Raw genomic sequence first — 138,995 nt, 5'->3', positions numbered from 1 at the left:
GTTAGGTTCCAAAATCCTCTCCATGACTATTTGAAAAGAGTTGGCGTTTCACTATGGTAGGTTAGTCTAATATGATGATCTTTGTCACAAGGTGTCTGTCTATCCATGTGACCAGTGTGAAAGCCCTCCCTATGCGTTAGGACAGGAGTGGCCTGGGCCTGTCTGTCTGCAGCTCATTCTCTAGGCCTGGACTATGTTCACCAAATGAGCTGCCTGCCACTGGCATCACCACCACTCTGATGGGTCTCTCATTACAGACGTCTAAGCACAACTGATGGACCAACATAGAAACACAGAGCCAGGAGACTGCTGTGTGTGTGTGTGTGCGTGTGTGCGTGCGTGCGTGCGTGCGTGTGCGTGTGTGCGTGCGTGCGTGCGTCAGTGAGTCTGTTCCAGTCCAGAATGATGTTGTGTAAGGGTATAACACTCAAATAGCACATTTAACAAAATATGTATATAATAATGTATACACACTTTCATACAAAGCAACTTACAGTCACGTATGGGTGGTCCCAGGAATTGAACCCACTATCCTTACGTTGCAAGCACCATCAATAACCAACAGAGCTAAGGAGTATTATTTATTTTTTCTTATTAGAATTTGGCTAGAACTATAAAACCTCTGTTCATGAGTCCACACTAAAACAGCCTTTATATACACTAATGATAGGTAGAGTCAAACAACTGAGTGCTATGTACTGTAGTAGCATATATTAGAGCTACATACAGTGCATTCGGACCCCTTGACTTTTTCCAAAAACATTTACATTACAGCCTTATTTTAAAATGGATTAAATCGTTTTTTACCCTCTCCAATATACACACAATACCCCATAATGGCAAAACAAAAACAGGTTTTTAGAAATGTTTGCAATTTTATAAAAATGTAAAACTGAAATATCACATTTACATAAGTATTCAGACTCTTTACTCCTTGTAATCGCACCTTTGGCAGCGATTACAGCTTTGAGTCTTCCTGGGTATGACGCTACAAGCGTGGCACACCTGTATTTGGGGACTTTCTCCCATTCTTCGCTGCAGATCCTCTCAAGCTCTGTCAGGTTGGATGGGGAGCGTCCCTGCACAGCTATTTTCAGGTCAGAGATGTTTGATCAGGTTCAAGTCCAGGAGTTTTGATACCCTTCCCCAGATCTGTGCCTCGAAACAATCCTGTCTCAGAGCTCTACAGACAATTCCTTCGACCTCATGGCTTGGTTTTTGCTCTGACATACACTGTCAATTGTGGGACCTTATATAGACAAAAATTCAAAATCATATCTAATACATTTAATTTCCCACAGGTGGACTCCAATGATAAAGGATGATCAATGGAAACAGGATGCACCTGAGCTCAATTTCGAGTCTCATAGCAAGGGGTCTATTTAAAAAAAACCTGTTCTTGCTTTGTCATTATGTAGTATTGTGTGTAGATTGATGAGGATTTTTTTGTATTTAATCCATTTTACAATAAGGCTGTAACGTAACAAAATGTGGAAAAATTCAATGGGTCTGAATACTTTCCGAATGGAACAAAATTCATGTTCTACATACAAACAGCCTGTGCCAAGAAATGCATATAAAACTGAAATAAATGGCTACAGATGCGTAAACTCGCCCTGATAGAAGTTTACTTATTCTGTGATCTCATTCTTAAATGAAACCAATTTGCCTAGAAACGTCTACATGAAGAGTTCTGTACATCAGCCCTGCCACACACACACACACACACACACACACACACACACACACACACACACACACACACACACACACACACACACACACACTTTCACAGTCACACTGCCTCCCACCCTTCCCTCGCTGCAAATCATGTTTGACTTTGAAGTGCTAATTTTGGAAGTTTAGCCAATTTTTATTTGCTGCTTTGAAATGTATCCTCTAAGCTGCTTCACCAGCAATGAAATATACAGACCTTTACAATGAGGGATAAGTGACCAAAATGAGAAGCGCCTGGTTTTCTCCTCCACATTATATAACTGTGAATAATCTGCACATTGCATTTGCTCCTATGGCATTACTGAATTACTGACTCAATTTATTTTCCCAAACATTATGCAGACACTCACTTATTCCTCATTTGATAAGCTACCTTCCTTCAGAGCTCACTGCAGGAACACTATGACTCTCATTACAAACAAACTTATTTATATGTAAGAAATGTAAAAATACTAAACCTAGGCTTACAGTACCAGTCAAACCTAGACTTACAGTACCAGTCAAAAGTTTGGACACACCTACTCATTCAAGGCTTTTCCTATATTTGTACTATTTTCTACATTGTAGAATAATAGTGAAGACATCAAAACTATGAAATAACACATATGGAATCATGTAGTATCCAAAAAAGTGTTAAATAAATCAAAATATATGTTATATTTGAGATTCTTCAAAGTAGTCACCCTTTGCCTTGATGACAGATATGTACACATTTAGTATTCTCTCAACCAGCTTCATGAGGTAGTCACCTGGAATGCATTTCAATTAACAGGTGTGCCTTGTTAAAAGTTAATTTGTGGGATTTCCTTTCCTTCTTAATGCGTTTGAGCCAATCAGTTGTGTTGTGACAAGGTAGGGGGGTATACAGAATATAGCCCTATTTGGTAAAAGATCAAGTCCATATTATGGCAAGAACAGCAAGAACAGTCCATCATTACTTTAAGACATGAAGGACAGTCAATACGGAACATTTCAAGAGCTTTGAAAGTTTCTTCAAGTGCAGTCGCAAAAACCAAACGCTATGATGAAACTGGCTCTCATGAGGACCGCCACAGGAAAGGAAGACCCAGAGTTACCTCTGCTTCAGAGGATATGTTTATTAGAGTTACCAGCCTCTGTTTCACAGAGTTCAAGTAACAGACACATTTCAACATCAACTGTTCAGACGAGACTGGAGGAATCAGGCCTTCATGGTTGAATTGCTGCAAAGAAACGACTACTAAAGGACACCAATAAGAAGAAGAGACTTGCTTGCACCAAGAATTACGAGCAATGGACATTAGACTGGTGGAAATCTGTACATTGGTCTGAGCAGTCCAAATTTTAGATTTTTAGTTCCAACCGCCGTGTCTGTGAGACGCAGAGTAGGTGAAAGGATGATCTCTGCATGTGTGGTTCCCACCATGAAGAATGGAGGAGGAGGTGTGATGTGTGGGTGGTGCTTTGCCGGTGACACTGTCTGTGATTTATTTAGAATTCAAGGCGATACGCCATCCCATCTGGTTTGCGCTTAGTGGGACTGTCATTTGTTTTTCAACAGGACAATGACCCAACACACCTCCAGGCTGTGTAAGGGTTATTTGACCAAGAAGAGGAGTGATGGAGTGCTGCATCAGATGACCTGGCCTCCACAATCACCCGACCTCAACCCAATTGAGATGGTTTGGGATGAGTTGGACCACAGAGTGAAGAAAAATCTGCCAACAAGTGCTCAGCATATGTGGGAACTCCTTCAAGACTGTTGGAAAATAATTCCAGGTGATGCTGGTTGAGAGAATGCCAAGAGTGTGCAAAGCTGTCATCAAGTCAAAGGGTGGCTACTTTGAAGAATCTAAAATATACTTTGATTTGTTTAACACTTTTTTGGTTACTACATGATTCCATATGTGTTATTTCATAGTTTTGATGTCTTCACTATTATTCTGCAATGTAGAAAATACTAAAAATAAAGAAAAATCCTTGAATGAGTAGGTGTGTCCAAACTTTTGACTGGTACTGTATAATACATAAGATGAATTGCTCAATCACTAGAAAAACAAAGCAATATAAAATCATTGTTTTGCACTTTTTTGTGCAAATGAGCGTAGCAGAATAATACGATACAGCAGGAGACAATCTGTCTAAACCCTCAGGGGGAACCTTTGTGCTGCGAGGCCAAGGGACAGGTGAGTGTCATTCAGTGGTGGACACTAGGGTGCCTCTATTCCAATCGGGAACATCAGCACTATTGTGGTTGGGAAATGTCATTACCGTAATCAGCCTTAAGGTGCAGGCCTCTGTTGTGTGGAAAACAGATCCGCACAATGAAAATAGACCTTGGTAATGGAGGAGCCTTGAATTCCACTTAATTTACCCCACTAATGGATGTATTGATGACCTCAATCACAATCCTTTTTTAACCATTTTCTCTGGGAGACGGGGCATTATGTGGTAAAATAAGTTGATCAGATTGGCTCCTCACAAAACAGCCCAGCTAATCACATGGCAGGCAAAAAGCTGGAGGGAGAAGAGATTTGGAATGTGCCCCCCTTCCCAGCCCCCTTTTCTGCTTTGCCACGGCCCTGGACCTGGCAATAAATTGCTTCGGTAATCAGCTTTTTGAAAAGCTTATTTACTGCTTGTTCTCTGTTTATTGTGGTTCTCAGAATGAAATATAAAATTGGATTTCATTAGATGTGCAATTTTCTCTTCTCGTAAAGAAAGGGAGAGAGAGAGAGAGAGAGAGAGAGAGAGAGAGGGGGAGAGCGAGCACATCACCTTGTTGAGTATAGAGAATGGATCCAGACAGAGTGTATATTATTGTTGATTGAGTCACTCTCTGTTTTGATTCAGTCTCCTCCTGCTCTTACTGGGAACACAGTCCAGAGAGCCAGGAGAGGAAAGCCCAGGACTAAAAGGTAGGCAACAGTACTGTATGTATGGTTCTGGGGCAGTCTCCTGTGTGTGAAAGCCTCAGACAGACAGTCTGTGAGGGGTGTGAGTGTCTCTGTCTGGCTCTCAGCCTGTATTAATAAAGTGCACACACAGAATAATTGCGTGCTGATTGACTGAGCACAGCTCTGATGCAACGTTCATTTGACCACAACTGTACTTAACTAATGCACAAACGATGTACTTAATCATATTGGAGTCTTGTGAGTTACACAGCGTTAGTTAGGAGCACTTCTGCAGAGACTACTGTATGAGCCTCCATGGCTTATATTTTTCTGATGCTTTAGTCTGGTTCATTTCTGGTCCTATGAGGAGAAATAGCCATACATCTCAATGGTTCTAGGCCGCAGGAATGAATAGGAGAGGATGCAAACATTAAAAAAAGACTAGAAACCAAAATTGAGTGGTCAAAACAATTTGTGTGGATGACCAAAATATAATTTTCAGTGAAACATGTTTATTCTGAGTGATATTTCAAAGGTCTACAGTAACATCATACATCATCACAAAGCCGATGTCTATGGTCAATATCCTAAGATGTATTACTTTGTAGATGAGATGGATCATTAAGGAGTTATAGAATAGTATGACAATAATAATGGTTTCGTGCAGCCATACATTTTAAAACAGCACCATCTGCAGGCTAGAGGGAGGTAGCTTCACGGTCCTAATGAGGGAGAGACGGAGGACACTGAACAAGTGTCTAGCCCTGCGGATACACCATCCATGGACTACATGAACATGTCACATGCTTCTCAGGACCCTAAAATCAGTAACAGCCTCTTGTTCACCTCACATGACAAAGGAGATCATAGTGGACTACAGGAAAAGGAGGACCAAGCATGCACCCATTCTCATCGATGGGGCTGTAGTGGAGCAGGTTGAGAGCTTCAAGTTCCTTGGCGTCCACATCACAAACTAACACGGTCCAAGCACACCAAGACAGTCGTGAAGAGGGCACGATATAATCTATTCCCCCTCAGGAGACTGAAAAGTTTTGGCATGGGTCCTCAGATCCTCAAAAGGTTCTACAGCTGCACCATCGAGAGCATCCTGACGGGTTGCATCACTGCCTGGTATGGCAACTGCTCGGCCTCCGACCGCATGGCACTACAGAGGGTAGTGCGTAAGGCCCAGTACATCACTGAGGTCAAGCTTCCTGCCATCCAGGACCTCTATACCAGGCTGTGTCAGAGGAAGGCCCTAAAAATTGTCAAAGACTCCAGCCACCCTAGTCATAGACTGTTCTCTCTGCTACCGCACGGCAAGCGGTACTGGAGCGCCAAGTCTAGGTCCAAGAGGCTTCTAAGCAGCTTCTACCCCCAAGCCATAAGACTCCTGAACAGCTAATCAAATGGCTACCCAGACTATTTGCATTGCCCCCCCACTTTTACGCTGCTGCTACTCTCTGTTATTATCTATGCATATTCCCTTTAATAACTCTACCTACATGTACTGTACATATTACCTTAATTACCTCAACTAACCGGTGCCCCCGCACATTGACTCTGTAACGGTACCCCCTGTATATCGCCTCACTATTGTTATCTTACTGCTGCTCTTTAATTATTTGTTACTTTTATTTGTTACTTTTTTTTTTCTTAAAACGGCATTGTTTTTAAGGGCTTGTAAGTAAGCATTTCACTGTAAGGTCTACACCTGTTGTATTCAGCGCATGTAACAAATACATACTCTCTGCCCCAGGGCCCTACGGCCCCACACACACACAGCTGCAAGGTTTACCAACACACCTCCCTGCTCGGCCCCCCTGCCCACATTCATACCCACACCCCTTCTTTATAATCCTTTAAACATGCTTCATGATTATTATTATTTGACCATGCTGGTCATTTATGAACATTTTAACATCTTGACCATGTTCTGTTATAATATCCACCCGGCACAGCCAGAAGAGGACTGGCCACCCCTCATAGCCTGGTTCCTCTCTAGGTTTCTTTCTAGGTTCTGGCCTTTCTAGGGAGTTTTTCCTAGGGAGTTTTTCCTAGGGAGTTTTTCCTAGCCACCGTGCTTCTTTCACATGCATTGCTTGCTGTTTGGGGTTTTAGGCTGGGTTTCTGTACAGCACTTTGAGATTTCAGCTGATATACGAAGGGCTATATAAATACATTTGATTTGATTTTTGATTTGCTTCATGCAGCTTTCCTGGAAATGTAATTATGTTTACAAGGTGACAAGACTTTCCAAAGTTGTACGATTACCTGGGTTGCACATGCTGCCTACTCAGCCAAACTCACGCAACAGACCAAAGGCTAGGATTGCAACAGCGTCCTCTTTGGCTGAGAGAGTCTGATCTTTCTATCATGACTGCCACTTATCACCACCTTCACATCAAGGAAGATTGGGGGCAAAGAACACAGTCTTTAAAAGAGACTTTTCATTTCATGACTCAAACACAAAGCTGTTAATATTTGGGGGGAGTTGAAGGGGGGCAGCTGTTTACCCCCCACCTGCACAATGCATCTAACTCCCAAAGAGCACTTGAGGAAAACAGGTCAATACAAGCTCCAACACGCATTTTTAGAGAGAGTTGACATGGCTGTAGGTTTAATTTGCAAGGCTCGTCTCCCCTCAAAAGATCTTGGATGCTTACAAACCTCTCACAAACTCATGACGCCAAACTATGTTGACAGGCAGCTTTTCATTGATGTTTTTTGCCGTCAGTGAAACTTAAAAGCTAATTATAAAGTAATTTCACTTTGAAGCAGATGTGCCTTTCATTTCTACAAAGACCTGCACACAATATGCATATCTCACTGTTTATATACCCCCAGGTATACAACTAAGAGCCCTCTCATAACACCCCCAGGTATACAACTAAGAGCCCTCTCATAACACCCCCAGAATAGGCATCAGTTACATTGTTGAAAGAGTACAAAGACAGTGAGGAGCCTGTCATTTAGGCACAACCAGAATAAGTTAGGCCTAGCCAAACAACACCTACGCTTTACAGTTTAAAGTTTATAACACAGTATGTCCAGCAGCTCTCTACAGGCTCAACTTATTCATTTTCAGCTATTATTCTGGTGGCAGGTAGCTACAATGAAATCCAAATGAGATCTCGGTAGCACTGACATACTTTTAGCTAGCTGGTACAGGATGCCTCCTATATGATTAATTAATTGCGGCAGTCTGCCATCTGTGTTTTAACTGATTAAATAGCTCACAAAGTGGGATGCACCTTTTGATGTGAACCTTCGGGGAACAGGCTCACTCTTTGTATTTGTACCTTGATGAACCACAACACTCCGGCACTTCCCCCAGCCCTCAATTTCAAAGTCTCTTTAATTTGGGAGGAAAGGACACAATGGCATTTGGGGTGCTTTATAATCCTGCCCATCTCCAGCAGCAGTCTGGGGGCTCTCACTCTCTCTCCTCTTTTTTCATAAAGTGAATGTTTCACACGGAGCACAGCGCAGTGAGCAAGCATCCAGCCTTCGGATAAAAATTGATTCCAGTAAATTCTCACCTGAGATCCATCACGGAGAAAGGCTTTAAAAGGTCACACATGTAATAAGTTCCTATGGTCTCAGTCACTCCAATAATGGGCCTTTAGTCTGCCATGGAAGACTGGTATATAGAAATAATTGAGTAATCTGTGGACCATTCAATTCAATAGTGGGACTGGGTGACAGTGCAGGGGCTGGTGGGGTGCTGAGAGGTTGAACTGGGGAGTCTCTGTACCAAGAGGGAAACGGTTTGTCCCTGTAAGCCATGCACCTCTATTCCATCTCAGCACCGCCACTGTGGATCATTGACATTTAAAGGCTCTCTCAAAGGCCTTAAATGCACTGAATGGTGTTAGTATTTCAGATAACAAAGAATAAATATTACAACTATTCTCAATACCGTTTTAATTAGATATAGAAGTGATAGATTCAAATATTATATTTTTCATGTGAAAAATACAAATGTGATTAACATAAGGGATGGAGACATAAAACCTACATAAACAGATACAGCTACTGTAACTATACAGATATCAAATGTTTAGGGAGCTAACACAAGTTAATGCATATAAACTCCCAAGTGTAATTCAAAATGTAAAATAATAAACAGATGATAATAAAGCAATAACAGTCCCCAGTGAGTTCAGAATCATACAGAATGGCATTTGAATAATAATTTCATAATGCTGCGGCCCAATATGAGCCCATGTGCTCTTAAAGTAAGGCCCCTGCGTGAACCATATCACTCAGCACCCCATCTCTACAGCAATTTCTACAGATTACAGTCTTGAGATAGCTAACTGGCTGAGGACAAGCCACAGTCTCCCAGAATTATGGAATTTAATATAGTGTGTGGAAAACATTGGAAATGTATAATTTATGCTTGATGCATTCCACAGGCAGCAGCCTGTATCCTCTCTAGCTTCTATTATTACCATCCTCAGATGAGCCAGACACTCTGTGGCCTTCTGATTCTGGGAACGCGAGGGACAAGCCTGCTGCTTTTGCCAAGCCAATCCAAATGCTTATCATTCAAACAAGCTGGAGCATTCCAACGATTGTTACTGTTTCAAGTAGAGCTAAAAGTAGAAACCTCAGTATTGAATACAGCAATGCTGATTTGTCTGACTTTCCTTATCCTTTCATTTTCGTTTGTTCAAATGTTATTCAACATATTGTAAAAAAAAAAAAAGTTGCCATTTAAGTAGCCTCTGTCTAGTAGGTGAATACTAACACCACTCAGTTATATAGACAACTACAATCAGTCCACTGTTTGATGCCTTACTGCTTGTTCATTCCACTGCCATTAGCATTCCAATATAGAGCATGCTACAACATGATGCGACAGCTCACACCATCATTTTGTTTTCAGCCAAACTCTCTTCTACCCCATCAAAGAAGTTCCCTCCACACACAAGACATGATATACTTGGAAATATGACTTAAACCAGAACAGATGGCCTAAAAAGTACAACACAGTAACTCAATCTGGATAATGGAAGGCTAACCACAAACTGCTCCGTTCTCATTTCTCTGACTGAGAATCTCTCAGCTGAATTGTAATTTGGACTTTGATGGTCAACCCCTCCGTCATAGTGTGTTTCTATGTTCCTCATGCATATTATAAGATGTTTAAAAGGAAAATAGTGTATATTTACTAGACAGGCCTCATAACCTGCCCATAGAGGAGCCATTAGGGCCCAGACAAAAGAGGAAATGTATTGTAATTGATTGTTATCAAAGATTTCCCCTTCTCAAGAAAGCATCTAGCCATTTCAGAATCACACTTGATGGCTAAAAGCACTGTGCAAAATAAAGAAGCTCTTTCGGCATCACACATTCATGCTGACATGCAGCTTACAAAACAATTACTGCACTTTGTTGCTTTGTCTCAAAACCTGACTAGCCGAGTTCCTGCTTTGGATCTTTCTTCATAAGTGTGAGCACAATCGTTTCCCTGCCATGCAAGTCCTGTGGCAATTATATGGCTGAATCTATTGACGCTTCCTTCAAGGGATCTCCCATCAACAACAGATGCATTGCACGTTCCCTAAAGATATACGACAAACTGTCAAGACGAGAGCAGCTTGCTACATGAAAATTAAGCAATTAAAATGATTCTGCATTATGTTTCTGTCGAAGAGTGGTATCTGTTTGTATGAGATCAGATCTCACCATCATTCACTTAAAACAATGAGCCCAGAAATGATTGCGGTTGAAGTCGTTGTTTAATACAACATCATTTAGATGTGCTATATGTACCATGCAGTGACTATACAGAATGTGTTATGTGAGGCCATTGGAGACATGCCAAACAAGCAAATCACAGTAAGGTTTTGCAGGAAGCCAAGGAGGTTGAGTGAACCATATACATCTCGTAATGACAGAACATTGCAGGGCCTGTATTGGATTCTGTTTCTGTATGTTTATGAAAAGATATCCAGTAACAGCCAGACTATTCTCTTATGAGGTCTCCTTAATTGCCCACCGAATCGGAATATAGTATTCAACTCCATAAACAGAAAGAGTCCACAGTCAATAAAGAACCTCCAGCAGACTGAAATAGTTGAATTGAAGGGAAAGGCCTCTGTGTCCATTTAAGGATAGTGTGGCAGTGTGTCTAAACAGGCGAAACACAGAATCTTGAAAATCCCCAACTAGCAGAAAATTGGTTTCTCTGTGGCTGCAATATAGCTGAGGCATTACTATTCAGCCCTTTGGAGGAAATATATTAACCTGGTGGGCCACGTGCTGAAACTCTCTAACCTTTTTGTTGACAGGTTTTATGAACCTAATGCACTTTATGATGTATAGCATAATAACAGTTTATGACTGTAGGGCCTTGCTCTTAATATCGGCTGGCTGGTGTATCAGGCAAAATTATTGTAATGAGACCAAATTTCCATACAACAGCAAAATGAGTTCATTACTCTAAGTTATATTGGTGAAGTAACCAAAATAAATTGATGCTTTTATTTGGCCGGAATTGGATTTCAGACATAAATAAAATTAGGTAAACTTGCAGATAGCAAAATGTAAGCATTACATTCCAGTTATGGAAAAGGTTATCACAATGCCCCCCCCCCCCCCCACCACTCTTTAATCACTGCTTTCAAACAGAGGTGCACTTTATGCACTGGGATAATTCCAATTTCCTTGGCCTAAACATGCTGATTGAAATACAGTGGCATGTCCAAATTGACAGTTGGACATTACACTGTCTGAAAACACTACAGGATGCACTATTTCCAATCATGTTAAACTTGGCCGCTTTCTTACAGGCTTCCTTCTCAGTCAGATAGTCTTGCATATTTACGATTCAAAGACTGAGTTTGCACTGCACATTGACAAGTTCCCTCTCTAAAATGCCTCAGATTACTGCATGGCTGATGAGGAGTAAGTCCATTACCAGGAGACTAGTCTAGCATGGCTCTGAACTTGATGTTTGGGAATATTTCGGCTCCTGTCAAGGCTACAGCACAGATATGATGTACACTACAGCATGTTATCCCAAATACATATTCCTTATGCAATTTATTCATTGCTTGCTTCACTGGCAAGGTGGAGAGGCTTGTTCCAACAGTAAAACTGAGCTACAGTTAGATTGGCAGGCAGTCTCTTAGGGCCCAATAGTTCATGACTCCGTGCTTCAATACAGTGAGCAGTAAAGGTACAGGACAAGGATGTCCCAGCTACCATACATCAAAGTGTGTCTTTACACCATCACCACATTAATATCCCAATACAATGATCATATACTGTGGAATACATAGAATACCACTTTAAACTGCAGTACAGTATGTACAGAGAGTTGTTGGAACAATTCATGTGAATGTGCTTACTAATGCGATGATAGTCAATAATTATAGGCCTGTGTAGGTACTGTATTATATAACAAGGTGCAATGTAGTTACACTGTGCCTGCCTATATAGCCAAGTGATCATGTAATACAACAACAATTCAGAAACACTTAGCCTAAAGCTGAACTGAGAGCTGCATTCCCCTGTTAATCCTATAGATTTATCAAACCAATTATAAATTGCATTCAGTCCTTTCAAGGTTACCTTAACAACATCCTCATCTCTCACAGTAGCCTAGCTGCACTATTCAGTGGTCTGTCCATTCAGTGTGTATCCTCTTCATCAGCTGATTATACTATCTATCAGCCCCAGCTGTCACTGGCCATTTAAACCTTTGTCAAGTCCTCCATGTAATGCAACCACCTGGAACCCAGTTGATTGCTGTTTTGTAATCCAACACCTCCAACATGCCTCACCCTTTCTCAAAAAAAACCCACATCTTATAAAACCTGAAATCTAAAAATACATACTGTATAGGAACGCTTTAAAATGAAACATTTGGGTTCAGCTCTGTTGATGAAGGAGGGGGGAATACCATTTACAAACAAATTCCCATCGAAAAAAAACATTGTTTAGTTTTTCTGTTTACAAAGTTGAAATGAAAGGAGAAAAAAAACATGCCAAATGCTTTTCCTCGTTGCCAAGGCACGCACAGGATGCTGGCAGCTACAACGATTCAATTATACAAAGTGCAGAAAATAATTAGAAAAAATAATAGCACTTGAAAAAAATTGCCCCTCCAGAAATTGCGTAGAACAATAAATCTGTTAATTAGCTCATTAATATTCAATTGGGGTCAGTGGACTTAATGGAACCTTTTTCATGGGCCAAAGAAATGTTTAACACTCAGTTTTCCCTCTGCCGGTTCTTATTATCAACTATGCACAGCCAGGCCTTATCAGTCCTCCAGATGGCGAGGAACAATGCAGCGCCATTATCGTCTTACAGCAGCGTGTGTGCCTTGTAACGGGTGTGTGCCTGGGACAGTGAAGTATAGATACTGAGGCGTTTAGTGTAATTGATATGTGGTATATATCGTATTGTTTAGGCATGTTTGTTTGCTCTGCTGGTATTCAATGCGAAAGGAGAGGCGAAGATTGATTTTCACCGTAGTCGTTCCTGCTCTCTCCACAGGTCACAGATAAGTTGTCAACGAAGGGCTAGGTCCGGTGTAAAATGCATCAAGGCTAAACTCTCGGCCATTCCGGAAGAGAGCGGGTTTCATCTCGACAAACAGCAGCACAGTGTCTGCCATTTCCTTCTGCTATGAGACCAATGTGTTTTTATTCAACAAGTTCAGGGGGCAGAGAAGGGAGCTGTCCAGGCATAGAGAGCAGAACAGTCTTTAGCTTCTTGGCTTTATGTTCCTTTTCAAACCATTCACAGCCAAATGAACAGGACGCTTTTCAGCCTGTCACATTCCATTCCAATAGAAGGTTATGATTTTCTATGCTTTATGTTGGGATAAAACTTGAAATCAAATATTCAAACTGAGTCAAACCAGGCATAGGCTACAGCTGCATAGAACTCATAGATACAGTACACAAGCCAATTAAATTACATTTATAGACTCAGACTCAGTTTGGGCAGCAGTTCGTACACATACTGTACTGCGTTACACCTACTGTACAAAATACCCTTAATGATCTACCATTGTTTTTCTTGTGAAGTCAATAGGTATGCAATTGATGTCATTATCCAGGAAGTAACCTTGTAGTTTTGTAGGCTTTTTGAATGGTATTCAGCGCAAAAACGTAATAAAAGGCATCAGGCAGAAGTAAATTAATCCACAAACCAAAATGTAATTTTAAATATGTCTGTGTTTTCACTAATTTTATAATATAATCGCCAAGCCCATTCAAAATATTAGGGGACATGATACGGAAGTAAAGTGGAAGAGGGGGTTACTTTCACAGGGTATAACGTTCTGTAGCCTAACAAACACGTGCTTTACTACATTGGCTCTTTCCCAGGTATGGCATGTTCCTATATATATCCATACAGTGGCCTACTACACAGGATGGTTCTTATAAGCCAATTGATGAGTACATGAAAGCCAGCTCCCCCAAAAGTCCCTGCAGTAAAGCCTGTGTATATTTCATCAGTGTATCTTATATAACCATTTCTTTTTTGGTACTTGCATATTGAGTAAAAAGAGGAGAGATCCTCCATGCCGGAGCAAGAAAAAGTAATCTTTATGATCCTATCTGCAACTTCAAAAAAAGGGGCTCAATCATAGAATCTTCAGTCATGCCACCAAAAACTGGAGGCGGGTAACCAATCTTTGATTAAGCTTCTCTTAGTGTCACAGAGGTTCTGTGAACTTGCCGGGACCCTGGCTTTGCTCTCACTTATTAAGCTCCTCAAAGATTCAGATTACTTCAAGCCATTTTCACTGGCATACGGCTTCAGCCAGCGTCTCATCAGAGAGCAGATTGAGACCAAATCACTCATGCATACACACTTGGCTAGGAAATGGTAAGGTCAAAGACTATGGTAAAGCCAAGTATAATTAATGCAGACATATAGATTAAAAGCCAGGTTGTCACTGTGGGGACGTTATTAAAGTCATGATATATACAGTACATAGCTTTTGGTAGGATATCTCTCTCACAGAGAGGAAAACAGGCCACTGAGGATTTTCAGGATCTCAAATTTTTAGAGGAATAAAATCAGCTCAAGCAATCTTATTTTACTGACAGTCAAAGGGGAAATGGTGTTGCTTGCTCAGTATTTCTTTTTTATCAATATTTTCCACAACACTGTGGATTAACATAGCTTACTTCAAAATATGAACCATGACGGTGTCATTTTCCATTAGCTTATTCCATCTCCTGTATTCATCATTACGTCTACAACTGTTAAATGTCAACCTTTGAAAGTCATCCTCTCCAATCCCATGCAGGGTCTTGCCTCACTGAAAAATAAGGCGCAACATAAAAACGAATAGAATGTGTTTCTTTCTCTGGTTGAGGTAAAGACTTTATGGATTTTTGCTGAGATAAAAGCTGCCACGTTTGTTCTAAACATGTCTGTTTACTGACACCATTCTGAGAGCACAGGAAGATTATTTCAAATCGCATTATCTTTTTAGTTGGTGGTAAAAATGTTGCTTTAGGTTCATCAGGACATGAAAGATATCTGACTGTAGGGCTGGCCATGGGGGACTTAGAGGAGATTTCCCTTCACAGTCTTGCCCAGGCAATTTAAAACAGAATGATATGAACAGTACAAAAACAGCAACATTGGCGTGGGAGACCAATGATAGAGCCTCTCAACAAATATCTAACAGTGGAATACAAAGCAATTGCCTTTGAAGCTGTGGAAGTCAACAGACCACAGTACTGAATTTGCTGAATGTGCAACAGCAAGCCTATGGATCTCGACAACCAGAGGTTATCCCAGATCATGTGTTTAAAGGTTGAAAGCTTGAGAGCCTAGGTGTCATGGATAATACCCACTCAGATATCTTTAGGAGCCTCTTCTATCTCTCCCCTTCTCTCTGTCCTGGCTTAACTTCACCTCTGTCTGACAGTGGAGCTGCCATGCTATCGATCCTCCCACACCCCCACCTCAGGGCAGACGGCGGACACAAGGGCAGCCACTAAACCTGTGGGCAAAGAAAAAGAGGACCCCCCCCTACTGAATGCAATTGGGATTTCAGGAAGTTAAACACTTCTCAAGCACAAAATTCCAGCCTGGGCAGCAGAGAGGGGATTCTCTCTCCAGGCCCTGTGGATGCTCCTGATCAGGAGGTCAGTTCTATCATCACAGTCCCTCTCACCAGCCTCCCCTCCCCAGCATCCTCACCGCTGTGGAGGGGCTCAGCTCTCTCATTTACTTCAAACGCTCCTGTCAACACTTTTGCTGCTGCCCTTGACTCGAGAACGCCAGGTTGAGGTGGAGAAGAACGAAAGTGCAAAATGGAAGAAGGGGGATATTGGACAAGGTGTTGCAGAGAACACGCTATTGGCTGCACTAGAGGGGGAGGGAGCCTACCTTGAGATCTTGTATTATACCCTGCCTGTGGTGACCTCAATGAAACTGATAAATACAAAGTAGAAAACATTCCATTGATACCAATGACCATGAAACATTACCTTGACAGAACAAAGTTAGTCATGATAGTCATAGCTTCATCTCCTGGTCTTGTCCATCTGTACGTTACAGAATACATAGAAATTGAGCATACAGAGCTGAAAGCATGGCTTTTGAAAGCATAAATGGACCTCTGCTCTGTGAAAACCTATCAATACACATATTGAATATGGCGGTTAAAGGATGCTCTGTTGAAGGTCACCTGGAACTGAGTGTGAAAAGATAGGAAAGCTCTTTATTCATACGTTGACATGAATAGCTTAAACTGTCCATACTTTCACTGTCAGTCCCAGCCAAGGTTCTAAGGAGAAGGAGTGTGATGGAGAATGGTGAAAAGACCTGCATGAAATGACCGTCAAATGATAGTGGTTTCATGGATCATCTACTGCTAGCTGTTATGGTTGTCACTCCTGTACATCCTCCCCAGTGGACAGCGTATTGCCATCATCACTAGTAAACCTACCAAACATGATTATAACCAAATCCAAACAGTTAGGACAGCCTGTCAAACCCCTTTCACACCACACCCAACATACCATAGATGTCATATTCACTCTCCAGAAGAATGGAGTATGGATCCACAGACACAAGACCAGGAAGCTGAGTGAACTACACACAGGTCTCAGGGCTTAAAGGGGGACAAAACAAGCTAAATGCAACCATTATGTGGCCTGTCAGAAACATTACTTTACCTTCAGTTTAGCTTTTGCCTCACACCATATTCAGTGCTAAGATTAACTGCACTTACTCTGCACAGCCTAATATAAAGCTACACTACTGCGCCATCGACCTAACTACAACCCAGCACCTCCTCTGTTGTTCATGAGAGGTTAAGTGCTTTCCTTTCACATCATAGGTTCAATATATGTCCCAGTTTTAATCACAGATATGAATCAAATGCTGCCTTCTCATCTGCATACCTGACATTAGACTGGTCAAAGCCCTGCTCGGTGGATATATAACCTCTAAACGTCAGGACCATGTTTGTACAGAGAGAGGGCTGAACAACAGAGCAGAACAGAGGAGAGGCTTTGGACTGGGGGAGTGCATCAGACACAGGGCAAGCCCAGAGATAAAAGCCTGGAACATCCATTCAAATGTACTCTCACACAGAGTTCAGGTTGTTCAAGAGACAGGTCTTAGTGGTCATTTAGAAAAGCCTCCGTTCATGACGCAACAGGCATAGTGATGGGGCCAGGCAGTTCAACAGCGAGCCCCACAGATATTTACTAATGGAAGACAAGTGGTGTGTCGGGTACTACTACACGGCCATCAGCCAGCTGCTAAAGGGCTTCCATTGGACTGCTTTATTGAGTCATCTTGACAAGTATTACCGTTACTTTGAATGCCCTGTGAGAACTCCTGCATGGCCTTTATCTGTACAGACCTGTGAGTCTCATTAAACAAAAACCTGAAGCAGGGAAGGTGGATGTAGGCTGTACTACCACAACAAAAGAACCGTGTTTACAAGTCCAAGACAAGCACATTACATAGACACAATGCAGTGCTAGGCTCCAATCCTGCAGCGCTCTCCCCCTCAACACCCCACCCCCTGGGGGTGAGAAGACCTTCCTTCATGTTCAAAGATTATCAGTTAATCCAAAATGTGCAGGAGCATGAGACGACGGGAAAGGGACCAATATACGAGGGGGGATGGAGGGAGCTCCGGCTTTTTATTTGTTTGTTGGCTTTCATATTAATCCATTGGAACACCACACACTTTTTCCTCTTTTTTGGGCATGTGTAAATGATGTTTTAGAGCCATTAAATAGAAGATGAAATTTAGCATGCGAAAGTATTAATTGTAAAGGCCATTATTTGGTGTCCATGAGGCTGAATCAGCTTAGCCACTCCATTCCCCATTTGCATACAAAATGCTTTATTTTGGCAATCAATGAAAGTGTTCCACTGTATGTGTAGCTTATCACATGCTTGCAGGAAATGGATTCCTTAGCCATCTCGTTAAATTCTGTTGATGCAGAACAATTTGAAACATGGCACAGGCTGCAATGACATTTAAAGATGCCTCGGCTTAATTATATTTTGCAAACATTTGGGGTGTTTGTCCTCAGGGATAAAGTGCCTCCACTACAAAGTTAACTTGTTAATAATTCAAAAATAATCTCTCTTTTTCGCAGAGCACTAATCATTATCTCCTATTAGTAGTGGTTAAGGGCATTCAAGGTGCCATGAACACACAGGGGAGACATTCTGCTGTTTATCCGCCTAGCGACTACTTTAAATGGAGTGCTCAGATGGAGCAGAAGTGCGACGAACTGTTTCCTAATTTTCTGTGGTAAAATGCTTACCATGCAGACACTACAGACCTTGTAAACTTTGAACACCATGGTCAGGGAGAGAGAGAGAGTGGTTAAAAAATAGGAGCAACTGGAACACTCACCAAAATGCCAGCTTCCATTCTGCAGGTTCTTGTAGTGCATGGTATAAATGCTCTCTATTATGTCTCCATCCAGCACAGCCAGAAGAGGACTGGCCACCCCTCATAGCCTGGTTCCTCTCTAGGTTTCTTCCCAGGTTCTGGCCTTTCTAGGGAGTTTTTCCTAGCCACTGTGCTTCTACACCTGCATTGCTTGCTGTTTTGGGTTTTAGGCTGGGTTTCTTACAGCACTTTGTGACATCAGCTGATGTAAGAAGGGCTTTATAAATACATTTGATTGCTGTTATCTGATAAGAGATAAAAACATCTATTAGGAAACGACAAAACATGCTCTGTAATGTTTGGACCTGTTTGTCATATTTCAACAGTGGTATCTTATCTGAGACTCACACAACAAACACTCAAAGTGTTTGATTACACACACAATACTGTATATCAATGTACCCAACATACTATTCAGCCGATTTGCACTATTCCAATACTGATAAGACAAAACTAGCATATTGTTGACTGGAAATGAAACGTTATGAGTTCTTTAAGCTCCAACAGAAAGATGCTTTAGTTATCCCAATCATAAACATAGCTGAATATACAGTGAATCAGAATACATACAGTATGTGATTCATGTAATTACCAGAGAGAATGTATGTTGTCTCTTATTCTTTGTTTTAGTTTCTATGTTGATGCCAGACAGAAAGTATTTTAATGTAAATGGCATCAACAGAAAATGTATACAGTATATTACATGAGCCTACTGTATTACAGAAAGTCTAAGCTTTGAGATACTGTATTCCTTTGAGACAGCCTATTTCAGCTGGTTGAGATGCTTTAAGGCCACATATAGTATAACAGTATATAGATGATAAATGAGAACAGTCTGCGGTCATCCATAACAAAGACTCTCCTCTCCTCACTATGTCCAGCAGGCTCCTAGCCTAGCAGCTGCACAGCTTCAGCACTCACCATGTCACCACCATGGCAGAGGGAGTCCTGGAATCAGACAGACAGAGAGGATGAGTGAACATATAGACAAAGACTGTATATTACCTGTGCTGCACTAGCCCTCAGGCCCTCCAGTACTGATATGGTATCAGTACCAGTACTGGTACCTGCAGGCATGTTTCTCCAGCCAAAGGGTGGACACACTGAGTTGCAGCTTTACAACACTGCAGTTGTGGGCAAAACCCTGATGGAGCAGAACCAAGAGGGGTTCAATGATCTGTGTGTTTGTGTTTAGTGTGTTTGTGTTTAGTGTGTGTGTGTTTAGTGTGTGTGTGCACTTGCGAGAAAGGGCACACATCCAGCATAGCGCAAATAAACCTGCAATTTCACTGTGTACCTCACACAGCGCAATGCCACGGAGGTGCTGAGACACCTTAAATAAAATCCTCTCCACCCCTGCTGGTGAAGATCAAAGTTGTATCAGGTGAACTTCAGCGGCGGCTCCACCCTGGTGGCGCGCCCCTCTGGAGTCCAGCACAGGGCTAACACAATCAAAGGGGAAGACACAGATACAGTTCACAGCTGAGTAACTCTATATGTCAAACAAAGCTAATCAATTGTTCATTCCCTCTGTGAAAAGACGATCAGCCATGGCTTACCTTTAAAATGATAGGCCAAGCAGGTGTAATTATCCTCTCTCTCTCGCCCTCTCTGTGAAACAAACAGAACAGAATAAAACACAGCTTGTTTTAGTTCCCCAGAATTTCAGTCATGGAAATACAAAAAGACTAAATTACTATTTTTGTCACAGCAGATGTTACAATTGCAGAATCCAGATGTAGCCTAACAAAAATTGTTTTTAGAATGTGATATGTGGATTTGTTTTATGTTGCTGACCTGGTTTCTTTCCCAATAATGAACATTTATCTAAATGTGTTGATGAATAAGAAGCTAGCCTTCCCTTTGTCTTTGTCGTTAAAGTCTGGGTGGAGATGCTGTATAGTAGACTCTCATCCAGTGAGTTGGGTCTCACCACTTGTACAACTCTGCTGCAGGTCTGATTACGGTGTAAACAACTCTTGAAAGCTAACCAGCAGACGCATATGCAAGCTCTGAAACAGCACAATAGCTCTACTTCATCATCATCATCACCATCATCATTAGTGGCAATGCCCATCCATAGATAACAGAACAGTTGTTCTATCTCTATGTGTCCACCAATATTTGATGTGTATTGATGTGTATACAGGGCTCATCTGTGAAAGAGAACTTCCTGTTAAAATAAAGGTTAAATAAAATAAATTACTTCTCTATATGTTTTGGGTCAGGATAATCATAAAGGTAGCACACATTTAAATTTGATCCCATGGTCATTTGTTACCAGTGGATTATTCAAAGAGTTGTCGCAACTGTCCTTCTTGTGATGCTAATAAATAAAGTCTGACAACAGCAGCACTAGAGCCACTCAAGGACTGTCCTAGCTGTATAGCACAGCATCCTCCTTCGACTCCATTAATCCACCTCATTCACTTTTCACAACTGTCTTTGTTCTATGAATATAAAGGCCTGGGATTTGTAACAGTGTGTCCTTCATGACACTCAAAGCCAGGTTCATCCCCATCAATATCAAATAAAAAATTAAACCTTCTCCTTATATAGGAGTGCATTGATTTAATATTTTGCCACCACTGAAAAGCCCTTGCTCCTACACTCAACTTGCAATTTGGAAATAAATTGACTGATTTAGACAGAGGCAGAAAGAGGGGGAGGGAAAACAACTTGATGTAAACCTGGGCCCGCTATGCGCTACCACTGAGTAAGGTGACATTGCACACCAAATCACTTGCATGAATATAGAGAAAGAAAACAATTTCCATTTCTGAAAGCAATTTTGTTTGGTGAAGGTGTGTTGATTGCCATGTATGTGAATCTATTGCTCACAAGACGTAGAGGAGCATGAACATTTCATAAGAGTCGGTATTACATTTTGCTATTAATATAACAATAAGAGAACCCAGGACTTTCATCTAAGGAATAAGAAAAACTTGTTTTTCCAAGTACATATAGAAGGGCAAGCACGGTAGCCTCCCTCTGTTGTGCTTTGTACACTGCTGAGAGGGAGCAGAAATTGCCTGACTTTTGCTGCAGCGAGTCTATTGTATTTTAATTGAGCCTAATGAAGAATAATTAAGTAATTAAAGACTTGATAAGAGAGAGGCGCAGTAAACAGATAAAGGCAGAGTGCCTAGTATTACCAATGTGCCGCACTGCAGTGTGAATTGGTCATACTCTCACACATACCTCCTGCGTGGCATTGTCCAAACTAGAGGCAAATTACCAAAGGCACTGTCCAAAATGTACCCACGGACCTTAGTATTTCATTCCTCATAACGGCTTTTCCATGTGTCTGTGAGCATGCATGTGGCCGAATTCAAAATGTAATACTTCCCAGTTGGATTTTGGAAATGGGAGTACACTGTGATATTTTCACCACTCTGACATTAGCAGGTTTTATTTTTCGAGTAATTGCACAGCGTGATGTGTACTTATGGGTTTCCATGAGAACCATCAAAGTCTTATTTTAACAACACTGCAATTATGGGGAATATGGAAATACATTTTGAGCCAATTCACAGTTGAGTTGACTCGAATAATAGGAAAATAAAAGTGAAATGAGGGGGGGAGGGTGACAGTGGTAAAATTAAACTCTCTTTTCTTCAAAGTACCCACAATTTAAGGCCAAGAATCACAATGAACGAAATCCCTAATACCCAGATATTGTTAAATGCTATGGCACATCCACAGTACTTTGAAGTAAGTGTGTGGTGCCAAAAACTCTCAGCATATCGTTCGCTATCTGCCATATTAAACATCTGTAATCTCTGTTCAAATCATCTGCTGGTTGGCACAGATAATCTACACATAATCCATTCCTCCAAGAGAGGGTACACAAATGCATATTTGTTTCCCAGGATTAAAATATTATGGTGGGTGGATGGCAAATTATGTACACTTGTGGCAGTTTTCACTGAATTTCATTTCAACACAAATATTGGTAAGACCTACAAGATCTATAAAGGCTTGACTTTAACGCCACATTGTAAAATTATAATATCTTGAATAAAGGTAAGCAAAAGATGCTTGTGAGAGCTCCTGTACATTGATTCCATGCTGGCCATGCAGTTCACACTAACTGGGACTTGATCTGAGTGTTTTATGTTTATAATCTAAGCGTGAAGTTCAAGGATTACTTTGTGTTCCCAAACCACATTGGAGGAGGTATTTTGATGCGGCCTGCCTGAGATCAATGACAGACTGCTGTGAGAGACAGGGTGGCAACCTTCAGAGTGATATCACTGTAACAGCCACATTGTTTTCTTTCTTTGCATGCCTTCTCAAAATGTCACCTTTCAGGGAAAATGTAATTGCTTTAATAAATCTATGTTCAGACCTCATGTGGCTAAACTATACATTCACACTCATAAAACAAAGTGAGTGGGCCTTAACCAAGGTCTATTGGACACTAACTTTAGTGGACTAAACTCTGCTAGCTTCGCCTACGCAGGCTACAAAACTATCACATAAAATAAATCATCCTGGGCAATTATAATTGCACAATAAACACAATTACTGTAGGCCAACTTCGGTAATGAGATTAGACTAACATTGTCTCAGGGGGACCTTTGTCAATATTCCTGAAGGACTGATACTGTAGGCCTATGTGAAATATCAATCATATGGAACTATATCTGTAAAGTTTCGAGTAGGGTAAGTATTTTGTTCGGTGACTTGTCATAAATATTTACAATCTGGCGTACTGCTCTGAATTCGGAATATAATAGGCCGCTCAACCATCCTCCCTGTACCGCCTAGCCTATGCCATGGTAAATGGAATTTACAGAACTAACAGAAACCGCCATCTTTATACTCATGGTAACTGACCCCGCTCTTGATTACAATTGCCAATAGCTGAGACGGTCAGTGCTATCTGGGATCCGTGTGACGTCCCTACCCTAAACCCGGCAGGCCTGGGTAATTCCAGTCCTCTGGGGCCTGATAGGTGTCACACTCCCCCCCCATCCCTAGCAAACACACCTGATTTAAACTAATTGCATTTTTAACTGAAGATCATGATTAGTTGATTATTGGAGTCAGGTGTTAGCTGGGGCAAAAATGTGACATCAATCAGGCCCCGAGGACTGGAGTTGCCAAGGCCTGACCGGCCTAACCATTTAAAATGTAAACTTCAAAGGGGGTAGGGCCATCCCAAGGATTCTGGATAGCATGGACCCACCTGAGACAGGCAAGAGCTGCTTTCAAAACTGCAAAAGTTTCACCTACAGGTTGTTTTATCATACTGAAGCGATTCAAAAAGTATTACACTAAAGGACAAGGGAATAAAATTGCGTTGCCTGATTGAGTCTAAAAACAGCCATTATAATGAGCCTGCTCTCCTATAGCTCCTCCCACATTGATCAGCCTACATTATAATTAGATTTACAGACACGGAAAATAAATGATGTTTTTATACATTTCAAATGGCCTCCTGTGGGTTCATACACCAATCACGATGCGAATACAAATCAAAACATGGTGTGATTGGTAAATGAGTTGTAGAAATCTGACCAATTGTATTTGCTCCTCAATTCGTGACGCACCTTGGTTGGAGAGCGAGGTAGCGGCAGTGTTCCTTTCCAATAGCTAAAGCTGCACTGCCATCTGATGGATATCTTCAGAATTACACGGTAGGGCCTACTTTGTTGGACCGCGGATGACGCCTCTCATGGATGAGACTGCAAGCAGGCCTTGCTAGATATAATCCAGTATTTGTCAAATTAACGTCAAAAGTATATATTATTAACATTTTAGCTAACCCTTACCCTTTTCCTGATCTTAACCTAATTATCCTAACCTGCTACGAAAAGTAAAATGTGACGTTAATTTGATAAAAGCTTGGATGCCTTTCAGCCATGACTACTGCAAACCTCATGAAAATACACCAATCACAAAGCCAAAACAAACAGGTCACTTCCGTCGAGCTGTAAAATCAGGAAGGACGCTGGAGGTTTGGTTTTCCACTAGTTACCACAGCCACAGAGTCAAAATGGACTATATCGTAACAAATAGGTTTATGGGCAAAATTTAAGGTTAGGCAAGTTATCAGTGTGGTTAGGTTTAAAATCTGATTTTAAGAAGAACAATTGTAGAAATGGGCGGGGTGTAGCCATAATTGTGACTTTGTGGTTGTGGTAACTAGTGACGACCAGAGGCTTAAATGTACAGCCAAAGATACTCCTTTCTCTACCATCTCTGGTACAGTTTATCTGTGACAAAATGTTGATGACAACTATGCAGAAGGTTACTCTGATTTTCTGCTCTGTCCTCTGTTTCGTTTTTCCTTCCCTAAATAATTTTACCGAGAGGGAAGAAGGATGTAGGGCAGCCCGAGGGTAAGGCGGCTTATCACTGATCCGTTCTGTTGATGTGCAGCTCGGCTTTGATGCTTGGAAGATAATTCCATATTTTGCGTATCGTTCTAGCCATCTGCAAACCTGCCAGCAAAGCTAGATAATATATAATACGTACAGTAACTGCATGTAACTATTGAATAGAGCATTTCATATAAGTCTATGCATTTTGCCAGAAGCCTAAGTAAGTTATTATAGCCTACAATTTTGTCATCATCATCAGGTTGTATGCATCTATTTAATCTAGGAGGTTATCCTCTGTGCTGTGTTCTGCTCCTCATTGCCCTTGCCAGTTTTATGAACTCCCACACCACTCAAATAAAGTAATTGTAATTTGTCTTGTTTTTCCTGTTCTTCATTGTGACCATCTCGCTCCATAATATATACTGCTCAAAAAAATAAAGGGAACACTTAAACAACACATCCTAGATCTGAATGAAATAAATAATCTTATTAAATACTTTTTTCTTTACATAGTTGAATGTGCTGACAACAAAATCACACAAAAATAATCAATGGAAATCCAATTTATCAACCCATGGAGGTCTGGATTTGGAGTCACACTCAAAATTAAAGTGGAAAACCACACTACAGGCTGATCCTTAGTGTGATTGACTTGAAGTGTGATTGACTTGGAGTTACATTGTGTAATGTCCTTAAAACAAGTCAAAATGAGGCTCAGTAGTGTGTGTGGCCTCCACGTGCCTGTATGACCTCAATACAACGCCTGGGCATGCTCCTGATGAGGTGGCGGATGGTCTCCTGAGGGATCTCCTCCCAGACCTGGACTAAAGCATCCGCCAACTCCTGGACAGTCTGTGGCGCAACGTGGCGTTGGTGGATGGAGCAAGACATGATGTCCCAGATGTGCTCAATTGGATTCAGGTCTGGGGAACGGGCGGGCCAGTCCGTAGCATCAATGCCTTCCTCTTGCAGGAACTGCTGACACAATCCAGCCAAATGAGGTCTAGCATTGTCTTGCATTAGGAGGAACCCAGGGCCAACCGCACCAGCATATGGTCTCACAAGGGGTCTGAGGATCTCATCTCGGTACCTAATGGCAGTCAGGCTATCTCTGGCGAGCACATGGAGGGCTGTGCGGCCCCCCAAAGAAATGCCACCCCACACCATGACTGACCCACCGCCAAACCGGTCATGCTGGAGGATGTTGCAGGCAGCAGAACGTTCTCCACGGCGTCTCCAGACTCTGTCACGTGCTCAGTGTGAACCTGCTTTCATCTGTGAAGAGCACAGGGCGCCAGTGGCGAATTTGCCAATCTTGGTGTTCTCTGGCAAATGCCAAACGTCCTGCACGGTGTTGGGCTGTAAGCACAACCCCCACCTGTGGACGTCGGGCCCTCATACCACCCTCATGGAGTCTGTTTCTGACCGTTTGAGCAGACACATGCACATTTGTGGCCTGCTCGAGGTCATTTTGCAGGGCTCTGGCAGTGCTTCTCCTTCTCCTCCTTGCACAAAGGCGGAGGTAGCGGTCCTGCTGCTGGGTTGTTGCCCTCCTACGGCATCCTCCACGTCTCCTGATGTACTGGCCTGTGTCCTGGTAGCGCCTCCATGCTCTGGACACTACGCTGACAGACACAGCAAACCTTCTTGCCACAGCTCGCATTGATGTGCCATCCTAGATGAGCTGCACTACCTGAGCCACTTGTGTGGGTTGTAGACTCCGTCTCGTGCTACCACTACAGTGAAAGCACCACCAGCATTAAAAAGTGACCAAAACATCAGCCAGGAAGCATAGGAACTGAGAAGTTGGCTGTGGTCCCCACCTGCAGAACCACTCCTTTATTGGGGGTGTCTTGCTAATTGCCTATAATTTCCACCTGTTGTCTATTCCATTTGCACAACAGCATGTGAAATTTATTGTCAATCAGTGTTGCTTCCTAAGTGGACAGTTTGATTTCACAGAAGTGTGATTGACTTGGAGTTACATTGTGTTGTTTAAGTGTTCCCTTTATTTTTTTGAGCAGTGTATTATACTGTATCTTTCACCCGTTATATCTGACAGAGGTGTGCTGTGTTCAGTAAACTGTAAATTGATTAATCATTGAACGCTGCAGGCTTCTTCCTAGTGTGTTGATCAGTGCTCTCTGCACTCATCCTAGTTGGTCCTGGGTATTATCCTCCCATGATGCATCACCTACAGATGCCAGAGCAGGGCCTCGGACAGTGGATGGAGGGGACTCATGACTCTGGGCCCCACAGCCCTGAGGTCCTGGCTAAAGTCAAAGGCATGGGCACACTTCAGATCCGAGGAGCCACTAAATCCAATCTGATCAGCCAGGCCATTCCCATCTACAGATTTGGAATCCTACTGTACATCCTCTTCATCATATTTAAGGTAAGCTGCACAAAGTCCACCCTACACTAGCTCAGTCAAATGGATAGACAAACTATTTAGAGGCAGGAATGTAGAAGATGTAGTCTATTACAGTTTTTAACAGCATCCATGTAATACCTATACTGGCTAGGAGTCCAGTGCATCCAGTACATTACAAGGTGTGCATACCATAAATGCATTGTTGTATTCACAGATGACAACTAGGCCTAAAGGAAAAAGTACTAAACTGGTATGCCGATTTCCTACAATGTCATCTGAAGCTTGGCAGAAGAAGAGGAGTAAGTAGACAGCATCACATCATTAACAGCTAGGCCATTGTGAATGACACAATGATGTACCTTTTATCTCATAGCGCAGTTGATAAGAGTCCCACACACCTGACCTCCCTAACACACACACCATTTAGGTTCTACATTCCGTGATGATTCACCCTGATGAAAGACTAATGCAGGATATAGCACACCCTGTGAGGAGAAATGTCATCTGACAAATGAGCTCCTCTCTAACAGTCACCTCTTTCATGACTTTGAGGGCTTATTTTCAATCAACTTCCTCATTGTTTCATTGTTTTGATCGTTCCATTTGTCAGGGCCCCTGCAGAATGTATCAGTAGCTCCAATTTAAGCAACTCCATGATAAGGTAGATTAGGATCCTGTCCAATTCGCAGGGAGCTTTGTTCCCTGCCTTTGTTAGACCTGGATTAGCAATCAGAAGTAATGTTGTTTCAGCCCAGCAGTGTCTAATACCAATTACTGCATGTATTTTGGATCAGCACTAAGAGGTTTAGCTCCATTCATCAAATGAATGCCAAGGGGGTAGGGGTGGGGGACAATGTGACAGGGACAAGCATAGAAATCTATTCATGTCCTATCTATCAATGCCACTCTCACCTTCCGTAATTAAGAAACATTGAGTCACAATGGTTGATTCGTTTCCATTCCTGAGTATTGAACGTGTAGTTCTGAACATGCATAGTGAATGTTGAAGCTCAAGGCTTTCTGCAACATTGGAAAGCAACTCTAGGTATGGTGTGTGTGCGCGTCCATGCATGAGTTTGCTCTTTAAATCCCTGACTGCCATGTTTCCCTCCCAGCAGATGATGAGCTGCTGGAGACAGAGAGGGTGATGGAGAGGATCGTCTCCAGAAGGAGCAGCACTCCTGACAGGTAAACGGCCCATATTTCCATTTACACACCACTTCTCACAGCCCAGATCTAAGAAGAGCCAAAGAAATTACTCAATTTCAGGGATAAATCAGGGTGGACGCCACATAAAAATCTAAGGGCAAATTCTTTGATTAACTCTTCCATATTCAGGCATTCCTTTGCTCATGTGCCATTTGTTTTTTTGTCCGGATCCAACTGTTAAAATATGACATGACAATCTTTATAGGTTCGCACTCTTGCCCACCATGCAAGTGTATATTTTGTGCTTCATGAAGATTGTACTTCATTGTAGATTTGATGCAACTTGAAGGAAAGCATGTACATTTAAAAGCCTCCTGTTTTACACAGAGATTGGGGCCACCATCCATGGAAGGTGAATATTCGATCTCCAATAACAGATAACAATATTCACTCTGATCTTTCTTAATAAGGGGTATATTAGATCAATAACATGCAATTAGTGGCTCTCTTCATTTTTACCCCATACTGGAGTAGATTTCCAATCCTTTTCAGAGACAAATATCTCCTTTCAGGACAAATCTCAGCTATTAACTTCTCTCTGCATGCCATTTTTCAACTCTTCACAATAACTTCTTAATATTGCTCATCCTAGGAGGAAGTGTTTAGCCATTTCATTAAAATGTGTTTGACTTAACATTTGTAATCTGTGAAAGTGTTGCAGGAAGGCATAAAAGGTTATCATGAGCATGAATAATCTCCAGGCTATAGAAAAAGATTGATCAGAATGAAAGCACTGTGGTATGAATGGGAGAAAGACCGCATTGGTATTGAGGCCCACTTTTTCCCCCTCTCTGCTGCTCTCTGGTGGCATGCAGCAGGACTAGCAGCAAGGTTAGAAGAGCATCCAAGCAGGAGAAGTTACTGCGGAAACTGAGTAAGATCAGCTGGGTGATGCAGGAGGTACGACTGATGGAAGGGGCCACACCTGAGATGGAGGCTGAGATGGTGCCCTATGCTGCTGACTGGAAGGGTAGGTTAACACAACACAGCAGGCTACTCTGTCACTCACCACACATACAATAATATTCACATGAGGCTTTGAGTATTATTTACTGTACTTCTATAGAATTATGACAGAGGTTAAGTGGAAAAGGTAAGTTAGCAAAACGTTGGACTGTGAGACAGTTGATATTCTGATTACCAGAGGGGACAGAGTGTGTCCCTGTCATTCCATGTCTGTGTCTCTCTCTCCAGGCTACCCTGAGAAGACCTACCCCCAGTATGAGGAGCCCGGAGGCAGGCGCAGCGGCAGTTATGACCCCATCACCATCCTGGAGGAGCCTGCTGCTGACTCAGATACCCACTGCTGAGGCCCTGGCTGAGGAGGTGGTGGATGAGGAAGAGGTAGAAGAGGACGCAGAGGAGGAGGAAGAGCAGTAGCTCTGCCTGCCTCCACCTCCTGAAGGAGGAATGGAAGAAAAGGGTAGTAGTCCCAGCAGAGTAAAAAAGCAAATCAGATTCAGCGACCACAAAGATGTGTTTCACTACCCTAAGCAGGATACGGTCTATGAATATAGGTATGAAGAGGAAGAACAGGAGGAGGAAGAGGAGCAAGTGGATGAGACAGAGGAAGTAGTAGGTGATGAAGACCCACTGATGGAGGCCGAGGCTCTCAGTTTTAGTTGTGACATCTGTAGTAATCCAGAAGCAGAAGAAGAGTTGGAAGAAGAGTACATTCTACTGTCTCAGTCTGAAGAGACAGACAGCTTCACCCCACCAGTTATGTCTGGGGAGCTGGGGATTGGGAGTTTTCTCAGGATGAGAAACAGGAGAGAGACAGAGGGCAGAGTCAATGAGGAAACTAGCTCATCCTAAACTAGCCTCTCTAGCCCTTTGACCTTACTGAATGTTCTGAATATTCCCAAGAATGTACCTCTCCTTATGCAAATCCCCGTTTTCTATCCTGTCTCCTTGCGTCACAAGACAGAAGATGCTGCTCAGTGGGTGGATTTTGTGATCCTAACTAGACTACCTAATACCCTATTATTCATGCTGCTTTAAAGAAAACCATTTACCCACAATTCACCATGTCCTTTGATGGCAGACATCAAACTATCTGACTCTAACCTTATTCCAATATGGCAGTCAAGCATTGTAGAGACCCTGGTTTCCTCTGGGATAGATTGTAAACAGAGAGAGAGAGCGCAGGGACCCACATAAATTAGTCAACAGATGTAAATCGTTCAAGTCCAGCTTTTGTATCAGATCTATTAAAGTGGACACATTCTATTAAAAGGTAATATGAAAAATATGTTTTCAAACCAGCAACTATTAAGCCCAGAATGTATTTGTAATAAAAAATGAATTGTCCATGATTTGGATCTGAGTCTCCTGTTTTCCTGTTGAATACACTACTACCGTACCGCTGTCCTCGAGGACACTATCCACTGTCCTAGCTGCCTATTGTCCTTTACGACCATATCATCACTTCACACACATCTCAGGGGGTTCAGTCAGAGAGTATACATAGTGCTGTGGGTGCATGTGACTGGTGTTTGACTCATTGAAGTTTTATTTTTTTCATAATCAGAGAACTGTGTGTATACAAACACTGTATATTGAACAATGTACACATTTTACATTACAGTGAAACAGTACTAAACACACTCATAGAATGAAAGGGCCTTGTTTCTTGGACACAAAGAAACTTGATATGAAAAGCACAGTATTTTTTTCTGCAAGGATCTCAACAGTTTGCCTAAAAATTCAGAAGAGTTGGAACACATTACTAAGAAACAGGAATATCATGGTTGATTAAAGTAGACCCTTTTTCATAACTTACAATAGCAATGAGCTGCCTCATTAGAGATTGTTCTTTGCTGTTTGCCTTCATTTGGTCTTCATTTTCCACTTAATATCCATCAAATATAAAATAGTTTCATATATTTAGTGAAAGGTTTTTGCCTCTCAACAAGTGTGGATAGTGGCCAGGTGGTCTAGTGGTAATGTCGCAGCCTCCAGCACATTTCTACGTTATCAGCATAGGTTTGAATCCAGTCTACTTCCCTTTGACACAACCTCTCCATCTTTCCCCACTATCATCCTCTCTATCTGTTCAATAAAGTCAGAAAAATATATATATTTAAAAGGAGGGTAAATTGATTCACTAAAATATAGAGAATAAAAGCCTCTGGTATGCCAGATTCATAGAGAATGATGTCAATATAGGATAACATGAGATATTAGTATGTGTGTTAATACACGCAGGCCTGCTACTATCCTTGCCATATCTGAGTGGTTTGGTCTCTGATAACATGTGAAATGATTCACATTATCAGATGGATGTTATCAGTTCATCTGATAATGTCAGATGAAGATATGAGTGCATCTGCAAACCACAATGCCCATGGTCTTACGCCTGGTGCCAATAACCGATTATGTACGTTATATTACTGAATATAAATTTGTTAAGATTCCTGGGGACAAATTAGTAAATCATATTTTATTCAGGGAGTTGAGAATTTACAGTAGGGGCATATAAAAAACCTGACTTTAGTGACTTCATCATCTGAAAATAATATAATCAGATATAACCAAATAGAAAAGGGACCAAATCCCATCACCTCAAGAAGTGATTTTCTAGTAGAGGGTGGGAGAGGAAGCAGGCAGAAAAAGAATTCCAGGCTCAGACAGGTCAGGTGCATTACAAAGTCCCGTCTCAGAGAAAGAACATCTGATAAAGTTAAAGCATAAAATTGGATTTTGTCTCCAAAGGCACAATATGTACAGCTATTTCACATACACTGTAAACGTCATTAAAGTGCACCATCCTATACATTCTCATACTTGATAGTGTGATATGATGTTTTACAAGATGCACAGACTGTGTGTCATGCCCTTGACTTGATCTGGTCTGTTCATGTCCAATTGACTAACTATCTGTTTTTATCCTGTGTCGGTATGACAGATATTCCCTTCAATCATGTGTGCTTCAGGCTCAAAAACAAAGATTCAATGAGTGTAAACTAAGGATATGGACACACTTAAGAACAACATACAGGTAACTGCCAGAATAAAGAAAACACTTGAGTAAATTAGGGATACAAAGTATATTGAAAGCAGGTGCTTCCACACAGGTGTGGTTCCTCAGTTATTTAAGCAATTAACACCCCATCATCCTTAGGGTCATGTATAAAAATGCCCAGTTACCCATTATTTTGGCTAGAAGAAGAGATATCCGTTTATTTGAAAGAGGGGTCTCAAAGGAGCATAGGGGGTTTAAAGGGTGTGTGTCTCAGTCAACAGATCTCAACCCAATTGAACACTTATGGGAGATTCTGGAGCGGCGCCTGAGACAGCATTTTCCACCACCATCAACAAAACACCCAATGATGGAATTTCTTGTGGAAGAATGGTGTCGCATCCCTCCAATAGAGTTCCAGACACGTGTAGAATCTCTACCAAGGTGCATTGAAGCTGTTCTGGCTTGTGGTGACCCTACGCCCTATTAAGACACTTTATGTTGGTGTTTCCTTTATTTTGTCAGTTACCTGTGTCGTGGATATGTATAAATACATAAATAACAATATAAAAACGTACATGGATGTGAATGTTATGTGATGTTCAAATAAGTAATATTAGTGACAGTTATGAATATAAGTGTTATTTGTTAGGAGCTTTATCTTGAATTATGTTTTCAATCTTGAATGGGTCCTAATTTGTAACCTAATGGTTTCCAGTCCAATATTGAATAAGTTAAAGGTGGCATGTGGGGGTTAATTACTACGATGAAACTCCTTCAACCAATCAACATGAAGATGAACAGTTGTTAGTTTTTTTGTTGCTGCAATAAATGTTAAATTCATTGAAAAGTAATTAATGGTTAAAGAAATGTTAGAATTCCACAACGGATCCATAAAGTAACAGAATTAATTGTTACATATTTAAAATCAAGAGTGGATTAGTCTTTGTGCTTGTCCTGTTCACTGATTGACATATCCTTATCCAGAATAGAGACTGGAAGGGTTCCTAAGGAGCACCAGAACACATACACACACTCACAGACACACTTGCGGACAGTTTGTGTCTCCACACCATACTCGGCTTAAGCAAATTCCAGGGGGGATTCTCGGACAGTGTTGGGCCTCCATGGTGACCCGGGATTAACTGCAGCCCTTGGTGAGGGGACTGATGGACTAATGGAGGCCCATGAGTAGGCCTTCAGTTAGGGGCAGGTAGCCTCTCAGGAGGGAAAGGAGAGAGGATGGCTACTACTCACAGGCCAGCTTGCTGTCAAAGCTGGAGAGAGCAATGGCGAAGGCTTGGAGGGCACACATAGGGTAGTTATAGTCCATGGTGAATACATCCTCCGCAACCCGCCCAAACTGCATCACAATGTAGTCCGCTAAAGGGGTGAGGAAGAAACAGAAAACAAAGAAGTGATAACTTGATTAATGTAACTAAAACCCCACATTTAACAATATAAACTATCATTACTCAAATAAAAGTTTATTTGATTTATTTGACGTACACAGTGTAGCAGATTTAGACCTTAAAAACATCACTTTAAAAGAAGTGAGTGAAAAGATATTTCTTGAATAAGTAAAAATATGGAGAATAAAAACCCTACGGTATGCCAGATTCAGAGAATTACATAAATATAGGATAACATGAGAGATTAGTATGTGTGTTAATATAGACAGGCCTACTGTTATCCTTGCACTGTGCTGTGTACTTTGTCTGCATACCAAATGGCACCCTATTCCCTATATCAGGGATAGGCAACTTCGATGGGGGTGGGGGCTACAAAATAGATCATTTTTACATTTTATAGTTCATTTCATGCAATTCTACACGTTGTCATTGGCTGTACAGAAAGTGTTGCAGTTTTAAAGCAAGTTTGCTGCAATTCTACATATTTTTGCCATGGGGTGGAGAGGAAAATTATATTTTGTACAGCTAATTTCCTGCAATTCTACACTGTCTGCCATAGGGTGGAGAGAAATGTTTGCAGTTTTTAACATGATATCTGAGTGAGACTGACTAACCAAATCAATAGGGGCCCTCCAGCCGGTAGTTCAATAGCTGGCCGCAAAACTAATTTAGCAAATGTTGACATGGACTAATTGACTGACTATCAGTGACTGACATAAAAACTGCTGATGCACAACCACATTTCAAAATGACACCTTGTGTATTCTACTATTCTAACTTGCAACAGTAAGTTGAAACCCCGACTGATCAGAGGGCCTTTAAAAGGGGGGCCGTGCCGCCAGTTGCCCATCCCTGCCCTATATAGTGCACCAATTTTTCATCAGATTAGGGAATAGGATGCACAAAGTATTTGACATGCAGGCAGTAAGAATCTGGAGAGCTCACGGTCATTGTCGTGGATGATCTGGAAATTCTTGACTGAGGCCTGAGTGACTCTGCCGTGGAAGTTGAGAACGTAGGACTGTGTGTCGTCATTCCACACGGGGGTCTTGTTGTGAAGCTCGATCACGCTCTCTGTGCTCTTGTTCTGCCACCGCGCCAACAAAGACTCATGGTCCTGAGTGGCGAGGATAAGTCACAGACAGGTGAACCATTACTCAAGGCAACCAACTGAAACCACAGCACCAGTCCCTAACATACTCTTCCTACATTGAGGAATATTTTTGTTGACTTACATTCCGTGGGCAGATGGCGACTCTCTCATGGTCCATGTTCATTCCAGGAATGATGACACTCATTTTACGAGGTCCTTTGAACCCTAAAACATTGGTTTCCTGAAAAAGAAGTATAGTGGGGACTTATATTATGGTCCAGTCTATGTCAACCACAGTATGAGTCCTCGTTGATAATGTATCAGGTCAAAACCGTTGCCATTTAAATGTGAACACTAGGTGTCCCCATGTTCCAACACTAATGCTCTGTGGCTTTGACTACTAACCCCATAACATTGTATGGATTCATCCAGGTTTAGCCTCCTTTCTTTTATTTGCTATTATTTGTCTGACACACCAATGTCTCCCCAGATGAAGGCACTGTTATTAAGGGGCTACGGGGGCTGGTCCTAATGCCTGAGAGTAGTGCTCTTTGTGCGGTCTCTGGATTCAGTGTATGGATTTGACCTTGCTTGCCTCTCCTCCCTTATTTGTATCTGACACGTCCATGTCTCCCCCAGACTAAGGCAACGCTAATTAGCTATGGGCCTGAGAGTAGCTTCATGTTTGCCTGTTTGTATCTGGGTAATAGACAACAGGAGGACTCACATAGCAGACAGCTGCCAGCTCCTGCCGCAGGTTAGTAGCCTCTAGGCTGGAGGTTGTCTTCCCAGGGTTCTGTCCACTGTCATACACTGTAAACTTGGTTCCCATGAGGTTGGATCTGTAGAGAAGAGAAAACGCACTGAGGATACAGAGGGACTGGGAGAGTATGCCATGCCATACTAAAGGGACAAGGAGCCATTGAGACAGATGAAGGCAGTGGCCATTATCCCTAATCAGTCACCTCCTGGAGCCCATCCTTCAATCAGACTCAATGAGCAGGAAAAAGGCTCTGCTAATCAACCTTAAGAAAACAATACATTTGTATCCAGCCCATGATGCGCAATCAATGTAAATGGTTTACATCATCATCATCATCATCATCATTTTTGGTAAACGGTTGAGTCATTAGTCATTCAAAAGTCACCATCTCATTATTTAAAATTACAATTAGTGTTTATCATATCTTACAGTACATACAATTATGGTATTTATACTATTGCCATAGTAAATTTATTTCGTTATCAGCTGTCAAAATAAATAATTGTATGGCTATAAACAGTTGGAGAGGGTTAGATGAGACGTCTGCACAGCTAGGTTGAATAATGGCTCATATCTCTGCTAATCCCTTTACCTCAATCACAACTGGAGCCCCTAATGGCTGATTGGACGGCTCTTAAAGGTCAATTGAAAAGTCAGGAGCTCATTTATGCGGCCTGTCCATGACTCTCACAAGTGGCAGGTGAAAAGTCAGCTGCTCATCTCAATCCAGCTCTCCATCAGTCAAGTGTTACTGTGATGGTAGAGGCGTGAGGAGCGAGAGGGACGAGAGGCGCGGAGGGGAGCGTAGCCTATCGACCAGCAGAAGCAGCCAGTACACCAGATTAATGAAGAGCGTGGCCAGGCCATGTTTGATTAGACTACCTGGGGGGCTCTCTCTGTGGAGCCACTGTGCTGTGGCAGAGCTGATGCTATCTCTGAGGAGTGCTGATGTCACTGCCTGCCTGGAAATCAAAGCCTGGAGCTCCGGCACTATTCTATACTAACACAGACAGTGAGCAGGCCCAGACAATATGTGACTGGTTACAGGATCGGCAGCGTTTGAGGCTAGTTTCTACTTCACAGCAGGGCTGTTTTAATATATTTGTAGATTGTTTTGCACAAATGCCTTCTTGAACATGTGAACTTTCATGTGCCTTAATCACAAACTTGTACGGGATCCGTAAATATGAATAAAAATGTTTAATTATGAACCTAGTTTAGCCAAGGAGAAAGCCCTGAGCTATATAGGGAGAAAGACAGAATCCTTCCTTGCTAGCCACAATTGGTTGAGATAATGGAGGGTCGACCATGCTGATGGTTGCTGGCCATGCTTTTACATGTGAATTCTTAAAGAGATGGGTGGGGCTAAGGCTTAAGAGAGTGTGAACGGGCGTAAACAAAAAAGAGCTCATTAGAAGAAAGAAAATGGATAAGAGCGTCTGCTAAATGACTAAAATGTAAATGTAAAATCTGTTAAATCTGTCATAAACCCCCACAGCGAAATCTGGTCACAGAAAGTATTCAGAAAGTATTCATACCCCTTTACTTATTCCATATTTTGTTGTCGTTTTTTCTTTCTCACCCATCTATACAGAATACTCCCTAATGAAAAAGTAAAAAAGTTTAGATTTTTTTGAAAATGTTTTGAAAATGAAATACAGAAATCTCTCATTTACATAAGTATTCACACCCCTGAGTCAATACATGTTAGAATCACCTTTGGCAGTGATTACAGCTGTGAGTCTTTCTGGGTAAGTCTCGAAGAGCTTTGCACACCTGGATTGTATGATATTTGCACATGAAAAAATTCTTCAAGCTAAAGTTGGTTGTTGATCATTGCTAGACAGCCATTTTCAAGTCTTGCCATAGATTTTCAACCCGATTTAAGTCCAAACTGCAACTACGCCACTCATATACATTCAATGTTGTCTTGGTAAGCAACTCCAGTTTATATTTGGCCTTGTGTTTTAGGTTATTGTCCTGCTGAAAGGTGAATTTGTCTCCCAGTGTCTGTTGGAAAGCAGAGTGAAAGGATTTTGCCTGAGCTTAAGCTCTATTCCGCTTCTTTTTATCCCCAAAAACTCCCTAGTCCTTGACGATGACAAGCATACCCATAACATGACTCAGCCACCATGAAAATATGAAGAGTGATACTCAGTGATGTGCTGTGTTGGAATTGCCCCAAACATGTGTTAGTATTGTCGAGTAACTACAATGTTGTTGATCCATCTTCAGTTTTCGCCTATCGCAGCCACTACCTAGTTAAATAAAGGTTAAATAAAAATAAAATAAAAACATAATTCCACTGGGTATTGTGTGTATGTTATGGGTTATTGTGTGTAGGCCAGTGACAGAAAATCTAAATTGAATTCATTTTAACACAACAAAATATTGAAATACTTTATGTGAATACTTTCTGAAGGCACTGTATGTATGCGCGCACACACACACACACACACACACAGACACAGAGCTGATGAATCAAAACAATGTAGACATACTGTCGTCAGTGCAGATCCACCCACACATCCTTATAGGAAGCGTTTGCCAGGGTGTGTAGGCTGCAGCAGTGCCCCTCTCCCCTCTCCAGTGTTCCCACAGGGTCTCTCTGTCCTTGTTTTAATCAACCCTGGCCCCCTGGCTACCAACACGCAGGTGTTGCTTCCTCATCCCAACAATGAGCCCTCAAACGGAAGTAATGAATCCAATTACTTTGTCTTCTCCAAGAGAGCAGCCAGGTGTGGGCCTGCATAGCCCCCAATTCATTACAGCATATATCAAACAGCACATTCATTCAGCTACTCCAAAAAGGCAAACGTCCTTCTTGCATAACATATTTTTAAGGGTAGAGAATGCCATGGAGTTGACAAATAAGTATGAGCGTGCACTCAGTAGTTTGCTCTACTCTACATTGTTGTAATACCTCTGCCCATAGACCTACAGTCTGAAAGAGAAACAACCATCTTCCACAGCTTCTTGGAAGGTAACCTGGATTTCCCATAATGATGAGCTCATTATTGTGAAAATGGCAGCTGCAGCCCCGTGGTCAGAAGAAACAGCAGCAGACTCACTCACCTCAGCTTCCCGATGAAACTCTCCCCCCCTCGAGACAGATCAGTGGGATCGATGGAGATGAGGTAATTAGATGTTTTGCTCTTCTTTCTCTTCCTTCCAGCTAACAGGAACACCTATGGCAAGAACAAATCCAATTAGCAAAGCAACATCATCAGAAACAACACCATCATCAATAAGCCCTGGGAATTGAGGCTGCAACACCTAAATTAGCCTCATCTAACCAGCTCCACTAAACAATCAAAGCATGTACTCCTTTCACAGCCTGTCACGGTTGATTGGTCGTGCTAATTCACAGTGTCATGATGGTATTTGACACCAGTTTTTGTTCATAGGCAGAGGGCCAAGTGGTGTCAGGATTGATGGTGGCCCTAAAGCAGTGCTGTTCAATTCTGGTCCTGGAGGGCAGAAACACTTCCGATTTTTGTTTCAACCTGGTATATAATTGCACTCACCTGGTGTCCTAGGTCTATATCAGTACCTTATTAGAAGGAGAGGATGAAAAGCAGTAGTTTTTTGGCCATCCAGGACCGACATTGAACAACCCTGTCCTAAAGAGTCACACTTTGCGTTCTATCAGTGTGATAAGCATTTATTCTTCTGCTCCACACTCACCTTCTTCCCATCCTCCCTCTCCAGGTGGAGGTAGTAGGTAGGGTACATGCCTCGGTCCATGCCCTTCTTGTCTCTGGTGATCCTGCACTTCACTGTGATCCCCTGAGGGGCTGGTCTCAGGGTGAACTCCTCCAGGTCGTCCACGTCGATGGCCGGCTCACTGACGGGAGGGGTGGACGCCTTGGCTGCCTCCTGATGGACAGAAAGACATATCAGTCCATGCCACGTTCAAAACATCAGATTACCGGACCTTCAGCTGTTCTGCTTCCCTTCCATTATAAAATGGTAATGGTTATTATAAAACATCCATTGGGGACTGAAACTACATTAGCACATTGTGTTTAAAACCATGAGGCTGTGTAGACGCCATCTGGGTTTCAACAGGGGGTTAGATCCACATGGAAGAACCAGGCAGCGAGCAGACATGATTAACAACCAAACTTATAGTAACAGACAGACTGTCTCAGCAGCTTGGTGACATGGTCAGGTGCTCAGGGTAGCTTCTAATGTCACTCCTGATGTCCGGTGCCTCTCTAAAGCCCACAGTACACTAAGGAGTCACTTCCCCTCAACCTCCTCGAACCACAGGAGACTACACAGCCCACCGCCTCCTCTGACTAGCTCTACCTCTGAGTCAGACAGCAGGAGAGGAAAGAAACAGCAGAGAAAAATAGCCTGTTCTCACACCACATGCAGGTTTAAAATAGTCATACAAATAATAAATCAGCAGTTATTTCGGCATATGACAGAGGACAAGTCAGAAATACCAGAGCTAACCTAAGACTTAGTAGCCTGCCATTTTGTGGACTGTCATTTGTCTTTTCAGGGGGTATTATAAATAGCCTTTCAAAACTGCCAGGGGGCCAAAGGGCCAGGGTATGTCATATGCATGATAGAAAGCCATTCCAACAGGAATATTATATTCCGCTACCAAAGAGTTCAGCAAGGACATGATTTAGAGAGGCATTTTGATATACAAAAGTTTCCCTTTCCCCTCTCAGATGGATTCATGAGACTGCTTATGTTCTGAGATCAGGGGAAAAACTCCCATTTCCATTAGGTAAAACTATTCACATCAGAAGATGTCTGGGCTGCTTCCATGCATCAACAAACTACAGTTCAAATGACAATAATAAAGATACAAAAGAGGAATAGGTTGAGCATAATGTAGCCCAAAACACAAAACTGCTCTGTCGTCATTCCCCAAATTGACTAATGGCTGAGCCCCGCTGAGCAGAGGAACAAAGCAAATAGAGGGTGCATTAGTGCACACTGTGTGTAAAGTAAAAGCTCCATCCAAGAGTCAGGAATCAATAGATGACCACAGAGCATCAGATAGTGTACCTTGCAGGACTTCTTGCTGGTGGCAGAGCCTGGCCGTGTGTTACTATTGAGCTGAGAGGAACTGGAACTGACTTCATCCTCGTCATCCTCCTCTTCGTCAAAGTTCATACTACTAGAAATACCTTCAAACAGAAAATACATAATGTAATGGCATTGTTGTGCTCCTAATAATGCTGTTTGAATAATAACAGAACTGTAAATGCATGCTGCACCATACACAAAGCACTGTACACAAAGACACAACACACAGGAACATAGACACTTAAGCCTCTGTTCTGAAACATCAGTTCATGGAGAGGTTTGGATACACTACTGTCTAAAGGCAGGGTAGTGTTCTGGGTAGAGTCTGAACTGTATAAGGCTCTCTCTCCAACAGGGAAATAACCATGAAAAGCTTCCAATACACACCTGTAGCGTGCTCACTAAAAGCATCACAACATAAGCCTCAGGTCATAGTATACCTGCTGCTTCCTGAATTGGTTGGTTTCCCATGACGATTTTTAAGATAAATGTATCTGTCACTGTACAGTATGTTTTCAGCTATCAAAAGGTGGTGGAAACTGGAAACCTATTTACCAGGAGGGACAAAACAAGTGGAGTACTGTTGATGTTTTTAGTAAGGTGTTATTCATGATGTAATAAGCATGATGTTACTGTTTAGTTGGCTTAGATGTTATTGTTCAGTTGGCAAAGATCTCAGGGGAAAGGAGAACTGTATTTGACAGGTCTTAATGTATAATAAATCCAAGGTTCTCACAATCTCATAATCTCAGACCAATCACTGCATGATTGGAGAGGACAAGTGCCATTCACTCTCTGACCAGTGTTTCAGACCAATCAAAGCCACAGAGGGACTGTACACAGATCAGGCTGGAGGCCAGGGATAGGCCTATATGTATTGATACCTTTCTTAAGCATGGTGACCCTCAGGTCCTGCTTGCCCTGTGGCTGAGCACTGATCACAGCATCTCCCTCACTCCCCTCCTCCACGGCCCAGTGACCCACCGTCATGATCTGGATCTGGCCCTCTTCCTGGAAGGATGCCGGCCCATCGAGTCCTGCCACACCACCACACCCAACCAGCCCCATCAGGCTCAGACCTCCATAGTTGTACAGTAACAGTACTAACACACACATGCATTAGATCATGCACAAACATACTGTTATGTGTCAACACTCACACATAACATGCCTACATGCATGCAAACATGACATGGAGAATGAATGGAAATCTGTTGGAAAAAAACTCATACAGTATAAGTAAATGGAGTCTAGTAGATGACATTTGCCTGGGTAATAGGGGTCATGCAGTAAAATTCAGATTTGAAAGCCTTTGTGGGTTGATGTGGTATATTTTCGGCCTGACTCTTAAGACTTCCGCTGCTTCTTTGCCATTCAATTAGCCTGCGTAACAGGGCAGAACATGATGCCCCTGCTGCTACAGTCAGCTACTGACTCAGCCAATCAAGCACCAGATTACTAGTCCCTTTCACACGAATGGAGTGGTGGGGGCCTCATTTATAAACCGTGCGTATGTACAAAATATACCCCAAATCATGCCTGCGCCAGTTTTCATGCAAAAGTTAACTTGACATGAGAATGTGCTCACCTTCCAGCAAACTTTAGACCATGCGTACACATAAGTATTGTTATTGCAAGCAGGCAAGTGGCCTAGTATTTTGTGCAATTGTGGATTTTTGTATTTATTTTATTTTACCTTTATTTAACTAGGCAAGTCAGTTAAGAACAAATTCTTATTTTCAATGACGGCCTAGGAACAGTGGGTTAACTGCCTTGTTCAGGGGCAGAACGACAGATTTTGACCTTGTCAGCTCAGGAATTCGATCTTGCAACCTTCCGGTTACTAGTCCAAAGCTCTAACCACTAGGCTATCTGCCGCCCTAGATGGACGTTTGTCATATTTCTTCTATTCTTTTTAATGAGCACCTTATGAACTGCATATGCACCAAACTCCCTGTTGTTTTGACAAGTGGCAATTAATCATTCATATTGATTAGGGAGAAATCAGGTTTGTGTGCACTGTTGAAACTAACAACTCAAAAAGCACATGGAAACTGGAAATCATTTTTACATCACTCGTTAGAGGTCAACCTGCTGATGACAACCAGCTACATTTTGTAGTGATGCATTTTGCTTTGGGGGTGTGGCCAAAACAGAAAGAGAAACGCAACACTTATTTGTCAATCACTCATACTGATATCACGTTGAAATCAGTAGAATGAGAAGGGGGAGTCGGGTTACACGTCCTGTTCAAACTAACCTTACTAAAAAAACACACGGAATCTGGGAATAATATGTATATCACCGGTTAGAGGACAACTTGTGGAAGACAGCCAGCTACATTTAGGATTGTTGCAAGTGGGTCGCCAATGAGGAAAGAAACAACACTATTTTGTTAATCAGTCATATCGATATTAATTTGAAATCAATAGAGCAGGGGCAAACATTTGGAGTGTATGCCCTGTATGCCCTAAACTAACACTATTCAAAGGCCACACTGAATCTGAGAATCATTTGTATATCACTGGTTAGAAGAGAATTTGCTGTAGACAGTCATCTAAGTTTTAGAATGTCAGATGGAAGTTGTGAGGATGCCGAAACGGGGAAGGAAATAAATCAGTTGCTTTGTTATTTAACTTCAACAAATCACAACTCGCCATAGGATATCAACAGTGACAAGGGTTAGCTGTTATTTGAGTGATACATCTATGTATTGGTGTGAGGCCAGTGACTTTTATACAGAGAGCATCTCAAATTTTGCCTGCCATTTGAGTTTGAAAACGATAGTAGAATTCGAAGTCCCAAGACCCCCGGTCTAATCTGAGGTAAAAATAATGTGTAATTACCCTCAATTCAATGTAGTCGAAATGTGAGGTTGTGTAATGTAGTAACACATATGGTCTTAGTACAGGACATTAGCGCAAATAATGTAAAATCTAATATGGCACAGAAACCTGAACATTTATGTTAAACTGCAAGATTAAAGACAAGTAAACTGAGGAACATTTTCTCTCCCATGTCTCTCCGGAGCACAATGTCCCTCTCTTTGCCTACCCACACCAGTGATAATTCCCTGAGGTTCTCAACCTCTTAAACACACCACCACAATATGGGAGTGGTTCAATCCTATCACATTTTGGAACCATTCCTATTGGACTCCTAAGGGATTCTATCCTATAGGTTTTTATCTTATAGGATCCTACAGGATTCAAATTCAAGAATCTCCCCAATAAACGATCATATTTTAGAACCAGTCCTATCGGATAAAATCCTCTATGATAGGACCTACAGGATGAAATCCTAGGTTAGGTTCCAAAATGATTTTCTATTGGATTCTAATCGTTTTTTTATTGGATTTGGGGGATTTATAAATGAGGCTTCCTGCTTCATACTGTTTTTCCTCATCCTCTTCTGTCTCATCACCATAGCAGTGCAACAAGCGATTAAATGAGATGAGCCAGATGAAATCACGGCCGGTAAAATGCATATTCTGAAAGAGTGTTTTATTGCTCCCAACTGATTTAGTGACTGTCTTTTTAACACTGTGATTACACAAGAATTACTGCTGCTTTCAGAGCCCTTTGTTAGTGTGGCGTTAGCAAAGCAGCCAACCCTCTTTTCAGAGAGCAGCTGTGTGTGTGTGTGTGTGTCTATGTGTGTGTGTGTGTCTATGTGTGTGTGTGTGTGTGTGTGTGTGTGTGTGTGTGTGTGTGTGTGTGTGTGTGTGTGTGTGACGAGGTAAGCCATCATTCCGTAAGAAGAAAGGGGCCATATCGGTGTTGAACGACGTCGTGGCTCTGGTCTGATTAATCACTAGCCCTGAGTGAATCACATTGGAGGAAAAACAATAGCATTGAACAGATGAGTAAGGATTACAAAAGCATCCTGAGATGACAAACAGCCCTGTTACCTATATCATCTTTACAAGGTAGTGGGCTTCCCATAAACCAGCCTGGAGGGCTCACTCTGTATGCCAGGGATAGGTATCATGTGATCAGAGTGAAATAAAACATCACTGGAAATTAACACATTTCACTGCACCTATCTGGTGTATGTGACAAAAACATGTATTATTATTTATTATATAAATAATTTGACTTTACATTATTTCAGGAGTAGTTTCCTGCATTATTGTGCAGACAACAAAGATAGCGCCAACGGATAAGAGCAACATCTTACGAGTTCCAACCTGACTTTGCTATTAAGTTACTTTTTCGTATTTATCTTTACTTTGTTTCGTAGAGAAAGTTCATACTATTATCACATATGACCGCCATGCAATTCTGGACAGATCAACAGTTACGAATCTCGACTTTGACTTTCATATCCGACTTCAACTCCGACTCAGCTGTTCCCTTGTTCATACTGGACCCCATTCCTTTGCTGCATGGGCAACCAAAACACTGCAGGCGTAGACGTGGCAGACGAGCCGGCATCCTTGTGAGACTGAGACGAATAGAATATTGACCGTCACTCCCCTCCGTTCTATTGGCAAATGTCCAGTCACTCGAGAATAATATGGATGAGCTTCATTCGAGAGCCTTCTATCAGAGAGATTTGAAAAGCTGCAATATTATATGCCTTGCAGAGACGTGGCTAGATGACCATGTATGAGGAACTCAGTGGTTTCTCCAGGCAGCGGCGCGATCGGACGAATGTGGCCTCAGGCAAGTCCGGGGGGGAGGGTGGGTCTCTTCATAAACATCAACTGGTGTGCTGCTTCCAGTGAGAAGGAAATCTAAAGCTTTTGCTCACCAGATACAAAATACCTCATGGTGAGCTGCAGACCCTTTTATCTACCAAGATAATTCTCATCTGTAATTATCACAGTTGTTTACATCCCTCCACAAACCAACACCACTTTGGCACTCAACGAACTGTATGGGGCCATAAACAAACAAGAAACCGCTCACCCAGAGGCAGCGTTTCTGGTGGGCGGAGACTTTAACGCAGGAACAGATCTATGTAGGGTTGGAGGATTGCGGATTTCCTGCTTATTCCCTCCTGATTCAGGGAAACCTCCAACTGGGATTTTAAGAAAACCAGGGAATTTATTGAAAGTTCACGGAATTTTGCAACCCTAGTTCTACCTCACTTTTATCAACACGTCTTCTGCGACACTAGGCGTGCTAAAAAGCTAAACCACTTTTATTCTACTCACAGAAACGCATACAAGCCCCTCCCTTGTCCTCACTTCGGCAAATCTGACCACAACTCTATTCTCCTGCTTGCTTTTTACAAACAAAAGCTCAAACAGGAAGTACCAACGACATGCTCAATATGAAAGTGGTTTGATGAAGCAGACGCGAGGCTACAAGACTGTTTTGCTAGTACAGGCTGGAATATGTTCCGGGTTTCATCCGATAGCATTGAGAAGTTTACCACACCGGTCACAGGCTTCATCAATAAGTGCATAGATGACGTCGTCCCCACAGTGACTATACGAACATATCAAAACAAAAAACCATGGATTACAGACAATATCCACGCAGGGCTAAAGGTTAGAGCTACCGCTTACAAGGAACGGGACACATGGACGCATACAAGAAAGCCCGGTACGACCTCGGATGAGACATCAAAAATGCAAAAGGACAATATAGGAGAAAGGTGGAATCCTATTACACCGACTTCGACTCTTGTCATATCTGGCAGGGCTTACAGACGATAACGTATTACAAAGGAAACCCAGTGAGATGCCCAGTGATGCAGAACGCCCAAATGAGCTAAATGCCTTTTATGCACACTTCGAGGAATACAACACTAAGTCTTGCGTGAAAATCCCAGTACCGAGTCGATGTGCATCAGTACGGGGTAATTGAGGTAGATGTACATATAGGTAGGCAACAGGATGGATAATAAACAGTAGCAGCCGCATTGTGATGAGTCAAAAGAGAGTGCAAAAAGGGTTCCAAGCTCAATTTCACTTCACACTGCCCTCTCCTACCTGGACAAGAGGGAAAATAACTATGTGAGAATGCTGTTCATAGACTACAGCTCAGCGTTCAACATCACATTCCCCTCCAAGCTCATCACCAAGCTAGGTGTCCTGGGACTGAACACCTCCATCTGCAACTGGATGTTGGAATTCCTGACGGGCCGGCCCCAGGTGGTGTGGGTAGGCAACAACACTTCCGCCACGCTGACCCTCAACACGGGGGCCCTTAGGGGTGTGCGCTTAGTCCCCTCCTTTACTCCCTGTTCACCCTCGACTGCATGGCCACGCACGACTCCAACACCAACACCATCATCAATGACTCCTTGCTGTCCCCAGTCCACCTGGCCGTGCTGCTGCTCCAGTTTCAACTGTTCTGCCTGCGGCTATGGAACCCTGGCCTGTTCACCGGATGTGCTACCTGTCCTAGACCTGCTATTTTGAACTCTCTAGAGACAGCAGGAGCGGTAGAGATACTCTGAATGATCGGCTATGAAAAGCCACCTGACATTTACTCCTGAGGTGCTGACCTGTTGCACCATCGACAACCACTATGATTATTAATATTTGACCCTGCTGGTCATCTATGAACATTTGAACATCTTGGCCATGTTCTGTTATAATCTCCACCCGGCACAGCCAGAAGAGGACTGGCCACCCCTCATAGCCTGGTTCCTCTCTAGGTTTCTTCCTAGGTTCTGGCCTTTCTAGGGAGGTTTTCCTAGCCACTGTGCTTCTACACCTGCATTGCTTGTTGTTTGGGGTTTTAGGCTGGGTTTCTGTACAGCACTTTGTACAGCTGATGTAAGAAGGGCTTAAAAATAAATTTAATTGATCAAGTTCGTTGACGACACGACAATGGTAGACCTGATCAGCAACGACGATGAGACAGCCTACAGGGAGGTCAGACTTAGCAGTATGGTTCCAGGACAACAACCTCTCCTTCAACATCAGTAAGACCAAGGAGCTGATCGTAGACTACAGCAAAGAGGGGAAAGCACGCCCCCATCCACATCGACGAGGCTGTAATGTAGCAGGTTGAGAGCTTCATGTTCCTTGGCGTCCACATCACTAAGGACTTACCATGGTCCCACACACCCCACATTCATGGTGGTTAGAGCGTTGGACATGTAACCGAAAGGTTGCAAGATCGAATCCCCGAGCTGACAAGGTAAAAATCTGTCGTTCTGCCCCTGAACAAGGCAGTTAACCCACTGTTCCTAGGCCGTCATTGAAAATAAGAATTTGTTCTTAACTGACTTGCCTAGTTAAATAAAAGGTATATAAAATATATATTTTTATATATTTAAATTCTACAAAAGTTCTATAGCTGCACCATCGAGAGCAACTTGACTTACTGCTTGGTAAGGCAAATGCACTGCCCTCGACCACAAAGCGCTACAGAGGGTGGTGCGAACACCCCAGGACATCACTGGGGCTGAGCTCCCTGCCATCCAGGACCTCTATATCAGGCGGTGTCAAAGGAAAGCCCGAAAAATTCTCAAAGACTCCAGCCACCTTAGCCATAGACTGTTCACTCTACTACCATGTGGCAAACGGTATCGAAGCATCAGCTCTCAGACCAACAGGCTCCGAGACAACTTCTATCCCCAAGCCATACGATTGCTAAATAGCCACAAGACTGCTAAATAGTTTATTAAAATGGTTACCTGGAATATCTGCACTGACAAGTCTATGTACCGTATACACACTATATACACATACTACACTGACACACTCAAACAAAACCCACACAGACACATGCACACACTTTTACACTCATCATATGCTGTTGCTACTCTGTTCTCTTTACTCTTATTATTATCATCTATCCTGATGACAGTCACTTTACCCTGCCTTCATGTATATAATCTACCTCAAATGACTCGTACCTATCTGCACATTGATCTGGTACTGGTACTCCCTGTATATACAGTTGAAGTCGGAAGTTTACATACACCGTAGTCAAATACATTTAAACTCAGTTTTTCACAATTCCTGACATTTAATCCATGTAAAAATTCCCTGTCTTAGGTCAGTTAGGATCACCACTTATTTTAAGAATGTGAAATGTCAGAATAATAGTTGAGAGAATGATTTATTTCAGCTTTTATTTCTTTCATCACATTCCCAGAGGGTCAGACGTTTACATATACTGAATTAGTATTTGGTAGCATTGCCTTTAAATTCTTTAACTTGGGTCAAATGTTTTGGGTAGCCGCCTTCCACAAGATTCCCACAATAAGTTGGGTGAACTTTGGCCCATTCCTCTTGACGGAGCTGGTGTAACTGAGTCAGGTTTGTAGGCTTCCTTGCTCGCATAAGTTTTTTCAGTTCTGCCCACAAATGTTCTATAGGATTGAGGTCAGGGCTTTGTGATGGCCACTCCAATACCTTGACTTGGTTGTCCTTAAGCCATTTTGCCACAACTTTGGAAGTATGCTTGGGGTCATTGTTCATTTGGAAGACCCATTTGCGACCAAGCTTTAACTTCCTGACTGATGTCTTGAGATGTTGCTTCAATATATCAACATAATTTTCCTGCCTCATGATGCCATCTATTTTGTGAAGTGCACCAGTCCCTCCTGCAGAAAAGCCCCCCCACAACATGATGCTGCCACCCCTGTGCTTCACGGTTGGGATGGTGTTCTTCGGCTTGCAAGCCTCCCCCTTTTTCCTCCAAACATAATGATGGTCATTATGGCCAAACAGTTATATTTTTGTTTCATCAGACCAGAGGACATTTCTCCCAAAAGTATGATCTTTGTCCCCATGTGCAATTGCAAACCGTAGTCTGGCTTTTTTAATGGCGGTTTTGGAGCAGTTGCTTCTTCCTTGCCGAGCGGCCTTTCAGGTTATGTCGATATAGGACTCGTTTTACTGTGGATATAGATACTTTTGTACCTGTTTCCTCCATCATCTTCCCAAGGTCCTTTGCTGTTGTTCTGGGATTGATTTGCACATTTCGAACCAAATTACGTTCATCGCTAGGAGACAGAACGCGTCTCCTTCCTGAGCGGTATGACGGCTGCGTGGTCCCATGGTGTTTATACTTGCGTACTATTGTTTGTACAGATGAACGTGGTACCTTCAGGTGTTTGGAAATTGCTCCCAAGAATGAACCAGACCTGTAGAGGTCTACAATTCTTTTCGGAGGTCTTCGCTGATTTCTTTTGATTTTCCCATGATATCTAGCAGAGAGGCCTTGAATTTAAAGGTAGGCCTTGAAATACATCCACAGGTACCCCTCCAATTGACTCAAAATATGTCAATTAGTCTATCAGAAGCTTCTAAAGCCATGACATAATTTTCTGGAATTTTCCAAGCTGTTTAAAGGCAGTCAACTTAGTGTATGTAAACTTCTGACCCACTGGAATTGTGATACAGTGAATTTATAAGTGAAATAATCTGTCTGTAAACAATTGTTGGAAAACTTGTGTCATGCACAAAGTAGATGTCCTACCCGACTTGCCAAAACGATATTTTTTTAACAAGAAATTTGTGGAGTGGTTGAAAAACACGTTTTAATGACTCCAACCTGTCAGGTGCGTTGTAAAAGCTAGACCGAGGCACAGCGGGTATCATGCTCATCTTCTTTATTTATTATAAAGAGAACACTTATACAAAATATAAACTAACGCCAAACAACAGTTCCGTAAGGACACAAGCACTATACGAAAAACAACCACCCACAAAAACACAGGAAAAAACAGGCTGCCTAAGTATGGCCTCCAATCAGAGACAACAAAAGACACCTGCCTCTGATTGGAAGCCATACCTGGCCACACATAGAAAGAGAAACATAGAAATGGAAAACTAGAACCAAAATCCCCTAGAACCAAAAACCCCAAAACACACAAAACAAACACCCCCTGCCACGCCCTGACCAACTATAATGACAAATAACCCCTTTTACTGGTCAGGACGTGACACAACCTAAGTGTATGTAAACTTCCGACTTCAACTGTAGCTCCATTCTTGTGTATACTTATTCCTCGTGCTACTATTTTTTTATTATTATATATTTTTAAAATCTGCATCGTTGGGAAGGGCTCGTAAACAAGCATTTCAGACAGCCACTGGCAATTTATTTTATTTTAAATTATTTTTTAATTGAACCTTTATTTAATTAGGCAATTCAGTTAAGAACAAATTCTTATTTACAATGACGGCTTACATCGGTCAAACCCGGACAACGCTGGGCGCTGCCCTATGGGACTCTCAATCACGGCCGGTTCTGATACAGCCTGGAATCGAACCAGGGTGTCTATACTGACGCCACAAGCACTGAGAAGCAGTTCCTTAGACAGCTGCGCTGTTCGGGAGCCCAGAAATACATACAGTATACTATACAGTATACAGATTTGATTATTGAAACTCAGAAGTTGAGAGAGATATCAAAGTGAGAGAGGGAGCACAATTTCACACTTCCATTTCAATCCATGCTGCTTACGTATGAAGTCTGTATCAAGGCCAAGGAACGTTTCAGCAGCCACTAAGGTGTTTACTTGGCAGGCAGAGAGGACCGACTTCTCTAACATCATTACTCAGATTAGATTTTGGACAGACTTAGCACCTGAGTGCACGCTTCACTTCTCTGTAAGGGCAGCTTGATTAGCTTTAGAATGCCACTATGTGCCACCAGAGATGGAAACATGAACAGAACCGAGTCCAATCCAGCTTGAGGAGGTTTGAAAGGATGAGTGTGTGAATGAGAGAGACGCATACAGCCAGGTACCTGATGGAGCATGAGGAAGAGGCATCTTAACATTGACTTTTTAGAGCTCAATTCATTTAGACAATACAGCAATATAATACAGCTATCAAAGGAGATCAATTGGGAGACAAATATGTGGTCTGGTGGCCATGCAACTAATTTCACATGCAATCTGTTTTACTCTACATGATACCAAAGTGGTATCTCTTGCTCTGCACAACACTCTCACATGGTGCATTTCATTCTGGCACAAGAGATGAAACTTCCTCCTCATTGAAAACCTGAGGATTTCAATTGGATCGTTTCATTTCCATCACGGTAGGAGACAGAGCTGAGCCAGATGGAGACGTGCTGTACAGTTGGCCAACAGACAGAGAGAGAGGACCATGCATGCTGCTGTAGCCTGTCTGTCTCTCTGTCTGTCTCTCTGTCTGTCTGTCTGGAGGCAGCAACAGCAAGCCTGACCTTTGTGCTTTCCCTTCCTCTCCTTCTTGCCGCTGCCTGTCTGCGGGGTGGAGCTGGTCGATGCCTTGCCCTTTTTGGCTGAGCGAGGAGCCTGGTTGTCCGCTACCACCTCCACCTCCTCATGTTCAGCTTCTTGCACTACGCACAGCACGGCAGGAGCCAGCGGACAGAGGGAGTTAGCAGGCAGGTGGGGGGAAATGATGAAGATACAAATGAAGTAAGAGACTAAACAGAAGGGTACTGTCAGTTAAGGTTAGCCTATAGGGAAAGAGAAAGAACAGGTAAAGACAGAGTTAGCAGAGGGCACTTTGCAAGGTTATAGGAAGCAGACGCAGAGGCCTTTTTCTTGCCTGGGAGAGAACACTGTTTATCGCCTCATGTCAAACAGGTCATGAATGTGCTAGCTCTGTGGAAATTGCAAATGCACAGTGCACGCTCCTCCCAGCAACAACATGTTCCAGGATTAGATGATAACAAATGCATACTGTAGCTACAGTCCCTTGAAATTGGCACTTTGATTCTAACATGTTTATCTTAATCTTATCAACTGCTTGGTTGCCTTAGTATTTCCCTTACAGCCTCCTCTGAATATCCAGTGGTATGTGTCTATTCTCGTAAGAATTCGGAGCCCAGATCCATCACCGCGGAGACATTCACAGTCTCATTGTGGGAACCCATTTCTCTTCTAATTATTCCAAACAGCTTCAAGGGGAATAATAGAGCAAATGCTTCAAAAGCTCTGAGCAGAGAGGGATGGAGAGCTGTATTCATGACCTAAAGGTACTGTTAGCATATATGGAAACTAACAACTGGTAGGGCTACATACTCTGTTTCAGATAAGCATGAGCCTGAAGTCAGTTTCTGAACTAGTTCAATTAAATCGGTTTAGTCCACCTAAAATATTCTGTTAACAATGTCACTCAATATTTGGGGTGGTCAATAATATACAAATATTTTCCAGGTTTTTCTGCTTTATGATTTATCTACTGGATGCTAATCTTATTTATAGCAGAAGAAACATGCTATTTACAGTGGCAAGAAAAAGTATGTGAACCCTTTGGAATTACCTGGATTTCTGCATAAATTAGTCCTAAAATCTTATCTGATCTTCATCTAAGCCACAACAATAGACAAACACAGTCTGCTTAAACTAATAACACACAAACAATTATACGTTTTCATGTCTTTATTGAACACACCGTGTAAACATTCACAGCGCAGGGTGGGAAAAGTATGTGAACCTTTGGATTTAATAACTGGTTGACCCTCCTTTGGCTGCAATAACCTCAACCAAACATTTTCTGTAGTTGTGGATCAGACCTGCACAACGGTCAGGAGGAATTTTGGACCATTCCTCTTTACAAAACTGTTCCAGTTCAGTAATATTCTTGGGATGTCTGGTGTGAACCGCTCGAGGTCATGCCACAGCATCTCAAATTGGGTTTAGGTCAGGACTCTGACTGGGCCACTCCAGAAGGCGTATTTTCTTCTGTTGAAGCCATTCTGTTGTTGATTTACTTCTGTGCTTTTTGTCGTTGTCCTGTTGCATCATCCAACTTCTGTTGAGCTTCAATTGGCAGACAGATAGCCTTACATTCTCCTGCAAAAGGTCTTGAAAAACTGTTGATAAACTCATTTTTCCGTAAATGATAGCAAGCTGTCCAGGCCCTGACGCAGCAAAGCAGCCACAAACCATGATGCTCGCACCACCATACTTTACAGTGGGGATGAGGTTTTGAAGTTGGTGTGCTGTGCCTTTTTTTCTCCACACATAGTGTTGTGTGTCCTTCCAAACAACTCAACTATAGTTTCCTCTGTCCACAGAATATGTTGCCAGTAGCGCTGTGGAACATCCAGGTGCTCTTTTGCGAACCTCAGACGTGCAGTAATGTTTTTTTGGACAGCAGAGGCTTGTGGTGGTTCATTTCGTTACTATCAAATGAGGAGAGACAAACATCACACAAGTCAGAGTCATACTTAAACTAAATCTTTAAATCACTTATTAATAATGGAGCAGGTCAATACAACACAAACACATAAAGTGAATCGATTGAGTGCTCTACGATAATGATGGCTGGTCATGGCTGGTCGACGATTCACGATCAAATGACGAATTTGATCAACCTACATGACGAATAACAGATATATAGAACGAGTCACAACGTTAAGATTTGTATGAAAGATACCTATAATACATAGCAGACAGTATCTGCTGTGTCAACAGTTTTCAGCGTCTGTCCCTCCGACTCCTAACTGGAACCATCTCTCCCTGGTACGGTATAGAACAGAAACATTAACTCATGCTCTGGAATGGTCTTTAGATTTTATCACCCAAAAGACATTGTAAATCTCCTGTCAGTGTTATCTCTCAGAGGCCTCAGTAGAACACACACACAATAGTTAACAGAATACTCTATTCTGTTGCATAAAACAACCATTTGATGCAATAAAAGTATTTTAACATAGTCTTGCAATTTTTCCACCATAGGCTTCTTCCGTGGTGTCCTCCCATGAACACCATTCTTGTTTAGTGTTTTACGTATCGTAGATTCGTCAACAGAGATGTTAGCATGCTCCACTGGGATTCTCTGCCTCTAACCCTATTACAGGGGCTGAGTCACTGGCTTATTGGTGTTCTTCCATGCTGTCCCTAGGAGGGGTGCGTCACTTGAGTGGGTTGAGTCACTGACGTGGTCTTCCTGTCTGGGTTGGCGCCCCCCCTTGGGTTGTGCCGTGGCGGAGATCTTTGTGGGCTATACTCAGCCTTGTCTCAGGATGGTAAATTGGTGGTTGAAGATATCCCTTTAGCGGTTTGGGGGCTGTGCTTTGGCAAAGTGGGTGGGGTTATATCCTTCCTGTTTGGCCCTGTCCGGGGGTATCGTCGGATGGGGCCACAGTGTCTCCTGACCCCTCCCGTCTCAGCCTCCAGTATTTATGCTGCAGTAGTTTATGTGTCGGGGGGCTAGGGTCAGTCTGTTATATCTGGAGTATTTCCTGTCTTATCCGGTGTCCTGTGTGAATTTAAGTATGCTCTCTCTAATTCTCTCTTTCTCTCCTTCTCTCTCTCGGAGGACCTGAGCCCTAGGACCATGCCTCAGGACTACCTGACATGATGACTCCCAGTCCACCTGGCCATGCTGCTGCTCCAGTTTCAACTGTTCTGCCTGCGGCTATGGAACCCTGACCTGTTCACCGGATGTGCTACCTGTCCCAGACCTGCTGTTTTCAACTCTCTAGAGACAGCAGGAGCAGTAGAGGTACTCTCAATGATCGGCTATGAAAAGCCAACTGACATTTACTCTTGAGGTGCTGACTTGTTACACCCTCGACAACTGTGATTATTATTATTTGACCATGCTGGTGTAACAGTGTAGGTTCCGTCCCTCTCTTCACCCCAACCTGGGCTCGAACCAGGGACCCTTGCACACATCAACAACTGACACCCACGAAGCATCGTTACCCATCGCGCCACAAAAGCCGATTGAAACGCTATTAGCGCGCACCACCGCTAACTAACTAGCCATTTCACATCGGTTACACTGGTCATTTATGAACATTTGAACATCTTGGCCATGTTCTGTTATAATCTCCACCCGGCACAGCCAGAAGAGGACTGGCCACCCCTCATAGCCTGGTTCCTCTCTAGGTTTCTTCCTAGCTTTTGGCCTTTCTAGGGAGTTTTTCCTAGCCACCGTGCTTCTACACCTGCATTGGTTGCCGTTTGGGGTTTTAGGTTGGGTTTCTGTACAGCACTTTGAGATATCAGCTGATGTAAGAAGGGCTATATAAATACATTTGATTTGATTTGATTCCAGAGATTTTGGTAAGTCTTTAGCTGACACTCTAGGATTCTTCTTAACATCATTGATCATTCTGCGCTGTGCTCTTGCAGTCATCTTTGTAGGACGGCCACTCCTAGGGAGAGTAGCAGCAGTGCTGAACTTTCTCCAGTGGACTGATGAACATCTCAAAAGATACTTTTGTAACCATTTCCAGCTTTATATAAGTCAACAATTCTTAATCTTAGGTCTTCTGAGATCTCTTTTGTTCAAGGCATGGTTCACATCAGTTTCTTGTGAATAGCAAACTCAAATTTTGTGAGTGTTTTTTATAAGGAAAGGGCAGCTCTAACCAACATCTCCAATCTCGTCTCAGTGATTGGACTCCAGGTTAGCTGACTCCAATTAGCTTCTGGAGAAGTCATTAGCCTAGGGGTTCACATACTTTTTCCAACCTACACTGTGAATGTTTAAATGATGTATTCAATATAGACAAGAAAAATACAATAATTACAATACAATGTTATTAGTTTAGCACGCTGTGTTTGTCTATGGTTGTGACTTAGACGAAGATCAGATCAGATTATATGACCAATTTATGCAGAAATCCAGGTAATTCCAAAGGGTTCACATACTTTGTCTTGCCACTGTACATGGTATACTTTGAAATTACATACTACAGTACTTCTTAGAAAATTCCAGAAAGTACCACTTATACGATAAGTGCCATATGATTTTTCAATGAATCCAGATAGAGTACGTAAATAAAAGCTGTAATATGAAACAGCATTTCCACTTAATACTGAACTTAACCTTTCATGGATATTATCTGAAGGATATACTGTAGATGTGGAAATACCTACAGTTTAAGGTTAATCAGACGGAAATACGAAAGGTACAGAGAACACGTAATCCCTCTTAGTGAGTGCTGAATTGATTCTTAAAATAGAGCCAAGAAAATGTGAGTTCTAAAGAGAGAAAAACAGGGGTTAATCTAAAGATGGTGAAAAATAAGGACAGGAGAGAGAGGGATTCTATTTTTATCAAGACCAAACAGTGCGTATGCTTCCTTCACTAACAGTGTAAAGCCATCTGTGTGTTGATAAGCATAAGGTATGAATCAAGGGACTCTCTCCATATGTTTGCTGCCGTACTGAATGAGCTCAAAGGCATCTTTTTTGACATGTTTGGAAGGATGTGGCTGAGATTGCAGCGGGAAATATTCGGAGAAGTTCAAAGCTTCCGTGTCTTCTGTGTATAGCAGGGGCTGTTTGACTAGTGTCGGAGGGGAATATTTTCATCAGGATGTACACTCACTGAAGGAAGATGAAACATGTACTTTGTATTGACGTCACTCCACTCATATGCACCGAGCTGTTTCTGAAGCTTTCATACTCAGTCATCTCCAAAATGATTGGCACCCTTTATAAAGGTGATGAAAAAAGACTATAAAATAAATACAAATACTGAGCTTTAATAATAAATGATATTATTTTATAATAATACAATTGCTCAGAAAAAATATTTTGTTTAACAAGTGATTAAAAAAAATCTCAAAAAGATAGGTGTCGAAATCATTGGCACCACCTGTTTTCAATACTTTGCGAGGATAATGGCACTGAGCTTTCTTCTTTAATGTTTTATGAGATTGGAGAACACATTGGGAGGGATCTTAGACCATTCCTCCATACAGAATGTTTTCAGATCTTTGATATCCTTCGGTCTGTGCTTATGGACTGCCCTCTTCAATTCAAACCACAGGTTTTCAATGGGGTTCAAGTCACAGCCCCATAACATCAAAGATCCACTACCATATTTTACAATAAGTATGAGGTTATTTTCAGCATACCTCTAGTGTGTGTGGCCAAAGAGCTCCATCTTCGTCTCATCTGACCATAGCACCTGGTTCCAATCCAAGTGTCAATGCCTTTAGCAAACTCCAGGAATTTGCATTTGTTGGTTGCTCTCAATAAAGCAATTTTTATGGTAACCTTTCCATATGGCCTATTGGCATAGAGGTGGCATCTAATTGTAGATTTGGAGACCCCAATATGCGACCAAATCCTGTATTTGTCCAACTGTGACCCTTGGACTTTTCTGCCTCCTGAAACATCTTCCTCACTGTGCGTGGGGACAAGCTACAAATTTCTTCTACCAGGCAAGTTTACCATGGTTCCAATGGTTTTAAACGTCATTGTTGCCCTAATAGTGATTAGTGGTATATTTGCTTTTTCAGTATTTTTTCCCCCCCATTTCCTGATTTATGTTGCGTTGGGCATTGTGTTCCTCTCCAGCAGCCAGCCATCCAGGCTGTGCTGTGTGGATGCATGGTCTTGAGCCCAGACTCAGTCACTCTGAGCTGGGGATTAAGACTGCAGCTAAAGTCCCTCTGTGGAGATAAGTGGTCTAATCGCCACAGCACTAACACCATCTCTGCTCTATCTGGAAGGACTACTGCAGAGCTCTGACCACTAGAGTTTTATAGTTGAAAGGCATGTATTGGTAAATCCTGGAGTCTCTCTCACACAAAGACAAAGTTATTTAATGAATAAAGTATTACATGTTTCTTTTGCCAACCTTGACATGGTATTGATAGATATCTCAGTATTGTACCTATGCAGAGCAGAAAGTAACACTAAAAAAGTCACAACAGTAGAAAAGTTTTCCTTAGGCCCAGAAACTAAGAATCAATAGACAAACTTGATCAAACAGTGAGCGGCGCATCAGGACAAGAACATGGATACAGTATTTCAATCAGCCATCTTTCACAAGCACTCTATATGAGTAACCAGGATCAATACCACCCAGTCATGGCTGTGAATAGCCCTTGAAAGGGCCCCAACGCCGGAGCGTTACTGCACATCTCTGTAATTGCCCGGCACCACTGGAGCAGCTTCCTCAGAGATGAGGGAAAGCGGGTTCCTATGGTAAACAGCTGTTGATAGGGTCCTGGCCTGTTTCCAAAATGGCACCCTATTCCCTGTATAGTGCACTATTTTTTGGAAAAAGCATATATAGTAGTAGTAGTAGTAGTAGTAGTAGTAGTAGTATACAGAGCCTAGCCAAAAGTAGTGCACTATATATAGGGAATAGGGTGCCATTTGAGACACAGCCCTGGTAATAGGGTCCTGGTGGTGAAAGGATCCTGGCTGGCTCTCTTACCGTGGTAGATGGTGCTCCTGTTGCTGCTGAGGTAAGACTCTACCAGGGGAGCCTGCTCCTCACACTGCTTGGTCCTGCGGGCGCGAGACCGCCCGTCCACGTTGGACTGCACCATCAGAGGCTCCTGTCTCTTCTTCTTCTGCTTCTGCTCTAGGAGAGCTCGCTGACACACACACACACACACACACACACACACACACACACACACACACACACACACACACACACACACACACACTCTTCAATGGTGTTCAATTCTTCTGGTATTATTGACACATGCACACACACTCAAATATCTTCTAATATTGTATCATATATAATACATTAACATGGATAGATATTTTCTAACACTAATGGTTTACCTTCACACACACTTTTACAACTAACCTTGTGGGGACACAATTCTGTCCCATTCAAAATACATTTTTCCATTACCCCAACTCCAAAACCTAACCTTAACCCTAAACCTACTCCTAGCTCTTAACCCTAATTATAACCTTAACACTAAATCCCCTAGAAATTGAATTTGACCTTGTTGGGAATAACAAAAATGTCCCCAGATGGTGAAATTGTTGTTTGTTTACTATTCTTGTGGGGACTTCTGGTCCCTACAAGTATAGTTAAACTCATCCACACACACACACAAAGCTGTTTCACATGTACAGTGTATCCTCACTGTAACAAGACAAGACTGTGTCCTTGAGAGAACAAATGTGTCTGTGCGCTCTGGCCCTCCAATCACCTGAGCTACAGTAGATTAAAGATTGATTACTGGACAAACATGTGCACCTGCCCCAGCCTGCAATCATGCCACAGTCCAACATAAATGACATTTCTGCTTGTCTTCATACGATGAGCTACAGAACATCCTATCAAGGACAAGATTTTGAGTTTGACATGAGTTTGACCTCTGCCTGACTGTGTCTGCCTCAATTCGTTCACCTGTAGGTGGGTGATTGCTTTCATTTACATTTTTTTTTACCATTTCCTGAAGAGGAACCAGACTAGTTGACAGACGTGTCTTATAACAGTTCTATTTAAACGTTTACATGCTTTGCAAGAAGAAATGATTTCCCTAATAATCTTGTTTACCTGATGGGATTTTGATAAACACACAAAATCACCAATCAAAATAAACGTTCTACCACAGTGACCATGATATTTTTGGGAAGCCTATTTGATTCTGAGTTCAGACATATAAAGTTTGTATGTGAAAACTATAAGATGCATAATTTCCGAACTCATTATACTCTCACATTCTCATAGAGGGAAGCTTGCGCTGCTGGTGCTGAAACATGCGCAGATCCAATACACCACTGCAGTTGACGTAGCCTACGTCGGCTGACATAGCATCGCAAGCCAATCACAGAATGTGACAACAAAACTGAAGTAAATCGTACAATCTGGACAGGTGGATGTCAGTGGTGGAAAAAGTGGCCAATTGTCATACTTGAGTAAAAATAAAGATAACTTAACAGTAAAAGTAAAAGTCTAAATGTATTTGGTTTTAAATATACTTAAGTATCAAACATAAATGTAATTGCTAAAATACACTTAAGTACCAAAAGTAAAAGTATAAATCATTTAAAATTCCTTATATTAAGCAAACCAGATGGCATGATTTTCTTGTACTTCGAATTTACACCCCAATATTTACACTCCAAACCTCAGACATAACTTACAAACTAAGTATTTGTGTTTAGTGAGTCCGCCAGATCAGAGGCAATAGGGATGACCAGGGATGTTCTCTTGAAGTGCATGAGTGGGACCATTTTCCTGTTCTGCTAAGCATTCAAAATGTAACGAGTACTTTTGGGTGTCAGGGAAAATGTATGGAGTAAAAAGTACATTATTTTCTTTAGGAATGTAGTGGAGTAAAAGTTGTCAAAAATATAAACAGTAAAATACAAATACCTAAAAAAAAAAAACTTAAGTACTTTAAAGTATTTTTACTTAAGTACTTTACACCACTGGTGGATATCAAGATTCTAATTCGGTAAAATCGCACAGTGTGACATGTAATAATCATAAAATACTGACTCCTATGTCCAGTGTGGGAAGGCCTTTAAATCACACAACTGACCAAAGATAAGTCTGAACCTTCAGCTACAGAAGTGACCAGTATATGAACTCTCTAACATGATTCTCACACTGGCACAAATATTCATATAACACCTCTTCTTTTCTCACACAAATCCTTTATCCTTATCTGGTAGCTCAGTAGAATCTGTGTCATTGCACAGATTCATTATCCTACTTTCACACTAAATAATTACTTTCCTTTTCCACATGAGCCAATTTAATTTACGTCATAATCCTAGTTTTGAGCAGTCACAAACTTTTTAACATCCTGTAAAAGCCAGCTCTCCTGAGTTCACAGAGTGTTAGAGCTCCACACCCTCCGAGTTCAAAAACAGAGAAACCAAGAAGAGTTGCTTCAAACCTCCATCTCAGAAACACCTCCTCAGAGCCAGAAAAATAGAATGTCTTCTGCTTCTGTAATTAATGTTTCAGGACCACTGCCCCAATCCGTTTCTTCTCAGCTCTATCCCCCCTCTCTGGCAATGTGGAAATCTACATGAAGTATTACTACAGCTTGGGTATCCCTTCCATCCTGCTGCAGTCAGCAGTCATCTGAGATTATGCAAACTTACAAACAGAGGGAGATCCCAAGGCTGGAAGCTCATCAAATATTGAGAGAATCCCTGATGAAGCAGGAACACCACTAGACTGTACTCTGCTGTACTATTGTCTGCTGTACCAGTACACAGTGCCCTTAAACTAAACCCATGGCTGTGTCCCAGTTGTCCACCCCTTTCCCTAAGTGGGCACTTGCACACTTTCTGTAATGAATCGAAAAGTATTTGAGTGGTGTATCGTTGGCTAGAGGGAGTTTCCATGATAGGAAGTGTGCAAGTGCACACTTTGAAAAAAGGGTGGAAAATTGGGATTGTGTCATATAGCCCATCACTTCAGCCATGACCAGAACACAACGTCTCAGCACACTCTAGCAGTGAGTGTGGAGGAGGAGGAAGCCTGAACTAAGTTAACCAGGAGGAACCATGGAGGAGCTCTATGGCTGTCCAAAACACTACCAGTCACTGTACCGTAAAATAACCAACTAATAAGTTCTCCTCTTCCTACTCTGCCTCCTCTCTCTCCGCTAACAAGATGTTGTCCTTCTCTCATGCACAATGCCTGACAATGCGTGTACAGCCAAGAGGTTACCAAGAAATTCACAATTTGAAAAGCATGTGAGGTGAATAACCAACATCGCATGTGCCACCTTTTGGACCTAAAACAAAATCGTTACAGCATCAGGACTGGTTATGCAACTTGCTACAGTAACTCCTGACATTTCGATGAACAGACTTTACAGGATTGAAGCTGGATGTGGATTCTGCTTAAGGAATACTGTTGCTTGGGTAACTGTCTCAGTAATGCAGTATGAATATCCATACCCACTTTGATATTCAAACAATGGCTTGTTCAGCAGGGACACCACACTAGGTGAAGAAAAGGGTCAATCTTTCTTTTGCACAGAACATCTTGACAATTTCTTTTTTATGTTATTTTTCTTTTGTGGAAAAGCAGTACATTTAATATTATGTTCTTTAACAAACAATTCCTTTAAAACAGATCTACTCTGAGAATAAAATGCAAAAGTGTTATGGTTACAGACATTCTTTTACATTTTTTTGTCATTTAGCAGACGCTCTTATCCAGGCCTACCACTTACAGTAGATGGACGGTTGGTTTGAGCTTTCCTTCAGTCTTCAGTGTTTGCCAAATTGATGCAATCACAGGCTCCTTAAGTACTATAGCAAGAACACACGATGGAGGTCATACTGTACATGTCATGCTGAACAACCTTGCAATGTATTTCCACATAACTCATTGGGAGCGATGAAATAACAGAGCCCCATTCATTTTCAATGGAGGGAAGTGAACGAGGGGAACGTTGGGCAATACGAGCATGGGCGAGGAAGCATGAACAGGGCGGGACCAAAGTTGGGGCAAGCTGAACTTTATGATAATACTCGGCGATATCGCGACGCTATGGACCAATCAAAGCTCACTATAGCTTCCAGCCCCTACGGGATTGGCTGTTGATACCTAGCACTACCTAGCCTGCTTGCTAGCACCCACATGAGGGAGAAGCTACAGTGGATATACAAATTATTGTGTTAGGTGGAAATCCCCTCTTAGCCTCAGATCCTTCTGTCTTCATATGCAAAGCAGCTGAGCAATAATGGTAATTCTGTCCTCAGCTATTGAGTGACCAAGCCATGGGAGTTTCATGGATAATGGACTCACAGTAAAGACAACCACATAACCAAAACCTCAAATTCAAGGCTCAAAACAATGCAACCAAAATCTATTTGACCAGTATGTCCCATTACTGTAACATGACAAATGGTTTTGCACGAGGGACCTGGTCAATTCTGCAGAAAATCGACAGAGATACACAGACAAACAGAACAGTCTGCAGCACACCAGACCCCTGGTCCAGACTATAATACTGTCTCATCTCCTCTGTCACTAAAATCACACTGTGTGAACCCAACAGGAACTCCCTGAGCGAATACTAGCAGGCCACTGCAGCGCTACAGTGATCAGGATGGTTCTTACGAAGCTACAAATACCTGGCCGGTCTTCAGTCAGCTGTTCATTCCACCCCCAAAAATATGACACCTTTTTTTGGACGGTTTTAAAAGGTTATTTTATTTTCATGATGGTCTTCATCCATAACTGCACGGTTTTACATTAGTTATGTCAGCCCTAAGCACAATACAAATCAAATCAAACTTTGTCACATGCGCCGAATACAACAAGTGTAGACTTTACCGTGAAATGCTTACTTACAAGCCCTTAAATCAACAGTGCAATTCAAGAAGAGTTAAGAAAATATTTACCAAGTAGACTAAAATAAAAAGTAATAATAAAAAAGTAACACAATAAGAATAACGAGGCTATATACAGGGGGCACTGGTACCGAGTCAGTGCACAGGGGTACATGTTAGTTGAGGTAAGTTGTGCATGTAGGTGGGGGTGAAGTGACTATGCATAGATAATAAGCAGCGAGTAGCGTGAGGGGTCAATGTAAATTGTCCAGTGGCAATTTTACTAATTGTTCAGCAGTCTTATGGCTTGGGGGTAGAAGTTGTTGAGGAGCCTCTTGGTCCTAGACTTGGCGCCCTGTACCACTTGCCGTGCAGTAGCAAAGAAAACAGTCTATAACTTGGGTGACTGGAGTCTCTGACAATTTTATGGGCATTCCTCTGACACCGCCTATTATATAGGTCCTGGATGGCAGGAAGCTTGGCCCCAGTGATGTACTGGGCCGTTCACACTACCCTCTGGAGTGCCTTACGGTCAGATGCCGAGCAGTTGCCATACCAGGCGGTGATGCAACCGGTCAGGATGCTCTCAATGGTGCATGCCAAATCGTTTCAGTCTTCTGAGGGGGAAAAGGTTTTGTCTTTCCCTCTTCACGACTGTCTTGGTATGTTTGGACCATGATAGTTTGTTGGTGATGTGGACACGAAGGAACTTGAAACTCTCGACCCGCTCCACTACAGCCCCGTTGATGTTAATGGGGGCCTGTTCGGCCCGCTTTTTCCTGTAGTCCACGATCAGCTCCTTAGTCTTGCTCACATTGAGGGAGAGGTTGTTGTCCTGGCACCACACTGCCAGGTCTCTGACCTCCCTATATGCCGTCCTATAGGCCTACCACTGTTGTGTCATCAGCAAACTTAATGATTGTGTTGGAGTCGTGTTTGGCCATGCAGTCGTGGGTGAACAGGGAGTACAGGAGGGGATTAAGTACACACCCCTGAGGGGCCCCAGTGTTAAGGATCAGCGTGGCAGATGTGTTGTTGCCTACTCTTACCACCTGGGGGCGGCCCGTCAAGAAGTCCAGGATCCAGTTGCAGAAGGGAGGTGTTAAGTTTCAGGGTCCTTAGCTTATTGAAGAGCTTTGTGGGCACTATGGTGTTGAACTCTGAGCTGTAGTCAATGAACAGCATTCTCACATAGGTGTTCCTTTTGACCAGGTGAGAAAGGGCAGTGTGGAGTGCAATAGAGATTGCATCCTCTGTGGATCTGTTGGGGCGGTATGCAAATTGGAGTGGGTCTAGGGTGTCCGGGAGGATGCTGTTGATGTGAGCCATGATCAGCCTTTCAAAGCACTTCATGGCTACCGACGTGAGTGCCACGGGGCGGTAATCATTTAGGTAGGTTACCTTCGCTTCCTTGGGCACGTGGTCTGCTTGAAACATGTAGGTATTACAGACTTGGTCAGGGAGAGGTTGAAAATGTCAGCGAAGACACTTGCCAGTTGGTCCGCGCATACTTTGAAGACACATCCTGGTAATCCGTCTGGCCCAGCGGCTTTGAAAATGTTGACCTGTTTAAAGTTTTGTTCACATCGACTACCGATAGCGTTATCACACAGTCATCTAGAGCTGGTGCTCTCGTGCATGCTTCAGTGTTGCTTGCCTCGAAGCGAGCATAAAAAGGCATTTAGCTCATCTGGTAGGCTCACATCACTAGGCGGCTCGCGTCTGGGTTTCCCTTTGTAGTCCGTAATAGTTTTCAAGCCCTGCCACATCCGACGAGCGTCAGAGCCGGTGTAGTAGGATTCAATCTTAATCCTGTATTGACGCGTTTGCTTGATTGATTGTTCGTCTGAGGGAATAGCGGGATTTCTCATAAGCGTCCGGATTAGTCTCCCGCTCCTTGAATGTGGAAGCTCTAGCCTTTCGCTCGAAACGGATGTTGCCTGTAATCCATGGCTTCTGGTTGGGATATGTACGTACAGTCACTGTGGGTATGACATCGTCGATGCACTTATTGATGAAGCCGATGACTGAGGTGGTGTACTCCTCAATGCCATTGGATGAATCCCGGAACATATTCCAGTCTGTGCTAGCAAAACAGTCCTGTAGTGTAGCATCCGCGTAATCTGACCACTTCCGTATTGAGCGAGTCACTGGTTCTTCCTGCTTTAGTTTTAGCTTGTAAGCAGGAATCAGGAGGATAGAATTATGGTCAGATTTGCCAAATGGAGGGCGGGGGAGAGCTTTGTATGCATCCCTGTGTGTGGAGTAAAGGTGGTCTAGGATTTTTTTCTTCTCTGGTTGCACATGTGACATGCTGGTAAAAAATGGTGTAAAATTGATTTAAGTATGCGTGCATTAAAGTTGCCGGCCACTAAGAGCGCCGCTTCTGGGTGAGCATTTTCTTCTTTGCTTATGGCCTTATAGAGTTGGTTGAGAACGGTCTTAGTGCCAGCTTCGATCTGTGGTGGTTAATAGACAGCTAGGAATAATATAGATGAGAACTCTCTTGTTAGATAGTGTGGTCTACAGCTTATCATAAGGTAACCTACCTCAGGCGAGCAATACCTCGAGACTTTTTTAATATTAGACATTATGCACCAGCTGTTACTGACAAATAAACACACCCGGATGGCAGTGGGAGTTTACTCGCTCGCCTACGGATCTTCAAAAGGATGCCGATCTGCGGCCCCTTTTCCTGCATCTTTTCTTCACGCAAAAGGCGAGGATCTGGGCCTGTTCCAGTGAAAGCAGGATATCCTTCTCGTCGGACTCGTTAAAGGAAAACGTTTTTTCCAGTCCGCGGTGAGTAATCGCTGTTCTGATGTCCAGAAGTTATTTTCGGTCATAAGAGACGGTAGCAGCAACATTATGTACACAATAAGTTAAAAAAATAATTGACACAAAATGCAAAAAAACAAACAAAACAGCACAATTGGTTGGGAGAATGTAAAATGTCAGCCATGTTCTTTGACGCCATCTTCACTCTATACGGTATGAAAGTGATGCGTAGTTTCCAGGAAGTTGTTTTAACTTTTTGAATGGTGTTAAAATGGGTAAAAGTGTAGCACAATGGTCTTCAGCGCAAAAACGTCATAAAAGACATCTTGCATAAGTAAATTAATCCACAAACAGAAATATAATTTGATATACAGTGAGCTCCAAAAGTATTGGTACAGTGACAATTGTGTTGTTGTTCTGGCTCTGTACTCCAGCACAATGACTATGAGGTTAAAGTGCAGACTGTTAGCTTTAATTTGAGGGTATTTGCATCCATATCGGATGAACCGTTTAGAAATTACATAACTTTTTGTACATAGTCCCCCCATTTTAGGTGACCAAAAGTATTGAGACCTGAATGAATCGTGAATAATGATGAGTGAGAAAGTTAGACGCACAATTTGTGCATCTGTTTTTCATGATTCATTCAGGATTAGCCGCAATCATGGTAGCATCCACATTAATGTAGAGGTGTTTAGAAACATAGTCTATTCTTATTTACAATAAAAGTGACTCCAAAATGACACAATACATTATTTACCATTCATTTCTATTGGGCACAAAATAATCTGAAACAAAACCAAAACAAACAGCAAATGCATCCAAAAAATGTGTAGCATCACAATTTTGATGTAGTCATTGTAGGCTATGAAAATGGGACAAAATACTTAATGTTTTACTACTTTAATGCACATATGTGAATTTGTCCCAATAATGTACAAAATGTGCTGTAATTTCTAAACGGTTCACACGAGATGGATGAAAATACCCTCAAATTCATGCTGACCGTCTGCAGTTTAACCTCATAGTCATTGTATCATTTCAAATCCAAAGTGCTGGAGTACAAAGCAACAAAGAATGTGTCATTGTCACTCTATATCTGTGTAAGGCTTAAAGTGGTCCTATGGACAGATACTCCAATCTCCGCTGTGGAGCTTTGCAGCTCCTTCAGGGTTATTTTTGGTCTCTTTGTTTCCTCTATGATTAATGCCCTCCTTGCCTGGTCCGTGAGTTTTGGTGGGTGGTCCTCTCTTGGCAGGTTTGTTGTGGTGCCATATTCTTTCCATTTTTTAATAATGGATTTATTGGTGCTCCGTGGGATGTTCAAAGTTTCTGATATTTTTTTATAACCCAATCCTGATCTGTACTTCTCCACAACTTTGTCCCTGACCTGTTTGGAGAGCTCCTTGGTCTTCATGGTGCCGCTTGCTTGGCGGTGCCACTTGCTTAATGGTGTTACAGACTCTGGGGCCTTTCAGAACAGGTATATATATACACTGAGATCCTGTGACACTTAAATAAAGTCCACCTGTGTGCAATCTAACTAATTATGTGACTTCTGAAGGTAATTGGTTGCACTAGATCTTATTTAGGGGCTTCATAGCAAAGGGGGGGAATACATATGCACGCACCACTTTTCCGTTTTGTATTTTTTAGAATTCTTTGAAACAAATTACTTTTTTCATTTCACTTCACCAATTTGGACTATTTTGTGCATGTCCATTACATGAAATCCAAATAAAAAGGCACTGTAAATGCTTGAAGGTCTCTCTGTTGATTTGGTTTATGTTAAGGTAGTACCATAAACCATAATCCTCTGTCTATTCCTTTAATCCACTACGATTAGCCTCAAATCATAATTTGAACAATAATCTCCTGCAATTTGTTCCTACATTTCAGGAAATGCAATAAATGTAATGTGTAGGGAGAGGTTGCTGATGTAACCCAGGGAGAGATTGCTGATGTAACCCAGTATCTTGATGGAATTACACAAGGCCGATGAAAATATGCTAATTGATGAGTCTCTTGAGAGTGTCAGCCATTTTCTACGCTGGTCAGGTCTGAGACAACACTTTGCTAAACATCTTTATCATGTATCATGGACAGCACAGAAGTGGCAAAGGCTGATCGGCATGGTTACACTTCTGATAGCGCATTATTACACATTATAAACTGGGTGGTTTGAGCCCTGAATGCTAATTGGCTGATGGCCGTACTATACCACACCCTATACCACGGGTATGACAAAAAAATACTTTTTACTGTTCTAATTATGTTGGTAACCAGTTTTTTTAATTTTCAATTTTTATTTCACCTTTATTTAATCAGGTCAGCCAGTTAAGAACAAGTTCTCATTTACAACAGCGACCTGGCCAAGAAAAAGCAAAGCAGTGTGACAAAAACAACACACAGAGTTACACATGGGATAAACAAACATACAGTCAATAACACAAAAGAAAATCTGTATACAGTATGTGCAAATGAAGTAAGGAGGTAAGGCAATAAATAGGCCATAGTGGCGAAGTAAGTACAATTTAACAATTAACACTGGAGTGATAGATGTGCAGATGAGGATGTGCAAGTAGAAATACTGGTGTGCAAAAGAGCACAAAAACAAATATGGGGTGAGGTAAGTAGTTGGTTGGATGGGATATTTACAGATGGGCTGTGTACAGCTGCAGCGATTGGTAAGCTGCTCTGACAGCTGACGTTTAAAGTTAGTGAGGGAGAGAAGTCTCCAGCTTCAGTGATTTTTGCAATTCGTTCGATTCATTGGCAGCAGAGAAATGTAAGGAAAGGCAGCCAAAGGAAGTGTTGGCTTTGGGGATGACCAGTGAAATATACCTGCTGGAGTGCGTGCTACGGGTGGGTGTTGCTATGGTGACCAGTGCGCTGAGATAAGGCGGAGCTTTACCTAGCAAAGACTTATAGATGACCTGGAGCCAGTGGGTTTGACGACAAATATGTAGCGAGGACCAGCCAACGAGAGCATACAGGTCGCAGTGTTGGGTTGTAATGGGGCTTTGGTGACAAAACGGATGGCACTGCAATAGACTGCATCCAATTTGCTGAGTAGAGTGTTGGAGGCTATTTTGTAAATGACATCGCCGAAGTCAAGGATCGGTAGGATAGTCAGTTTTACGAGGGTATGTTTGGCAGCATGAGTGGAGGCTTTGTTGCAAAATAGGAAGCTGATTCTAGATTTCATTTTGGATTGGAGATGCTTAATATGAGTCTGGAAGGAGAGTTTACAGTCTAGCCAGACACCTAGGTATTTATAGTTGTCCACATATTCTAAGTCAGAACCGTCCAGAGTAATGACGCTAGTCAGGCGGGCGGGTGCAGGCAGCGATCGGTTGAAGAGCATGCATTTAGTTTTACTAGCATTTAAGAGCAGTTGGAGGCCACGAAAGGAGTGTTGTATGGCATTGAAGCTCGTTTGTAGGTTTGTTAACACAGTGTCCAAAGAAGGGCCAGATGTATACAGAAGGGTGTCGTCTGCGTAGAGGTGGATCAGAGAACCACCCGTAGCAAGAGCGCCATCATTGATATATACAGAAAAAAAGAGTCGGCCTGAGAATGTAACCCTGTGGCACCCCCATAGAGACTGCCAGAGGTCTGGACAACAGGCCCTCCGATTTGACACACTGAACTCTGAGAAGTAGTTAGTGAACCAGTCATTAGAGAAACCAAGGCTGTTGAGTCTGCCGATAAGAATACAGTGACTGACAGAGTCGAAAGCCTTGGCCAGGTCGATGAAGACGGCTGCACAGTACTGTCTTTTATCGATGGCGGTTATGATATCGTTTAGGACCTTGAGCGTGACTGATGTGCACCCGTGACCAACTCGGAAACCGGATTGCATAGCAGAGAAGGTACGGTGGGATTCGAAATGGTCGGTGATCTGTTTGTTAACTTGGCTTTCGAAGACTTTAGAAAGGCAGGGCAGGATGGATATAGGTCTGTAACAGTTTGGGTCTAGAGTGTCTCCCCCTTTGAAGAGGGGGATGACCGAGGCCGCTTTACAATCTTTAGAAATCTCAGACGATACGAAAGAGAGGTTGAAAAGATAAGTAATAGGGGTTGCAACAATGGCGGCAGATAATTTTAAGAAGAGAGGGTCCAGATTGTCTTGCCCAGCTGATTTGTAGGGATCCAGATTTTGCAGCTCTATCAGAACATCAAATCAAAGTTTGTCACGTGCGCCGAATACAATGCTGTATCGGGGGGAGGAGGGGGGGGGGGGGGGGGGGGGGGGGGGGGGGCTTGGGCCAGTTGCTGCGGGGGGGTGCAGAGCTGTTGACCGGGGTTGTGGTAGCCAGGTGGAAAGCATGGCCAGCCGTAGAGAAATGCTTATTAAAATTCTCGATCATCATGGATTTATCGGTGGTGACAGTGTTTCCTACCCTCAGTGCAGTGGGCAGCTGGGAGGAGGTGCTCTTATTCTCCATGGACTTTACACTGTCCCAAATATTTTTTAAGTTAGTGCTGCAGGATGCAAATTTCTGTTTGAAAAAGCTAGCCTTTGCTTTCCTAACTGACTCTATATTGGTTCCTGACTTCCCTGAAAAGTTGCATATCGCGGGGACTATTCGATGCTAGTGCAGTACGCCACAGGATGTTTTTGTGCTGGTCAAGAACAGTCAAGTCTGGAGTGAACCAAGGGCTATATAGGTTCTTAGTTCTACCTTTTTTGAAAGGGGCATGCTTATTTTTGTAAATATTTTTTTTTAAATAAAAATGTGTACATTTTTATTTAAGATGAGGAAAGCACTTTTAAAAGAACAACCAGGCACCCTCTACTGACGGGATGAGGTCAATATCCTTCCAGGATACCCGGGCCAGGTCGATTAGAAAGGCCTGTTCGCAGAAGTGTTTTAGGGAGCGTTTGACAGTGGTGAGAGGTGGTCGTTTGACCGCGGACCCATAACGGTCGCAGGCAATGAGGCAGTGATCGCTGAGATCCTGGTTGAAAACGGCAAAGGTGTATTTAGAGGGCAAGTTGGTCAGGTTGATATCTATGAGGGCGCCCATGTTTACGGATTTGGGGTTGTACCTGGTAGGTTCCTTGATAATTTGTGTGAGATTGAGGGGGATCTAGCTTAGATTGTAGGACGGCCGGGGTGTTAAGCATATCCCGGTTTAGGTTACCTAACAGTACAACTATGATGATAGATGGGGGGCAATCAATTCACATATGGTGTCCAGGGCACAGCTGGGAGCTGAGGGGGTCTATAACAAGCGGCAACAGTGAGGGACTTATTTCTGGGGAGATGGATTTTTAAAAGTAGAAGCTCGAACTGTTTGGGCACATACCTGGATATTATGACAGAACTCTGCAGGCTATCTCTACAGTAGATTGCAACTCCGCCCCCTTTAGCAGTTCTATCTTGACGGAAAATGTTGTAATTGGGGATGGAAATTTCAGAATTTTTGGTGGCCTTCCTAAGCCAGGATTCAGATACGGTTAGGACATCAGGGTTGAAGTAGTGTGCTAAAGCAGAGAATAAAACAAACTTAGGGAGGAGGCTTCTGATGTTAACATGCATGAACCCAAGGCTATTACGGTTACAAAAGTCAACACATGAGAGGGCCTGGGGACAAACAGGGCCTGGGTTAACCTCTACATCACCGGAGGAACAGAGGAGGAGTAGGATGAGGGTACGGCTAAAGGCTATAAGAACTGGTCGTCTAGTGCGTTGGGAACAGAGAATAAAAGGAGACGATTTCTGGGCGTGGTAGGATAGATTCAGGGCATAATGTACAGACAAGGGTATGGTAGGGTGCGAGCACAGTAGAGGTAAACCTAGGCATTGAGTGACGATGAGAGAGGTGGCATCTCTGGAGGCGCCAGTTAAGCTAGGTGCGGTCTCCGCATGTGTGGGGGGTGGGACAACGGAGCTATCTGAGGCATGTTGAGCGGGACTAGGGGCTCCGCAGTAAAATAAAATAATGAGAGCTACCCTAAACAACAGTATACAAGGCATATTGACATTAGAGAGATGCATAAAGCAATCACAGGTGTTGATTGGGAGAGCTAAGACAACAGGTAAGACAACAATGGGTAAACGGCGATGAATGGGCAGAGAGGGTCAGTTAGCTACACACCGGGCCTGAGTTCGAGGCTGGGGCCAACAGATAAACAAAATGAAGTACCGTGTTAATGAACAGTCCAGCAGGCATCAGCTGTGTAGCCGAGTGATCATATAATAGCAATAAGGCACCTCGGGGGTTTGTGGTATATGGCCAATATACAATGGATAATGGCTGTATACCACACCTCCTCAGGTATTATTGCGTAGGTATAACACTGATGACATCTCCTAAAAACAATTAGCCAGATTAGCTTTAGCTGGCTTTCATCCCTGCCTAATAATCAGGGATGGAATTATTTTCTACCATGAAAACCAGGTGTGTGAACTTTCTAGTTCACAGTAATTGATCAAATATAGTGCAACCCTGCTGAGTATATTCTTCCTCTCTTTTCCTCACACTACAGTCTCCTCTACCAGCCAAGGAACAACAGAGGAGGTTCATATCAGTAAGTGGCTGAGCTGCTCTGGTACAGTACAGGGACATGGGAGACCTACCTGTCTGTCTAGCTTCTGTTGGCGGAGGTTGCTGCCCTCATCGTCCAAGGTACTGCAGAGAGCAAGAGAGAGAAACAAAGAGAGAGAGGGTTAAAACAAAAGCTCTTTCCATTTCTTTGACATTGTACAGAACAAACACACACACACTCCAGATAGGAAAAACATTAGTTGCCTCTCCTGTTTGATACACTGCGAGAACCACTTGGAAATGATGGGAAATAGCAGCTTTCCTGTGAAGCAGAAAACAGCAGGTGATCTTTGAAAATGCAGTGTATGTCACTGGAGGAGACACAGTAGTTATTGGGAGTGACATGTCATGTAGCCTCCGATATGTTCTCTAGGGAGCGACACATAACTCTTACGATTAAATTACAAAACGTGTAGAATGACATCATACAGAGATCAGTCAAAACAGCATGGATATTAAGTGCTAGGGAATTCATAGTCACGATTGGACGATGATCTAACATCTTTATCCTGTGTGATAGGACTATAAAGGCAATGGTAACACTCAGCCAGTCGCCATCTTTCCCATCCCTCCCACACCCAAACACACGCAACCTCGAAATCAGCAATGACACACTCCGATTGCACATTCACTCTGTGTTGCTTGGCATTGCCCAGACCATTTAAACGAAAGGGTTCTTAATTAAAGATAATAAGAGGCTGAAGGTCAGGTGAAGGAGAACAGTGCTTCCTTCAGCTGGGGGGGTAGATGGAGCAGAGCCAAGGGGGTTCAATAATGTGTGTGTTTGTGGTTAGTGTGTGTGCTACATACACACTACATCTCCCTTTCTGAAATACACACAGAAAAACACTCACTAGCGACAGTCAGCAATCAAGTGTGTGAATGTGTTTCAGACAGGTAGATAATGACATAAACAGAGCTGTTACAATGAGGGTCAACTACCGCATTACGATAGAGAAGATATGTTAATTGATATGCATCAGTGGTAAGCTAGAATGTGCATTAGACACCTCCACTCTTCGCGCCCCCACCCACCCCCGTTGATGTCAATAACAACGTAGTCTGAACAGTACCCATTGACCCCCCAACAGTGTTGCATTAATGCTGTCCCTATTGGAAACACAGTGCTGGTGAAGTGCCTAGTGAGTGTTTTATGTGTTTTACCTGCAGTGCCGAGGGATGTCTTAGCAGATATTCTATTTTGATGTTCCCTCCACAGAATAGAGTTAGAATGTTGTGCTGTCTACCAGCATCACATGAATAATCAATGAGGGTTGTCGTCGTGAAGAAAACAATTAGATCAAATGCCTTACATTACATTTTATATAATATAACAGGGACATCTTTTTCCCTGATACACTCTTGTCTAATACACTCAATATAGTACAGGTTTTCAGTGGCATTTCTCTGAAATCATGCCAACTCCACAATTTCTGTTGCCAAGTCCTTGATGTTGTTTTTTCCTCGGTTTAAATATCGAACATTTTCATAGAAATTGGTGATGTATGATTGTTGTGCAAGCACTTGCACTATATTCAAGAAGCCTGTGTATGTACAGTATGCGTATGCGTGTGTCTCTTAGTATGCACAATACAGTACGTGGCCCACATTTACATTTTGTGTACTTTAAAGTGTTAGGCACTTTTTTACAGTAGGTACAGTTGAGGTTTACATACACTTAGTTTGGAGTTTTTCCAACCACTCCACAAATTTCTTGTTAACAAACTATAGTTTGTTAGGACATCTACTTTGTACATGACACGAGTCATTTTTCCAACAATTGTTTACAGACAGATTATTTCACTTATTCACTGTATCACAATTCAAGTCAGAAGTTAACATACACTAAGTTGACTGTGCCTTTAAACAGCTTGGAAAATTCCAGACAATTACGTAATGGCTTTAGAAGCTTCTGATAGGTTAATTGACATCATTTGACTCAATTGGAGGTGTACCTGTGGATGTATTTCAAGGCCTACCTTCAAACTCAGTGCCTCTTTGCTTGATATCATGGGGAAATCAAAAGAAAATCAGCCAAGACCTCAGAAAAAAGAATTTCAGACCCCCACAAGTCTGGTTCATCCTTGGGAGCAATTTCCAAACGCCTGAAGGTACCACGTTCATCTGTACAAACAATAGTACGCAAGTATAAACACCATGGGACCACGCAGCCATCATACCGCTCAGAAAGGAGAAGCATTCTGTCTCCTAGAGATGAACGTTCTTTGGTGTGAAAAGTGCAAATCAATCACAGAACAGCAGCAAAGGACCTTGTGAAGATGCTGGAGGAAACAGGTACAAAAGTATCTATAAGTATCAGTAAGACGAGTCGAGTCCTATATCAACATAACCTGAAAGGCCGCTCATCAAGGAAGAAGCCACTGCTCCAAAGCCGCCATAAAAAAGCCAGACTACGGTTTGTAACTGCACATGGGGACAAAGATCATACTTTTTGTAGAAATGTCCTCTGGTCTGATGAAACAAAAACAGAACTGTTTGGCCATAATGACCATCGTTATGTTTGGAGGAAAAAGGGGGAGGCTTGCAAGCTGAAGAACACAATCCCAACCGTGACGCACGGGGGTGGCAGCATCATGTTGTGGTGGTGCTTTGCTGCAGGAGGGACTGGTGCACTTCACAAAATAGATGGCATCATGAGGCAGGAAAATTATGTTGATATATTGAAGCAACATCTCAAGACATCAGTCAGAAAGTTAAAGCTTGGTCGCAAATGGGTCTTGCAAATGAACAATGACCCGAAGCATACTTCCAAAGTTGTGACAAAATGGCTTAACCTCACCTTAGGTAGGGGGCAGCATTCTGAATTTTGGATGAAAGCGTGCCCAAAGTAAACTGCCTGCTACTCAAGCCCATAAGCTAGGATATGCATATAATAGGTAGATTTGGATAGAAAACACTCTAAAGTTTCCAAAACTGTTAAAATAATGTATGTGAGTATAACAGAGTATAACAGAGTATAGCAGGCAAAAACCTGAGGAAAATCCATCCACAAAATGCTTTTATTTTGAAATGGCTGTTTTTCCATTGAAAGCCTATCCACCATACAAAGACTTATGACCCAGTTCACGATCTCTATGGCTTCCACTACATGTGGCCAGTCTTTAGGCATTGTTTCAGGCTTTTACTCTGAAATTCAAAAAGGCACTCGCACATCTGAGCAATCTTGTTGCAGGTGCATGGCAACAGTTGAAACAGGATGAAGGAAAAAAGGAAACCGCACACTATTCTTGATAGTATCACTGATATTTAATAAGCTTACGTATCGGCCTCACGGCCTTCGTCAGAGCTTTTGTGAATTTTCTAAAACAGCACCTCTATGTAGACCTAGCCCCACCCACATCCGTTCCACGTATGGAAAGGAGTTGGAGGCAAAGGAAAAATAAATAAGTGCTACCAAACATAACAATATGTATTTCACAAATATAACAAAAGTGTATAGACAAGACGCACCGAACACGTCCATAAAATCACAACAAGGACATAGCAAGTTTTCATTAATCATTGGGTACATCATGTGGAAAAAACAAAGTGATCTTAAATAGGAGCATATTTTAATTCACAACATAACATGCATAGGCATTTCATCATTAAGTCCTTTAGGAAATAATGTCTGGAGGGTGAAAATCCAAAAACATTCTCTTTTGCTGAGAGTATTATTAATATCACCTCCCCTGTCTGATATCTTGACTTTCTCTATACCACAAAATCTAAAGGTAGAAATGTCATGCTTTAGGTCATTATAGTGTACTGCGACTGGATAATCCCTGTCGTTTCTCCTGATTGAACTTTTATGTTCACTAATTCTCTGTTTGAGAGAGGAGAAAAATGAGGGAGAAACACCACTTTCAATGAGAGGACAGTGGAAATTTCCAGACATGAGTCCAGCGCATGATCGGGAGCGTGCCTTTCTTGTTTTTCCTTTTCTATTGATGAAGCTTTTGTCCGGTTGAAATATGATCGATTATTTATGACAAAAACAACCTGAGGATTGATTATAAACATCGTTTGACATGTTTCTATGAACTTTTATGGTACTTTTTAGATTTTTCGTCTGTCTGTTGTGAACGCGCTTTGTTCCATTGGATTACTGAACGAAACACGCTAACAAAACTGAGGTTTTTGGATATAAAGAGGGACTTGATCGAACAAAACAAACATTTATTGGGTAACTGGGAGTTTTGTGAGTGTAACCATATGAAGATCATCAAAGGTAAGTGTTTAATTTTTTCGCTATTTCTGACTTTTGTTACTCGTCTACTTGTCTGGTTACTGTTTGTAATGATTTGTCTGCTGGGTGCTGTTCTCAGATAATCGCATGGTTTGCTTTCGCCGTAGTCTTTTTGAAATCTGACACAGTGGTTGGATTAACAAGAAGTTAATCTTTAAACTGATGTATAACACTTGTATGTTTCCTGAATTTTTATAATGAGTATTTCTGTTTTTGAATTTGGCGCTCTGCAATTTGACTGGATGTTGGCCAGGTGGGACGCTAGCGTCCCACAACCCCTAGCAACATCTCAAGACATCAGTCAGAAAGTTAAAGCTTGGTCGCAAATGTGTCTTCCAAATGAACAATGACCCGAAGCATACTTCCAAAGTTGTGACAAAATGGCTTAAGGACAACAAAGTCAAGGTATTGGAGTGGCCATCACAAAGCCCTGACCTCAATCCTGTAGAACCTTTGTGGGCAGAACTGAAAAAGCATGTGCGAGCAAGGAGGCCAACAAACCTGACTCAGTTACACCAGCTCTGTCAGGAGGAATGGGCCAAAATTCACCCAACTTATTGTGGGAAGCTTGTGGAAGGCTACCCAAAACATTTGACTCAAATTAAACAATTTAAAGGCAATGCTACCAAATACTAATTGAGTGTATGTAAACTTCTGACCCACTGAGAATGTGATGAAAGAAATAAAAGCTGGAATAAATTATTCTCTCTACTATTATTCTGACATTTCACATTCTTCAAATAAAGTGGTGATCCTAACTGACCTCGACAGGGAATTTTTCCTAGGATTAAATGTCAGGAATTGTGAAAAACTGAGTTTAAATGTATTTGGCTAAGGTCTATGTAAACTTCCAACTTCAACTGTATATATATAAATAATTGTTAGCTTCTGTGTACAGTACAGGTGGCCTGACGTCCCTCCCTGGCAGTGCTGTGTGTAGTGCTGTGTGTGTTTGGCTGTGACCTGCCGGAGCCAGAGTGAATCTGATATACTGGGCTGGCTCAGAGCTGGCTCACATGGGATTAATGAGAGGCCACAGAGGTACAGCTGAGTCCCCGGGTCGCCTCCCCTCGTCTCGCCCGGCCTCGCCACCAGGCCCCATACATACGTTTTTCATGGAAGGCACTAGGCAGGCTCCATCTGATGGAAGGAACTGCTTATTGCTCTGAGAAACCATCCATGACAGGCTGGCCAGGCCTCCAAGTTGAGAGGAACACCCGCTCTCCGCTATTGCTCCCCCTCAGCTCCCCTCCCATATCAACCTCTCACAGGTAAGCAATGTGACTCTGTGGCAGTGCCTGAGCATGTCAGTGTAGTGTGTTGTTTAAGGGCTCTTGTCCCTGAGGACAGTTATTAAATAGGACACTGCGTCACCTAATACGTCATCCTGTCTATTACTTTTAACACCAAGGCCTACAACGTCAATATCACCTTTATTATCTACATTACTAATGTCATTGACTACTGCTATATCACTCATCGTAATCACATCTTCATATAGCAAACATATAAGAAACATTTTTTGAAGAGTTCTCTTCACAAAGTAATTTGTCATAAAGCACTTAACGATGAACATGCTTAACAAGAAACTATACAGCAAAAAGAGCATGCTTAAGGATACAAAAGCAAATTACATGTTCAATTATTATTTTTTATGAGGAAATTTCATTTAATGAAAGGAACTTATTAGTTCCCTAGATTGACTGAAGTTATAACAGATATTTTGAACTGCTGTTCCTGGTATGCTCATATTGAACCAATCCCTATGGTTGCTCTTCCTCTCAGATGAATAAATCCTCTAATAAGTGGGTTTAGGAACCCTAGACCCTGCCAAATACAAATACAGGACACTCAAGCGTGTGTGTTTAATGATGGTGTGTCTGTGTGTGCAGCAACATGAGTACGTGTACGTACACACAGATCTATCACTACCTTTATTGCTCCATCATAGGAGGCCAGTTCTCCTGACGCAATCTCTCAATGAGATTCATGGCAAGCCAGCTCCGTAACTTATAGCAACGAGGAGCCAATAGAAGCAGAGGAAGCAGTGCAACCATGGCAATGGGGCTGCTCTTGGAGGCAACAGCAGCAGCAGTAGCAACAGCAGCAGTAGTAATGTCGTCGAGAGCAGGCATAAGTCTTTATTTCACCCAAAAAGAAGCTAACTGATAAATAACAGTGACATTATTAACCATTCGGGCAGATCAAATCAAAGTTTATTTGTCACGTGCGCCGAATACAACAACAATTACAGTGAAATGCTTACTTACCGATAGTGCAAAAAAGGTATTAGGTGAACAAGATTGTGATTAGATTGTGACTCGAGAATGCCTATAATCAGCAGAATGCATTATCAATGTATGGGGAGAGACATGCAGCGGTCACACAGAGCAAAACAATGGCTGCTGCTTCCCAAGGTGGTAGTAGTGGAGAAAATACACTTTGGGGGAAATGAGCAGAGCTTTTTATAGATTATTTTACACAGATTCTGCGTGAGAAAATCCCCATGCAATTGGATTACAGTAAAACGGTGCCATATATATTCCCTAAATAGACTTTCATATCAGCAGACTTTACGACACCAATAATACAGTAACCTACACAACATTGGAATTGAATGTGTACTTCAGTTTTATGTTATTAAAAAAGTGGGTCAATAAATACACTATAAAGACAGGTCCAAAATATTTTCACATGAATAACCAGTCATAACTACTACAGTTATTATAAGAGATACAGTGAGTCTTTCATCATTCTTGAAAGACAAAACCAAAGAAACATCAATTAGATACTACCACACACCAATGACCACAACAGACCCTTCGTTAAGCACCTCCCCCTTGGTTACTATTGCAACCTCAGACATTTTCCCGGGAAGCCCAACTCCTCCTTCTAACCACTGGTGAAATCCCCTCACAATGATCTCTAACTGTGTTTTTAATACACAATGAAATTAAACACAGGCTACTACCCTTTGCTACTCAGGAAACTCTCTGGTATGTTGTGGTGGATTTTCAATTACAATTGCTTCGTGGGAACCTGGTAAAAATTATGTTTATAATGTGGCTAGCCCCTGATTGGCTCTGAACTAAAGAGATTCTCCAGTACACTTGTATATTTTTAGCCAGTAGTTCTGAAAGTAGCGCTCATGAGCAGTGGCGGCCCTTCACCCCAAAAAAGTCAAAATAAAATGCATCACACACACACACACACACACACACACACATATATATATATAACATATACACTACTGTTTAAAAGTTTGGGGTCACTTAGAAATGTCCTTGTTTTTGAAAGAAAAGCACATTTTTGGTCAATTAAAATAACATTAAATTGATCAGAAATACAGTGTAGACATTGTTAATGTTGTAAATGACTATTGTAGCTGGAAATGGCACCTTTTTTATGGAATATCTACATAGGCATACAGAGGCCCTTTATCAGCAACCATCACTCCTGTGTTCCAATGGCACGTTGTGTTAGCTAATCCAAGTTTATCATTTTCAAAAGCTAATTGATCATTAGAAAACCATTTTGCATTTATGTTAGCACAGCTGAAAACTGTTGTGCTAATTAAAGAACCAATAAAACTGGCCTTCTTAGACTAGTTGAGTATCTGGAGCATCAGCATTTGTGGGTTCGATTACAGGCTCAAAATGGCCAGAAACAAAGAGCTTTCTTCTGAAACTCGTCAGTCTATTCTTGTTCTGAGAAATGAAGGCTATTCCATGCGAGAAATTGCCAAGAAACTGATGATCTCGTACAACGCTGTGTACTACTCCCTTCACAGAACAGTGCAAACGGTCTCTAACCAGAATAGAAAGAGGAGTGGAAAGCCTGGTGCACAACTGAGCAAGAGGACAAGTACATTAGTGTTTCGTTTGAGAAACAGACACCTCACAAGTCTTCAACTGGCAGCTTCATTAAATAGTACCTGCAAAACAGCAGTCTCAACGTCAACAGTGAAGAGGCGACTCCGGGATGCTGGCCTTCGAGGCAGAGTTCTTTTGCCCATCTTAATCTTTTTATTTTTATTGGCGAGTCTGAGATATGGCTTTTTCTTTGCAACTCTGCCTAGAAGGCCAGCATCCGGGAGTCGCCTCTTCATTGTTGATGTTGAGACTGGTGTTTAGAGGGTACAATCAAGTAGTGCTTTCAAACTGCACTGAACTAAAATAGTGTTGAGCGGGAGCGAAGCAAAACTTTCCAGTGGTCAAAACCAATCATCTTGAGTTTTGTGATGTGCAGTGATTTGTTCTTTTTGAACTACTCTTTTTACTTGAAAGTCATGATTCATTTCTCAGAGTGACTCGTTAATTTTAGTTGTTCGTTTGACCTTCTGGCCCGCCTTGCCTCAATGAATTCTAAAGCAGGATTAATACCCACTCCTCCATTTGAGCTCCGACCACCAACAGTCTATCAGGGTACAGAGTAGGAAAATAACTGATAAATGATTGCATGGTGATAGCATTGAGAAGTTTACCACAATAGTCACATGCTTCATCAATAAGTGCATAGAGCATGTCGTCCCCACAGTGACTATAAGTATGTTTCCAAATAAAAAAAACATGGATTACCGGCAATATCCGTGCTGGGCTAAAGGCCAGACCTACCGCTTACAAGGAACGGGACATGGACACATTCAAGAAAGCCCACTATGACCTCCGGCGAGACATCAAACATGCTTGCAGATGATAACAAATTACAAAGGGAAACCCAGCCATGAGTTTCCCAGAGATGCGGAACTCCCATATGATCTAAATGCCTTTTATGCTTGCTTTGAGGAATATAACACTGTACCTTGCATGAAACCCCGTTTCTCCAGATGACTGTGTTCTCGCTTTCCGTGACCAAATCTGAGTAAAATGTTTAAACAGGTTAAAAATCACGGAATCCCAGGGGGCATTCTCAAAGCATGCGCAGACCAGCTGGGCAAGTGTCTTCACAGACATTATTATTATTTATTTTTTTATTTATTTTTTTCTCCCCAATTTCATGATATCCAATTGCGATCTTGTCTCATCGCTGCAACTCCCCAATGGGCTCGGGAGAGGCGAAGGTCGAGTCATGCGTCCTCCGAAACATGACCTGTCAAACCGCGCTTCTTAACACCCGCCCACTTAACCCGGAAGCCAGCTGCACCAATGTGTCAGAGGAAACACCATTCAACTGACGACCGAGGTCAGCCTGGCCCGCCACAAGGAGTCGCTAGAGCGCGATGAGCCAAGCAAAGCCCCAAGAGCTCAAAGGTAACCTACCTAAATGACTATCACCCTGTAGCACTCATATCTGTAATTATGAAGTGCTTTGAAAGGCTGGTCATGATACACATCAACACCATCATTCCAGACACCCTAGGCCCACTCCAATTTGCATACCCCTGTCGTGTCTTGACTATCATTAATGTGTCTGCTATTTTATAAAATGATTACATACCACATTCAATTTTTACGTGATTAAAATATTCATATAACAATTAATTAAGTAGTAATCAGGGGCACCACGGAAAAAGTTATTTAACTTCTCTAGGGTAGGGGGCAGTATTTTGACATCCGGATGAAAAGCGTGCCCAAAGTAAACTGCCTGCTACTCAGGCCCAGAAGCTAGGATATGACTATAGATTCGGATAGAAAACACTCAAGTTTCCAAAACTGTTAAAATAATGTCTGTGAGTATAACAGAACTGATAAGGCAGGCAAAAACCTGAGAAAAGTCCATCCTGGAAGTGGGATTTTTTCATGTTTGTAGTTTTCCAATGACTGCCTATACAGATTCCAATGACTTAGGACTCAAATTGCACTTCCTATGGCTTCCACTAGATGTCAACAGTCTTTAGAAATTGTTTCTGGGTTGTATTCTGAAAAATGAGGGAGTCCACTCTGAATGAGTGGACCCTGCAGTGTACTAGAGGTTTTTCATGCGGGCGACCGAGAGCGCACCTTTCTTGATTTCCTTTTATATTGACGAAGCTTTTTTCCAGTTTAAATATTATTGATTATTATGACTAAAAACAACCTGAGGATTGATTACAAACATCGTTTGACATGTTTCTACAAACTATACTGATACTTTTCGGATTTTCCGTCTGCACAAACCCTAGCATAAAGGATGAATCAGTGATATACAAATTGGCTTAATTATTTATTTACTAAGTAACTAAATAATCACACAGAATTACACACAAACAGGATAGCTTACACATTAATTACTACACAATGCAATGAAAAGTCCCTAGTGGACTAAACCGATATGGCAGCTTGTTACACAAAATTGCAGATTCAAAAGAGAGGGAAAGGGAGAGACAAAGGAATTCCACTAACGTACACACAGCTGATAACTATGCTCATGGAAATGTGAATACTTTGCACATGAACGGCCGCTCATTCAAAAGAATTGCAATGTACATATTTACTTGTGTATGTCTTTGCTGTCTCTCTGTTGAAACCACTCGATCCATCTACGGCGAGTAATTAGACAGAAAGTCTCAGGGTGTGTAAGTCTCTGGTTGTCCACCAGAGAACACCATGTCTTTTGTAGTCGTAGCTTCTTGGTTTCAGGTGTCTGTGAGGACGGATCTTCCAGAGGAAATGTTCGTTAGAATGGATCTTTCAACGTACCACCCGGTGGTTCTCGATCGAGTTTACTAGACTAAAGTACTTAAACAGCTGCAGACTGAATGTTCCTCTGTAGTCTTCTTCGGGTTTCAGAGTTTCTAACAATTTCGTACCTTTCAGCTCACACTGTCGGTCACGCTGATCTAATGTAGAGCTAGAACCATTTTACACACCCATAGCAACCCGGCAATGTACTGGTCTCTAGAGATTTACATTTCCTAACCATTTCAGCGTATGGACTGCGTTCTCACGTTCTCTGGTCTAATGTAAATTTTGTTAGCGAGTTCTTTTATAAACTCTGGCAAAAGGGACCTTCCATGACACCGACATAATGTCTGTGCTCACGTGGGTGTGGTCACTGACTGGTTAAAACTTAAAACAATTCTCATTTAGAAGGCCAACATCACATTTCATCTTCTCACAAATATTTTCATATTTAATCATATAAGCGCCACAACATTTAGATGTAAATCTGATAACTGGGAAATATACACATTCAGAGATAGTTATGTTGTTATACAGTCCTTAATGAGATCCCAAAACAACAACTGATATGACATAATTGTTCTTTCAGTACCCTAGGACCATTCCAATAGTTTGGATTACAGAAATATTGTTTCATTATTCAACCTTTTGATTTTACCGTTTTGGCGGGAGGAATCTCCTTGTAACAAAGAGGTTTCTTTCCCCTCCTGCAAAGCCCAAAGGCAGAGTTTCTACAAGGTATTTACGACCGTCATAAAACGGCCATCTTCACCCCTCTCCCCCTCTGCGGGAGAGAGAGGGCGCTGTAGAGCGGACCCACTGTAACCTGATCCTTCAGATCTTCACAGGAGAGTCGCGACACCGCCCCAACAGATCCACAGATGACACAATCTCAATTGCACTTCACACTGCCCTCTCCCACCTGGACAACGGGAGGGAAAATAACTATGTGAGAATGCTGTTCAGACTATAGCTCAGCTTTCAACTAGGGATGCACGATATATCAGTGAACATATCGGAATCGGACAATATTAGCTAAAAATGCCAACATCGGTATCGGCCCGATGTCTAGCTTAACACCGATGTGCAAAACCAATGTCAAAGCTGACTTGCATACCTATATAATCTAGGTACATGGCGTAAGGATGCCACGTAAAATGTTGCGCTACACATACTATAGCATTCCTAACCTAGCCCACGATGTCTGATGTGTGGATCGAGCAGTCAACAAGTCGAGCAGTCATTTGAAAGAGTAAGAACATTTCAGCGAGACAACACAAAGGCGAAATCCATTAACGCCAAGATAATGGAATTCATTGCCCTTGACAATCAACCGTTCTCTGTCGAGGGTGATGGTCGAGCACCGGTACACACTACCTAGTGTGCTATATTTCAGAGCTACACAGTAATAGCGTCACTGCTATTAGCTTCACAACAAACTATGGAACGCCATTTGGGTCTTACGTGTCCAAAATAAATTGAAGTAAAATAACACTATTTGATGCCTTAAATAAGCTTTTAATTTGACGTCAAATAATACAGTTCAATTATAGAATGTTGTGTGTTCTGAATTTGCACGTGCAAGCCAAGTGCCACCACTACTATCAGTAGCACTGTCAAAGCTGTACAAAAAAGTCTGCAAACAAGCAAACACCGGCCACAAACGATGTGTTTACAATACCGCGTTGATAATAAAGCATTATTTATTCGACCGCAACTTCTGGGGTAACTAGCTAGCTTTAGCTTGGTACCTAGCTAGCACCAATACAACCAGCCTGAAAACAAATGACCAGTAGAAACTGCAGTCATTTTCATTATTCTTAGCAATGATTTATGAATCCTTGTGAGCAAGTATTAGCTAGGTAGCCACTTGTTGTTTGCCAATTGAAATTGAACTTCGGTTCATGAAAATAAATAGCTAGCCAGCTACTTAACCCTGTTGCCCAAAGCTAACATTATAGGCAGACAGCTAGCTTCATCTGGCTAGTGACGCTCGACCAGACCGGGTTATGGGTTGTGAAGCTAGCCACAATAAGGATTAGGCACAATAGTGGAATTTGCAGTTTGCCTTCAAAATAAAAGTACCTTTTTGAAAGTGATGCAGAAGGTTACAAATGGTGGAATCATGACATATTTAGACTAGATAATGTTAAACAAGGTTGGAATGTGAAGCAATGGAATGGGGTATATCAGTCTATTCAGTGACACCCACAGAATACAACTGTGAAGAGTTTACGCAAATATTAGCGTTGTAGCTCTTATTGCGGGACTGTGACTCTGTGAAATCCGCTCCCCACTGGACTGTACAGCTTTGCCTAAGGATTGGGAATCAATGAAATGGGGTATCAGTCTACTCAATACCCAATATATTTTTTCCCAACATCTTCCTCAGAGTTATTAGACTCCAAAACATCCACGCAGTATTGTTTTTCCTCTGGAATAGTGTTCAATACACATACAGTGGCAAGAAAAAGTATGTGAGCCCTTTGGAATTACCTGGATTTCTGCATAAATTTGTCATAAAATTTGATCTGATCTTCATCTGAGTCACAACAATAGACAAACACAGTCTGCTTAAACGAATAACACACAAACAATTATACGTTTTTATGTCTTTATTAAACACATTCACAGTGTAGAGTGGAAAAAGTATGTGAACCCTTGGATTTAATAACTGGTTGACCCTCCTTTGGCTGCAATAAACTCAACCAAACGTTTTCTGTAGTTGCGGATCAGACCTGCACAACGGTCAGGAGGAATTTTGGACCATTCATCTTAACAAAACTGTTTCAGTTCAGCAATATTCTTAGGATGTCTGCAGTGAACCGCTTGAGGTCATGCCACAGCATTTTAAAACAGGTTGAGGTCAGGACTCTGACTGGGACATTTCAGAAAGCGTATTTTCTTCTGTTGAAGCAAATATGTTGTTGATTTACTTCTGTGTTTTGGGTCATTGTCCTGTTACACTACCCAACTTCTGTTGCGCTTCAATTGGCGGACAGACAGCCTTACATTCTCCTGAAAAATGTCTTGATAAACTTGGGAATTCATTTTTCCATCGATGATAGCAAGCTGTCCAGGCCCTGACGAAGCAAAGCAGCCCCAAACCATGATGCTCCCTCCACCATACTTTACATTTGAGATGAGGTTTTAATGTTGGTGTGGTTTTTTCTCCACACATAGTGTTGTGTTCCTTCCAAACATCTCAACTTCAGTTTCATCTGTACACAGAATATTTTGCCAGAAGCACTGTGGAACATCCAGGTGCTCTTTTGCGAACTTCAGACGTGCAGAAATGCTGTTTTTTTTGGACAGCAGTGGCTTCTTCCCGTGGTGTCCTCCCATGAACACCATTCTTGTTTAGTGTTTTACATATCGTAGACTCTTCAAAAGAGATGTTAATATGTTCCAGATATTTCTGTAAGTCTTTAGCTGACACTATGATTCTTGTTAACCTCATTGAGCATTTGCACTGTGCTCATGCAGTCATCTTTGCAGGATGGCCACTCCTAGGGAGAGTAGCAACAGTGCTGAACCTTCTCACTTTAGACAATTTGTCTTACCGTGGACTGATGAACATCAAGGCTTTTAGAGATACTTTTGTAACTCTTTCCAGCATTACGCAAGTCAACAATTCTTAATCTTAGGTCTTCTGAGAGCTCTTGTTCGAGGCATGGTTTACATCAGGCAATGCTTCTTGTGAACAGCAAATTCACATTTTTGTTTTTTTATAGGGCAGGGCAGTTCTAACCAACATCTCCAATCTCGTCTCATAGATTGGACTCCAGGTTAGCTGACTCCTGACTCCAATTAGCTTTTGGAAAAGTCATTAGCCTAGGGGTTCACATACTTTTTCCAACCTACACTGTGAATGTTTAAATTATGTATTGAATATATTATGACTAATTTATGCAGAAATCCAGGTAATTCCAAAGGGTTCACATACTTTTTCTTTCCACTGTAGGTTGACAATAAATGTGTCTCAATTCACAGTTGTTTCAGAGTCCCACAATAAGAGCTATGATGCAATTGTTCTCTGGGTGTCACTGAGTAGACTGATACCCCATGTCAATGATCCACAATCCATAGGTAAGGCTGTACAGTGAAATAAGTATGCCCCAATGCAATTCTAAAGTATAATACATCCAGTGTGATCAACAGATTGTCAAATTATTGTCTTTTGTGGATTTTATATAACATTTCAACCTCGTTTAGCATGATCTATTCAATTATGGCATAATTCTACTATTTTCTATTGATTTGCATCAATATTGTGACTAGCTTCACATAGATGGGTCTGACCACCATTAATCAAATAAGAACTGTCTTATAAATGAGGGTTATTTTAGATGATGACACCTAGCCATATAGTTAGCTAGCTAACTATAGTTACTGAAACAGATTGTAATTTTGCTATGTTTTTGGGGAAGAACATTGTTTGCATCCATGAGCTAGCTAGCTTTTTTATGACCAGCACTGTAGGGGAGTGAGACAACTTAACCAGCATCATAGCATACCTATCGATGAATCGTTGGTAGATATGAAATACGAGTGATAATGTAATCAATGTGTAATAACTACGTAAAACATTTGCAGTCATATTCAGGTTCTGATTGGTCAACAAGCTTATTTGACACGTCGAATAGTTTTATGTGACACGTTGAATAGTGTTATTTGACGTATCTTTTTTGGCACGCAAAGACCCAAACGGCGTTCCATAGAAATCCTGGTGAAACGACTGAACAACGAAACAGCACAGCAAGTAAGTGAAAGAAATAGGATTTGAATATGTTTTACTAGTAATGGGGACATACGTAAATGCCAACAAAATAACTTTTTGTTCAGTGTGGTGTGTGTGTGTGTGTGTAACCTTTAATTAGGCAAGACAGTTACTACCAAATTCTTATTTACAATGACGGCCTACCCCGGGCAAACCCGGATGACACTGGTCCAATTGTGCGCCGCCCTATGGGACTCCCAATCACGGCCGGATGTGATACAACCTGGATTCGAACCAGGGACTGTAGTGATACCACTGAGATGCAGTCCCTAAAACCGCTGTGTCCGTGTGTGTTAACTATTTAACTGTACTAGAATACTTAAAAGGCTGTAATATCGGTTATCGGTATCGTTTTTTTGGTGGCAAGGAAAATATTGGATATCGTATTGGCCAAAAATATCATAACGGTGCATCACTACTTTCAACACCATAGTCCCCTCCAAGCTTATGACAAACTAGGGACCCTGGGACTGAACCCTTCCCTCTGCAACTGGACTTCCTGATGGGCCAGCCCCAGGTGGTGAGGATAGGCAACAACACCTCCACCACACTGACCCTCAACACAGGGGCCTCTCAGAGGTGTGTGCTTAGTACTCTCTGTTTATTCACGACCGTGTGGCCACACACACGACTCCAACACCATCATCAAGTTTGCTGATGAAATGACGAGTCGTCCTACAGGGAAGATGTCAGAGACTTAACATTGTGGTGCCAGGGACAACAACCTCTCCCACAATGTCCCGTGTAGCTCAGTTGGTAGAGCATGGTGTTTGCAACGCCAGGGTTGTGGGTTCGATTCCCACGGGGGACCAGTACGGCGAAAAAAATGTATGGAATGTATGTTATGTATGCATTCACTACTATAAGTCGCTCTGGATAAGAGCGTCTGCTAAATGACAAAACATTTAAAAAAAAAATTCAGTAAGGCCAAGGACCTGATCGTGGACTATAGGAGAAAGAAGGGAGATATATCATATATAATAACCAATAATTCTGCTCTTTATTTAGCCATCTTGCATATAAAACCTTATTTGTTCATCAAAAATTGTGAACAACTCACCACAGGTTAATGAGAAGGGTGTGCTTGAAAGGATGCACCTAACTCTGCAATGTTGGTTTGTATTGGAGAGTCTCAGTCTTAAATCATTTTCCACACAGTCTGTGCCTGTATTTAGTTTTCATGCTAGTGAGGGCCGAGAATCCACTCTCACATAGGTACGTGGTTGCAAAGGGAAGCAGTGTCTCAACAGCGCGATTTGCCAAGGCAAGAAACAGAAATCTGGCAGTGGCTTCTGATTAAATAGAATTTTCACAGAACCGCTTGTTGCAATTTCGATGAGGCCCTCTTGTTCAGATATCGGTAAGTGGACTGGAGGCAGGTCACAAAAGGGATAACGAATCCAGTTGTTTGTGTCGTCCGTTTGGGAAAGTACCTGCATAATTGAGCACCCATCTCACTCAGGTGCTTCGCTATATCACATTTGACATTGTCCGTAAGCTTGAGTTCATTTGCACACAAAAAAATCATACAATGACGAAAAGACCTGTGTGTTGTCCTTGTTAATACAGACAGAAAAGAGCTCAAACTTCTTAATCATAGCCTCAATTTTGTCTTCCCTTGGCAGCAAGAGCCTCTCAGTGAATGCTGCAGTGTACCCAAGTGGCGTCGGGAGCAACTGCTTGCACGCACGTTACCACTCCGCTATGTCTCCCTGTCATGGCTTTTGCGCCATCAGTACAGATACCAACACATCTTGACCACCAAAGTCCATTTGATGTCACAAAGCTGTCCAGTACCTTAAAAATATCCTCTCATGTTGTCCTGGTTTCCAGTGGTTTGCAGAAAAGGATGTCTTCCTTAATTGACCCCCCATAAACGTAACGGACATATGCCAGGAGCTGTGCCAGGCCCACCACGTCTGTTGACTCATCCAACTGTAACGCATATAATTCACTGGCTTGTATGCGAAGCACTAATTGTTTCAAAAACATCTCTTGCCATGTCACTGATGCGTCGTGAAACAGTGTTGTTTGATGAAGGTATTGTCTGTATAGTTTTTTGGGCCTTTTCCCCCAGCATTGTCCCAGCCATATCCACGGCAGCAGGAAGAACTAAGTCCTCCACAATAGTATGGGGCTTGCCTGTCCTAGCCACTCGGTAGCTCACCATATAAGACGCTTCTAGCCCCTTCTTAAATGGTATCTGTTGCTTTTATACATCCCTTACTACTTGAAAGTCGTCTTTATTCTCGCTCAAAAAACTCCTGTGGCTTATTTTTCAAATTGTCATGTTTCATTTCTAAATGTCTGCGCAAGAGGGAAGGTTTCCCGCGAGAGAGTAACGGTTAATGTGATTGGATGTTCACTATTTGACAAGGCTACCTGTATTTAACATTGTGTTGTTATTTCTCTGAACACGAGATGGTTTAATTTTAGGCAGTGAACCGAGGCTACTCAGGCGAGAAAAAACCCTCACCCAAATGTATAGCCCCGTTGGAAAATATAAATGAACAGATTTTTTTATTATGTAAATCACATTTTTATTTGGCGTACCCCCGACGGAATTGCACGTACCCCAGTTTGGGAATACCTGGTCTAAGGGTTTAAAAATCCTTCTTTAACCGGTCTCCTTCCCTTCATCTACACTGACTGAAGTGGATTTAACAAGTGGCATCAATAAGGGATCATAGCTTTCACCTAGATTCACCTGGTCAGTCTATGTCATGGAAAGAGCAGGTGTTTTTAATGTTTTGCATACTCAGTGTAATTTAGGCTTGCCTAAATAAAGCCGCTCCATTTGCTATGAACATCGGCACATCCAGCCCAAAGCGGTAGGTTTAAAAAATTCTTAGTAGTTGCCAAAGTTCCAGAGCATGCAGTCAGCATGCAGTCAAAGCTACTAGCTAACAACTTTTGGCAAGTATGGGTAGCTGCAGTCCAATATGGCGACCGGAGTATGGGCGAGTTGGTGTGTCGAAAGGAGTGGGTGTATGGAAAGCAAATCAGCTAATTGGGCAGATTTGTTGCCACTCAAGACCATTTTGCGTGTCTGATTGGACTGCACGACGTGTCGATAACCGCCAGCGGAAGCTAACGTGGCCATTTTTTTATATCAGTTAGGATAGCAGCCTATATTGATAACTGTCTTCTACTCAATGGGGAGGGCATGAACGGCAACACCAGGACACAGTGCCCCCCTTTCTCCCGCTTGACAAGCACTACTGTCCGGCAACAGCGTGCCAAGTAGCTAACTAGTAGCCAATATCAGGGTGACAGTCATAGGAAGCACACACATACAACGCATGAAGCAACAGTACAACCATCAATATTTTTTATAAAGAATAAACAATCATCAGTTTTATACCTGAAAATGTACAATTATTTGTATAAAACTTACTGTGAAATACGACTCAGGTTAATCCTCTGGTTTAAAAACAAAAGTCCAAACTCTCGCAGTACGATAGCTCAATGTGCGGTAATTGTATGAAAGAAAATAAAAATACCCACCACCAATCAAAACCATCTAACCTATAGCAGAGTGCTTTTGACACACCCACTCCTTTCCACATGCCCACTACTTTCCTTTCGACACAACCACTCACTCTGGTCGCCATATTGGGATGCAGATCACTTTTGGAGCGAAACTAGCTAGTGCTCTCAAATTGTATCCTGATGTTGACAGCAGTTGAGAGTTGTATCAACAACATGGCTAACTTCGCTAGCTAACATACATTTAGAGAAAACAAGTTATATTAAGTGGCTAGCTAGTTAGCGTTAGCAACATTTTGTGGTCAATGAGACTGAGCTAGCTAACCAGCTGAGCAAACAAACAAATAATTTCAGATTAGAAAAATACTCCATCAAGAGGCTCTGCATTTCAGGAATCACAGTAGAAAGTACTACCCCTGGTGCACTGTTCAATTATTTAACCATTTAAACAATTTATATTTTAAAGAAAACCATTTTTCACGTGAGGTTGACTGAGAGGTCAGACTCATGGAGAGTTTCTATCCATTGGAGCACTGTGATTGGTTGCCCAAAATTCTGAGGCGGGGCTTAGCAAAGGGTCAATTGATGTCAACAATCTAAACTTCCAAGCATGCACCCAGGTGTTATCCTTTATTCTCTCTATCCTTAATAGTGCTGGAGCATGCATAGCTATTCACACTTGTAACCACAAACATGCACACCCTCCCTTCTCTTGTGGTCTGTGGAGTCTTGACTAGCACCCAGAGGACTGTACTGTACCTGTAGGGGATCCAGTCGGAAGAGTGCTTGGAGCTCATCTCTCTACCAATGACTGCTGATGTCCTCCGAGTGCTGGGCTAAGTGGTGGCCTGCGCCAGCAGCCGAGCGAGGCAGAGGCAGTTGAGGGGTCTGGCGACAGCAATCACGGCGACAGAGCCCACGCAGCCAGCACATCCTCTGCACAGCCCTCTCAAAGTCCCCTAGCCTCTGTCTGTCTGTCCCTGTGTTCCTCAGTCAGTACAGCCTATGGAGCACAGAGCCCAGCTCTGGGGCTGGAGATGGCTAACGATCCAGACAGGAAGGCTCCTCAGTCATGCACACGAGCAGCACACATAAAACAACCCCCTTCTCTCAGTCTCTTCTCCTTCATGTGCGCGTTCTTTCTGGTTCTCGTGCTCTGTCTCTCGCTCACACCCTGCTCTGCTCTCATTCCCGCTCTCAGCGCTCTCTCACTTCTCTCCTCCACCTCTCTATCCCTCTCACACGATCTCTCTGAGCATCAGTTAGAGCGGAATCGAGCACCAAGCTGCAAGGCAGAGGAAACAGGTACCAGAGATTCTCTTTTGTCTTGCTGCTTTAATGTTTCAGCCGTAGTGTTCCCGTCCTGTCTTTCCTCCCGCGCTAGCACGCACGCACACACACACACACACACACACACACACACACACACACACACACACCTAGCTGCTAAAGCATGGACTCAGATGTGTTTTCTGAGACATGATTTATTCATTCTCTGAGAGTGAATGTCATTAACATATGACTGTGCAGAGTAGTTGTAATAGTAATTTACCATGCTCCGGACAAAGACACACTGTCTGTCTGTGATAATGACTGCCTCAGTCTCTCTCTCCCGCTCTCACACACATTTGCTGCCCCCCACCCACCGCTAGTGTGTTCTGATGGTTATTACTAAACATTAAATCAATCAAATATATTTCCCTTAAAACTGCTTATTGATGCAATTCCATATTGGCTTAATCAGCAATCTGAAAATGCAAATCAGATGTGTTTAATAAACATTCAATTTCAAAATAAAATATATAAACTATTAATCTGGTACACCAGCCTGCTCTCTCTGTCAAACCTATACTGAGTGTACAAAACATTAAGAACACCTGCCATTTCCATGATATAGACTGACCTGGTGAATCCAGGTGAACATCCAGTTTTATATGGTATACTGTATATGGTATACTGTATTTTCATCACAACATCCCCAGACACAGTGTTTTAACTGTATTTCATCATGGGGATGTTGTGCTCCTTCCTGCTCATCTCTATCATGGTCACATTCAGTCGCTTTAATTTAGTGTGCATTCAGTGAACCTGGCCATTGATTCTAATATTCAGCACTGCTGACAGACCTTTTGCTGTACCACTCAGCGCGCACACGCACATCTTCGGGATGTGCTACTGTATGCTGAGGCATCGGGGAACATGCATGCATTTTCCCCAACAAGGTCAGAGTGGTGCAGATGAGACTGTTCTTTTGATACAGATACTGTGCACACAAATTATGGCATGATATACTGTCATCTGCTTTCTTTTTCACTGCATATTATTCACGATAGCACACAATGCTAGTCAAATAAATGTCACTGGAGTCATGTGACAGATTAACACGTCAGAGGCGGTGCAGGCAGTATTGAGGGCGCTTCAGCATTCTCTCTCAATTATTTACGGTATGCCTCAACGACAGGCATCACTGATCCGTAGGCTACTGTTCATTGGTACGCTGGTGTATTAGGAAACACAGAACTGAATGGCAACACACCCAGGCTTCAGTAGAAATATAAAATGGAGGTAAATTACAGTCATGGTAAACAAATTCAGTGAAATAAGCCGATCCAGAGAAAGCTTGGGCCCTGGGGGAGTTTCAAGTTTTAATGTCACATGCACAAGTACAGTGAAATGCCTTTCTTGCAAGCTCTAACCGCAACAACGCAGTAATCAACAACAGTGTAATACTAAAAATTACAAGGTAGAACAAAAACACATAAGATACAAAAATAAGAAGAGCATGATAAAGTAGGCAAGCATACTATACTGTACACACGGTCAGTTCCAGAACCATATTTACAATGTGCAGGGATAAGTAAGTACAACATGTTTTGTCCCTCCTATACTGTATAGTGAGAGATCCACATACTCTGATCTTCTGAGTGCTTGGCTGCTCCATATGACAACTCTTGCTAGGCAACAGCGCTAATAAAAAGGTGCCTCATACATATTGGCTCGTTGAAAATAAGCTAAATCTTCATCACCACTACCATCACCATCCTCACAGTTATCATCATTACAATCATCAAGCTCAGCCATAATAGTCTGTCTGCACCACTGGACTGTACTTCAACATTAAACATAGGCTAAGCAATCTGCAGCACAGTGATAAAACTCTGAACACATTTCTAAATGCATGATAGTAAAGTGGGACTGTCATAGTAAGCCTTGACATTACTATCAGTCCACCAGAGTGAGAGCTGTACTTTATTAGTGTGTGATGTCTGAGAACACAGACAGACGAGTTACTCTCCTCTCGTCTTCTCAGAGCAGGTGTAAGCACAGCAGGCTGGTAAATATTTGATGCCAGAGGGGGAGCCCTTTGAAGTTGGGGCTGATCTGGTCAGGTAGATGACAGACAGCAGGGTGCCCCTTTAGTTCCATCATCATCATCCTCACTGTGCCTCCTCTACCAGACTCCCTCCCTGATCGCCCTCCCTCCCTCCCTGATCGCCCTCCCTCCCTGCTAGCCATCACATTATCATCATCATAATTCTCACTGTGCCCCTGCTACCAGACTTCCTCCCTCCTTGTTTACACTCACCTACACATGTCCAAGGACAGAAATGTAATATACTGCAGTAAATGTCCAACAAGCCCTGGAGAGAATCAATTCAATGAGAAAAGTTTCTGGCGCTGTCTCATATCATGGCTATATCATTAAAGGACTAACACTATAAACTACCCAGAGCAATTAGATTGTTCCAAAACAGACCTTTGTGAGAGGCTTGTCCAGAGGCATTGTAGAAACTGAAGGATGGCAGGATCAGTGATAATGGTCCTGTGCCCTGGACCCTTGCTGATGTGATTCCCTTTGAATATGCTGCTCTGGGTAAAATGCGCATGGTCTCTTCAAATATCTGGTCCAGCCAGTGTGATGCACAGCCGCAGAGCTTAGTTCTGGAGGAGAGGAGCCACACTGTTAATCATACATCAGTCTGATCAGGCATGCAGGACATGCCATGCACACTCTCTGATGAACCACTTTTACCATTGTCAATGTGTCTGTACACGCACGCGTGTGTTTGTTTTGTTGTGTAATTGGAAAACAGCATGTGACCAACCTGCTTATTGTTGTGGGGGTGCTTTGCTGCAGGAGGGACTGGTGCACTTCACAAAATATATGGCATCATGAGAAAGGAAAATTATGTGGATATATTGAAGCAACATATCAAGACATCAGTCAGGAAGTTAAAGCTTGGTCTTCCAAATGGACAATGACCCCAAGCATACTTCCAAAGTTGTGGCAAAATGGCTTAAGGTCAACAAAGTCAAGGTATTGGAGTGGCCATCACAAAGCCCTTACCTCAATAGAAAACTTGTGTGTGCGAGCAAGGAGGCCTACAAACCTGACTCAGTTACATCAGCTCTATTAGGAGGAATGGGCCAAAATTCACCCAACTTATTGTGGGAAGCTTGTGGAAGGCTACCCGAAACGTTTGACCCAAGTTAAACAATTTAAAGGCAATGCTACCAAATACTAATTGATAAAGTGGTGATCCTAACTGACCTAAGAAAGCACATTTTTATTAGGATTAAATGTCAGGAATTGTGGAAAACCGAGTTTAAATGTATTTGGCTAAGGTGTATGTAAACTTCCGACTTCAACTGTATCAATTGATTTTTCAGTTCTGCCCAGCCAGTTCTGCCCAACCAGCCAGGACAAGGCCCTTTAATGGGTCCAGCAATTACTTTAGAACTAAAACAGCCCTATATTCCGGTCCTATATCCCCCCCCAACACACACACTAATATAAATAGATTTAAACACAAACACAGCTAATGGCCACAGAAATGCCCTCAGGCTTGAGTACTTGTTCTTGAGTAATTGGTTAAGTAAGGTATAAGTATTGTGATCATCCTGATATCAGTCTACACACCACTTGCACAGTTTTCATATTTTGCTGCCATCTAAGAAGGGGTTAAATTGGATTCAAAGTGATAGAAAATTGTAAATGAACCAAAAATGTAATGACAAAATGAATGACAAAATGAAAGGATGAAAGCATGTTTTACAAAATCCATTCGAAATCATCCATTATGTTTGCAACAAGGCCCTTAATTAACACTGCAAGACAACAAGGCACATAATTAATACTGCAAGACAACAAGGCACGTCATTAACACTGCAAGACAACAAGGCAAAGAAATTGACTTTCTGTCTTAAATTTAAAAATCCAATACGTCACAGATTGCAACCCTCTGTATTTTCAAGCATTTTGGTGGCAGCATCATGTTATGGGTATGTTTGTTACTGGCAGGGGTTGGAAACAAAATTATTGTCCAATCATTTTGTTTTGAACAGAACCATTATTTGTTTCGTTCCGCTCCACTGTTTCGATCAGCAAAATAAAGTTTTGAACTGGTTCGAACCAAATAAAGTACAGATTTATGTTTTCTGTTCCTTTTTAAACCTCTGAAATCATAATTTAAAAAAAATACAACATTAAATGAATTCACCAATCAGTGCGGATAAAGCAGCTTGCTATGGAGCGGGTTAGCGATTTAATCTGTATAGTAAAGTCGTTAAAAGCTAATTGTATTTTTCAGTAACAGCGTGGTTTAACCATAATGAAAGACAAACACACACAGTCTCAAAGTGTAGAGTGCGAGATGCAACATACATTTTGAGGGGGAGGAGAGAGGATGGAAGAAGCTTGCCTTGAAGCGCTGGGCATCTTGTTATGACATGTATTATCTGAATTTGGCCCACAGAATTATACCAACAGAGGAGCGGCTTCTTTGAAGGAACTTTGAATGTCTTTGAACTTCCGAGTTGGTTTAACGTTGGACCAGAGCAAACGTTGGGTAACTAGCTAGATAGCGAAAAAGTGTGTGTGTGTGCAGAGCAGAGTATGTGAGTGGAGTTGAGCGGTCGGAAATCCCGCTCATTGCTCATGGAGTTCTGCTTCAGCTCCAGCACTCCACCTCCTTTCCAACCGCTCCACAAAAAAAAACACTCGTTCACAGGAAGAAAAATTCGCTCCATTCATTAAAATCACAATTTAACCAACACCCATCCATTGTTGTGACTACCTGAACCTACCATTTTGTTTTGTAGTATTGAAACCAAACCATATGATTTGAATGAAAAGTATTTTAAAAAAAACATCTAAAGGTGAATTTAAAGAGGCGCTCATTATTTCAAATAGGCTAAAGTCACATTAAACAGCATAGAAACACTAAATAGGTCAGGAGCCAAACAGAGACCCTAAGAAAATGAATTATTCAGGCTATATTATTTCAATTATAGCCTACAAAGTAATACATTGTGAAGCATTTGTGAGTGCGACACACAAGGCTGATAGGAAGTCAGGGATGTTAAGCGCTCAGCATTTAAACAACATTTCATTGTATTAAATCATTAGTCTATAAATTGTGCATATAAGCTGTGAGACTTACAGTAGTTAGAAATAAATACAAATTTAACAAAAAATGCTCAGTCTACAGTGCCTTTGAATACATTTTTAGAAACGAGTTTGGACAGAGTCTGCGGCTTCAGGCTCATGTAATGGTGCCTGGAGAGCAGGCCAGCAGCGGAGAATATCCTCTCCGTGCTTGCTGAGCCACTGGGCATACTAAACACCGTTTGGCTACTCTTGTCAGGGATGCAGTTTTTTTTTCTCCTACAGGTAGGCCTAAAGAGTGAGGGCTTTGCATAGGCACTTTTTGTGATTTTTGTGGGACTGGAAAGAAATGTCTGGAGCATAAAATAATGTTATTAACTGGTTCCCATGCTTTTAAAACAACAGTTCTGTTCCAGAACAGTGTAGGTCACTTTCGTTTCCAGTTTGGGTTCTGTACCTCAAATAATTTTGTTTATTTTCCGGTTTTCGATTCTGTTCCCTGAACTGGTTTCAACCCTTGGTCACTGGCAGTTTGTCAGGATCAAAAAATATGAAAGTAGCAAAGCCGAGGTAAAAAGTTAGAGGAAAACCTGTTGTAGTCTTCTGAATACCTAACCGAATAGAGTTCTATATTTCAACCAAACCATTACACATATTTTTTATGCCAAAGACACACCAGAATGGCTTTCCAAGCAGTGTTAAGTGTTCCTGAGGGGTCCAGTTTCAGTCCTACTTGAAAATTTGAGAAGGTTTGAATATTGCTGTCCATCAACTGCTGGCCATCAATAATCTCCAACCAAATGTACTGAGCTTGAGCAATTTTGATAAAAACAATGCATATCTGTTTCCCTAAGTTGGCAGTATTAACCAAAAGTATTCACATTTGTAATCAAACGTGCTTCAACCAAATACCAATGCAATCAAGACATCATTGTTTCTATTTTTTATTAAATTAGAAAATGTTCTATTATCTCTATTTTAACATGTGGAGTAGTTTATGTAGATCAGTAGAAAAAAAATCAAATTGAATTTTTTCGATTACATTTTAAGGCAACAAAATGTGAAAACTGTGCAAGGGGTGTGTAGACTTTCACTAGGCGCTGTAGCTAGATGTCATATGCCTCTAATTACCACCAAGTACAGCAGCCGGAGGAGGATTCAGCTGGAATCTGCATGCGCTTTCATTAGTGCATAAATTGTACATGCAAATATTATCCAGCAGAAACCTAATCGGCAGTGATGGAGTAGTGGCAGAGACCCAAGAGGCAGTTTCAGAGTGTGCCTGTGAGGGATTTGTACAAACAGAGGCTTCCTTATTTCAGGCTGAGTACTACATCTCTCAGCTTTACAACAGTGTGTGTATGTGTGTGTGTGTGTGTGTGTGAGCTCGCACATGTGTGTGTTCAACAGGAAGTGAATGGGGGCATTGGCTGCTTCCCAGTATTGATTGGGTCTGATGTGACTGTGTTCAGTTCGAGGAGCAGCACCCTGACTGACATTCAAATCTCATTCACACTTTTATGGTGCACTCCTCAAAAAGGGGGGAGAATGGGGGGGCAAATGCATAAAAAGTCCTCAAAGCTTCTACTGTGTGACACAAACGTCTGTGTGCTTTTTACTGAAAATGACTCTTATGTCTTGACTTATACATCTGCAGTCTATTTGCACCCAGCCCTGTCCTCCACTTCTCATCAGATAGATTCTATCTGCCAAAAGGAACACATGAGGTCAAGGAAACTGTAGTAATGTCTGTTCATCAACACAAGGTGTTTGTCATCACAGCCAAGAGTAGGATTTAGTTTGCGTTTCTGTGGGGCTTCATAGATCAAGACATGTGACAGACTAGGGTCATTCAGCAACATAAGGCGTCGCACCAAATCAAATCACATTTTATTGGTCACATACACGTGTTTAGCAGATGTTTTTGCGGGTGTAGCAAAATGCTTGTGTTTCTAGCTCTTACAGTGCAGTAATAGCTAACAAATAATATCTAACAATTTCACAGCATAAAGTCATGGCCAAAGGTTTTGAGAATGACAAATATTAATTTACACAAAGTTTGCTGCTTCAGTGTCTTTAGTTATTTTTGTCAGATGTTACTATGGAATACTGAAGTATAATTACAAGCATTTCACAAGTGTCAAAGGCTTTTATTGACAATTACATGAAGTTGATGCAGAGAGTTCTTTTTCAAGACCTTTGCAATCCGCCCTGGCATGCTGTCAATTAGCTTCTGGGCCACATCCTGACTGATGGCAGCCCATTCTTGCACAATCAATGCTTGGAGTTTGTCAGAATTTGTAGATTTTTGTTTGCCTCTTGAGGATTGACCACAAGTTCTCAATGGGATTAAGGTCTGGGGAGTTTCCTGGCCATGGACCCAAAATATCGATGTTTTGTTCCCCGAGCCACATCATGCTGGAAAAGGCATTGTTCGTCACCAAACTGTTCCTGGATGGTTGGGAGAAGTTGCTCTCAGAGAATGTGTTGGTACCATTCTTTATTCATGGCTGTGTTCTTTTACAAAATTGTGAGTGAGCCCACTCCCTTGGCTGAGAAGCAACCCCACACATGAATGGTCTCAGGATGCTTTACTGTCGGCACGACACAGGACTGATGGTGGCGCTCACCTTGTCTTCTCTGGACAAGCTTTTTTCCGGATGCCCCAAACAATCGGAAAGGGGATTCATCAGAGAAAATTACTTTACCCCAGTCCTCAGCAGTCTGTACCTTTTGCAGAATATCAGTCTGTCCCTGATGTTTTTCCTGGAGAGAAGTGGCTTCTTTGCTGCCCTTCTTGACACCAAGCCATCCTCCAAAAGTCTTCGCCTCACTGTGTGTGCAGATGCACTCACACCTGCCTGTTGCCATTCCTGAGCAAGCTCTGTACTGGTGGTGCCCCGATCCCGCAGCTGAATCAACTTTAGGAGACGGTCGTGGCGCTTGCTGGACTTTATTGGGCGCCCTGAAGCCTTCTTCACAACAATTGAACCGTTCTCCTTGAAGTTCTTGATGATCCGATAAATAGTTCATTTAGGTGCAATCTTACTGGCAGCAATATCCTTGCCTGTGAAGCCCTTTTTGTGCAAAGCAATGATGACGGCACATGTTTCCTTGCAGGTAACCATGTTTGACAGAGGAAGAACAATGATTCCAAGCACCACCCTCCTTTTGAAGCTTCCAGTCTGTTATTCGAACTCAATCAGCATGACAGAGTGATCTCCAGCCTTGTCCTCGTCAACTCACACCTTTTGTTACCCTGTCTAGGCTAGGGGGCAGTATTTTCACGGCCGGATAAAAAAACGTACCCGATTTAATCTGGTTACTACTCCTGCCCAGAAACTAGAATATGCATATAATTCATTGATTTGGATAGAAAACACTAAAGTTTCTAAAACTGTTTGAATGGTGTCTGTTAGTATAACAGAACTCATATGGCAGGCCAAAACCTGAGAAGATTCTATGCAGGAAGTGCCCTGTCTGACAATTTGTTGTCCTTCTGTTGCATCTCTATCGAAAATACAGCATCTGTGCTGTTACGTGACACTTTCTAAGGCTTCCATTGGCTCTCAAAAGCCGCCAGAAAGTGGAATGGGGTGTCTGCTGTCTCTGGGCAAAGTACAGCAGCAGAGTTTGTAAGTGGCCTGCCTGGGGACAGTGAGACTGAGACGCGCGTTCACGAGACTTCTCCATTTTTTTCTTTCAGTCTTTGAATGAATACAACGTTGTCCAGTTGGAATATTATCGCTATTTTACGAAAAAAATAGCATAAACATTTATTTTAAACAGCGTTTGACATGCTTCTAAGTACGGTAATGGAATATTTTGAAATTTCTGTCACGAAATGCGCTCGCGCGTTACCCTTCGGATAGTGACCTGAACGCACGAACAAAACGGAGGTATTTGGATATAACTATGGATTATTTGGAACCAAAACAACATTTGTTGTTGAAGTAGAAGTCCTGGGAGTGCATTCTGACGAAGAACAGCAAAGATAATCAAATTTTTCTAATAGTAATTCTGAGTTTAGGTTGCCCCAAACTTGGTGGGTGTCAAATTAGCTAGCCTGTGATGGCCGAGCTATGTACTCAGAATATGCAAAATGTGCTTTCGCCGAAAAACTATTTTAAAATCTGACATAGCGTTTGCATAAAGGAGTTCTTTATCTATAATTCTTAAAATAATTGTTATGTATTTTGTCAACGTTTATCATAAGTAATTTAGTAAATTCACTGGAAGTTTTCGGTGGGTATGCTAGTTCTGAACATCACATGCTAATGTAAAAAGCAGTTTTTTGATATAAATATACATTTGATTGAACAAAACATGCATGTATTGTATAACATAATGTCCTAGGAGTGTCATCTGAGGAAGATCATCAAAGGTTAGTGCTGCATTTAGCTGTGGTTTGGGTTTTTGTGACATATATGCTTGCTTTGAAAATGGCTGTGTGATTATTTTTGGCTGGGTACTCTCCTGACATAATCTAATGTTTTGCTTTCGCTGTAAAGCCTTTTTGAAATCGGACAACGTGGTTGAATTAACGAGAGTCTTATCTTTCAAATGGTGTAAAATAGTCATATGTTGGAGAAATTGAAGTTATAGCATTTTTGAGGTATTTGTATTTCACGCCACGCGATTCCACTGGCTGTTGAATAGAGTGGGACGCTAACGTCCCACCTAGCCCAGAGAGGTTAACGAGAGAATCACTGACATGATGTCAGCTGGTCCTTTTGTGGAGGTGGAAATATTTTTGGGGGATTCAGTTCATTTGCATGCCAAATAGGGACTTTGCAATTAATTGCAATTCATCTGATCACTCTTCATAACATTCTGGAGTACTTGCAAATTGCTATTATACACACTGAGGCAGCAGACTTTGTGAAAATGTATATTTGTGTCATTCTCAAAACTTTTGGCCACGGCTGTACACCCAATACACACAAATCTAAGTAAAGGAATGGCATTAAGAACATATAAATATATGGACAAGCAATATCAGAGCGGCATAGACTAAGATACAGTAGAAAAGTATAGAATACAGTATATACATATGAAATGAGTAATGAGACATGTAAACATTATTAAAGTGACTAATGTTCCGTTTATTAAAGTGGCCAGTGATTTCAAGTCTATGTATATAGGTAGCAGCCTCTATGTGCTAGTGATGGCTGTTTAACAGTCTGATGGCCTTGAGATAGAAGCTGTTTTTCAGTCTCTCTGTCCCAGCTTTGATGCACCTTGCCTTCTGGATGATAGCGAGGTCAACAGGCAGTGGCTTGGATGGTTGATGTCCTTGATGATCTTTTTGGGCTTCCTGTGACATCGGGTGCTGTAGGTGTCCTGGAGGGCAGGTAGTTTGCCCCCGGTGATGTGTTGGGCAGACCGCACCACTCTCTGGAGAGCCCTGCAGTTGCGGGCGGTGCAGTTGCCATACCAAGAGGTGATACAGCCCGAAAGGATGCTTTCAATTGTGCATCTGTAAAAGTTTGTGAGGGTTTTATGTGCAAGCCAAATTTCTTCTGCTTCCTTAGGTTGAAGAGACACTGTTGCGCCTTCTTCACCACACTGTCTGTGTGGGTGGACCATTTCAGTTTGTCAGTGATGTGTACGCCGAGGAACTTGAAGCTTTCCACCTTCTCCACTGCGGTCCCGTCAATGTGGATAGTGGGGTGCTCTCTCTGCTGTTTCCTGAAGTTTACGATCATCTCCTTTGTTTTGTTGACGTTGAGTGAGAGGTTATTTTCCTGGCACCACACTCCCAGAGCCCTCACCTCCTCCCTGTAGGCGGTCTCGTCATTGTTGGTAATCAATCCTACTACTGTTGTGTCGTCTGCAAACTTGATGATTGAGTCGGAGACGTGCTTGGCCACTCAGTCATGCGTGAACAGGGAGTACAGGAGAGGCCTGAGCACACACCCTTGTAGGGCCCCAGTGTTTCCTACCTTCACCACCTGGGGGTGGCCCATCAGGAAGCTCAGGACCCAGTAGCACAGGGCGGGGGTCAGACCCAGGGACTCAAGCCAAATGATGAGCTTGGTGGTGTTGAATGCTGAGCTATGGTCAATGAACAGCATTCTTACATAGGTATTCCTCTTATCCAGATGGGATAGGCCAGTGTGCAGTGTGATGTGATTGCATCGTCTGTGGATCTATTGGGGCGGTAAGCAAATTGGAGTGGGTCTAGGATGACAGGTAAGGTAGAGGTGATATGATCCTTGACTAGTCTCTCAAAGCACTTCATGATGACAGAATTGAGTGCTACGTGGCGATAGTCATTTAGTTCAGTTACCTTTGCTTTCTTGTGTACAGGAACAATGGTGGCCATTTTGAAGCATGTGGGGACAGCAGACTGGGATAGGGAGAGATTGAATATGTCCATAAACACACCAGCTAGCTGGTCTGTGCATCCTCTGAGGACGCGGATAGGGATGCCGTCTGGGCTGGCAGCCTTGTGAGGGTTAACACACTTGAATGTCTTACTCATGTCGGAGGAGAGCCCACAGTCCTTGGTAGCGGGCCACGTCGGTGGCACTGTGTTCTCCTCAAAGCTTATCCGGAAGTAAGACGTCAGTATCCACAACGTGGCTGTTTTTTTCTTTTGTAGTCCGTGATAGTTTTTTTTTTTGTCTGTAGACCTTGCCACATACATCTCATGTCTGAGCCGTTGAATTGCAACTTCACTTCGTCTCTATACTGACGTTTTGCCCATTTGATTGACATGCGGAGGGAATAACTACACTGTTTGTATTCTGCCATGTTCCCAGTCACCTTGCCATGGTTAAATGCAGTGATTCGCACTTTCAGTTTTGCGCAAATGCTGCCATCTATCCACGGTTTCTGGTTAAGGTAGGTTTTAATAGTCACAGTGGGTACATCTCCCATACACTTCCTGATAAACTCAGTCACCGTGTCAGTATATACGTTGATGTTATGTTCCGGGTAGCTTCAGAGAATATCTCAGGCCGCATGATCAAAACCATCTTGAAGCGTGGATTCCAATTGGTCAGACCAGCTTTGGATAGTCCTTAGCACGGGTACTTCCTGTTTGAGTTTCTGCCAATAGGGAGGGAGGAGCAAAATGGAGTCATGGTCAGATTTGCTGAAAGGAGGGGGGCCTTGTAAGCAACCTGTTAAGTTGGAGTAACAGTGGTCGAGTGTTTTAGCAGCGTGAGTACTACAGTCAATATGTTGATAGAACTTTGGCAGCCTTTTCCTCAAATTTGCTTTGTTAAAATCCCCAGCCACAATAAATGCAGCCTCAGGATATGTGGTTTCCAGTTTGCATAAAGTCCAGTGAATTTTAATTGGTCCAATTGGTTTAAGTGGTCTAATTTGATTGAGAGGTATTCTAGGTTGGGTGAACAAAAGACCTTGAGTTCCTGTATGTTATCACAAATTTATTTATTTATTTATTTTACCGTTATTTAACCAGGTAAGTTGACTGAGAACACATTCTCATTTACAGCAACGACCTGGGGAATAGTTTCAGGGGAGAGGAGGGGGATGAATGAGCCAATTGTAAGCTGGGGATGATTAGACAGCCGTGATGGTATGAGGGCCAGATTGGGAATTTAGCCAGGACACCAGGGTTAACACCCCTACTCTTACGATAAGTGCAATGGGATCTTTAATGACCTCAGAGAGTCAGGACACCCGTTTAACGTCCCATCCGAAAGACGGCACCCTACACAGGGCAGTGTCCCCAATCACTGCCCTGGGGCATTGGGATATGTTTTTAGACCAGAGGAAAGAGTGCCTCCTACTGGCCCTCCAACACCACTTCCAGCAGCATCTGGTCTCCCATCCAGGGACTGACCAGGACCAACCCTGCTTAGCATCAGAAGCAAGCCAGCAGTTGGATGCAGGGTGGTATGCTGCTGGCAAATAGACCATGAGTTGTTAATCAGGAAACATACACGCCTGCCCTCCATCTTCCCGGAGAGATATTTATTCCTGTCTGTGCGATGAACTGAGAACCCAATTGGCTGGACTAACTCAAACAGTATATCCCGAGAGAGCCATGTTTCCGTGAAACAGAGTATGTTACAATCCCTGATGTCTTGCTGGAAAGAAGCCCTCGCCCTGAGCTCGTCAACTTTATTATCCAGAGACTGAACATGTGTGAATAATATACTCGGAAGCGATGCGTGGTGTGCGTAACTCCTAAGTCGGACAGAGAAGATTGCTCCGAGTACCTCCCCTTCGCCAGGTGTTGTTTTGGGTCGGCTTCTGGAATCAATTCAATCGCCCTGGGGTTGCGAACAAAGAATCCGCTTCGGGAAAGTCGTATTCCTGGTCGTAATGCTGGTGAGTTACCGTCGCTCTGATATCAAATAGTTCTCCCGGCTGTATGTAATAACACAAAAAATGTTCTGGACTAACAATGTAATACATAAAAAAAACAAATACTGCAAGTTTCCTAAGAGCGAGAAGCGAGGCAGCCCTCTCTGTCGATGCCACTTCATATGTGATGTACTGTGGTCTAAATGAGCACACTAGGAAAAGCAAAATTTGTTTGTCTATTTTTTAATGGATGGGTCATGTAGGAGCTAAGCAATCAATTCAACAATATAGGATCAGCTTGGTCAGTCAATTCCCCCCATGGTGATGGATGGTTATTGCTTTTTATAGGACTTATTTTTACTCTACAATACAGAATTAAATGTAATCCCTTTTTAGATTTAATTTTAAGGCAGAAAAATGTGAAAACTGTGCAAGGGGTGTGTAGACTTTCACTAGGCGCTGTAGCTAGATGTCATATGCCTCTAATTACCACCAAGTACAGCAGCCGGAGGAGGATTCAGCTGGAATCTGCATGCGCTTTCATTAGTGCATAAATTGTACATGCAAATATTATCCAGCAGAAACCTAATCAGCAGTAATGGGGTGGTGGCGGAGACCCAAGAGGCAGTTTCAGAGGGTGCATGGGAGGGATTTGTAAAAGCAGAGGCTTCCTTATTTCAAGCTGAGTACTACATCTCTCAGCTTTACAACTGTGTGTGTGTGTGTGTGACTTTCAACAGGAAAACAATGGGAGTGTTGGCTGCTACCCAGTGTTAATTGTCTGATGTGACTGGGGGGAGGGGGGCACAGAGCAGGCGCATGCATGAAAAGTCCACAAAGCTTCTACTGTGTGACAAATGTCTGTGTGTTTTTTACTGAAAATGACTGTTACGTCTTGACTTATACAGTCTATTTGCCCTGTCCTCCACTTCTAATCAGAGAGCATTTTTCTACCATAAGGAACACGAGGTCAAGGAGACTGTGGTATTGTCTGTCCAACAACACAAGGTGCTGGTCATCACAGCCAACAGTAATATTTAGATTGGGTTTGTCTGAAGCTTCAGACAGAGATCAAGACATGTGACAAACCAGCGAAAGCAAAAGCCTTCTGCATCTAATTCTAGTCCTATATTATTCAAGGATGTCATTAGAATGATGAATATAAGGACAATGAAACTTTATTAATTTAACTGTTGAAAGAGAGGAAGGAATGAAGCAACAATAGAGAAAGAGGTAGGCTAATAACATTAGGGGAAATATTATGAAAGGTATACACGCGTCCCACTATTAATTATACAAATAGGCTGTATTATATTTCAAAATTAAATCACATTCGCTAGCCTCTACGTGTAAATTTGTAGGCCGCATGTGCTGCACCAGAATCGCATGTTCTCTCCCTGCTTTATCATGGTTTGAACGATGTGCATAATTCCAGTCCATATAATTAAGTATAATACAATACAGTAACAGTAAACACAAGATTAGCCTACTGGAGCTAGTTTTATCCATTTACCCAAGAGAGCATATAACTAGCTAAATCTATGGGCTTTTCTGTTTTTCTGTCGAGCGTAATGTGCAGTAGCCTATATCATATACAGTGCATTCAGACCACTTACCTTTTTCCACATTTTGTTACATTACAGCCTTATTCTAAAGTAGATTAAATTAACTTTTTCCCTCATCAATCTACACACAATACACCATAATGACAAAGTGAAAACAGTTTTTTTTAAATGTTTGCAAATGTATTAAAAATAAAAAACAGAAATACTAGACCCTTTCCTATGAGACTCGAAATTGAGCTCATTGGTGTGCTTTAGTAGTAGTTTGCCTGATTCACACAGTCTCCTCTGAACAGTTGATGTTGAGATTCGTCTGTTACTATGAGACCCGAAATTGAGCTCAGGTGCATCCTGTTTCCATTGATCATCCTTGAGATGTTTCTACAACTTAATTGGAGTCCACCTGTGGTAAATTCAATTGATTGGACATGATTTGGAAAGGCACACACCGGTCTATATAAGGTCCCACAGTTGACAGTGCATGTCAGAGCAAAAACCAAGCCATGAGGTCGAAGGAATTGCCCGTAGAGCGCCGAGACAGGATTGTGTCGAGGCACAGACCTGGGGAAGGGTACCAAAAAATGTCTGCACCATTGAAGGTCCCCAAGAACACAGTGGTCTCCATCATTCTTAAATGGAAGAAGATTGGAAGCACCAAGACTCTTCCTAGAGCTGGCCTCCCGGCCAAACTGAACAACTGGGGGAGAAGGGTCTTGGTCAGGGAGGTGAACAAGCTCTGACAAAGCTCCAGAGTTCCTCTGTGATGATCGGAGAACCCTCCAGAAGGACAACCATCTCTGCAGCACTCCACCAATCAGGTTTTTATGGTAGAGTGGCTGGACGGAAGCTACTCCTCAGTAAAAGGCACATGGCAGCCCGCTTGGAGTTTGCCAAAAGGCACACAAAAAATAAGATTCTATGGCCTGATGAAACGAAGATTGAACTCTTTGGCCTGAATGTCAAGCGTCACATCTGGAGGAAACCTGGCACCATCCCTATGGTGAAGCATGGTGATGGCAAGCATTATGCTGTGGGAATGTTTTTCAGCGGCAGGGATTGGGAAACTAGTCAGGATTGAGGGATAGATTAACGGAGCAAAGTACAGAGAGATCCTTGATGAAGTCCTGAGCGATCTGCAGCAGGTTGTCAGACTGGTGCGAAGGTTCACCTTCCAACAGGAGAACGACCCTAAGCACACAGCCAAGACAGGAGTGGCTTCGAATGTCCTTGAGTGTCCCAGCCAGAGTCCGGACTTGAACCCGATCTAACTTCTCTGGAGAGACCTGAAAATAGCTGTACAGTGACGCTCCCCATCCAACCTGACAGAGCTTGAGAGGATCTGCTGAGAAGAATGGGAGAAACTTCCCAAATACAGGTGTGCCAAGCTTGTAGCGTTATACCCAAGAAGACTCAAAGCTGTAATCGCTGCCAAAGGTGCATCAACAAAGTACTGAGTAAAGGGCCTGAATACTAATGTAAATGTGATATTTTTTTATTTATTTGTAATACATTTGCAAAAATTTCTAAAAACCAGTTTTTACTTAGTCATTATGGTATATTGTGTGAAGATTGAGGGAAAACTATTTACTCCATTTTAGAACAAGGCTGTAACGTAACAAAATGTGGAAAAAGTCAAGGAGTCTGAATTCTTTCCAAATGCACTGTATGTATTGGATAACGGCACAATCATTTGGGCTTTTTTGGGCTTGGGCTCATTAAAGTTCTTTAATGTATGGCTCATAAAATGTATGGCCCATCAGGCTCAGGTAGCATCAGGCTGTGAGTAGGACCTTTAAACAAGTAAACATTCACAAGGCCGCAGGGCCAGACGGATTACCAGGAAGCATACACAGAGCATGCACTGACCAGCTGCCAAGTGTCTTCACTGACATTTTCAACCTCTCCCTGACACAGTCTGTAATACCTACATGTTTCAAGCAGACCAGCATAGTCCCTTTGCCCAAGAACGCTAAGGTAACCTGTCTAAATGCCCTGTAGCAATCATATCTGTAGCCATAAAATGCTTTGAAAGGCTGGTCATGGCTCACATCAATGCCATCATCCCAGAATTCTTTACCCACTCCAATTTGTATACCACCCCAACTAGGGCTGTGACGGTCATGACATTTTGTCAGCCGGTTATTGTCATGCAAAAGACTGCAGGTGTCATGGTAATTTACCGTTAACATAAACATGTTTAGCATCTCCAGGCCTCCACTTATACAAGCCGCTGATGCGCGCCTTTGGAACATCTACATTTAAAAAAGTTGAATAAATCAATTGAATATACACCATCACAATAAATCCATTATTTATTTTAGGCAGGGCTGAAGAATCTTTATGATATGAAGACATTTTTATTTCAGAACAGAATGAGACTAGATACGTTTATAAGTCCCGCGCCATTGTATGATTGCATAGTAAGAAGAAGCATAATTGAACTTAGCTGAATGAAATAGAAAGGATATTTTGCTCCATTCTGGAGTGAGTGCACATGAAGTGGCTAGGTTGAGCGTAAAATCATATGAAACATGTCCTATATGCTAGATTTAGAGTTATTTGTCAACTTCAGTTGTGAATGATACAAACCTTAGAATGCCTTAGAAATCAAAAGATATATGGGCTGCATGATGCCGACTACAGGGTATTGATGATTTAAGAAAAAAAGCTTGCACTCTGTTCCTTGCATCAGGCTGCACACGCTGTTCCCTCTTCAAGAAGAGACGCCGATACAGGGGAGGCAGGTCCGGGTGCCTTGTGAGAATTCGGAGAGTGGGTAACCCTCCTCTACCATCCGTCCTATTGGCCAACGTGCATCAGTGGAGAATAAACTGGATGAGCTCCGTTCAAGACTATCCTACCAACGGGACATTAAAAACTGTAATATCTTATGTTTAACGGAGTCCTGGCTGAATGACGACATGGATAATACACAGATGGCTGTGTTTTCCGTGCATCGTCAAGACAGAACAGCTGCCTCCGGTAAGACAAGGGGTGGCAGTTGGTGCTCAAAATGTAATATGAAGGAAGTCTCAAGGTTTTGCTCGCCTGAGGTATCTCATGATAAGCTGTAGACCACACTATTTACCAAAAGAGTTTTCATCTATATTTTTCATAGCTGTCTATTTACCACCACATACAAATGCTGGCACTAAGATCACACTCAACGAGCTGTATAAGGCAATAAGCAAACAAGAAAATGCTCATCCAGAGGCAGCCATCCATGGAAATGCAGGGAAACTTAAATCCACTTTACCTCATTTCTATGTGCAACCAGAGAGCGGGAAAAAATATATATATATATATATTTAATATATAAAAAATAAATAACAAAAAAAATCACAATTTGACCACCTTTACTCCATACATCGAGACGTACAAAGCTCCCCATCGCGCACCAGTTGGCAAATCTAACCATATTTCTATCCTCCTGATTCCTGCTTCCAAGCAAAAACCAAAAACTGTAGCCATGAAGTGCTTTGAAAGGCTGGTCATGGCTCACAACACCATCTTCCCAGAAACCCTAGACCCACTCCAATTTGCATACCGCCCCAACAGATCCACAGATGATGCAATCTCTATTGCACGCCACACTGCCCTTTCTCACCTGGACAAAAGGAACACCTACGTGAGAATGCTATTCATTGACTACAGCTCAACACCATGGTGCCCTCAAAGCTCATCACTAAGCTAAGGACCCTGGGACTAAATGCAGCACTCTGCAACTGGATCCTGGTCTTCCTGACGGGCCTCCCACAGGTTGTAAGGGTAGGCAACACATCTTCCACAGTGATCCTCAACAAGGGGGCCCCTCAGGGGTGCGTGCTTAGTCCCCTCCTGTACTCCCTGTTCACCCATGACTGCGTGGCCAAGCACAACTCCAACACCATCATTAAGTTTGCAGACGACAACGGTTGTAGGCCTGATCACCGACAACGATGAGACAGCCTATAGGTAGGAGGTCAGAGACCTGTCAGTGTGGTGCCAGGACAACAACCTCTCCCTCAACATGTTCAAGACAAAGGAGATGATCGTGGACTACAGGAAAAAGAAGGCTGAGCACACCCCCATTCTCATTGATGGGGCTGTAGTGGAGCAGGTTGAGAGTTTCAATTTCCTTGGTGTCCACATCACTAACAAACTATCATGGTCCAAACACCAAGACAGTCGTGAAGAGGGCAAGACGCCTATTCCCACTCAGGAGACTGAAAAGACTTGGCATGGGTCCTCAGATCCTCAAAAAGTTATACAGCTGCACCATCGAGAGCATCCTGACTGGTTGCATCACCGCCTGGTATGGCAACTGCACGGCCTCCAACCGTAAGGCACTACAGAGGGTAGTACGCACGGCCAAGTACATCACTGGGGCCAAGCTTCCTGCCATCCAGGACCTCTTTACCAGGCATTGTCAGAGGAAGCCCCTGAAAATTGCCAAAGATTCCAGCCACCCTATTCATAGACTGTTCTTTCTGCTACCGCACGGCAAGCAGTACCGCAGCGCCAAGTCTAGGTCCAAAAGGCTTCTTAACAGCTTCTACCCCCAAGCCATAAGACGTCTGAACATCTAATCAAATGGCTACCTGGACTATTTGCATTGACCCCTTTTTTATTTGACTCTCTTGCACCGGCTCTATGCATACTTAATGGACTCTACCCACACACACACACACACACACTACACAGACACCCCAACACACACACACACACACAAAATTTACATTGACCCCCCCCTCCTTCCCTTTTGTTCACTGCAGCTACTCACTGTTTATCATCTATGCATAGTCACTTCACCCCCACCTACATGTACAAATTACCTCAACTAACCTGTACCCCCGCACACTGACTCGGTACCGGTGCCCCCTGTATATAGCCTCGTTATTGTTATTCTTATTGTGTTATTTTTTATTTTAGTCTACTTGGTAAATATTTTCTTAACTCTTCTTGAACTGCACTGTTGGTTAAGAGCTTGTAGTAAGTAAGCATTTCACGATAAAGTCTACACTTGTTGTATTCGGCGCATGTGACAAATAAAGTTTGATTTGATACACTCTTCACATACGCTGCTGCTACTCTGTTTATTGCCTAGTCACCTTTACCTCTACCTAGATATTACCTCAACTACCTCGTACCCCTGCACATTGACTCGGTACCAGTACTTGAATATAGTCTTGTTATTTTATTGTGATACAATTTCGTATTTCATTTTTTGCAAATTTGTCTTACTTTTTAACTCTGCATTGTTGGGAAAGGGCTCGTAAGTAAGCATTTTACAGTAAAGTCTACACCTGTTGTATTTGGAGTATGTGACAAATAAAATGTGATTTGATGTTGCTGCACCAAATGTCAAGGCTAGCATTATTGCTTCCCACCACTACATAATGGCCACAAACTATACTGTGGTCTGTAGTATGTTTCATGGAGCCATTAATCCATCAGAATCAATGGTGTTTTCAACCACATGGGCTAAATGAGCACACTAGGAAAAGCTAAAATCAGTTTGTCTATTTGTGAATGGAGGGGTCATGTAGGAGCTAAGCAACCGTTTCAACTATGAAGGACCAGCTTGGTCAGTCAATCCCACCCAATGGTGATGGATGGCTATTGCTTTTTATAGACTTATTTTTACTCTGCAACACAGATCAATGCAATGGTAACACTAATAACATCCTTCCTATCTCCCTCTTCCCTAGATAGAACTAGGCTGGGGCTGTGTGTGTCGCTGCTCACATGCACAACCTCCCTTCTATTCATTTGCAAAAAATGCTTCAGGATAATGCACCTGATAATAGCAATGTGTTCCATGGTTGTTACAGCAGGACAACCCCCCCCCCCCCCCCCCCATCTCCCTGCCTGGGTGTTCACACTGTGTGCTGCCTGAGATAAACAGACTTGTGTGTTTGGGGTTCCAGCCCAGTGGTAGGTTAGGACAGGTTCTGTCCCAGTTTGGGTCTCACTGTCCCTTCTCCCAGTGCCCTATGGGGAATACTGCAGGCCAGGGTGAAGGAGGATCAGCCTGCCCAGAGCAGGTGTGTGTGTGTGAGTGGTATGGGCTGCTGCTGCATCAGTGGAGTGTAACAGGACACCTGTGAAGGTCACGGAGATCCCCGGTAATGGCAATGCACTGTCTGCCAGCTGGGTGGTACCAAGCCAGCTGGACCTTTGCCTGCCAGGTCCTCCCCAGGAACACACAGCAGGAGAGAGAGAGAGAGACAGAAAGAGATAAAGCGAGCACCCACACCTCACTCTTTGTTGATAAACCCCCCCACAGAGCAGACTTTTACTGGGGCTTTGCATGAGACCATAACAGATGTACTGTCACAATGTGTGGGTGATACTGTAGATGAACAGAGCCCTACAGCTAAGAATATTTCTCCATCATCAGAGCAATGCCAATTTGACCCCATCACCTGCAGAATACATGTAGAAAATCTATCAATTACTGTAGCCAACTACATCTCCCTGTACTAACACTGATCAGCATGTTGCAGTGTGTGGTGTGAGTGTGTCGGCCAGGAAGGCCTCGGTGCTCTCTCAGCCACTAAGCAGCATGGGAGCAGGAAGCCCAACCAGCGGGCTAGGCCTGAACGACAGTGTATTTAGCAGGCCTGCGTGGGCAGAGTGGAGACATGGAGTGGAGAGAGGCTCACTTTTATTAGAGGACGTTTATCTAGTTTTGCAGTCATGATTACCAGTCAGAACCTGGGCCCGACAACTCCGCAAACTCCACACACGCAAACACACATATAAAACGCGCACACCCACACCGGATACCCTATATCAACACAGCCCCCCTACCTCATCTCTCAGTGCCAAACAGAAACATGCATAAAACATGATTTGGATTAGGAAATGTCAGGCTGGATGAAACAGTGTCCCCACATCCCAGTGTGGCTGGAGATGGACTGCCTCTCTACTCCAACAGTTCCCTGGATCATTCTAGGGATACTTACCGCAACAGGATAAATAATAACAGGGATATACAGAGAAAACCAAGGATGTGGCGCAAACAACAGGTATTGTTGCTACAGTTTGCTAAGAATGGCAGGTGCAAATGTTTGATTCCTCAATTTGTTGGGATCTGCAGCTTAGCTGAAGCAGGTACAAAAGGTTGATTCTCAGGGTTCATTTCTGGGTTGTTTTTGACACTAGTTTATGAGTAGATCAAGCAGTCTGTTGTTTTCAGAGACAAGGTACAGCTAGTTCTCTTATCACCAGCCACCACCTCAGCCACTCAGGGGGTGCATCTCAAGCGCAGACAGACAGATTGCTGCTCCAGATCACACTCACACCTCTCGCCCTGCAGACAGACAGATGAGGGGGAGGGGTGTAAAAACGAGGGTGCCATCTTGACAAGTGGTATACAGTATCTCTGCCCTATGTCTATCTTTAGAGGGCATTATGCGAACGTCTCACACTTTCTCAGCTGATGCAGACAATTCCATTCCCATTGTTTCATCATCGTGGTTTCCAATTTCCCTCTAATCTTTCTCCAGAACTGAACCAGTCCACATCACATTCTAAATGAGACATCTATTAAAGTCCGGGGAACAAACAGTTAAGAAACACCATAAATGACATGGATGTCGACTGACCACCATCTTGTTTCTCAGATGGGTGTATATGGCAGAGTATTTTACTTTCCCTATTTTGTAATTATATTTTTTGTTTAAGTCTACAAAAGAGTGAACAGTACATCTTCAACTTGGTGAATAAAATGTTTTTGATACATTTATTTCTGTTGTAACTGTTCATTTGTTTTATCTCATGTCAACACACCCTTGCTGAACATTTATTCAGATATTTATGTAAACAAAACATTCATTGTTTATAAAGTCCTAACTTCCCGTTGGAGAGCATTACGCACAAGATGCTTTTTCCTAGTTATGTGGCAGCAGTTTCCATGGTAGCAAACAATGTTGCATGGTTGTTAAGGCAATGTCATTAAATATGAGACACCCATAGATAATATGAAGATAAATACTTAATTCTACTCTCTCACAGACTATCAAATTGTGACCGTCTTACATTAGGCCAAATGACGCTCTCTATTCAGTAAGACTGAACGGAATAGTGAGAGTACCAGTGAAATGTATTTTGTTAGTCATAATGTTCTTCTTTTCATCATTATGAATTCCAGTGCTGTTAGAAATGTAAACTATAAAAATGGGAGGCATATTTCCATTAACTTCACTAGGGTAGGGGGCAGCATTCGGAATTTTGGATGAAAAGCGTGCCCACATTAAACTGCCTGCTACTCAGGCCCAGAAGCTAGGATATGCATATAATTGGTATTTGGATAGAAAACACTCTAAAGTTTCAAAAACTGTTAAAATAATGTCTGTGAGTATAACAGAACTGATATGGCATGCGAAAACCCGAGGAAAATCCATCCAGGAAGTACTATTATTTTGAAAGGCTGTTTTTCCATTGAAAGCCTATCCACCATACAAAGACTTAGGACCCAGTTCACAATCTCTATGGCTTCTTCTACATGTGGCCAGTCGTTAGGAAATGTTTCAGGCTGTTACTCTGAAAAATGAGGGAGATACAGCACTTTCAATGAGTGGACAGTGGAAATTTCCAGACATGAGTCCAGCGCATGATCGGGAGCGCACCTTTCTTGTTTCTCCTTTTCTATTGACGAAGCTTTTGTCCGGTTGAAATATTATTGATTATTTATGACAAAAACAACCTGAGGATTGATTTTAAACATCGTTTGACATGTTTCTACAAACTTTTATTGTACTTTTTTAAACTTTTCGTCTGGGTGTTGAGAGCGCGCTTTGTGCCTTTGGATTACTGAACTAAACGCACCAACAAAACTGAGGTTTTTGGACATAAAGAGGGACATTATCAAACAAAACAAACATTTGTGTAACATGGAGTCCTGGGAGTGCCACCAGATGAAGATCATCAAAGGTAAGTGATTAATTTAATCACTATTTCTGACTTTTGTGAGTCCTCTCCTTGGCTGGAAAATGTCTGTATGGTGTTTTGTGGCTAGGCGCTGTCCTAACATAACCACATGGTGTGCTTTCGCCGTAAAGCCTTTTTGAAATCGGACACTGTGGTTGGATTAACAAGAAGTTTATCTTTAAAATGGTGTATAATACTTGTATGTTTGAGGAATTTTAATTATGTGATTTCTGTTTGAAATTGGTGCACTGCAATTTCACAGGCTGTTGCCGAGGTGGGACGCTAGCTTCCCAATGATACCAGAGAGGTTAAGGTAACATCAGCTCAGAAAACCTGCCCGCAGCAAAACCTCTCCACACCTCTAGCACCATCTAGTGAAAAACTACAGCGGCAACTCCAACAGATAAAGACAGACCCTAGGAGATTCTCAATTTGGTTTTCCTAACTCATCCGTCCTCTGTCCTCTCCTCTCCTCTGCTCTTTTTGAAAAAGGTCAAAGGTAATCAAGGAGAGGAGGAAACATGGAAATAAATGCGCCTGCAGGAAATGAGACTCCTCCACTCGCGCGTAATCATGCAAATGAAGGGGTGGAATCCAACAATAAATGTGTAAAGTAATACAAAAATGCTTAGCTAGTTGTGCAAGAAATTTTATAGATAAAATGATAAGTAGCATAACGATTTTAAATGTTTGTATACTTTCTCCTTTGAGAAAACAACAGCTGATTCAAAGGGGGTGTGGTGGATTATAAAACACTTCCGCGCTACCTGCCATGCGGATACTCTTGTGCATCCTCTGACGAAGTAGATAATGGAGGAGGGGAGCAGCCTCCTTCGGTCGCCTACTAACGAATTAACACTCTCCTCGACCACTTATTGGTTTCCGAGTCACAGAGGGGAGAGGACGGAGGAGGCGAGGAGTGGACGGTATTTTGTCCAAATGTGAATCTCCCCCTGGCTGTGTCTCTGTCCTTCGCTCCATGATCATCACTGATCTGGCAGGACACGACAGGAAGCAAAATAAAGGAAACCAACTATGTGTGTGTGTTTATGCGTGCATGCAATCATCCCATACATCATTTAATTAAAAAGGCAGTAAATGAGCTGATGTCTTTTCTCCATGTCTTTAGACAGCGTAGCTGCGCTCGGTTGCTCGTGACCATGGCAACCACAGACTACCCTGACACCTAGTGCTAGTCTGCCCAAAACAGATACTGCACCAAGCAATATGTCAACCGCAATAATGCACACATCGCATAATGCCATGACCTAAGTGATTCATTACATCTTATTCATGTTATGATGTGACTGGAATTAAGTGAATGTAATGGTATCAAACAGAAGGAAACCATGTGTTTGATGTTTCGACACCATTCCATTCAGTCCTCCCCTATTAAGGTGCCACCAGCTGCCTGTGATAGAGACTGACATACAAGCAAATATCTCGTAGGCTACTTTGCTACAATTTATGATGATGAACTGAGGGAAGGATTAGGGTAAGATTATTTATTTTCTTGGCTACTAGCAGGTGATCATAAACTAAACTCACTCGGGTTCACACAGTAGAGTCTATATGAGGTCTATCATAATTGACATATCTATGGTAAGAATATCATCCTACCCATGATACTGTAGATAACAGCTTTACTCAGCATTCTACCCTGACACCTAGTGGTAGTCCAGAAAAAACACGTTTATGGCCACTATACTTCCAAATTCAACTTGCACATGTGCTTATTCCCTTCAACCACAGGAGGGAACACAAACACCAGGAAGTTAGAGAATCATGTGATCCACTCCAGACATTGTTCCATCATCACATGGTGGTGCTGTTCAGCATCAGATATGACCAGAGATGTATAGTTTTACTCCCTCAATCACTTGGTATCGACTATTCTGATTTAGTCACTACAACGTCTTGAAAATATGATGCTTTTGAAGTCATTGAGCTTTTGAACAACCACATGTGTATCCTTCACTAGAATCTGGGAGACTTTCACCAGCATTTCAAGGGATGTTTGTATCAAGCATCTCAGAATTGGAGTGCTGATCTGGGATGACCACATAACCTTTTTTATTGTGATCTAAAAAGCAAAACTGATATAAAATCAGCACTCGTCACTCTGAGACACTTGATACATATGGTCTCTGTCTCTTAGAAGTGTTCTGTACAAAAGTTAATTAGCATGCTCTGACCAGGATGACATACTGTATGGTGAAGGATGATGACTCTATGCAACATCATGAGTCTATCATTGTACCCTTTAGAATTCCCTCCATCTACCCTCTAAGTTAATCAGTTCCTTTCAATGTAATCACAGTCACCTGGTACATAACACATCAGCTGTCTCAATGATTACACAAATGCCTGTTTACATGTGATTATATAAGGCCACAAGGCAGTATGCATGGACATGCTTGGACTGATTACATTTTAGTCATTTAGCAGATGTTCTTATCCAGAGCAACTTACAGTCATTGCATTCAAATGAGGTAGTAGGTATGACAAACGCATATCACAACCATTTCAAGTAAAACCATCCTCAAAAACAGCAGCTATCACAACATCTTCCACACAGCCATTTCAGATTAAGAATAAGTGATGTATTTTACTTTCAATGTTGTGAAGTAATGCATCTATAAACCAAACACCTTTGGAACAGGAAAGTCCTCTGTGATAAGTAACATGGACATTATCAAAATGGGGGATTTTAAATATTACTGGTCGTCACTTCAGATCTTTGGCTCTCACACTGGCATATTAATTATTAATAGTAAATGCAGCATGAAATCCTGCTACTATAGATTCCATACACAGCATGCAGACAGAGGTATAGAGTATCAGAAACAGTAAGAGAGAGACCAAGAGAGATAGGAAGAGAACGAGAAGGAGAGGGCTTAGCAAGTTTCCACATTCAGTCTGCTCTCCTCTTGAAAAAGACGGGGAAAGTAATTATGCAGCACATACAATCTGATGTCCTGTCAATTCCCCTATTCCACTATCACTGTTCACCATAGCAACAGGCTCCATGGGTAGAAGGAGGAGGTGGTGGAGGAGATGAAGTAGTAATATGGAGTAGGAGAGATGATACTGACCACCCAGGGTTAGGGTTAGAGAGGCCTACCACCCAGGGTTAGGGTTAGAGAGGCCTACCACCCAGGGTTAGGGTTAGAGAGGCCCACCACCCAGGGTTAGGGTTAGAGAGGCCTACCACCCAGGGTAAGGGTTAGAGAGGCCTACCACCCAGGGTTAGGGTTAGAGATGTCTACCATCCAGGGTTAGAAGACTACCACCCAGGGTTAGGGTTAGAGAGGCCCACCACCCAGGGTTAGGGTTAGAGATGGCTACCACCCAGGGTTAAGGTTAGAGAGGTCCACCATCCAGGGTTAGAGGACTACCACCCAGGGTTAGAGAGGCCCACCACCCAGGGTTAGGGTTAGAGAGGCCTACCACCCAGGGTTAGAGGACTACCACCCAGGGTTAGAGAGGCCCACCACCCAGGGTTAGGGTTAGAGATGTCTACCATCCAGGGTTAGAGAGGTCCACCATCCAGGGTTAGGGTTAGAGAGGCTTACCACCCAGGGTTAGGGTTAGAGAGGCCTACCATCCAGGGTTAGGGTGGCATACCACTCAGGGTTAGGGTTAGAGAGGTCCACCATCCAGGGTTAGAGAGGCCTACCACCCAGGGTTAGGGTTAGAGAGGCCCCACCACCCAGGGTTAGGGTTAGAGAGGCCCCACCACCCAGGGTTAGAGAGGTCCCACCACCCAGGGTTAGGGTTAGAGAGGCCCCACCACCCAGGGTTAGGGTTAGAGAGGCCCACCACCCAAGGTTAGAGAGGCCCCACCACCCAGGGTTAGGGTTAGAGAGGCCCACCACCCAGGGTTAGGGTTAGAGAGGCCCACCACCCAGGTTTAGGGTTAGAGAGGTCCACCATCCAGGGTTAGAGAGGCCTACCACCCATGGTTAGGGTTAGAGAGGCCTATCACCCAAGGTTAGGGTCAGAGAGGCCAACCACCCAGGGTTAGGGTCAGAGAGGCCCCACCACCCAGGGTTAGGGTCAGAGAGGCCAACCACCCAGGGTTAGGGTCAGAGAGGCCTACCACCCAGGGTTAGGTTCAGAGAGGCCAACCATCCAGGGTTAGGGTCAGAGAGGCCTACCATCCAGGGTTAGGTTCAGAGAGGCCTACCATCCAGGGTTAGAGAGATCTCCCATCAAGGGTTAGGGTTAGAGAGGCCTACAGTTCAGCAACAGGGTCTGAATTGGTGTAAGTCTGCTCCCGCCCCCCTGAAGCCTCTCATGAGGAATACCTGATGACTGATTATGTGTGGTAGGCTGGTAGCACGTAGCTGTGTGTGTGTGTGTGTGTGTGTGTGTGTGTGTGTGTGTGTGTGTGTGCGCATGTGGTCTGTGTGTGAGTCAGGCAGCATGTATCAGCTACAGCAGCCAGTACCACTAACTCACCCTCTCTCTAACTCCTCTCCAGTCAGATAGGGTAAATAGAGCACATCACATGCTGTGTTGTTGGGAGAATAAGGGAGAGCAACAGATGGCTGCTTTGTGATGCTTCAGAGGCAGAAGAAGAGAAGATTGGGTCTCAGCTCTACTGAGGTGAGAGTTCTGTTGTTCTCTGTTCATCTACACTGACTGCACATATCTGGAGTTCTCTACTGTTGCACTGTGGAATCAGTGACTGTGTCAAAAGATAGCATGTAGTGTTGTCACAGTGGGGAAAGAACCTTTTATACAAACACGCTCTCTCACTCACACACGCACACTCACATAAATGACAGACAATGCTGAAGAAAAGATCCTAGGTCCACTGACAAATCTGCTTCACTCCATTTCCTAAAATTCCTCATGCCAGACTGTGAAGTCTACCACTAACGTTGTTATAGAGGATATGAGGAAACCTTCTATTAAATAAGGAGATATTATTTGATAAGGTTGCATCAACACAGTTAGCTTCATCTTCATTTAAATACCTCCATGTCCACTGTGTGTCTCAGACCATTTCCTCCCTCGGGGACATTAAAGTTCCTATATTTTAGGAAGGGAAGAAAACAAGACAAAAGGTGAACACAGGAAACCACACGCCCCCAGGGAGAACAGGCGCGCTCTCTCTCTGGTGTCAGTCAGAGTCCCTCTGAAACAGAGTGTGATGTAAATCTGTCCTCCTGAAAAGGCCTCATCTCATCATATATCAGTCATAGATGTCAGGCTGCTATAGGTCTAAATCTCAGCTGACCCAGGGAGGCAATAATGTAGGCACGACAGATTTACTGTTATCATGCTAAATAATAACCTACCGCATGAGAGAGGCGAATAACTCAGAAAGACAGAGGTTTTTATTACTTTTATGAATGTAAGCAATAGATTTAAAGCTAACATGCTATAACACAAGGGAATGGATGCAACCAGCTGCAATTGATGCATCTACGACTGTACAAAGCATGTATTTAATTTTATGAAAATAAAATGGGTATGAAATAGAATGTTGTAATTTTGAATATTCTTCCACTACCAACCATTACTACTGACCTGAATGTTCTGTTGGACCAGGGGATAGCACACAGGAGCATCAGGGCACAGCTGGGTTGTCATGTGTGCACTCTGCATCAAAGTCTTCCTACACCTGGCAGTACTCACTGCTGAGTGGGCTATCTGACAGTAATGTGTTGTTACGTGGTGGCTAACCTGCTGCCTCACCTGGTTAAAGACAGGTATGTGCAGCTCAGGCTTTCAAAAGGGCCTCTGGGATATCCTCATATGGGCGGCAGGTAGCGTAGTGGTTAGAGCGTTGGGCCAGTAACCAAAAGGTTGATAGAGCGAATCCCTGAGCTGACAAGTAAAAAAATCTGTTGTTTTACCCCTGAGCAAGGCAGTTAACCCACTGTTCCCCGGGCGCCAAAAGACGTGGATTAAGGCAGCCCCCCGCACCTCTCGGATTCAAAGGGGTTGGGTTAAACGCAGAAGACACATTTCAGTTGAAGGCATTTAGTTTTACAACTGACTGGTTATCCCCCCTTTCCCTCCACAATACTCCAGTACTCCTCCTTCAGTCCCATCTGTCCACTTCTCTCAACTGTTGTGATAATAGCCACGCATTCAATACTTACACCACGATGCGATGGCACACTGATTGCAATCTGCTGTTGTCCTGAGTGATTCACTGCTGATTCAAGCATTGTTACTCAATACTGGTGTCACTGAGATATGATTTTTCTCTAAAGCCTTCATTTAACTGTAATTGCCCAAGATGATAAGAAAAATATAAATCACAGTTTAACAGGAATAAGCACATACTGTACCTAGATATAATGTTACCAAACAGGAGAAGGGAGGGGATGCAACCATAACAGGTGTAGGGACAGAACAAATATAAGAAATAAAATAGGCTTTTAATTTCGTAACACCTAGGAAAAGCACTTGCACATCTGAGGTTGCTTGTTGCAGGTGCATGGGAATAATTTGATGATATATTGAAAGGAAAAAGACAACATTTAAAATGTAAGATAACATTCAACTACAAGTGTGTATGAGGACAGCCTTAACAATCTGTTTGCTTCATTGAGGAGTAATTTATCATTATCCCTGAGCCAGTGTTACAATGGCCATGCTCAACTTGAGCCATCAGCCAAGGCTGCTGATACATTCCTGAAAAACCCCAGGCTGCCTGCTGCTGGACTAATGATCTTTTTACTTTGTTATTAGTTTTTCTGCTGAAACTTGTCAGTGAGTGAATCATTACATCCAGGAACAATGGCTCAGAGATAGCGAGCGAGAGAGAAAAAGAGCATCCAGCTAGATGATCTGTGGTCCATAGTGTGATGAGATAATGTGGTATCCATCCCACACAGTGTCAACTAGGAGCCTGCAATCAGCCAACCAGTTTAATGAATGGTTTCCCATGGCCTCCCCTGTCTGTGGATGTAGAGCTTGTCTATAGCTTTATGACTAATCCAGTCCATAGGGCTTTGTTCTCTCCAACCTCTCCCACCTCCAGAGTAGAGGAGTCAGAGTGCCTCATTGACTCAACACTGCATTCAGCTGTGCAGAGCGAGGAGCAGCAGCACATGTTTTTTAATTGCCGTGAGCATTTCCAAGAATGTCCACATGAAAGAAACATGTCAAAGGCTGAAGTATTAAGACAGTTAATCAGTGTGTGATCAATGTAAGGACCAATGATTTTTATATACACTAGATGACTGACAGAGGGTGCTGTTTTGAAGCCACAAGCCACCATCTTGGCACTCCCCCACAATTGTAAACAATATTTTGGAAGCTATGGAAATGAGTTTACTAAGGTGAACATTTGTTTTTGCTATGTTTATTCTATTACAGTCACCATAATGCATACTTTTAAATTATGTGAGCTAGACAGAAAAACATGAAAAGATCAAAACATTTTCCTTAAAAAAAACCAATTTGTACTATCAAAAAAGTATACTTTTTTGATAGTACTAATGTTACTGTCCCCACTAAAACAAAATAATACTTAAATACATGTTAATTTGTCCTTAAAACATTTGAATTAAATATTGTAGAATTCCATTCATTCCTATGGAGGACTGCTTTTCTGAGGAGTGCCAATATGGCCGACCGGTGGCTTCAAAGCCTCTCCATGGCCAAAACATAGCACCCGCTATGCAGGGTTTATATACATCATTGGCAAGGACCTTGGACAGTTCCTGTCTATGATGTGTGAGTTCGCCACTGACCGCTTACTCTGGCAATTGGCCAGTGTACTGGAACAAAGAGGCCTCACTCGGTGAAAAGAGTAGGATGGTTGGGGTCTTTCCTATCAGATATGTTCAAAACGCCTCCAGAGACCACACAGTAATTATCAGAGAATTTACTGGTTGTGTTCTGTTGTTATGCTTATTCACAAGCAGAGCGGAGCATGAGGACTGATAGAAAATTATAGGACAAAAGAATACTCTGGGAGTCAAATCAAATTTCATTGGTCACATACACATGATTAGCAGATGTTAATGAGAGTGTAGCGAAATGGTTGTGCTTCTAGTTCCGACAGTGCAGTAATATCTAACAATTTCACAACAACTACCTTACACACACACACACACACACACACACACACACACACACACACACACGTAAATGGATGAATAAGAATGTACATATAAATATATGGAAGAGCGACGGCCGTGCGGCATAGGCAAGATGCAGTAGATGGTATAGAGTACAGTATATACATATGAGATGAGTAATGTAGGGTATGTAAACATTATATTAAGTGGCATTGTTTAAAGTGGCTAGTGATACATTTATTACATCCAATTATTAAAGTGGCTAGAAATTTGAGTCTGTTGGCAGCAGCCACTCAATGTTAGTGATGACTGTTTAATAAAGGTTTTTGATTGATTTAATTAAAGATATTGTCTGCATGCTAATTTCACCAATGAGCCAATGATTGACAAGGAACAAGGAACGAACCCCAACACTTCATACACACGGGAAACTGTTGAAAGTGAAAAAAACCAGCAGTGTTGCAGTTCTTGACACACTCAAACCAGTGTGCCTGGCACCTACTACCATACCCCCTTCAAAAGGCACTTAAATATTTTGTCTTGCCCATCCACACTCTCAATGGCACACATACACAATCCATGTCTCAACTGTCTCAAGGCTTAAAAAAGGTTCTCATCCTCTCATCTACACTGATTGAAGTGGATTTAACAAGTGACATCAATAAGGGATCATATCTTTCACCTGGATTCACTTGGTCAGTCTATGTCATGGAAAGAGCAGGTGTTCCTTATGTTTTGTACACTCAGTGTATAAAGACCTAACCATAACTACTAGTAATTTCCCATTTTCCCTTCACAGCAGAACCATCTATTCATCACACCATAAGGCTTCTTTACACAAACCCCTTCCATACCTACAAAACACAAGCAGTGAAATTGGCTATTTACTTTTCCAGCTCTGGTATTCTTTAGAGTCTAGCTATATAATTATATACGTAGCATTCACTGTGATCGTCAGTCGCAGGCAGGCAGCTACCAGCTCTAATTGCCGTCTTTGCTGTTGGGCCAGCACACTTTGGCTTTAACAAGAGGTGCTCCACACTTCCCTTAATGATCTCTACAGCACAGGCAGTTCACGTGCTGCAGTCCTCCACTATTAACTCACTTCGAGGTTTGTTCTCTTCCCAAAACACTTTGTTTCCTTGGGAACGTAACGGACGAGGAGGTTGACAGTGTACTGTGACACTATCATGACATCACAACATATAAACACTGACTATAGCAGTGTAGGAGAGTTAGACTCAGTCACTGCCATTCTCACAGTCAATGGTCCGCAATATTCCATACAGTAATACTGTCTCAATGAATAAGACACAGTATAATCATTATTTTTTAACTTGGACCAGAATCTCGCACAATAATGAACCAAGTGAAATTGGCAATGAAACCTGCTGTAGAGCCAGTAGAGAGATCTCATGCATTATTCTGGCCATGAATTATAGAGATAGTAGTTTCCAACAGACAGTCAGCGCGCCGAGGCTTATAATAATAGTCCAATTTATTTCTACAGTAAGAAACCCCTATCATTACTGAAAAAGAGTCTGACTGTCTCCATAGTACCCACTATTACCAGTGCTTGACTTGGACTGAAATAGGGGCCGGTACTCATTTTGGGTGCCGGTACTGTTTATATTTAGGTGCAGGAGCTCCACAAAACTTTTGATCTAACATTCTATAAGAGGAACAGGAGCTCAAGCAGTAGAACATTTGAGGTGCCAGTACTCAGATCCAGTGAGCTCCTGCCCAAGTCAAGCACTGACTATTACTTTAAAACACGGTTAGCATTCCACACAGCATACCAAAGGTCAACCTTCTCTGCGCTAAGATCAATTATTCAAAAGAGAGGTTTAGCATACAGTAGACTGAGAGACCAATCTGTCTCTTAAATCTGGATGCAGGCAAGAATATGTAGTGCACTACTTTTGACCAGGAACAATAGGGTGTCAATTAGGATGCATTTGGGACGCAAACCTGAGTGTACATTTCTGTCTAAATACAGGCCAGAATAGAGATTGCCTCTCATCTTTTCTGTTGATATTGAAACTCCCCTTCAGTTACAGAAACATTCCATATCAAATGACATAAGTAGCCAATTGTATTTTCATGGTATTTTAATTGGAAAAAGTAATTTACATTTTCTTTACATACTGCGCAATTATGTTTTGAAAATAAGATTGTTTACCAATTAAATTCTCTCTCCATTGTGACAAAACTCAATATTCTTCAGCAGTGCAGCTTCTGATCATTAAATAGCAGCCTGTCTGGAAGTGAACACGTGGATGTGAACACTGTAATAACATCTCCATATACTGTACATCAGCCCAGTCACAGCCAAGGGGTAGGATACAGTACGTCTATGGTACATCCTCCATAATCCTAACAAGACACACTCAAGTGCTCAAAAGGTGCAGGTACCCACAAATGCTGATGCTCCAGATGCACAACTAGTCTTAAGAAGGACAATTTTATTGCTTCTTTAATCAGACCAACAGTTTTCAGCTGTGCTAACATAATTGCAAAAGGGTTTACTAATGATCAATTAGCTAATCCAAGTTTATCATTTTAGAAGGCTAACACAACGTGCCATTGGAACACAGGAGTGATGGTTGCTGATAATGGGCCTCTGTACGCCTATGTAGATATTCCATTAAAAGTCTGAGGTTTCCAGCTACAATAGTCATTTACTACATTAACAATGTCTACACTGTATTTCTGATCAATTTGATGTTATTTGAATGGACAAAAATGTGTGTTTCTTAAAAAAAACAAGGAAATGTCTAAGTGGCCCCAAACATTTGAACGGTAGTGTATATACATACACCCTGTCATCAACGTTCAACCATTCTCAACCTCCAACCATTCAAGCTATCCATGAACACTGTGCCATATATTGCAGTCAATACACATCATTCAAACACTGGGATTCAGCTGAAAAGTAATAATAATAAACTATAATCATATAATCATGTGATATACAGTAGCCAGGTTCTAGATGATTGCACCTATTGAACACGGTCTTGGGCACTATAAAAGGGAATAGGGTGCCATTAGGAACACAACGAGGACATCTCAAGCAAAGGACCAAACCGAACAACGACTTCCTTTCTACCATGCCACCAGATTGATATCAATATATGTTTTGAGTTTGGGAAAGTGAGGTAGTGTATGAGAGTATGACAAATGACAATACAACCAGATTGAGGATGGTGGGGAAACATTCAAACCCTTTGGGAAAATCCTTGAAAACAGAAACATAAAGCACCTCAGCCCTACAGTCGTGGTCGTAGTCCTGTCACACAGGTAAGATATTAAGGTCTGTCAGACTGTCCCTGCCTCTGCCTGCCTCTGCCTGCTTCTCCTGACAGCAGCATCTTAGAGCTGCTAAAGAAACTGAATTAAGCATCACTTAAATCCCACTCCTCTTAGAGGCTGACACAGAAAAATGCATACAGCTACCCAGGAATTCTAATATATTTTGATAGCTGCTGGCAAGATGCTGCATTTAAAGAAATATGAATCATGAATGTACTGCCAACCAGACCAGTCTGGAGCTGTGCTCTACAGACAGCTGGGTGAATCTTTATCTTAGACTGTAAAATTAGGTTGTGAGGATAGAAACATTACTGTAGTTTTGCATGTAAAAGATAAATAGGATATTTCAGACCTTAGATAAACCATAGTATAAACTGAAATACAGTGCCGTTTTATAAAAGCCAAAGGCAACGACTGTGAATATGGTTGTCTCCAGCTGCTTATTAATGAAATATTCATCTAATCTAATATATGCAGTGTGCCTCCCTAAACAACACATTGGTAAAAAGCATGTCCACTTCCACCACTATCTGATTGGGGGCTATAATTACTGAAGTGTAGAAAACTCCTCAGAGCAGAGCAGCAGTTCCCAGAACAGTCTCAGTGGTAATGCTTCTTATTCACACTAGCTATCTAGTAGAAAGCCGGGTAAAAGCAGACATCTGCTCCCCTCATAGTGGTCTCTTGGTCTCATAATGCATTACTTCTGGAACAATAACTTTGCCTGACGACAAGCCCTCTCTCCCCTTCCAATAGATTCATCAGATGGGATCCAATTAGAGGTAATAGAGGGTAGGAGGATAGGCTTCAATTAACTACTGATAGACAATGACCCAAACATTATACAGCTTTATGCTCTGAGGAAATCATATCCAAACCTCATGGATTTTGTGTTTACCCAACTAAACTCAGAAAGCATATGGTTACAAGAGCTTAAAACTATACGTTCCTGGCGGGCTGTGTTTTTGAAGCCTTGAAGATTGCAACTGGAAATGATTGATCATCAATGCCATGACCCTTGATGTGAAGCCTCAGGGAACTGGATTAAAACCTATTGAGTGCTCTATATACTGCTAGGGCCAGTTACTGGAACAGTTCAACATAGGACCTATATTTCTACATTGATATTACAACCATCAGATATTATCCATCACTGATGTGTTTGCAATCAAAACCCTGGCTAATGGCCCCAGCAGAGCCCTGACCTCACTCACAGACACACACACCAACCTGTGTATGGCACTGACAGAGCAGAATTCAGTCTGGGCCTTGCAGCAGCAGCAGAGGGAGTGTTTTGAAAACAGTCTCTAATATGTAACTCCTATAAATCTGCCCGCTTGTGTCCAAACCCAGCCCCTTCGTTCTCCCCCTCTCTCTCCAACCCAGGCCCCCTCTCTCTCCAACCCAGGCCCCCTCTCTCTCCAACCCAGGCCCCCTCTCTCTCCAACCCAGGCCCCCTCTCTCTCCAACCCAGGCCCACTCTCTCTCCAACCCAGGCCCCCTCTCTCTCCAACCCAGGCCCCCTCTCTCTCCAACCCAGGCCCCCTCTCTCTCCAACCCAGGCCCCCTCTGTTCCATTCTGAGTCGATAAGAGGCAGACAGACACTGTTATTTACTTAGAGGCATACACCTCTATACACAATGACTAGTTTGACCAATTTACACTGAACATTTTACAAAAACACATTTAGTGGAAGAACTGTGCAGATACAAAGATTCAGTAAAATATCTCAAAGTTTATGTCCACGTTAGTTAAATATCTGCTCCAAATAAAGATTCAACATGTCTGCAGATAGAATGGTGTCAGCTATGACATCACACAATGACTTTGAAAAAAATCTATTTTGGTTATTGAACTACAGTAAGTGAAGTGGATTTACATCTGGTATTGGAATTGCGGTATCATCATTTCATCATGGGTCCCTGATCTGTACGACACAGAAATGCATAATTATGGATATTAATGTCATACTCTTCATGATGATCTATCCTAAATAGGTACACAAAATGTATAAAATATACAATATCTTCCTTTGCATATTTGGGTATTATTCTACACACTGGCTATTATTTTAATGAGCTGTGCCCCCAAACAAGACCAAATTTGTTGGTCCGGACCAAATCTGAATCAATCCTAGATATCTATGTTTCACTAGTTTGTACATCAAGTATAGCACAGTAGAGCTCAGAAGAGTACAGTACAGCACAAAAGAGTAGAGTTCAGTACAGTAGAAGACAAAGTCGATTATAGTTCAGTAGAGTATATTTCAGTGCAATAGTGTACTGAACTCTAGTTAATCTACTATGTACTGTACTCTACAGTACTATACTTTTGTTTGCTGTACTGTGCTGTCCAAACTTGTGACCCAACTGTGATTTGTGACTACTATGATTTCCTATTGTAGTCAATTAAATCGCAGAAATTCCATTACCGATTTTTTTTAAATTCCATTACCGATTTGGTAACAAAATTGAGTTTTAATCACTTAATAATTCATAAACAAATTGATATCAGTAAAAACATTATCTAATTGATAGGTTTACCTTTACTTGTTACTTCTGTGAATTTTCATTATCATCCCTCCTCATGATGGAGAGAAATTAGAAAATATCTTAAAGATAAAGCATGTGGGTTTTTGGTAATGGAATTTCAAGCCACAAGGCAATGTTTCTTAAACTTACAGAAGGCAGAAAAATGTATCCAAAACTAAATATGTGTTGATATTAGTTGGCAAGAGCCTTTGATTTATTTGTAATACCTTTTAGGACTTTTTCTGGTAGATGTTTTGCAAGACCCCTTTTCCATCTATTTGACCAGAAATCAAAGTATTTGCTTATTCCACATTTTTAAAATGGAAAAGGGGTGGAAAAGGGGTGAAAAATGTATATGAAAGACTCTAGCTTTCATTTGACATGCTCCTATGTTGGTGCTCATGGGTCCTTTTACATGGAAATAACCCTGTGTTACTGAGATAGAACACTATTATCAATAACAGTAAGACAGACAGGTTAGGATGGGAGAATCATATAATTATTCTACTCCATTTAGTCGTACGATTCAAGTAAATAGTGCTTCCTGTCTTGAGATCAGTCCCTACATAGCATATGAACTCGTACCAAAGTTTATATGTTAGTACACACAGTAATATGTATGTGCATGTGTGTGCGCATTTAATGTACTATGCACAGTATGTCATTATTGACGTTACAATATTAACAGCCATAAGCTATATGTTGTATGTCTGCCTAGCCTAGTGCCTACAGTGTCTTTGTGTGTGTCATTTCCCTCCACTACGCAGCTTATGGATGTGAGATCTCACACGTTGGTACCCCGTGTCATCACCCATTCATCTGTGACGCAGGAGCAGGTGTGCAGCGTGGACCATCCATTCTCCAACAGTGCATTAATCCCCAGAAATGTTCTCAGAAATACAATGGCAGCACACACAGAAAATGGCCCACTCTCACCAACACTACTCACTAACCCAAAAAACATCAAATGATTACTTAAAAAGTTTGCCCCTGCAGTAATGCACTTTATTGCAGTCCTGGCTTCATTATTGCATTAAATAATTGATATGTAACTGGTTCCTTCTGTAAATAAGGAATTGTTAGAGGTCCATAAAGAAGTGCTGTAAAACTGCAATGTACCATGTGAGGCGATACCAAATCAGAGACTAATGAGATCTCCTGGCATTTATGTAGATTATTACAGCAGACACACAATAATTATGAAAACACAATCTGTAAGAATGTGAGACCCTCTCATTGAATAGTATCTCTCCATGTCTCTGTGGTTGCTGTGTTTACTGGCTGCCAGGCCTGTTGAACTAACACAATGTGAGTGCACTGCTCCTACCTTCGCAGGCACAGCCATGAATTACGATGCCTGAACAAACACACACCTGGTCCATGAGCAGAGCATATTCAAATGATAGCAGCACCTTTGAGGTTGCATACGGCCCAGAAACATTTTCTAATGAACCTGAGACCAGCCCGAGGGAACTCATAAATTGGAATGAAAAATGTAAGCATTTTAAATCAGGATCAAATTCTCTAACAGTGAGAGATGCACTGCATAGAAGCTGGAGCAATCATTACTTACATATAAAATACCATACCCATAGTATCAGCTAAGCCAGAATAAATACATACAAGAGCGGCTGTTTAGTTTGTAAGTGGGTTATTAACTGTGGATGTTGATGTTTGTTGTTTGTGTCAGCTGCCTTTTTATGACTGTATTGCAAGTGTCAAACTCGTGTGACACATATCTGATGGAGTGCCATTTCATGTGTACTGCATACAGATATCACTAGTGTGTCAAACATGGATCAAGCACTACAGTAATGAATGGCTTCTGGCATCTCTCCACACAACAAACCATTACATCTCTCTGTCACATTTTAGGAGCAGAGTAACCTGCCTATATTCATTTGCATGTCATATACAGTACCTACTCATTCAAAAGGTTTTTATTTATTTGTACTATTTTCACATTGTAGAATAATAATGAAGACATCAAAACTATGAAATAACACATGGAATCATGTAGTAACCAAAAAAGGGTTAAACAAATCAAAATGTATTTTATATTTTATATTCTTCAAAGTAGCCACCCTTTGCCTTAATGACAGCTTTGCACACTCTTGGCATTCTCTCAACCAGCTTCACCTGGAATGCTTTTCCAACAGTCTTGAAGGAGTACCCACATATGCTGAGCACTTGTTGGCTGCTTTTCCTTCACTCTGCGGTGCAACTCATCCCAAACCATCTCAATTAGGTTGAGGTCGGGTGATTGTGGAGGCCAGGTCATCTGATGCAGCACTCCATCACTCCCCTTCTTGGTCAAATAGCCCTTACACAGCCTGGAGGTGTGCTTTGGGTCATTGTCCTGTTGAAAAACAAATGATAGTCCCACTAAGTGCAAACCAGATGGGATGGCGTATCACTGCAGAATGATGTGGTAGCCATACTGGTTAAGTGGGCCTTGAATTCTAAATAAATCACAGACATTGTCACCAGCAAAGCACCCCCACACCATCACACCTCCTCCATGCTTCATGGTGGGAATCACACATGCAGAGATCATCCGTTCACCTACTCTGCGTCTCACAAAGACACCGCATTTGGAACCAAAAATCTCACATTTGGACTCATCAGACCAAAGGACAGATTTCCACCGGTCTAATGTCTATTGCTCGTGTTTCTTGGCCCAAGCAAGTCTCTTCTTCTTATTGGTGTCCTTTAGTAGTGGTTTCTTAGCAGCAATTCGACTATGAAGGCCTGATTCACACAGTCTCCTCTGAACAGTTGAAGTTGAGATGTGTTTGTTGCTTGAAGTCTGTGAAGCATTTATTTGTGCTCCAATATTGGAGGCTGGTAACTTTAATGAACTTGTAGCAGAGTTAACTCTGGGTCTTCCTTTCCTGTGGCGGTCCTCATGGGAGCCAGTTTCATCATAGTGTTTGATCGTTTTTGCGACTGCACGTGAAGAAAGTTCTTGAAATTTTCCGTATTGACTGACCTTCACGTCTTAAAGTAATAATGGACTGTTGTTTCTCTTTGCTTATTTGAGCTGTTCTTGCCATAATATGGACTTGGTCTTTTACCAAATAGGTTTATCTTCTGTATACCCCCCCTACCTTGTCACAACACAACTGATTGGCTCAAACTCATTAAGAAGGAAAGAAATTACATAAATTATCTTTTAATATTATAAGGCACACCTGTTAACTGAAATACATTCCAGGTGACTACCTCATGAAGCTGGTTGAGAGAATACCAAAACGTGCAAAGCTATCATCAAGGCAAAGGGTGGCTATTTGAAGACTCTCAAATATAAAATATATTTTGATTTGTTTAACACTTTTTGGGTTACTACATGGTTTCTACATGTACATACTACCTCAACTAACCGGTGCCCCCGCACATTGACTCTGTACCAGCACCCTCCTGTATATATTGTTATTTTTTACTGCTGTTCTTTAATTACTTTTATTTCTTATTCTTACCCGTATTTTTTGAAACTGCACTGTTGGTTAGGGGCTCGTATGTAAGCATTTCACTGTAAGGTCAGCGCTGTTGTATTCAGCGCATGTGACTAATACATTTTGATTTGTTATTTCAAAACGTGTTATTTCATAGTTTTGATGTCTTCACTATTATTCTACAACTTTTGTCTGGTACTGTATATCATGAATACAAAAACATCAAACATCAAGAATGTGTTACTGCCTAGGAGACGTGCTGAGAGGCTTCAGCTTAATCCCACCACCCCACCCATTGTTGCACAGCACTGAGAGAAATCGTATGAAGCTGTAGGAGACCCAGAATCTCTCGCTGCATTCTCTTGGGATGCCCAAGCAGCACAGTTACGGTGTCTAGAATACCAATCACACTGTAAGAGCTTAAGAGAACCGGGCCACAAGCATCCCACTGGGCACAAATGTCAATTCCATGTTGGTTCAACGTCATTTCATTGAAATGAGGTGGAAACAATGTTGATTCAACCAGTGTGTGCTCAGTGGGATGTTGCTTACTGACTGACTGTGTGTGCTCATGTTGTCTGCTGACCAATAAGGAAAGACCTTATAGTCAGAATATAAAGACTAGCAAGCAAGACCCTGTACTGTAGCTGTTTGATGCAGAAATAGAAAAATAAGTTATTTCCCCACTTACTGTACCAGTGCTGACAAAGCTTACTACAACTCAAATATACTGAAAGCTGTTTCATCTGATCGCAGTTAAAAGAAAAGAAAAACCAGAAAATGTAAGTTACAGAATATACAGCCTCCTAGGATCCGTCACACTGTATTTGTTTCAGGAAATCAACATTGACCGGAAGCAATATTGTTGTAGTATCACAGACAAATCACTGCTTTGACACACACACACACACACACACACACACCTTATCTAGGTCATATCAATTTGCCATGCCAGTGTCAAAATGCCTCATGATGACAACTGGTTTACAGTGTAGACTGCATGACAGCCTGATACATATTCTATCAATATTAGGATTGCATCCAATTACAGCCCCTGTCAATTTATACATATGTCTAGACTAGGCTACTGCATTTAATTGGTTTTGTAGGTTGGTTTATCAATCACAACCAACTTCTGATTAGATATGACAATGGTAGCCTGCTAAACAAAAGGCAAAGGAGAGGTTCTGGTGGCAAATTGGTGATATCAGCTCGCATACCAAGGTAAATGTTGACAAAGGATAGACGCTTACCTGTCATAACTCCATCGACTGTATGACATGTTTCTGTTGCTGCTGACTCCTTCCATGACTTCTTCTACGGGGTGTTGCTAAATAGGGTTCAACGTGACATGAAAATAAAACCTGGGTTTAGATGCCACGCCGATATTTCTCAACAGTTCTAGCGTTTCCTCCTCGAACGAATGGGAGTTGAGATGTGGTGCACATCGATTCAGGGATTCACTTTCTATAGGCTATACCATTTGGAATGTGAAGGGAAAAAATCAGTGCGCGCAAGTTGACAAGCTTGTCAATAATTTGACGAATGCATGGGTTGCTCCATTGGTTGCGCGCACGCAGGCATGTCCCCATCTATTTCGATTAAATACATCATCGCGTAATTTTCCGATCACAACGAGCAAAAACATCAAATTTCACTTGTATTTCATTAAAATGTGTATAGTCTGCATCCTCTGTAACAGTGTCCCCCAGATTGTAACGCCCGTTGGTCTCATCTGGTGATGATGTTGGAAAGGTGTAGCATTGTGATTTGAATTATTATCTGTATTTGTTGGCCTGCCATTCATTCCATTATTATTGAATTATTAATGGACAGTATTGAACTCTCTCTCCTTGGGCATGATTGATAGCCTACACATGTTGACATATTCATGTTTTCTTCTGGTTGCACTGTGAATGAAAGATAATTTTCAGGCATATACAAGTGGACAGAGCTATCTGTTGATATTTCTTGGCCTTGTATACCTAAGTATTCTGGGGAGACATACCTTCTGTAAAACTGTCTTTGCTTCAGAAAATCAATGTTGACCGAAAGCAATGCCTTAATAACACAGAGAAATCACTGCTTCTGTACACACACACACACACACATACACACACACACACACACACACACACACACATTTTTCTATCAAAATCAAATGTATTTATTAACACTGATTGATAACATAAGCCAATTACAGAAAGCATGGGTTTAATATTTTTGGGTTGCGTCTGGAGGTGTTTGGCACATAGGCTTATTATTGCCTTTAACACAACCTGTTGACCCTGAATCCCTTAAACTCTCCTTGACAGCTCAGAGGGGGAGAGAGAGAGATGTGATGAATGCCTGACAGCCAATATCCCTTAGGATTGGCCTTGAAGGTCGCTAAGCAAAGGCATTGAAAAAGGAGAGTGACAGTTGCCAATTTGGAGCAGTCATATAGTAGAACATATATATAGAACATAATTATATTGAAGAAAAATATAAACGCAACATGCAACAATTTCAAAGATTTTACTGAGTCAAGGAAATCAGTCAATTGAAATAAAATGAATTCATTTGGCCTTAATCTATGGATTTCACATGACTGAACAGCCAATCAGAATGAGTTTTTCTCCACAAAAGGGCTTTATTACAGACAAAAATCAAACATGGGACCAACACTTTACCTGTTGCGTTTATATTTTGGTTCAGTGTATATAGCCCACTCCTGCCGAGGCCAAGTCCAACTCATAAAATGTAACAACATTTCTAAGAGCACAGCAGGATTGAAAGAGAGTGTGCGGATGAATAAAGGGTCCCTCATTATGAGGTACATTGAAAGTTCACACAAAAATCTGTGTCAGTAACAAGAATAAGGTAAACACATATAATGGTCATCAGATTTTCTAAAGCAGCTGGTTTGGATGCCTGCCTTCCGGACTGTGACTTTGAGCCAAATGCAAAGTGAGATCTTTCATTGGGACATTGAGAGAGATTGGGATTCGCCTAGGAAGTTTGGATGAGTGGGCACCCTCCCTCCCTTTCTCCTGCCAAACCCCAGTGTCAATGGATAGACGCTATGAGGGGGTGGCGGTGGACCTTGGCAGTCTCAATAGGGGTCCCTCAGAGGCATGTTGAATCAGACCCAAGCTCAATAGAAAAGGGGTTGACTCCCTGACAACTGGGACAGGCAGCTCAGATAAACCGTGAGAGTTTGGGGATGTGCAGTAGCCCACTGAGTCATGACTTTAAAAAACACGAGCCAGCTGGGAAATTGTGTTGCAGTGAACAGTTGAGATTATACAATGCCATGTAACGATTATACAATGTCTTGTAACCTTTTCAAAGAAATCATGACTGCTGATTGATGATGGTGCTGGTGAACGAGGAACAAAATTCTCTTTGATTTATTTAGGTGATTTGCAGTAATAAAGGGTGCTATTGAAATCCTTGTCCTTATTAGTGCCCACATTTTAGGCTTTTGAATACAGTAGAGTGAGTCAGCAAAACACAGGTGGAGGGTATGAAACCAAATGGTAACCAAGGGGATGCAGAAATCCATTTAAGAGAGTCACCCAAACATAAAATGCCTACAACAACATGATATTTGTGTATTTTGGGCTTTCATTACTATTAAATTCTGAGTTTTCAAGACAGGGTTCTAGTTTGAACCATGTTAAAAGACAAGGAATATCCTCCACCATCATCACTGATATGTCCAATCAACAGTTTTACGACTTTAAGAGGCACTGCACTACCCAACATATATCCTATCTCAGGTCCCTCTAGAGTAGACAATGAGAGAGAACAAATTAAGGAACAGGAGCGAGAGTGTCACGTCCTGACCAGAATAGAGGATTATTTGTATTATTTGGTCAGGGCGTGGCAGAGGTATGTTTGTTTTGGTAGGGTGGGTAGTTGTATGTTAGCACTGCTTTTGTTTATCCTGCTACACTGTTCCTGTCGTGAGTTTTGTTTATTGTTTTTTCCTCGTGTTCACATTTAAAATAAATGATGATGAGCACGCAATCCGCTGCATATTGGTCCACTTTGTCCGACAGCGATTTCAAGATATCTTCAGATGAAGGTGAAGATCGTGACAGAGAGGGAGAGAGATGACACGCAATAAGGTAATAGCGGTAAGTTCACCTCTCTAAAAAAGCTCTGAAGAAACTACAAAGCTCATATGTATGAGATGACTACCACCAAGCTTAAACTCTCAGTGAAAGAATGGTAATATCCTGGTATTTTAACAGAGATGGAATAATGAAAATTCATTACAGCACGTAAGGGAATTGTGCCCTCCCAACACTTACTATTTTCTCTGTATCCCATTCCCTTAATCTGAAATGAGAAACTGTAGTATAGTTATGCTCCGACCCTCTCACCTTTCATTTGTGGTGGAGCTGATAATCCCTGCAGCAGA

General features: G+C 42.3%; 2 protein-coding genes across 6 annotated transcripts; one reads left to right on the top strand and one right to left on the bottom strand.

Annotated features, from left to right (window-relative positions):
- The first annotated feature begins 27,077 nt into the window (after window positions 1–27,077).
- On the top strand, window positions 27,078–30,764 carry LOC115202706 (protein RIC-3-like). Of its 2 annotated transcripts, none has more exons than XM_029766770.1 (5): window positions 27,078–27,261; window positions 27,455–27,539; window positions 28,359–28,428; window positions 29,265–29,419; window positions 29,644–30,764. In XM_029766770.1, exons 1-5 carry the CDS (start codon window positions 27,094–27,096, stop codon window positions 29,757–29,759), a joined length of 594 nt encoding a protein of 197 aa, XP_029622630.1. In that variant the 5' UTR covers window positions 27,078–27,093; the 3' UTR covers window positions 29,760–30,764. The 2 variants fall into 2 exon arrangements, with proteins under 2 accessions (XP_029622630.1, XP_029622629.1); XM_029766769.1 differs by having other exon boundaries at window positions 28,356–28,428.
- Window positions 30,765–32,911: 2,147 nt separating this feature from the next.
- LOC115203242 (tubby protein) lies at window positions 32,912–136,146 on the bottom strand. 4 transcript variants are annotated; one of them, XM_029767756.1, is made up of 12 exons: window positions 135,838–136,146; window positions 72,998–73,049; window positions 58,786–58,948; window positions 51,845–51,982; window positions 41,615–41,767; window positions 40,710–40,831; window positions 39,366–39,557; window positions 38,754–38,866; window positions 35,643–35,757; window positions 35,058–35,156; window positions 34,768–34,939; window positions 32,912–33,793 (listed from the first exon to the last, which is right to left on the bottom strand). In XM_029767756.1, the coding sequence occupies exons 1-12, from the start codon at window positions 135,891–135,893 to the stop codon at window positions 33,660–33,662; spliced, it is 1,509 nt and encodes a 502-aa protein (XP_029623616.1). In that variant the 5' UTR covers window positions 135,894–136,146; the 3' UTR covers window positions 32,912–33,659. The 4 variants fall into 4 exon arrangements, with proteins under 4 accessions (XP_029623616.1, XP_029623618.1, XP_029623617.1 ...); XM_029767758.1 differs by having other exon boundaries at window positions 58,786–58,930; XM_029767757.1 differs by lacking the exon at window positions 135,838–136,146 and adding an exon at window positions 92,842–93,503.
- Between the last annotated feature and the right edge of the window lie 2,849 nt (window positions 136,147–138,995).

The sequence above is a fragment of the Salmo trutta genome, chromosome 12 (genome assembly GCF_901001165.1).
Source record: "Salmo trutta chromosome 12, fSalTru1.1, whole genome shotgun sequence".
In the NCBI taxonomy this organism is placed as follows: domain Eukaryota; kingdom Metazoa; phylum Chordata; class Actinopteri; order Salmoniformes; family Salmonidae; genus Salmo; species Salmo trutta.
The sequence above is the reverse complement of the archived record's forward strand: the minus strand, read 5'-3'. Positions and strand labels throughout refer to the sequence as shown.

Bases quoted from the DNA above. Each gene is read 5' to 3' on its own strand.
- LOC115202706 (XM_029766769.1), top strand. From the start codon at position 27,094: ATGGAGGGGACTCATGACTCTGGGCCCCACAGCCCTGAGGTCCTGGCT. The intron at 27,262-27,454 runs GTAAGCTGCACA...TTGTATTCACAG, and splicing joins TCCTCTTCATCATATTTAAG to ATGACAACTAGGCCTAAAGG. The intron at 28,429-29,264 runs GTAAACGGCCCA...GGTGGCATGCAG, and splicing joins AGGAGCAGCACTCCTGACAG to CAGGACTAGCAGCAAGGTTA.
- LOC115203242 (XM_029767756.1), bottom strand. From the start codon at position 135,893: ATGGAAGGAGTCAGCAGCAACAGAAACATGTCATACAGTCGATGGAGT. The intron at 38,867-39,365 runs GTGAGTGTGGAG...TTCTTGCCATAG, and splicing joins AGAGGGAGGATGGGAAGAAG to GTGTTCCTGTTAGCTGGAAG. The intron at 34,940-35,057 runs GTAAGTCAACAA...CTCGCCACTCAG, and splicing joins TCGCCATCTGCCCACGGAAT to GACCATGAGTCTTTGTTGGC.